This window comes from Platalea leucorodia, assembly GCF_965183815.1.
Source record: "Platalea leucorodia genome assembly, chromosome: 9".
NCBI classification, from domain to species: Eukaryota; Metazoa; Chordata; class Aves; order Pelecaniformes; family Threskiornithidae; genus Platalea; species Platalea leucorodia.
In genome coordinates, this window is record NC_138831.1 from 29,557,822 (window position 1) to 29,701,665 (window position 143,844).

Genomic DNA, 143,844 nt, shown 5'->3' on the forward strand with positions numbered 1-143,844 from the left:
AAAACAACTATGTAACAATGTTAGCCAAAACTGCATATGTGCTGTGTACAGGTTAGGCTTTAGGTACCTAACTTAAACAGTGTACTTCAGGCTACAGTCACTTGTGTCTGCCTCACATATCAACTGGTAACTGACAGTCTGAACTCTTCCCAGCCAGATAAAATATGCATCCTTCATCCTTTTGCTCTCTCTGAATAACTGACTTGTTAAGACTGCTCAGCTCTGGCTGTTAAAAGCAAGTCCTATACTAGTGAAACTTCTGTGCTTGTTTTCCTGCTTGGAAAAAGCAAACTGGCTCTCACTAGGGCCCCTGTTTCTAGTGCTGTTAACAATCAACGACTTGCACAGTTCCAGAAGTATTACTGCCCAGTGTGCCATGCATTTAGCTAACAATATGTCAATTCAAATTACAACTGCTCCGAGGAAAGAGCCTAAAAATAGAGGCCTTCCAGGTGGCTCAGCAGATGGATCCATTTGCCATACATGGTAGAACAAGTTAGCCTTTTCAGACTATGCTTTTAGAGTAAAAATATCCCATTAAATTATGGCAGGAGTCAGCACTGATCTTAGACCAGAGGAGGACTAAGCAAGTACCTAACTGCATCTTAGGTGATTGGCTGCGAGCAAACACTGAAGCTTCAGTGTTGTATGCTCACAACTGGATATAGGTAATGGGCAGACAAGCAAACAGGTTATCAGATAAAACGCAGGCATCCAGAGGAGTGTTGTTGGCAACTCTTTAAGACACCCCTTATCCCCTGGTCACAATTTCAGATCCAGTCAGGACACGACATTGGTTGCAGGTTTCTGTGTGTGAACGACTGCACAGTGGCTGTGCTCCTGTGGCATCTCATGCCAAGGCCTCGTGGAGGAATGAACACCTTCTCCTCCCACCTGCCCTTCTGCAGCTAGTTGCAATGGAGTCCACAGCTGCCAGGCTAAACAGAGAGGTGAATTCAGAACCTGACTACAGTCCCAGACAATTGAAGTCTTTTGTTCATGCCAGAGTATTAATTCCCTCCAGAGCTGGGCTGAGCATATGTGTGGCTGAGAGAGATTTATGTTGCTATACCTTCACTTGTACCTGCTCTGCAGGATAAATACGGCCCATCAGTTTACTCTGCTGTTAGACCTGTTATATTCTCTACCATCTGTTTTGTTTTGTTTTGTTTTTTAAATATGGCAGGTAAACATGGACTTGGTTAGGCAATAGCAATGTCTATCATCATATACATACAGGCACCTAGACACCCTTCACAACATGGAGGAAGATTGCACCACCTTTCTCCATCAGCCAGCACAGCAACAAACCACACAAGGGAAGAAAGCAGCCAGCAGGAAGAATCATTCCTACCCAAACCTAATTCGCAGGGACTTTGAGACACTGCAGTTTCTTCTTTGAATTTCCTTTTAGACTCCTGTCTTCCTATTTTAACCCCAGCACCTGCTACTTGCATGAAACCCAGCAGGAATATTTTTCACTGGCCACAGTAATGACTGACAGGGAAATGGCTCCATCTATCCTACTCTGTATGTCATAAGCCAAGGCTTCCCTAGACTCACAGCAGAAAGCACACTTGACTCCATTCAAGAACTTCAACATCATCTTCAAATGCTCCCATGCTTACCCTCTGACAAGGAATGAAACAACTCTAACTGCTGGGATAGGTCTGAGAATATTAAGCCCAAAGAAGGAAATATGGGGTGCAATATCAAAGGACGTACATGCCATTGCCTGAGTATTAAGACTAAGACACTCCTTAACTTGTATCTGGAAAAACAGTCACAGTGCTAATACCACCTACTGAGGACAAGGAGCAGTACTGAGAGGGACAACACGAAATGTGCAACTTGACAGAAAGTGAATAGCCAGTGACAGTAACAGGCCTATTCAGGACCACGCTCTTTCTGCTGAATGCTTCAAGAGGTTGTATACAAAGCATTATGACCACTAGCTAATGCCTCGCCTACTCCTCACAGAGTGGCGAAGAGTACTACTGTTTTTACAAGGTGATTTTTTTAAAAAAGATTTCCCTTCCTAATTGAGTTGATTACATTGAAATGGTACAGCATCATTTAGTGGTTTTAAAACAACGTTGAAGCACTGTGTCTGAAAGAAATGCTCCAGTTCATCTACAAGCTGCAGTAAGAAGCACTGGGTTAAATTCTACAGCTTATGGTATACAAGTCAGGCTATATGTTCCCAATGGAGTCTCTGATTCTCAAGAAACGTACCCTGAACTCTACTGTAGCTTTCCTTAGGGCAGTGCACAGGTGTGTTACATAGATTCCTCTATTGCTTTCCTCACTATATCTGGTTGTCATCCAGCTGTATGCTAAGCAATGTGACCACATGAAGTTCATTCTTTTCCCTCGTTTTTTTTCTTGAGGTCTGAATTTTGTGGTGTATGAACAAAATGACTGACCAAGAACAGCTTCTTAGTATAGCTAAGCTTCCAACTAAATGGTTCATCTGATAGCATCCACAAAATATCTCAATAGAATTGTAAAAATAAATTGTGTCCTTTCACTGTGCAAAAGGAAGAAGAAAAATTAATATTGAACAGCCACAGACCCAACCAGACATAGCTCCTGTCTGTTTCCGAGCCAAATTTATAATTACTTTTTCTATTTTATCAAGTTTCAAGCAATGCACTTCAATGGAGAAAGTTAGAAAGAACAATTCTAAAGTTAACATGAGTGTAATAGAATTTGTAAACTTTCGTATAAGAAAAGTCATCAGCTGGAACCTGAACTCCCTGGCTTGTTCTCTTTAATCAGCAATGACTTGCCAGTGTCTTCTGGATCTTCACACTGTTTCAGAGAGCATCTGAAGCGCCTAGATAGAGAAGTATTTTGCCTTCTATTTATTTGAATTTAACTCCTTTTTGGACATTTCTTTCTTGACTGTTCTTCTATACCCTTGCAATCACACTTCAATAATAAGTATCATGATCCCTCTGGCACATGACCCAGATTAAGCTTTAGAAGCTATAACGTATGCTGAGGTCCTCAGTTCTTAGTGTCACATCATTAACAGATATTCCCACTTTTCTTGAAAAAAAGTTTTATTTCTAGCCCTTATATTTGCAAACTAGAGCTTGGAAAATATTATGCGCACACTATGAATGTCTAAGTCTACTGTCATCCCAGAACGAAAGAGGCGATGAACTGGCTCATGAACTACTGCTGAGGCTAAAAATTGTCCATCAGTGTCTATAAAATGCAAGCAATATGGCCTTAATGGAGTAAGGGGGTAGCTGCTTGCTGGTGCTAATTCTGTATGAACTTATGGCAAGACTGAGTCTTTTCATCTCATTGTTACTTCACAACTAAAGTATCCCATAGTGCTCATGGAATAAGCAAACACATTGTTCTGCTCAGGCATTACAAATTACATAGTTCATGGCAATAGTACACCCTTAACTCTCACCTATCAACTTCTGATTATAATTTTTTCAGATAGATTGTTAGGGAGAAAATATTATTTATTTACATATTTATGAGCAGACAATAGAACTTTTAAAAACTGATCCAAGATATTGTGTCATGAAAAGTTTTATATGTGCTTTAATGGGAGGAAATTCCTGACAGTTTAAGTCCATGAGCTTGCATATAAGGCTGATCAGTTAGCATTCTGAATGTAAGTGGCCATTATTCTTGTATTTCCCATTACAGCAATACAGAGTTACATTTATATTTCATATTACAAGTAAAGACACCTGTATTCTGAATCAGATCAAAGTTGCCTGTTGTACGCACTTCTTACTCAATTTCTTCTTTGGCCCACACGTACAGGCTATGGGGGACGGTTACCTAAAACACTGCTGGTGCATGATTTGCAACTATCAGATTAGCTAGCGCCTACGGTGTGATAAGCAGTAAAAACCAGTTAGAACTACAAAAGAATCTCTTCTGATCTATAGAAAACTGCCATCTGTTGTATATTTTTTCCCCATCCTGCTGTCCATGCTGAACACTGCAAGCAGTGTCTCCCCATGCCTGGCACCACTAGTTGGCCCTTTGATTCTGAAGGTTATTCTCACAAAATTACAACCATTTTAAGGCAAGACAAAAATATGAATTTAGAGCATATAACAGTGTGATCTAATGGTTGTCTCCTGGCATATTGCATGTAGCTGAGGATTCACTGAGTTTTGTCTGTTTGCACTCTGACAACAGGGAATAATTTGGAAATCCTTCTTCATGGAAATAACAACCCTTTGAAAAAAGTTTTATGAGATGAGCTAAGTTCAGAGCTAAGTATCTGAAAACCAAGTGGCACTTCATGGTATATATTAAATACTGATGAGTGGTGCCTGGGCTTAAGTGATTTGGGAAATCTAGAAAAGGTCACTTAGCAATTAAGTAACTGACAGAAGTTGTTTCAGGACATGTGTTCTTGCTTCTTGAAGGCTTATTATTAAAGCAGGTAAGAGACAGAGGATGAACGTATGCACGCTGGTGGAATGAATAATGTGTGTGCATGTGTGCAAAATTCACAAAATTCTAGTTCCCCAACTGCTGTATATGATATGCTGAGAGTTTCTTTTAGTTTGGGTTGTCTGAATTTTTTTAAAGAATGAATAAAGGGATTTTAGTCATCCCTTTTGAAAGGATGAATAAAATAGCATTTTTTCAAAATTGTAATATTGATAAAGATTGGTGCCTGGATTTTATGCCTGAAATTATTTCCTGCATATTATGCATAGCTAATACAGCATATATTTTTGTATGGTTTCTATTCTTCAAAGAAGCAATTAGAAAGGCATGGTTTTGAACTAAGAAAAGGATCATATAGTAGAATAACAGATATAGAGGTGCAGACTATAGATTTGTTTAGCTAGAGTCCAGTCTCCCCCAGCAGCCAGTAGGCATGTTCATCATGCAGTTCACGGCGTCTCCTGACTCATGTTTCCTCTGAGAAAGAGGGAGACCACATGCGTACATTCAGTGCACCAGGCTGCATTCTTTCAGCTGTTTTTACCCTCACATTTTTATTTCTATTCACCCCACTCAAAGCTGCACTAAGTTGCAAGCCTTCCTTGTCAGCCTCTTGATCTTAGCCAAGCTTGCCCTCCATAACACCAGGAAGTGACTGTGAAACCCCTCTCAGCACCCAGCATCTCACTGGATACCTTGAGGGAGCAGCGGGCACTGTTGCGAGTGCTTCGCTCAGTGTCCCCGTCTGTTTTCTTGTCCCTGTATTTTTCTGTCCTTCACCCTCACCACTTTCTCTTTTGTTCATTTGTTGTCCCCTGAACTCATTTGGTATTGTACTTCTTCCTGGGCTCTCTTTCCTGTACCTCTCTCCTTGCTTTTTGGAGGGAAGGAGTGAGAAAGAAGGTGCTTACTTTCCCTAGGGAAAGGCCACTGCCTATTCTTAAGGGAGGGAATCATAAGGAGAGTAAATAATAGTGGATCTCTGGGGAATAGTATAAGAATACGAAAATCCTATAAAAACATTTCCCTGCTATACTCTCAAAGCTTCTAGTGAGCTATAGATCAAGGACTTCCTGGTTATAAGGGCTATCTCTATGGTTATCAGCCCATCACAGATTTTTCCTCTTGCATTTGTCCAGTTACTTTTCAGATCCATGGAAACTTTTGGCATCCACAACACCCTATAACAAAGAGGCCCATAGATGAATTGTGTGCTGCTATACAGTCAGGTATGTGTTCTGTATTTTTATACATTTTTCTTAAAAAGAATAAGACCTTTAAACATAGGAAATAATGTATTTTTCTTTGTTTTACAAGAAACTCTCAGATTAATGTGGCCTACTTTTCTTTGCTTTTCAAAACCTTAAGAAACAACAGTCTTACAAAACTTACACCTGCTGGAGAAGAAAAGCTACAGATTTTATCACCTTGCTATGCTGCTTTGAATGTAAATGAAAAGCCCAAACAGATTTAAAGATTCATTTATTCTAAATACGGAGAGCGCTTAGCTTTACTTGCAAGCATATGAGTCTGCACTTACACTGAAAAGCAAAGTTAAGTACTCTCTGCTGTGCACTCTCCAATAATACCTTCAAAAATTGCAAAATACTCTCAAATTGCTTCTATGTTACTGTTTTAAGTACTGAGCCTCTTTGGTATGATGGCTTTTACTCCACTAGTGAGATATCTACAAGTGGAAAGGACGGCACTCACAATGATATAAGCAGGGTCATCTTGCCCAGTACCTTCTATATGGCATTAAACTATCCTCGGTACATACAGCTAGACTGGACCTTCGTGGCCAGAAGTACAAACCCTAAAACCAACTTTCAGGCTGTTACTACCAAGACAAATAGGCAAAATTCATCATCATGCCAGCAAGCTTCATTCTGTTTTGAAAGTAATTTAATGCAGTAGCCTTTATGATACCTTACTTCTAACAGGTTTGCCTGACCACCCAGGGAGCATGAAGAAATCCATGGTGAAGGATATGTGGAAATCATACCAAAATCATCTTTTCTTGGCAAGAAACACCAGAGTGGTATAAAGATTAGGTGATTTGTAGATTCTCTACAGCAGTGGCTTTCAACCAGAGAGTCACACTACAAAGAATATGGAACAGACTCTGAGGCACTGGAAATGTTAGCATGATATAAAACCATTCCCTTCCACTCCTCTGCCATTCAAGCTGAAATATTCTCTGTCAGCCTCTTAAAGCACAGACACAAACCAATTATTTGACATTAGCACTGTTGCAATTAAGACATTTTTATATCTGCCTTTCTAATGAATGTAGTGGAGCCATGAAAATGTTGTTTGGAAAGGGGCTGTTTTTGAAAAACGTTGCTTTGCAGCATGTGAGGAGAAAAAGCAGCTTGAGAATGATCTCTAACCTTCCATTATGACCCTAAGCCTCACTTCTGTTCAAGTAGCAGAAATGTCTCTTAAAAATTACATTTTTCTTGATTAATGTGAGAGCTTATGTCAAATGACATCTAAGTTTTCCACTGACATCAGGTTGTTGTTAAATGTTAGCAAATACCCTATCTCTGGAATACTAAGATAGGAAAACAAAGCATCTTCTGTCACAAATGGCATTCCATCTATCACACTTGATTGTTTTGCTGAGAATAACAACTAAGATTGTGTTTATTTGCATCCCTGTCTATTCAGGTCTTATGTAACAACAACAAAGACGACTGAGAGAGGCTCTCATTCTTACCTTCTGTCAAACAATATCAAGAAGAAATCAGCTGAAGCTGGCAAAACTGTTCGGCTGTGAATTTGCTGGATGGTCAGAATCATACACAGGTTTTGCGAAGAATGACAATAGATACCCCTCAGTTTTCATGCAGCAACTAAATTAGACTGAACTAAGCAGCTGCCTACTCTATTAAAATTAACAAAAACGTAACTTAGAGTATAGAGCAGACACTCCATATTTATGAAATGATGATACTATGCTTGGCTCTATAAAAACATGGGTAAACAAAACCAGTTCTTGTCCAAGAGGTACTAAAGCAGGCTCGGAGATGAAAATGGGTTATTATAAACTATATCTTGAAGAAACATCCAAAGCTTAATCATGCTTGCCTATTTGGCAAATTTCCCCAATGAAACTGGAGACAATGGAGGAGAGTTATGTTTGGCCACCTGTATCATTGGGAGCATGAGAGGTTGATATTTGCAGTTATCACAACTTAACAGATTAATTTCTTAAGATATACAGGAAGATAGCACTCAAGAGCAGGGAGATATCATATGCCTGATACTGATTCAGAAAAGATAATCTCATAGAATATTCCCTTATGTTGAATGTCTTTGAGTCAGTCAAACGCTGAGACTGTAATGCTGTTTCAGTCTACTATTACCAGTGAGATTTCATCAACGCAGGCTAAAGGAAACCTGAGCCAAAGCGCCGACAGGAAAAAATGATGAATCTCACATATTTTAATTAACAAGAAAACAATAGTGTACATTACAGTATAGCATAATTTCTACACCGCACCATATGCAATCCAATGTCAAAGCAGAAATCTTTGAAGGATGGAGAAAGAACAGGTCTTTAATTTTTTTTTTTAGGCTATTAGAGGAAACAAAGATTCCCTGTGTAACACTGCATGCTTCTGATCAATATTCTTCCTCTACATATACTGATTCTGACATCTTTGGTGAGATGGGAATGTCTCCAGTATCTAATATTACATGATTTGGGGAAACTACAAATACTTGATATCCCATTCCCTGGCTCAGAGACTCCTGGCATAGAATATAATTAACTCTCATGGAAGTTACTTGTGTCCTGCTGCAGAAGATTAAGACCTCCATTTTATGTGTGGTAAATATGAGTAACTACATTAACCTTAAGCTGAAGGAGAACGTTTTGTTATATAAGCAAATCCCTGCTCCTATAATGCTATTCATATTAATACAAAACACAGGGGAGATTAAGCAAGTAAATTAAATTTATTAGCATTCTGCTGCTTACTTCCTAAACAGTGTGGGATTCAGGGGACTAGAGGCTCCCTCTCGTGTGGCACATATTCCAGGTTATATGTCAGAGGGACAGCTGAACGCGGCAAGGTGGATTTAAGTGTACCACACAGTATACTTTTTATTGGAAGGCATAGCCATGGTTCAGTTGCATGTCAAAATCTCACATCATTAACAGCTAGAAAAGATTTTTCTCTACTTTAAATGGCTGTATATTTGGAACAGGATGCTCTGAGTCTTGGACCTATCTATCATTAAACTCCAAGTGGTTCTAATGTGGGTTGTTCCAACTGAAATATTCTATTCTATTCAGGCACAGAGAAAGAGGCACAGATATATTACACTAGCTAGACATACTTTGAGTCCTCTGTTCACCTGCTCCACTAAGTCCTAGGTTGAACACATTGATAATCCAGCAGACTAGAAAGAGAATTCAGAATTCAGGTGGGTGGTGGGGAGAGAATATCCTTCTTGAGAATGCACAAAAGTTCAAGACATATTTTTTTCTTCCTTCTCAATGCACATGTAACTCTCACTGACAGCTTTGGGGTTAAGACTTAAAGAGAGAATCAAAGAGGTATTTTCACCTACAAGCTCACTGAAAGAACTGCTAAAACCAGTTAAATGCAGCCTGGGGCGGGGGGGGGTGTGTGTGTGTATATATTTTTCCTTTACAAAATCTCATAACAGTCTGGTATGTTTGGGCAGAAACAGACTTTGACAGAGTTGTGTACAAGTCTGAAGTCCCTTCCATTATTGCTGCATTCATAGCGGTATACATAGGCTTACATTAGGAAACATCCAGCGTTAATCAGTGCAAGAGTTAAAAAAGCAGAGAGAATTACAGTTCCGGTCCATATCCAAGACTGTCAGGAATTCAGTTTACAATAATTACTCTAAGTCCAGACTTTTCTCTTCCTGCTAGGGTCACTATTTAACCCATGGTTAAATGAAAACCACAGCTGACTGGGATTGGAAATCTTGGCAATGGTGAGGACTATTTCTCCTTCTACAGTCCTCATCAAATAAGGGGCATACAACAAATTGCTTATCTCCAATCTGCAATTCTCCCCTCCACCCATCTGTAAATTTAAATTAATTAATTAAACGCCCTTATGTTTTCAAGGTCATGGAAAATGAAAGGCACTCAGCAAAATGGATGCACTGACAGTGAAGTGTGTTTGTGCGTGGGTTTTTTTTAACGTAAATGGAAAATCTGTGAGGGAGAAGCTCCTTCATCTGTGCCATGAGTGCTAAAGTTAGAAAACTTAAAAGGAAATAAAGGGAATGCAAATAAATTATGCTTTGAATAAATGCGACCTTCCCTAGAAAAAGTCTAAGGCTTTATGGAACAGAGTCTCAAAGCACACAATGAGGCCAAAGACATCATTAAGTCAGGGGTCTTCATGCAAGTTCCGTCACGCCGTCTTTTGTTTGTCCCTGCTGACTCTGGACAAGCTCTGCTTTCTGTTGACACTGGCTGGTCACAAAAGAACTGTCACAGGGCTCTTCCACTTGGTGCACACCAGCCACAGAGACCTCGTGCAGACAGACTTTTTTGATATCTATATCCACCTACCTATTTAAAGATTCTGAAACAGTTTGAAGCACTCCAGCAAATCTCATGGCAGTGACAATTAAGATAAGCAAACCACAGAACTACATGGCTACCTTTTTGTCATAGTGTGCACATCAACATACACTGCTGTATCAGCTTCCACAGCTTCCTTGTAATCTCAAGCACCTTCATAAACAACATAATTTAGGGAGTAAGATGAAGGTGTCATTTAGGTATACAACACTTGGCGAGTTAGGAATGTCACTGTTAGATAAACAGAAACAACACATGAACTTATGGAATCAGTTTCTGGAGACACACTTAAACTGAATAACTTCTGAAAAAAAGGGATAATTGAAGACTTCATTGAAGAAAACATTTGACTTTGGAAAATGAGAAGGATCTGCTGCTTAAAATCCTGGAAGACTCTGAGCCGGAAGGACCCTTTAATTCTTGTGTTGCTTAAATGGTGGATTCTCAATCCAATCTTAATCTTGATATGGCTGTTGAAGAGAAAAGAGAGACAATGAAGTATCACTGAAAATTACAATTCGAGCCTGATGCTTAATACAAGTCATCAGACTTCACTCCTACCTTACAAAAATACTTGAAGTACATTCAGTCAGAAATGCACTGATTTTGTTTCTGTTTTTCACTTAAAAATTTAAAGCTCATTGCAAGGGGTAGATTGTGGCAAGGGAAAAAGTAAAACAGGATAAAACCGATGAATATAATTCAGTGACTGCAGTTCAACAGCTGGGGAATGAGGTCTCCTAATATGTATGTGAACATCTGACACTCCTCAGGACATCAGAGGCCATCTTACCAGAGCCCAGAACACCACATGGTCCTTAGCTTCAAATTTCTGCGTAAGAAAACTCTTAGAGTTCTCACAATGCTGACACATGCTGACAGAACTGGATAAAGACATTTTTGTGATGGGTGCAGAACTGCTATGCAATAATCAAATACCGAGATGCTGCAATTTCATTAGCACTGAGAGATCTGGGCAGTGAGGTTGACAACTGTCAGATCACATTCAGATGAAAGTAGGTACAACTAACTATATGAAACGTTGAGTAGTGGAATGAATCTGTCAGTTACTGAGGAAGTCTCACAACTACTAACAAAGTAACTAACTAAACCATAAGGTAATGCTGTTTATGATAAAAATCAAAGCAATAAATCAAGTATTCTGAATAGAACATATTCACTAGCTTGTTATTTATGCCATTGTGAGTAATCCTATTTATGCCTGTAAGACAGCTGGGTAGAAGCAGATGTTAAGTGTCAGTACCACAGGGAAACCTCCAGAATTTCTAAAATGTACCTTTTGTTGCTTATTTTATCCATTTCAAGTATCTGGTAGCCTCTATTCTGTTAATACATTATTTGTCCAATTTTTATAAGTTACTCCAGTCCATCCTTTGCTCTTGACTCACACTTGACAATAAAGTTATGGTAATATGATTTTATTATTGCTATTATCACCACCATTATTATTACAAATCAATAATGTAGATAGCTCAGCAAAATACCTAGTACCAAACCCAACTGCCATACATACAGTCTATATAATCCAGGCTAGTAAATTACTGCATCATTTTACTTTATTCCCAAATAATAATAAATCCCTTCTCATCTTCTCCATGGAAAAAACAATTATTAGCACATTACCAAATCCTTATCGTGCAGGAACAGAACAGATCTCTCTTCCTGCATGGACCTTTCTGCGTCTGGCAGAGTTTCTCTAACTTATTAACAGCACTACGCACTTTTGCAGGAAGAGAATTAACTTTTACCAGTGCAGTCTGCGAAGTCTCAAGCAAATCTAAAGTACACCACAGTGACAAACCCTTGGCACGTATGTGGGATTTGCTATCTCATCTCTGATGAAACACATTTTAATCTGTCAGGCTCACCTACCAGTCTCCTTCTTCTACATTCTATCCTGCAATTTAAAAAAATTGGCAACCTCTGTAGCCTCTTACAAAAAAACATTATAACCATCTTCTTACATGTCTACTTACTGAATACAGACCTAATCATGCAATTCCCCAAAGAAATCAGAATCAGCAAGAGCTTGTGTATCAGTCTTAATGCAATACTCATTTCTCCTGGTTCAAACCTTACTTTATACACGTGTAAAAACGTAATGCATTCATGTCCAAAACCTAAAAGCAAACCAGTAGACTCTAGTCAAGCAAAAACATATGATCAGACAATTAAAGGGTGCCAGCATCATGTTTAAGGTTCAGCATCCAAACTAAACATGGTTGTGATTGGTATGTCTAGGTTAGAGTAGCATGGGAATCTGCCCAATCACAGTTGAGTTGCGCTGGCTGAGCTTCAGGTCTAAATAAACTGCAGGTACTGTATATACGACTGAGGTGCCCTAACGAAGCTGTAAAGGAAAGAATTTGTATAGCCTTTTACACATGGTGACTGGCTTTATGTCCCCCTAATAATTCCTTCTTTTCATATGCCATTTCAATAATGCATTATTTTTAAAGGATTTGATGGGATTATCCAATGCTCTTGGTTTACTTCTGCCTCTTTTGAAACCACATTTTGAAATTTATGTTTTGGTAAAAGACTGAGCTTTTGTTTTCCTCCTACAGAAGCCTTTAGCACATGTCAGAAATCACTCTTGGAAGAGAGACACCAGAAGATACCGCAAACAAACCATTTTCCACACAACTTTAGCTGAATTAGGGGAAAATAGATTCAATATATGTACTCATACTATCTTTCTCAGCTGCTTCTGTAGTTTCCAAGAAAGTCCCAAGTCTACAGGCCAATTCTGAATGTCTGACAAGCGCAATTTGAGAAATCCTCCTGGGGAAGCAGTGATTAGAGCAGGCAACTGGCAGCTAGGAGGCCCACGCTGTATTCCTTGTTTCATTACTGATTTTTCTGGATGACCTTGTCAAGTTATTTAATGCCTTTCTGCCTGTGCTTCCCTACCCGAAAAATGTTCAGATAAACACCTTCCTTTTGAAACCACTGTAAAATTTTTTATTATGGAAATAGTTCCTCAGATGTTAATCTGGCTCTCGGGGTGTAACATCAGATGAAAAACACAACGGACACAGGATATAAATGTTGATCTAGTACTTTCTAACAGATTAAACCACTGCAGTTTAAGTAATAGGTTAACCTTGTACCTGAAAGTTTTATTTCAGATGAGACAGTAGTTACTCGTTTCATTTTAACCTTATTCATATCAGCCAACCCAGCATCATAAATGCAAACCATAATGGTAACAGAAAGCAAAAAAATTGGCATAAAATGCTTTGTTCTGCTTAATTTAAGAAGTATGACTATTTAGCCAAGCTTCATCTTGGTCAAGTACGTGCTGCTGGCAGTAGGCAATGCTCAGAACTGGGATTAAAGCTACTGGTGTAGTACCCTCAAGCACACAGATGATTTAACAGCGGCTAGCAGTGACTGGTATCCCTAAGTTGGTTCAGGTCAGTAGACCCTCATGCACATCTTCCTGAATGGTTGGCTCTTTCATGCCCCCTCAGTGACCCTGAGTGGCTAACACATGTTTTTATTGTTAATGGGCCAAGATATGTACTAGAAATGGAATACCTAAACGCAGTCTTATTGTGAGTCAGTTCACCATCACTCTTTCTAGAGAAAGTGTAGTATTACAAAATTCTAGGAGCAACCTAATAGCAGAGAGGAAGCAGAATGGGAAAGGAGAAAAGTGCAATTTCGATTTATTAATCCAGCTGTACAAACCTGGGCTGGCTAACAACAGGCAACACGCACTGAAAATCAAGCTGCTTTTTGACAGTTAACACAGCTCCCACTTCAGGCACCACAAAAGTGCTGTTGAAGTTCTGTGAAGTGAGCACAGCACCTTGCATCAAGAACTGAGAAGGCGATTTAGAATTCAGGACAACCTTTCTACAGGGACTTTGACGTATTTCACCTGAGGAAGGACGCACGCTGACATCGTGGCCGGCTTCCACAGGCATTTCACTGAGCGCAGTAGCGGACCGGGGGCAGCTACACCGCCGCCTCCTTCGCGCTGCGCAGTGCCAAGCTCGCTCCCTCAGCCCCCACAAAATGGCAGCCGCGCATTCCCCGGGGCCCGCGCTTCTCACTCCCTCAGCACCTCCGGGTGGGCCCGCCACATCGGTACACCCGGAGGCTGCTGGGAGAAGCGGGAGCGGTAGCCGCGCTCCCCTCGGAGAAGCGGCACCCTCGAACGGGGGCGGGACCGCACCGGGCTGAGGAGAGCGGAGCCACAGCACAGCGCCGCGTGCCAGCGACTGCTAGAGAAAGACCAGCGCGAGTCCGAGCGCGCTACCTCATTGGCTCTCATTTCTCTGCCGCCCACTGATTGGTGAACAATTCTCCCCACGCGCTCTCCCTTCCCTCCTATTGGCTCCTGCTTCCCGCTCAATTCCTGTTTGCCCGCCGCCGGCGCCGTGCTTCTGCCGGTTGCGCACCGCAGTCCTGCGGTCCCCTCAGGGTAGGGATGGCGGTGGCGGGCGGCGGTTGCAGCTCTGAGCCGGGGCAGGCCTCCCTCCTCGGCAGCGCCACAACGTGGCCCTTGAAGCGCTACGGCCGCTTCCTACCCCCGACGGACGGCGACGATGAAGGGCAAAACACCTCCTCTTGGAAGGTGACGGGCGGCCGGGGGCGGGGGGGGAGGTGGCTGTTTGGTTTTGCTGTAACTGGCTCCACTGGGGTCTAGGAGGCCGCTGTGTAGCAAGCAGTAATAAATGAGGCCTTTGCAGGTATCTTTTTGCAAGTCCAGAGCTAATGCAGGAATCAGGAGAGATTTTGCTTTATGCATTCTTAGTGTAAACACATCAATGACATGATAGTCAGCGGCCCACTTTTTTTTATTCCTTCCTTCAGCAGTGACCTGTGGTATTAAAAACTATAGATCAAGTTGGAAGAGTCCAGATGGTTGTTTAAAGTAGTTAAATCTGCATATGGAGTTATAATTAGTAAAAAATTCTTAAATGTGCTTCCTGTCTGAGGGAGTGGAGGGCAAGTTGCATTACTGAGAGGTAAATTATACACCTGACTTCTAGCACTGACCTTTGAAACCTCTTATTTTGCACTATAAATGGAAAATGTAGATTATGTGATTACAGGGCTAGATTTTTATTTTGTCTATCTTTTTAAAGGTTTTTGAATCAAATGAAGAATCAGGACATCTTATCCTTACCATTGTTGTATCTGGCCATTTCTTTATTTCTCAAGGGCGAACAGTACTGGTAAGTTTCTCATGTATAAAGCACGTTTCTCCATTCATGTTAGCATTGGTATTAACTTCATTTCCCTTCTCAGCTTCATATTCTCTCCCACTAAAAGGAAACTGCCAATTTTATTCTGCTCATGGTAATTCTCATGTGCTGCTTTCTTTTTATCAGAATAACACTAAATGCATTATTTCATACTGAGGAAGTGTTTCTTCTGTGGCTCTAAAAATCTAGATTAAGATGTAATACTAAGTGCTGCTGGGGTTGAAAGATATGCATTTGTTTTTTTCACGATTCTTCTGCCTAAGAAAACAGAAGAAATACACTGTTAAGAAATAGACAAAAATATAACTGTTAGTCCCTATAAGATTTGCTGTATGATCCAGCTAGTTTCTTGCCAGTGACCTGTTAGTATTTTGATTTTGATAATTTAGTTTATCAAAGGGTATGCGTTTTTTTCTGTGTTGGGTAATGTGATCTAACATACATGTTATATTCATGGAGACAAAATAACAACTTCAGAGTTGTGTCAACTGATTTTCCTGTAGCCTGTACTTAAGCATGACCAACTACTAAACTGTAAAGATTTCACAGTGACACTGAAGAGGTTAACAGAAACACTCCATCGAGAAGGAGTTGGTTTGATGCTCGACAGAGAAGGCCTGTGCTGGAAAGTGGAATCAAGTGTGTTCAGTGCGTATCGCTGACACTCAGTGATGATAACAAGTAGGAATTGGCTGGTAAATATATTAGAAAGCTATTACAAGCCACTGGAAGATGCTGCAGTATTAAGATAACAAAGACTTTTTTTCTTTTAATACAGAATATGTAAGAGAGTATGTTGTAGCTTTAAATATGTATAAGCTTATAAATTAGTTTCTGCTGTGCCTCTTAAAAGGTCTTAAACTTACAGAAATATCTTGTAAGTATAGGGGGAGATCCAAGGATACCCTTGAATTTTTTTGGCCTGTGAGTGTGTTGAGAGTATTGAATAGGTAATGAATGAGCTAACAGAGAGCTGTCAGCTCTCAGTCTGGATACCCCTTACACAAGACATGGTATTTGGCTCACATATTTAGTGAGGAGAAGTTGAGTGTTCTTGGACAAGGTAAAAATGGAAGAGGGAAAGTATTTCAGCAGTTGTCTTGAATAAGAAAAAGGGATGGCGTAATTGAAAGTCCAGGTAGTTAAAAGAAGCGCAGCTGAAATGAGACTTGCTGCCATCTCTTGCCAAATTCTGCTTGGAATGAATCAGTGCAGAATGCGCCTCGCTGGGGCTGGTTGTGTTTTCAGTGTCCCAATCAGGCGGCTGTAACTGTTTAGGTAACTAGTAGGCTTACATTACTGTGTAGAATGTCCTTGAAATAACCATATAAAGGCTAACTGAAAGTAAGTTTGAATAACTAACTAAAGAGCGAAAAAGGCACAGACAAAAGCTGTAGCCCTTCAAAGACTGCGTCTGGCAAAGACTGAATCTGGCAAGTAGCAACGGGCAGATAAAAGTGTGCTGTCGTAAGGGATGAATGCAGGAAGTACAAGAAAAGCTTTGTAACTACTTGGCTGAGAAAAGCACTTTGTTGCAGCTCTTGGGTTTAGTGGCTAGTGAAGCTTTCAGGCAGCTGCTTTGCTTGAAATGCCAGATGAGGAATTTCTGAGATCTATCAGGTCTGTTTCAGCTTCTAAGAGACACGAAGATATTGCAGTAACGATCACAGCCTAAGAATAGTTTAAAATAGAGGTGGAACAGACACGCTTGGTAAATGTGACTGATATCCAATAATGACAATTTAAAAGAAAAAGAAAGTTGTGTGTTTTTTTTAAAATAAATTTATTTTGGCATGCTTCTATACCAACCTTAAGGCCAACGCCATCATTTTATTAAGTGTTAGAGAAAAGGTATACACAACTGGTGTCGTATGCATTTTAAAACCTGACTGTCAGTTCCTTTGGGTGCACTTCTTCGAGCTGCAGGCGTGTTCTGTGCATACAGAAGTAAACTAGTGTGAAGTGCACTGGTACAACATGCCCTATGCCTGTTTATATTTCTCAGAGACTGGAGCAGTTGTATTCCTCCCACCGTTCCTCTTAAACATACTTGACTTGCTGAAAAACCTAGCAAATACCCAACCTGTTCTGAACGTGGGTGGGCATCTTCAGAACTATGTTAGGTTTCCTGTTTACAAGGGATTTGGTCCAGCACATCTGGCTTAGTGTTACTGCTTAGGCTTGTTCCTTAAGCACATGCGCTCCCAGAAATGCATCCCTTTTCCCAGCACTATGCAAGACTGATATGCAGTGATAAAATTCTTTTTCCTGGGACAATCCCAATCTACAGGTATCTTTTCAGGCTTTGAAGAACAGTCTGTGGAATCTCTTTAGTAAAGCAGCCAGTATCATCACACAGAAAGGTGATGCACAGGGATTGTGCTGAAAAAGACAGCACAGGCAGTGACGCTGTTGGCCAGTAGCCGATAACAGCATTGATGTCAAAGTAAGTATGACCATTACTGGATCTCTGAATGGTTTTCTTCAATTAGCAGGCAGAGACACTAGAAACTCAGTATCATCGTCCAAGGACAGTTTACACCATGGTCTTTGGACAGAAGTCTTCTAAGGCCTGTTGACAACAGGATCTGGACAGCAGGAGCTGCTTACAATGCAGTAGCCTCAAAGCTAGCCAGAACTGCACAGGCCACTGGTGAAGTTTTGCAAACTCCTTATTGAGATGCCATATAACAAAAAAGTTGCAATACTGTGCAGTCTATGTTATTGCTGTAGAAATAATCAGACTGTAGAAATGGTTAATTTTACTCGTTCTATCTCCCTCTAGTCTCCAGCTCTCAGGAGCTGTCAGAAACCTGTCACAATATTTAAACAGGCTTTGCACGACTAAGTACATAGTTCTTTTGAATCTGTCACAGACCAAATCCTCTCACTGGGGGTCCATTATAATGGACAGTTTGTCACAGAGGATAATGTGAAAGTTTCTGCTCCAGAGGGAATGTATCAAGTTTGATAGAATGCTGCAATTGTTGGGATGATTCAGCTCGCGGTTTTGCTGTGTACGTTCATTTCTAGTTGCTGGCCTGGGCTAGTGAGTATTTCCTTTTCATTGCCAAGGTGTTCTCTAACATGTACGTGCTGCCTTACTCACTTGCATTGAAATTCCCTCAGGTACTTGCAGAACTGTTTCTTGCTGTGTAGTAACTGCATCCTTTAAGTTGTTGATGTCTAGTCTTTTGATCTATCTTCTAATCCCTACTTTTCAGACCTTTTGATGTACTACAGGCTCCTGGTTTTGAGGGAACTGGATAACTATTATCGTAGCTTTGTACCTTATACCTCTGCATAGGAACACAGTGAGGCACCAGATCTGTGTCACAGGGACACCATTAATTTCCTCCTCAACTTGAACTCTACTATAACTATATTGTGTTTTTGTATTATCTCCTAACTACATTGTATTTTTGTGAAACTTCTGTGGGTGAATAATAAAGGGATTTTTTCGCTTCTAACAGTAATCCAAGAATGAACTAAACCGTTAACTAAACCCAAGAATTTATTCAGTGGTGAACGTTCCTAACTTTTTTTTTTGACTGCAGCAGTAATGATAGAGCAGGAACTCTTGCCCCACCCCAAGAATTTTAACATGATGATTCTAAGTAACAGTTTAAAAAAAAAAAAAAGTTAGTTTTCATCTGGCATCTGTAACAAAGAAAACATTAATTGGATGCTTTTAAAACAGGCAATACGGTAGTATGATATATTCTTATCTCTTCTAGTTTAAAATTGGGATATAATGTAGTACAATCAGTGCATTAATAGACGCAAGCTATCTTGGCTTGTACCTTCTATTTTCTTTAGGAAGATGAAAGAATGCATCTGTTCTTCAGTCGTGCGTACATTTTACAAAAGCTAAAATGAACTTTTTTAGCTGCCAGCAAGCTCTGTGTTATGCTGATAATACTGTTGGTGGCTGCTTTTTAAAAAGTCCAGCAAAAAAATCAAAGTCACATACTGAAAAGTGTGAACTTCCAGACTTCAGCTGTTTTGTATTTCACATAGAACTTTTCTTTGTTCATTCTTCTGCAGTGAACAGTGATGTTAACTGAACTAATGCTTGCCTGAACTCAGTGCTGATCAGTTTCAGAGTTAGTTTTCTGCTAAACTAATCTTGGTTGGCCAATGTGCTAGTAATAGCTCCCAATGCTTGCTCTTTTAGTGAGCATGGGCCCTACAAATACCTTTTTGGATGAAGGCGTATTTTGTTGTGTTGCTTCGTGATTCTTTCATCAAACTTTTTTCATGTCAACACTTCATTTACGAAATAGGAAAATACATAAAGTGTTTTCTGTAACATACTCTCTTGTCAGTGTGAAAACGAGAGGAGATAGCTTTTGTGTAAATTATTTACTTAGTGAATCCTCTTTGGTCTCTGCCTTTCATCTACATACAACTTTCACTACAACTCCATTTGCACAAAACTGAGGTTGCGTAGAAATCTTTATTTCATTGATGGTTGGATTAACATGATCCATTCTAGGAAGAATATTCAAGTGTTCCTGACTTGATATCAGAATATTTTCTCTATAATGGATGTATTTATGTATTCTCTTAGTCCTTTTTGTTTTCTTAAAGCAGGAGTGTTAAGAAACCTTTTCTTTTTCTTAAAGAATTCTAGCTATTTAGAGCCAAGTGAGACTATGACTCTTCTATGATCCACTTGTAAGAAGAACAGTTATAAAATAGTAATAAAATATTCACATATCCTAACAACTGATGTTTTTTTTCTAATACATGCGGTAGACTACAGTATTATTTTAATGAGCAATAAAATAGTAGAATATTTAATGAATTCCCTTCTAGCAGTCTTTTCACTAATGGAAGTTGAAATACTATTTTCTTGCCAAAAAGAATGCTATAGTGCATGCACTGAGTCTCAGCACTTCTGAATCAGGCAGATTAGTAAATACCTTGTGCTGCATACACTGCTGTGTGGTTGAGGTGCTGTAGGTTTGAAACAATTGATTACAGTATCTGAGAATGCTCCAGAACTGGTCATTAAAGTACTTCCTTGCTACCATAACAAATAATTGTGGACATGTTCAGTGTTTCCATGAGTTGCTCAAAGAAAACAAATTAATTATTTTAATGGGTAAACTTTTGAGGAGTGGGTATGCCTTCAAGATCACTTTAAACATTCTTTAATGACACTGCCAGAGACATACTTGAAACTATCTTAACAAGGAAACAACTGCTTTCCTTTTAAAATACAATCTACTTGTGATCAGCCAAATAAAATGAAGAGGAGGGTAAATGGAACTTCAGAGCGTGGAACATAAAAATCCTTAATGTGTAATGCGAATCAAAGGGTGGTGTGTTTTTTTTTTAAACAAAGTTCTTCCTTTGGAATTAAATTACATAACATATTTTTAGGACCTGGCTTTGCTGCAGTGTTGCCTAACAGACTGCATATTTTATGGTAGAAAAATCTCATTCTTCTGTACTGTAGATAATGGAATTTTAACAGGAATATCTCAACAGCATCTCTGTCAATTTCTGGCCATATTCTCAAGATACATCATGTTCTGTTTACCACAACTCTTTCTTCTTTTCCCTGCTTTGAATCAGCACGTCATGAAAATTATATGTTGGTGTTTTATTCAATGCAATTAATTCTGGTGCTAGAATTCTTAATATCCTACAAATTAAACAAATTGAAATTGTGAAGAGGACTTATTTAATAGGATAAAATTAATCCAGAGTAATTGATTTGTGACCTGATCTTTTAAAGTGTGGAGTAAATGTCCTTAGTGCCCTCCTGGTCCCCTCATGACTTCTAATAAGCTAACAGTGCTTAGGATACAGTAGATTCTAACCTCATTAATTAGGCAAGCATTCAGCAGACGTTCTGGTATTCTTGATGCTCTCTTCGCAGTGCCTGAAACTTATGCGCCCAATTTTTGAGATCATATTCACAACAGTGCCTTGGGTAGACAAAGGTCCCTGTGCAATAAACGAGGACATTGGACAGAAACCTAGGGAAGTGAGCAGGTTGCTAATGCTGCTTAGCAGTAGTACGTTGCAAGGCTAGAGAAAGATTGTTTTTTTTATTAAAGGTCCTATGATTGCTATTTGAAAGAGTAGAAGGAATCTTAGTTTTATTGACTTATTCAGTACCACAATTGTAGTTCAAAAATTTCAATTTGTTTATTTCAATATGTGTTGTTGACACAATTGTTTTGGACAAGCTGAATATCTTTCTGCATTAGCTTCCCTATTTATGTTTGATATAATGATACATTCCTGTTGTATAATGATTATGTATTGGTGATTGGCACCAGTAAAGAGTTTCAAGGGGTTCTGATCTTTATTTTTTGCTTGCCTCAATTCTTCTAAAGCCAACTATTGGAATAGTTTTTAAAGAGTAGTGATATCTGTTAATGAAATGTATTTACCCTAAAGTTGGAGTTTAACATGTGGTATCGATTTAGGGAAGTATATATTTTGTATTAGGAGTTAAAGAAGAAATTGCTTAACCTGACTTATTAATGGGCTGCCCTGAAGAGCTTCAGCCAGCTAAACTCATGAGTATCCGGTTCATCTGCCTAGATCCCTGGTCAAGTGTCACTGTTTTGAAGTGTAGTTTTGGAAAAAAAAAAATTCAGGTTCTTACTATGAAATACCAAGGTTTATCCTGGGTTAGGGGCTTATCTTTGCTATTCACTCCTTCAAGGGGCTGTAGTTTGTACCCATGTCGGGGAACTCTTTCTAGAAAGCTGACACCTGGCAGCATGTGCTCCTGCACCCAACACTTTGCACTTTGGCCAAAGACATTCATCGGTTGCTGTGTCCCCTGGGCATGGTTGTCTCAAGGGTGGCTGCGTTCGTCCTGCATTTGCTGCTTCATTTAGCTTTCCTGCCTCTGTAGAGACAGAGCACTCTGTTTAATGAGTTCAACCCTGATGTGTTCTTTTCCACAATCAAACAAGCTTAATAGCAAGATGTAAAATCCAGCTTTTAAGAGATTGGGGGTAAAAAAAAAAAAAATTGCATGCAAAAGGATAATGCAGAGCTTAACATCCTTTTATTCCTTATTCCGGTTAGTTTGCTGTCTGTCTGCCTGCCTTGGGTTGTTTTTTTTTTTTCGGCCTTTCACCTCTTTCCACTTCCTATTCTATATCTTCTGCAGATCTGTTTGAGACAGCTAATGCTTACACTAAGATCTCAGTTACATACAGCACGTGTTTTCTGCTGTGCTCTTATCTTCCCAACGATGCTATACAGAACATGCTTGGATACTGACATGTAGTTTGGAAATTTTTGCAGGGACAACTTTCTGCTTCCCCTGCTGTACAAGTTGAAGTGCAAAATGGCAACTCAAATTCTCTTTTGGGAAGGCAATGAGCTAAAAAAACCAGTATTTTTCAGATATATACAAGCATTTGATTTATAATCCATATGTCAAGTTTCAAGCAAATACTTGTGAACAACGTTTCCCAATTTTACTTAGTTTTCTGAAAGCATCTCAGTTTTGCCTGTACTTTAGTGTTCAGTATAATACTTGAACATAATTTACAAGCTTTTACAGATTGTCTGCTCTCACATCCTTATTTTCACTGTCTCTTGAGATAATGCTTAATAACAGTCGTCTTAACTACAATTTCTCTATTCTGTTGCAGGCTTTTACTAGATGTATTGACCACATTGTGTAGATACTTGGAAATAATTCTACCATTCCTTTGTTTCCCAGCTAGTCACTTCTAAGAATAAACAAGATGTTCTTCAGCATAAATGTTAAGTAATAGTAGTACCTAGAATAATAGAGGTCAAAAAATGTTGCTATTTGTAATGCAACAAATCACTTAAAATCTAGGTAGTGAGTATTATTTCTGAAAAGAATTTTCACTGTATCTTACATCCTCAGTGAGGTGAGCAGACCCATGGAGCAGAGTTCTTGATAGGATGACACAGTAACTGGGCAGTGCCTCTCTCTGTCTAGGGAAAATGGCAGGTCGTTGAAGCCATCCCTACTGGTTTTGTGCAGTGTTGCATGAGGTTGCAGGTGGGGTGCTCAGAGCAGCAGAGCATCTTAACCTTCCCCACAAAAGTGCTTTCTCAAGTCTCTTCTTTTGCCCTGCAAAGGCATCGTGAGGGGAACTGTGCTAGTTTTGCTCTGCTTACCTTGGGAAATGATTGGATTAAGGAACTTTCACAGGTGCCTCCCTGGAAACTGAGCATGGCCTTTGCAAGTAGAAGATTGCTGTGTTTTTTGGGTAATTTTGTACTATGGTGCTGCCCAGCCTGAATTAGAACGGGGCAAGTGGGATGTTGTCTGAGGTCTTTAGCTTTTCTCTTCTGCCATCTTGCTTCAGTTATCAGACAGGACCACTCTGGCAGCTATGCTCTGGGATATAAATTAATACAATAAAATTCCTTTGATCTCATGCTGAACTCATCATTTCTTGCAAATGCACATTCCCAGTCTGCAGGATGCCCAGCTGACTCCATAGTCCATTACATTATACAATGCATACATTCATGCTGAACTGTGAACTCTGAGAACAAACCATTTTATTTGCATTTCATGAGCTTGTTATAAGTGGCAGCCAAAACTAGAGAATGTGTGTCTTTGTGTGTGGCATTCTGGGTTTTTGTTTGTCTTTTTTAATATTGGTTGTAATTTAAGGGCAGAGTATATAATGTTTGTGGCAAAAAGAAAGTTTTCCTTCCTAAGCTATTGTTTACACATGGTTCAATGTCACTTGAAAACATCTGTCTCATGAATGAGTAAATCCAAACTCAGTGATGTAAGCCATCATAGCTGAACTGTTACACAAATAACATTTCTTAAATAGATATTAATTTTTTAGTTAATATTGGGTTGCCTAAAAGCCTTGCAATCTAACATAAAATGGATAATCTGTTCCTGTGTTCATACGTGGCTTAGCACCATAGGGTTTCTAGATGATACAATAATAAAAATATTCATAAATAATATGCAATACTTTCCAGCATAGATCATAGTCCTCATTATCCAGCAGCTTTTTGAATGCTGAAATGTAAAATCAGAACAAAAGCATTTCCCAATTAATGACGGACTAGATGACTGTAAGGCTAGACCAGCATTATTGGCTTCTCTGCCTCATGTAAGGTGTGGTCACGTCTTGCCTGCTTCTAAAATATTTGGCAACTGTCTTGCTTTGTTTTCTGCTTCATCTTAATTCTTCTCAGGGTCCTCCCTCTGAGAGGCTTAGATTTTTTGACAGAGATGTATGAAACTGTTTTCCTTTAAGACAGTGTTCTCACAAGTATGATCCTGGAGAATGACATAAGGAGTATATGCATGATTGAAGGTTAATGATCCAACTTAGAAAAGCGCTGCCATTTATATCTTCAAATTGTAAACATTTGAAGTCTTATGTTCCTGCCCAGTTGTAGGTTGCCTTTTTGTCTATATTCCTGATAAATCTTATACTGCCATCTGTCTTTGCTCATGCCCAGTACTGCTCAGCAATGCCCAACTCTGTAAATCAGGTGTGGATGGTGCCTGCTCAAAGGGAACAGTGACCACACCTGCTTTGTTCTCTGTATTTCTGTCAGTGGTGACAGCAGTCTGGAGGGACTAGTACTTTCTTCTCCGTCAGTGCGTATGTCCAGTGCAGATTGAGAGTCAATTCATTATCTCCAGAAATGCAGAAATGGACTATAATCTAAATATATTGCCATGCAGTTTCCAGGATCTACCCCATACCTAGCTCTTGGATGTTGGCAGAGATCCTCTTGACGGAACAAGGGACAGATTTATTGTGGTTTTCCTTCTTGTTGCTCTGAATTCATTTGCCTAACTTCCTATGTTGACAAGAGAAAATTGTCATTATTTTGTCTTAATTCAAGCAGCCATAAATACAGTCTATGTTGACTGAGGTAACATGGAAAAGCCATGAGGAACAGAATACACCTTCTTAATGTGGTGCAAAATCGGGCTTATTTGCTGCTTAGAACTGAGAAAAATCTAGAGGATCCTGACTGTAATGACAGTTACCGATGTAAACAATTTAACGGTGGAGTTCAGTCTGAATAGTTCTGCAGACCTGAGTTTGTCTAAAACATTCCCTCTCCTTTTTCAGGTAGCTTGCCTGTGCCAAATCAGCTCTGTCTTATTGCTCAAGTACTGCACTGAGTTTTTCCTGTTTGGTTTGGCTAGTCTTAGTTATTTGTTTCTACTTGGCAATATACAATCAACCAAAGGTGCGAGAGGAAAGGAACTACTTTCTGCTTTGTTCTTCAGTGAATTAAACTAGAAGTAAATTAAATTTCAGTTAATTAAATTTTTGGTTTGGAGTTGAATAATTAGGAGTATATAAATAAAAATTCCAAATGCTGGGGTTTTTTCCAGCATTCTTTACCTCAGAAACAGGACATATAAAAGGATGACAACCAGGGAAATGTCAATAAAATAGTTGGTAGAAAGTTAAATGTTGGCTTTTATGTTTTTTTTTTTTTTTTTAACAGTTATTGTTTTAAGGAAACATTTGTTCTACCTATGTCTTACAGTGAAAGGAAAAACACTATAAAAATAGAGTTAATATAAGAAGAGCTATATTTAAATAAACAACAGTTGGTGTATATCAGAACTAGTAACTATTTGAAATGAACAGAGTAAGCACAATTGGCCACAAGTTAAAGAAAGGGATATTAGAATTGCTTCACTAACAGCATTCTGGGGCTTGGGAGCTGAATCGGAGGAAGACCAAGTGGCAATAGAGAAATTCCCTATGGCACAAGCAGCTGTCATACTCCAGCACAATGTCCTAGGCTGGTTGGTTGTCCAGGACTCAGCCTAGCTGCTTATCCAGAGTCAGCAGCGTGCTTTGAGAAGGTATGGATATTCCCCTCGATATAAGTAAGTAAAAAGATGTTCAACATTTATGGCTTTAAATGAGGGAATTAAGTGCGGATATGGAATTCACCTTATGTTAGTTTGTATTTATTTCACAAAAATAAATACTAATGCACTTGGTCTGCTGCATTCCAAAGAGTGAGAATATTTACTTTCGGATTATTTGTATAAACATCAAGAATATACCCCTTCTGGAAGGGATAGCTTAAAATATTTTTTCTGCTTTATATATTCTAGTTCTACATATCCCATTTTCTCTCTGTTCTGAGTTGAGAGCCCATCTCCTGCCCCATTCAAACTCTTCTGCACTATGTATGTTTTCTGCCACCAGATGTTTCCCTTCTTGAACGCACTGTCAGCTGTACCTCACTGCTCTAACTTCAGTTGTTTTCCTTGCTTCCTTAGTAGATCCCTTCTAGCAACTATAGCAGCATGAGCACAGCACAAGCTGATAAGCATTGTAGCTGGATGTCACTCCACATCTCCTCTAAAGTCCTTCTCATGTACACAAAACAAATCTGCATTTTTGTATTTTGTACAGGCATGTACTAAGACTTCTTTGCAATGCATATGCACAATTAATGCTGACTTTTTGCTGTTGCAGATGCTGTGTTCTATTTCCATGATGTTGGCATGACTGAAATTCTTGACCTTTGACATAACTTTCTGCTGTGCACAGTCGCTAGCTTAACTTGCTGATGCTTTTCCATTTTCAGCATTAAACGATATTTGAGGGCCAAACTCTGCACAGCTATGAATGTCCTTAGCCAGATTTCAAAGCAATATGTTCTATGGTGCAACTGAAAATATGACACGTGAAGCGCTACTGATTTATTCTAGAAGTTTTCTACCAGTGCTGTGCTCTTTTCTTAGCCTGCTAATCTAATCTCATTTCTCAGGCATTCTGCTCAGTATCTTCTTCCCCCCTCCCCACCCCAACTTTAGTGTCCATATACCAGGCTCTTGTTGGGCAGGTCTGTCAAAAGAGGCTAAAACTGCACCGCCGCAAAGCCAGGGATGCTAAAATGCCAGGTGTACAGAGGAGTAGGGGTATTTCACAGGCTTCCTTTACTGTGTCAGACACAAATTCAGACTACACGACAAACTGACCTTCTTCAGAGACTTCCTACTATTTGACATCAGAGAGGATTTTGTCTGTATGTGGAAGGAGGGTGCCCTCAGCATGCTGGACACAGCCTTCTGCTCCACTGCTTCAGCAGTCTAATTGCATCATGTAGTATGGCTGGAGAACACTTGACTTACCAAGACAGATGCTCTTTTCTGTTGTGAGGTCTATCATTTGCAGTTTGTCCTTCTTAGGAGCCAGATTCCTTTACTAATTCCTGTGAAAGTGTAGGATAGCTTGGTACTTCCCATCGGTCACAAAGTGAAGTCTTTCTATTTTGACCTTGAGGCTTTTCACACCGTAGCAAGTCCTACCTTGAGACACTTTGAGAGTGCTCAGTGCAGACAGACATGCTGCAAGTGACTGGCCTGTCTTACCTGCTGTCAGCACCTGTTTTTACAGTGCAGAGGGAAACTCTTTTCTCCCTCTGACCCCAAATCTTTTGGGAATGATACTTGCATGCTGTCTTGCATTCTGGAGTCCACCATAGCAGGTGTCTGATTAGCTGTGTGTCTGTGATCCAGTTTGCCTTTGGTTCAACTCTTCAATGCTTGCTAGACATTTCTCTTGTAAAAGTTCAGTTAATAATCTACATGCAATTGCTGCATGACACTACAAAGCCAGTGCCAGCACATTACAAGAGCAGTGTCTTACCAAAGTGACTTCTTGTACCAAAATAGAATGGCAGATGGTTTCCCAGCCCGGACCTGCATAAGATGGATAGTACCTCTGGCAAAAACATGCTGCTGGCGGTGCAGGATGGACATGACTTGTGGTTCTTGACCCTTAGGACACCTATGAAAAGCAGCCTATGCGAAAAGCCATGGTCATTGAAAGCACTATGAGTTCAGATAAAACAGTTAGGTAATTTCCTGCCTACCCTTAAATTTGTTTGAGTTTTTTTTCCCCCTAAACTTTGGTAACTAATGACTATGTGGCAGTCTGTGAAATACCTTGGGAGAGACAGTCCATTGCCTTGCAATTTTTATATGGTGTTTTCAGCTTCCTGGGGTGTTTTTACAGAATACTGTGCAGGCCGCCTTGTTTGAAGAGGCTGACAGGTAATGCAACTGGAGTATAAAAACATCTTTATCAAGTTATCAAAGCTGCTTCTTGTTTACCTGAATTCCATCTGGAGAAAATGCCTATCTGGGCCTTAGATAAACTAACTGCTGTCCCATTCTTCAGGTTTGCCTGCCCTCTGCTGCCCTCTCGGGCACCTTCATGGGATGCAGAAGAATTTAAAGTGCTCTGTTGCAGCTGTTTTATTATGCATTTCTTGGAGGCTTTCATAACATGCACAAATATAAACGTAAAATATATATGGAAATTAGAATGTACCTTGACATAGTGTTGTTACTGGAGCTACAGACTCAGATTTAATTCCTAGTGTGGTAAAAATTACGTATTGGCAATTGTTTGACAGATACAGAAGTTGCATGTATGCAGATGACTAATCTTCATTAGGGATTAAATTACATCACATAACTTAAGTGTGTACTTCTGAGTGTTGCATGTTTGCTGTGCAAGTAGTTTGTGTTCTGCTTTATTTCAGGAAGGCTTTTCATTAATTGATTCCCACAAGTGGTTAAAGATAGTAAGAAGAGCAGACTGCCTGCTGCTTCGTGCACAGTCAAAGGTAAGTTGAGTTGCTTTTAATATTTCTAATGCTAACACGGTTCTGTATAAGATTTCTTAATATTGGATAAATTAAACCAGATGTTCTGAGATACTGCAAATTGTCTTATAAATTAAAAGATTTTTTTTTTTTACTCTAGTTATTAAACAAGAAAGATTGAATCATCTTAATGTCTTTTGTAACTGCTAATGTTCAGGTCTTTTAGACTGCTTTCTGAGAGTTAGCTTCTAAAACAGCTAGACTGGTATTTATTTTAGAATCTATCTGCCATGGCTAACAATTAAAAAGATTAAGCAATTCTGTTACAGGTACAAAAGCATGCTATCTATGAGTCATACTTCAGTTTGGCAAACAAAGTATCTGAACAAACTATTATTTAGCCATTTTGTGGCCCCTGACACCTGGCACAGTAGTGGCAGTCTGGTGATTCAGGCATTTGGTATTCAAGGCAATGAAAGGGACCCTCAGATCTCATGAAAAGTGGTTGGTCAGCCTTTAAATAATTAAACGGCACTTGCGTGTTACTAACTTATGTATAAATTTCATTTTTCTTTGTTCTTAGATGAACTCCGAGAAGTTTCTTATTCATCTACACTGAACACTCACCAGGTTTTTCAGAAACAAAGCCTCTTTCAAAATGAGAAGAGCTCTCCCTTCTCCCCTGATAGTTTCTAGGCTTTGTTGTTTCAGCAGACACAGCTGCCTCCAGTTTAACTATCTCTACTTGACAAGAGAATTCATCTCTAAGATAAAAACAGGAATTCTGGAAAAAGATGACGAGCTCCTTGTTCAGTAGCTGCTAGTTTAACTCTTTGCCCTATTCACAGAACTATTAGGGCATAAAAACATTTCAAGCATTCTGAGATGTTCTGGCATTCTCCTCTGGCAGGAACTCTGGGACAGACTGGGTTATTGCAATTGCAGGTAATAGCAATATCCAGAGTAGCTGAAAACAGTAAAAATTCCTGTGTAGTTGTATTTCAGTCTTTTATCTGATTCCTTTTATTAAAGATGCATAAATATTTCTTCATAGGATGTTACAAACCAAACAATATAGTCTGCAGAGGGGAGAATGCCTTGCTAATTGCAAGATAAAAGCAGATGTGAGGCATAATAAACATTGTTTAAATATAAGGACTCATCTTGTTTCAGAATAAGCCTATTCTAATGGTGGCACTAGGAACTGCATAAGTATCTTAAACTTACATAAATTTTAAATTCATGGGTGATGCTTGCCTGAAACCGTAATGCCTTTGCTCTCTGATTTTTGTCAGATTCGTATAAAACGTGGAGTATCACTGAAGACTACTATCGAGCTGTTGCAGTAATTAGTTCTGATGAATCAGTAGATCATCAGTTTCCTTCACAGTTAATAGAACCAGTTACGCAGCACAGCATTAAGGGATTCTGCTGCATCTCACAACAAACATAAAATCAACATCACAATCACTTTGAGGCTTGAACAAAGCTCCGAGGGACAGTTCAGAAAAGGAGGAATATTAACATAGTCTTAAATGAATTTGGTGCATCTAAATGTTTACTTACCATAAATTCCCATGACTTAAACTGGATTTAGTAGCACTGCAGTGGTCTTATCATATAGTTTCTCTACTTTATATCCCAAATTGTAGCTGAAGTGATTCCTTAAAGGCTCTCAGTGTGTATAGCTTCTGTGCTAATCTTCAAAAACACTTAAAAAAATTCAGGAAGCCAGCCACATCATGCGAGGGGTTACACCTCAACCCTGATAGACCTAAGTAAGGAAAGAATCATGCAGAAGCCATTTAAGCAGAGGAAAGCAAGCTAGGTTTTCAAAATCCAGTTCCTATATCTGAGTGCACAGGGCAACTGAGGAGCATGGACAACTAAATATTACACTATAATTTCTGGTTTATCTTGTACTCCTTGTTTTTTGTAAGCCATTAATGTTGCGTTTATAGTGAAATTTACTCATTTCTTAAGAAATACGATTTTAATAGGGCACTGAGGACTCTTAGCTAGCAGAATGAGTTTCTAGACTATATTTTGAGAAGCTTGGTGTTAATATACTTGAAGGAACAAGACATGTAGAAAAGATGCCTGTTGTGGATCACTATTGAAACGCAGCTGTACTAGTGGAAATTTTATTCAGTGAAGCACACAAGTGTCTAATTCAGAAGCCGTATCTGTCAGATGAACACTTGTGTCTTGCACTTCGCTGAAAGAAGCAGCTGCGTGGCTGTGACTGCACTTCATACAGCTTCATCTCTAGTAATCACTTACCTCACATTAGTCTTTGATGTGCCTCTGTGTATGAAAAGTTTTTTTTATATGAAACAATCTGTAAACAGTAGCAAGTCAAACATTCTTAATATTCCGCTAGTAAGTCATTTCCCTTCATACTGTTTTTATTGAGCTCACCCCATTGCCCCAGGGAATGGGAAGAGGTGCAAATTTGATGATCCAAGTGACCTCAACGTTTTTTAATACTTCAGCTCGTGTATGGTTCAGGGGTTACTGCCCAGTACTCAGTTTATGCTAAAACTTGACATCATCTTAGCTGAATTTGAGCGCGGTCTCTCTCTTTCCATAAAGGAAAAATGTTTAATTTACAAAGTCTAACTGCAATCTTAAGTATTTAACCATCATTGTGAAAAAGCAGAGGGCAATACAAGTAGCTCAGACTGAAAACTGATTCGGGGATTGTAGGGGATAACTAAAACAAGTGTTCTTTGAAAGTCTCCAAAAGGAATTCAAATTAAGATGCAAGTTACCTTTCTGTCATTTTAATGAGAACTCACCTGTCTGGCATATCCACAAATCAGTTCTTGGTTATGTGAAGCTGACCCAGTTAAGTTGGCATCTTAGTTAATTAGAGGAAATGTAACTGGGCACTGGTAAAATGAGTGCTACAGTTTGTATTATTTTAACTTTTTTTTCCCCTTTAAAAGACAATGAGACAAGCTTTTATGCTTACAATGGCCTAAAATTCATTTTATGCAATACAAGCATCTTAAAATAACGTGCATGTAAACATGCAGGCTGTCATGAAGAGCTAGCTCATCTTTGAGACAAAAAAAATCTTTGAAGTGAAAGATGTCCTTGTATTCCTGTAATCAGCAGTCTAGCAGCACGCCTAGTCATTAAAAAAATGATTTTGACATTGATATCTCAGAAGGATGAAGACTCAAATAAGCTAGGTTGGTCCAAGGAAAACTTCCTTTTCTAGTACTTTAACTGTGTTTAAAATTTGAAATGTCAAGATCAGACTGAAAGTCCCATTAATTCTCTCCCTTAACAAGAGCATTCAGTATGTATCTGCCTTACATCAGTTGAATGTGCTTAGGACAAGCTTATCAGGCACGACAGACTCTTCAGTCCTTCACTTTCAATGCAATTTGCTGGACCTCATGTACTTAAAAAAAAAAAAATCTGTTATGATGCAGCACAGTGACCTATACTGGGGGTCAATTCTATCAATTTTTTATTTATTTTTAGTATTATTTCACTACTGAAGTAATGCCTTTAAGTTTCTTTCACTCCTAATCAACTGTGTTAGCATCTATTCAAGGAACAGCAGCATTCAGTTGCAGTGCCAAGCTGAATTTGTATGTTTGGCTATGCACAGGCACACCAGGTAGGTAGGGAAGGCTGGGTTTGATGCAGAGAGTAACGTAAATCCTAAATGGAACATACAGTTCTTTTAGTTTAGATTCCAAAGTTAACTTCTGCTTACTTTAGTGTAATTTCATTTTTTGTCACAAGTAACTGTTCAGAGTTGGCATATCCTTGTAGAATACTACTTGCAGCAACGAGAACTTAATTTGCCTGCTGTACGTGTAAAAACTCTGTAGTTGTGGCAAGGTTTATTCACTTGGCTAGACCTTTAATTAGTTGACAAGTGGCCCTGCTCACTTACCATTTTCTTGGTTTTTTTCAACTGATTTTCAAACTGGGAATCATAGTCTTCTGGCTTAGCTGCTGGGATAAATGAAGACACAGCGGGGAAAACTTGTTTCTTTGTATTTAAGTTGGTGCAGTGATCCAAAAATTTATCACCTCCTTCATAACTATAACAAATAAGAATTTAATTAAATCAAAACAGTTTGAGGGGATTCACAGTTAATTTAATTTCTCTTTGGTTTTTGAGCAGAATGAATGCCGCATGTTTCGTGTTCAGTTTGGTGGAGACTCAAAAGAACAGATGCTGGAACACTGCTGCAATTGCGTTCAGAAACTTGCAGAGTACGTACCAGTTCAAGTAACTGATGAACAAAGCCAGCAGCTCTATCACAGTCTCCATCAGCTGGCTAATGGTGAAAATCAAGTGCAGGACACTGAACAAAATGCATCAGTACTACATATAGTAAGTACACAAGAACATATAGAAAAATAATCAACTATTAGTGTTAGATCTGTAAATGACAAATTTTACTTCTGGAGAAAGTTCGTTGCAACTATGAGATCATCTCTATGGAGTACGATTTGGGAAACCAAAAATTCAGTTTACATGCAGGGAAACCTAGTTAGTGAACAGGGGTAGGGTTATTCAGGAAGTCAGCTGCTGAAGCTGGCTGTCGTCTTCCTATTTTCTTAGTGGGCCTGAAAAAAAGTTAACAGAACAATGGTAGAAAAAGGGGTTCTATCTCCTCAAGCTTATCGTAATATACCTCAGAGCAATCAGATGCCTTCGTTTTGGCCTCCAGAAGGTCACTAATAACTGAGGTTAATATACACGTCAGGTTATCATAGGAAGAATGTTAGCAAGCATATGGAATGAGATTATAGGTGGAAAAAGCTTTGGTCTCGGGTTTGAACTTTTCCTTACCTAGGCACCCTGGAAACGAAGAGAACAGTTTATGCAGGGCTCAGGCAAACATAGGAAGTTACTAACCGTTAAAAGATAGGGCAGTGAAGGCTACAACCAAGTGTTATTTACCAATTCCCAGTCAGATTGTTGTATGGTTTGGTGGAAGACTCAGATGCTTTCTGCTGAGGTTAATAAACAAGAAGAGGGGGCAGAGGATGAGAGCTGAATAGTTAAAAAAAATGTCTACAATTTCATCAGTGTGGTTTTCAGCTAAGACTGCTGGGAACCACCTGGCAGACTTTCAAATAAATTATACAGGGTAAGAAAAATGATTGGAGCCATTTAAGTAACCATGAATTGTGTTCTCCCTTTTGTGTTTACCTACTCCTGTTTTGCAGTGTTAATAATTGTAAATATAGCAATTGTATCAATTTGAGCTTAACCTGACACATTTAAAAGCAATTTCAGGGTAGGAACAGAATGTTTCCCCTCTCCAAGACAAAGACCTAAAGTAACTGGAAAAGGCAAAGGCAGATAATATTTCTGAGGGTGACTAGTTCTTAAATATATGCTCTCTTGGGTATCCTGAGGATCACATTTACCAGCTCTAAAAAGCATCCCTGCAGCTAACTTAGCCAGGATAGCTCTTGGGTATGTGATAAAAAGAGCAGGACCAAGATTGAGCCCTGAAAAAGGAATATCAAAGCTTTCAGCTACATCATTTTCATGATATAATCTAGGAAGGTCCCACTCTACTGGACAGTGGAATCATATTTGGTAGAGAAAGTGCAGGGAAAAAAAACATATTGCTAATTTGACTCGCACCGTTTCCAGGAAGGCATATTGGAAACCCTCAACAGCTGATACTCAAGCTTTATTGTTTGTTCTTTAAGCAGATTACCTCTACTTTGGGCTTTGCTCATTTCCTGATAAGCTAAAGCAAAGAATGAAAGATAAAGACCGTACTTTATGGCAGAATGCTGTTGAACACCAACAGTTGTACTATTGGTATTAATAATACTCTTTCTCCAGAAGTTAAGACTGAAAACCTTGCTCAGAAAATAGAATTGACAACTTAAAACCATCTTTTCTGTGATGCGACCCATGGGAAGGAAAAAAGCATGCTCCTGCTGAGCATTCATACACAGCATTTTTTAAAGTTAGTTCCAGTAAGTAGTTTAAAAGTTACCTTAGTTTAGACATGACAGTTTAACTACAGGCCCATTATTTCATGTCTTTCATTTTTAAAGACTTGAGCAGATGTGCATTCAGGTTCCATAAAAAGATGCCTTTTTACTGCATAAGGTAGCTGAGCACATTCTCTTCCCGTTATCTCTAAAAATGGAACTACTTCCCTCCTTGCACATACCCACACTCTGCTTGGTAACAAGCCCTTATTTGCATTTGATATTTTCTAGCCAGATGAGCCTCTACCAGATTCCTGCCTTGGAGAAAGAAGATCTGTAACACAGCTAGCGCAGGTAAAAAAAAAATAATCTAATATTTAGATCCTGTAACTGAATCTCTCAGGCGCAGAGAGAGCACAAGCTATCATCTCATGTGCTGTAAACATCTGGTAACTGTCTCCACTGAACATCGGGATGCCATCCTCTATACCAACAAAACCACAGGATCTTGTGTAATGGCCTGCAGCTAGGAAATAAGCTGCAAACCCAGGTATTTCATGGTGTAACTACACCATCTGCATAAGAACAAACCACCACACCGAGAGCAAACAAATACGCAGAGGTCACATCCAAATAAATGGCTTTGTCGCTCTCTGACTCTGCAGAAACAACCTCTGCAGTCATAGCTTAAGCCTGAAAATATCAAGCATCCTTGATCCACAACAAAAGATGCCCTAACTCAATTAACAGCTTCACTGAGGCGGCCAGGGTAAAGCCATATTTAAAAATAACTGGAAGTTGACTGTTGCTTGTCTACTGTATCAATTTGGGACAGTACAGAATCAGATGACTGAGGAGAAAACTACTCTCTCCAACCTCTGTTTTTGTGCAGTTGCTGTGGGTCTTTCTTACCCTTCTTCCATATTGATGGGATGATCAAGTCAATGTTTCTTCACATCAGTGGTTTAAGGGACAACTCCTCTGCTCCCTGTTATGAATCTGTCCTCTCTTAAAGCCAAAAAAGCCTTTTAAACACCTCTGTTTTCAGAAAGCAGAGTTCCCTGTACTCACCTCAGTGGCGAGAGCTGTATTCCACACCCTGCTGTTTCGTTTCCAACAATTTTGTTCCTGCCCTCGTACAATGCAGCATGAGCACATCGACAAGTCAGAGCGATCAAACAAGACAGTTTGCCTTTAGCAACTCTATTTTTCATGACCAATCTCTGCTTTAAGAGGCAATACTAGGAAGTGTAAATTAGCACCAACATTATGAAGAACAACTTAGTTTCTAGAAACTGCTATTCTGTGGTCCTTGTATAACACAGGAGCATGATACCTGCTTCAAACAGCTTTGTGCCAGCAAGGCCTCTATTTGCTGTACACATTCATCTCGCTTCAATTACTAACAAATTCCCCAGCACAAAAAGACTCCTTGCTGTAGTAGTTTCCTACATGTTCCTCTACTTGCCCTTCTGCTTCTCAGTCAGCTTAACGCAACTGTGGTCTGAGCTGGGTCTCCCATGCCCTGGCCCTCAGGCTTGCCATAAAAGTTTGCTCAGCGCTGAACTTCTTTTCCCCACTTGAACTTCAGAAACACACCCTTTCAGCTGGTGCTCTGGAACACTCCGGAGTTAAATTTCTCCCTTTCCACCACTTCAGGAAGCTAGCAGAAGCACTGGTTTTAAGCATTTTCTTGCAGTTTCTTTTAAAAGATATTTAATGGTCTTCAATTTATGATTAAAGATATTTTTCTCCAATCAAGACTATGGCATGACCCAGAAAAAGAGCAATACTGCAGTGTAAACCAACAGTAAGACCAGCAAAAATATTAAGGGTTGATTTTTTTTCCCCCCCTCACAAGTGAAACACAGCTATGCTCCAGCTGTCAGCATGCCCACCCATCTGCCAGTTGTCAAGCTCTGTTTCAGGTTCAAGCAGCAGAAGCGAGGGCCTGACTGAACAGCAATTCTGACTTTCCCAGATGGAGAGCCTTGGTTTAGCCTGTGCCTCTCCTATCAGCGCATCATCAAAAGAGAGGCCAAACTAGGCATTTGAGATTTTTTTAAAGCCAGATACAGACTAACTAGCATTAGGCATTGCCCTGTAACACCACCATTCGCCTTGGATCGCCTCTGCACATCACACTTACCTCATCATGAAAGCAGCACTTCAGTGATTTTCTTTGCTTCTGCTCTCCCATTCGAAGCATCCAAAAAGCATCCAAAAAGCATCCGTAGCTGATGCTGCAGCTTTAATGACTTCAGCACAGACAAGTAAAGGAAGTGAAAGGCTGAGTGGGCAGTGAGGTCTATACAACATTCACAGCCCCAGTGATGGAAAAATTTTGGTGCTAACACTTGGTCATTAACACATACTATGAATAACACTGTTTACAAGGAGCAGCAGCCCTGGCTGCAGTAGGGCCTTTGAACTGTGAAGTAACTGTTTCTTTAATGTGGCTTACATCCAGCAGGAAAGCTGGCAGCCCGCCACAATAAAAAGTTTTAGTCAAGCTGCTTCAGCTTGTTGTCGTAGGATCAGCAGTGCGGAAAGTGCTCAGGAGTTGCCCAGTAACCTACCGGTCCGTTGGACTTGTGCATTTCTGCAGTGTATCATCTAATGGCCGAGAGCGGCATCGCCTATGGATGCTGGGAGGCCGTCAGGGCTTCCTCAGCCTCAGCGCATGATGATGTACATCTTCCACTCTGCTGCCACAAGTTTTACACTGTAATGTGACATGATGCACCTAGTTTGCCCATGCCAAGGGAGGACGTTGGGGGAGGGGATTAAATGGGCACAAAAAGGATGGTTTAACTCTTAAAAAGCCCAATAATTTACTTCTAAAAGACATCTTGCTAAATTAAGAGCTTAGAACTACATACTTGGTTATCCTTACACAATTAAAGTGGCAGTACATACGCTTCATGCAGGCTCCTTTTCTTTTACACAGAATGGGTATTCACGAGGAAGCCACGTTACCCAGGAAATGGGCATTTCTGATTTAAACAATTGCAAAGGAATTCAAAGTGTTGTAAAAACTATTCAAATTGAAGCTGGGTATCGGAGAAAAAAGTACATGCTGAAATCATCTGACTGAAAGCATTCAAACAGCATTAATAAAAAGGCAGATGCATCTTTATTAAATACTGAAGGAAAGCTTTGACGTAGCTGCATCGTTACGCAAACCGTGTAACGTTACCTTTTACGTCCAAGATTAGTGCAACACCTTTGGTTTTTTACTTTTGCAGTCTGTGCTGGAAAAGAAGTCTGAGCTCCCCCTTGTGTATCGGCATTCGGTGTGGCACGCACAGGAGCTGGGGCCCTTCATTCGCTTATGTCTTATGGATCAGAATTTTCCAGCTTTTGTGGAAGATGTGGAGAAGGAATTGAAAAGACTCACAGAAGGTTGAGAAATACCAGCTTATTACCACAGGAACGCATGCTCCAGGATACCCAGCACTCGGGAAACACAAGCTTAAGTGCGATTAAATATTTGAAAAAGCCTCACACCTTTTTTTTGTCAGTGTTTTATTTTTAAAAACAGGTGAATCCACTTTTTATACATCATTGCACTTCAACAAATACACAGAACACAAGTTCATGCATCTACAGTTACGCACATCATGAGAACCCTGTTAGGTCTATTTCTACAATCTTTAAATCATGAGAAATTACAGTGTCAAACTAAAGAGTATAACTAGTTGCATAGAATATCACCATGCTGTAACATTTCATCATTTAAACAAAACAAAAAAAAAAATTATAAAAGTTTGCCTGAATTGAATGTACAAGAATATGTTGAACACATCAGTGCAAAAGGATTTGAGAATTTACATGAGTTAACAAAAAAAAAAAAATCACTTAAAAAGCAATCATATATATATATTTATAAACTGAAGTTTTGTTTTTGTTTTCAACTGCATTCCACCACGTCGAACCATTCCAGCTTTTGACATCTGATTATAGGACACCCAAGTCTCTCTATATAGGTTAAGCCCTTAAGATAATTTCAATTTATATTACTTCTCTAAGTACCAGAACAGTATAATTCTCTCATCTTTCAGACATACAGTAAGGAATGAATATCAGCAGCTTAAAAATGAAACACAATTACTGTATTTTGGTTTTCCCCCTCCCCCAAAATATAAATATATACTGTATATATTTTTAAGTTTTGCTGTACTTTACAAAAAGTATCACTAGATGGCAGCAGTGCGTTTTAGAGCTTTGCCAATTTTAACAGCTACAGGAAGTAAAAAATGGCGCATGCGTGAACCGGCTTACTACTTCTAATGTTTAAATAGATTAAGGAAAAAAAAAAAAAAAAGCAACATTCACAGCACATCAAGCCGAAAATAGTTTACACCTTCTACACTGAAGCATTATTAAAATTTATCTGGCTAGGTCATCCTTACAGGAGAGGCTAAATAAGGCATGCTTTAGACAGTCATATTGTTGCTCACTTGAAAAGGAAAAAAAAAAAAAAAAAAAAAAAAAAGAAAGAAAAATCAGACAGAACTGGAGTTCTAGAACCAAGAGTTCCAACCCTTAAATTTAGCAGGTCATATTGCCATCAGTCTCTCAGAAACTTAAAGCTCTAAAAAAGAAATGAGAAAAAAGGTGCTAGTCAATGCCCGGCAGCATTTTCAACATCACGTGCCATAACAGCGTGCAATCAAAGCGCTTAACGTCCGCTTGGGCCTTAATGAAGATAAAGGCTTCCCAACCAAGGCTAGCTTCCAGATTTTAAGATTGACTGAGGAGAGGTTTGGGGTTTTTTTATTAGCAATAGTCGTAATTATGTGGAGTTCAATAGCTACTGGATCGTTAAACTATCTGCATATTTTATGAAAGAAATCTTCCGATAACCCCAGGGCTCTTTGAAGCACAGCAGGAAGGCCAGTGCCATCCTCTGAGCGGCTGGTAACTTTTTAGTACATGGAACAAGTTATGTTTACGCACCCCAACCACTACAGAAAAAGGAGGGCTTTAGCCTGACCGTTTCCGAGATGCGTGCAAGTCATACTTACATGATAAGCATTTTTAATTTGTGTTTCTCTGGCGTAAGTTTTTATCTTTATGATTGTTTGTAGAATTGGTTTTCCTGGAAAAAGAAATAATTTTAAAAATGCACCAAAATCAATCACAGCTGTAGGAAAAAATGTCTTTGTACATACTAAGTTAAACAGCATTTCATTCTTCCTCCTCCTAACTGGAGTGGCTAAAGACAACACAACTTTTGGACCGTACGTTGCCTCCTTCTTGCCCTGTGCAGTTCACCTCCTACACCTCTCATTCTGCTTCCTGGTTTTACTGCTTCCTTCCTTCCTAAAAGAAGCTGTTTTTCTCCCCCTACTTTGCCAATTGCTTAAGACATTTGTAAAAAAACATTTATCAAATCTGCTACACCAGGCAGTCAGGGAGACCACAGGTGGCTTCACACAAATATATGTTTCTGACTCCTTCAGCACTATTTGTTTTTCTAGAAAGGACCTTGCAGATATCACTTTTCTTCACTGCAATGCTAACAACCACCCAAGCAACGGGTCCCTTACCATTAGTAATGTTGCACCTAATATCCATCTTGGGTACTGTAAACTCCCATAAACCCTCACATTAAGCTCAGTCATGGTTTTTTTTTTTTTCTTAAAATGCACTTACATTGGCCCAGCTGGTTCATCATCTGCAGCAAGAATTCCGATGCAATCCAGGGAAAGACAAGGAAAGGAAAGAAAAAGAGAGTCAGGCTTTGCACCATAACACCGGCTGAACTGCAAACAGCAAACCGATCTATCTACAGCGTTAAAGGCCATTCCACTTGGTAGTGCAAAGATTCATGGAGTTATTTTTCTGGATTCAAGTTTTAATGGCAGGTATGTTGCTTCAATGGTTTTAGTTAACACTTTGAATGCTTGTCATGAAGAACTGCAACTGTAGCGGACAGATTGTTGCAATATGGTCAGACTCATCTTGTCCCCAAGTTCCAGTGGTTCAATCTCATAAAAACTAGATGAGAAGACAAACCAACGTTTCAGTTGTAAAATCCTGCTGGTTATTTTCTTGCATTGATTTTTTTTTTTTTTTTTAAATATTTTTTTAAGCGATTCTTCAACTGCTGATGGGTAATTGCTGGTATATACACAACAGGGTATATACACCATATGCTCATCTTCCCCCGGGGATGATACAACCTCTACATATCCCGTTTTTTCAATGTCTAATTAGAACGGACCAGGTTAGGAGGAGGTTGAAGCTGCAACACTTGATTTGAGTATCCAAACGTAGTCCTTGGATAACATCAGGCATTGTGCGTGCGTCCGACAGAGCACAGGGCTCAAAACACCAGGGAAAGTTAGGGGTGTTGTAATACCTCCAGACACAACAGACTTCAGCTACAGAAGACTGACAGCATCGTTCTGCCTGTGTCTCTTGGCAAAAATATTCTCTTTTAAGAATTGGATAAAGATCTGCCAATGAGTAATGTTTCACATTAACTCTTTCATGACCAATTGAACGTTGTTTTGAATTATAAACCACCTTATTTTGCCCCCAGGCTGCAGTACAGAAGACAGAAGTGCATTTAAACAGCGGTACAAAAATCAATCCAGAAAGTTAACGCTCCTGTAGAAGTATTTTGGGGGGACCAATTCAGGACCTGCTGTTTTTGGCACAGTTGCCGTTCCCACCTCGTGCTCGAGGGATTTTTCACTGAAGTCTTTAAGAAACTCTCAGCAGGATTCCACAAGGGTGCTTAGTGCACATGAAGCAGTTATGGAAATTACAGTCTTAACAGTGTAGGCATCCGCATGAGCACACGCTAGGAGTAATGTCAGTCGAAGGGGACATTACTCCACCTGTACCTTCAAGGCAACGGATAGGCAAAGCCACCGCTAGCACAGACAGTGACCGGAACAAAAAAATAGTTCAAAAAAATAAAGAACTAACCACAAACCAAGAGCTTTACAGCCAAAATAACACACTAGCGACACACCAGTGTCCACAGAAGTCCATTACCAGCAACAGTACACTATCGGACAAGATACAGAGAGAACTAGGACTAGTAAGGACAACCAGACATCAATGTGCTGTTGTATATACAGTGGAGATATACAGAGACACATCAGGTACTGAAACACAAAGCACAGTAGAGTAAATCTAGAGCTTCCCTCCACAAACATCTTTTGCTTCACAAAAGATCTTAAAGCAGGCTGTGCTACGGACTCCGTGCACCGGCGGGGAAGAGCCTCGGACAGACAGACAGCCCTCGGGTCCCCCCAACCCCAGATCAGTACTGCTACCGATGCCATTCTGCTTTCGGACTCGGGCATCTCAGCTTTCTAACAAGCATAATCGACATCTTTGAGAGTTTGTTTGGCCGGACTTCAGAAATACCAAACTGCACCGTTAAGATACAAGCTCTCTGTCGCTATAAAACAACCATTTTTCCTTCTCTGTTAAAATATTTAGATGCCTATTTCAAATAAGTAGTTTTGTGTGCTTAAAAAAAAAAAAAAAAAAAAGAAAGAAAGAAAAGCTTCACATTTATAAAGGCTGCCATCGGCTGTTTTCCTAACAAAGATCCAACAAAAATGCCTATTGGAATACTTCAGATTATGTGGTGGATCAGCACCACTCGTCCCTCTCCCATCTATAACCTAAATGGAGGTAAAATAAGACCGAGGAAAATTCCTCTGTGCGTTACTATCCTGGTCAGCCACTTAACTGCTGGAAAAGCATCCCCAGTACAGTACAGACAAAGACCGAAACCTTAGCAAAATCAGGGGGCAACAGAACAACAGAAAAATAAGTACAAAATTAGGCTAAATAAAGATTAAAAACAGCAAACTGAAATCCAAATTAGTTGTGAACGTGAATGAAGAAGTTGTAAGGAAAAAGTGTTAACATTATGACTTGTGCATTGTATAGACTGAAGCGGAGATTAAACAAACTCCAAAGCATGCAGATCTCTCACTTACCACCATTTTTTTAAGGGTATGATGCAATTGAAGGGGGGGGAAAAAAAAAAAAAAGAAGTCATAGTAACCGACAAATATCAATATAACTCAAAACCTTTATGCCAGAAGGCCTGCTCTAGTAACCGATTGTCTCTAGTGTAAAACCTATGGCCATAGAGAACATCCTCCCAGTATGCTGCTTCATTCCATTCCGAACCCATGGGGCTCCCAAAACGCTGCCAGGTGAGCTGTAATTTTACAATTGACCACACTAAAACCCCTCCTTTGGCAGGAATTTCCTTTTGAATGTGGAGGGGATCTGCAGACTCCAAAACGCCCATTGTTTATGTAATACAAGATTTTTAAAAAACCCCAACCAGCCAAGCCTTTCTTGTGGGTATAGTGATTATCTGCTTAGCATTGCCCTGAAGTAGCACATTTCTGAACTGAAAAGTTAGAATTGCTGCTGTCTTAAACGCATCGTGTAACACATGTAATCAATTCTTCCAGGCAAAAATATCTGGACATAAAAATTGCAAGATGACGACAAATAGATTTGCTTTAGCTCCTCCGGTTGTATTAACTGTCTGGGAATGTAACTCATGCTTCGGCAGTCTCAGAAGGGGGCTGTGCTTTGTGGCCCCCACCTTTACTTTCAGCCTTAATTTATAAGGCATTTTAGATGTTACTCGGTTTCTTTTACCTTCTTTGGAAAGCTACAGTGTTTATTTTTAATATCAAATTAATCTTGCATAACCTCTTATGACTGGTGGAAGTTAAAAATGAAACACTAACGGGTATTTCCAGCACTAAGATTCGCATTTGTGCATCCAAAGGGACTCTACGTTTCTGCTCATGCTTTAAAACTTGCAAAGAAATCTACACAAAGAGGAGTCAAGACCAGCAGCTTCAGCAATGGTTCTTCTACTGGCACATGGCAACCCTCAGACCTGCCTTTACAGATCAGTAGTGAACTGGAGCATTATTAAAATGAAACTTATGTTCAATTTCTGTTCAAGTGCTCGAAAGGAAAAGCCAGCGCCTGTGGCAGCTTCGGGGTCCTGTGTTACGATACAACTTGTACTGTCTGCAAAGCAATTTCTTGCAACTATTACAGAGACTACTGGGGAATTCTTATATTTAAAAGCTAGATTAAGGTTTTGCTTTCTGGGAAGAGAAAATTTGACAGTGGCTTGAAAACTTTTGAGAACATTTGCAAGAATTTAGATGCATTTGCCCAGGTTGGAAAAATTAAAATTGTTTTAATAAATTTTTCAGTTCTTAACTTGTAAAACATGCAGAAGGCTCCACATTGAGCACTCAAAACAGTCCACAGCCACGCGGGACCGTGATGCATTCTCACAGGGTAGCTGTTCACAGGGACACAAGCGTTTCAACCTGCGTTAGCCACTCAGGGCTTTGGTTGCACGCAAAGATTCGAAGGCAGCATTTACCACCACGATGCACGTCGGGTTTGGAGCAATGCTCTTCCCTTTGGCTTCGTTAACAGGAATGCTTTGGAGGGAGGGGGAAGAAGAGGCGAATGGAGACACTCGTCTTGCTCCATAAAGCAAACCAATAAAAATAAAGCAGTTGCTCTGAAATGGAATGAAGGCACAAGCGTATCGGCAACGGAGACTCTCTGGCCAAGATTACTTACGTGAGACTGGAGGAATTCTGATCCTATAATAGCATCTAACAAACTAGTATACAAAGGCCCAGAGGAGCCAGGCTATTCGATTACCACTGTGATACAACGATGCTTGCTGTTAGGTGTAGTTGATAGCTACACCCTCTTGCAATGTGCCTGTCTGACAATTTTCTCCCCTCGATGAATTTTAAGTGTGGGAGAGACAGGTGCGGGTAATAGGGAAAAAAAATCCCCGAATTAGCTTGTTACAAGGTAAACAGTTTCAGTGAAAACATTTCGTTCTTTAAATTACTTACAGTAATAGCAGGAACAGGGAAAGTCAAGAAAAAAAAATGAGTATTAGAAAGAATGTGGGGATATGGATGGAGCTTCTGCAGAGCTGGAGCAGAAAAACATTCATAGAAAGTCTTTGTATTAAGCTGAGAAATGAGAAGGGAAGAATGAAAAAGGACATGTTATAACCCAGTCACCGCATGGCTTTGAACTAAAGATCATGTAGAATATGGATTTTAAAGTAAAAACTGTTTACATTCCTATGGGGGAATGTAGCCAAGAAGTTTTTACTTTCTACTTACCCCAGAACACACCCTTTAAACTAGCGTCTTTGCTAATTTTAGGCTATTTGATCCAACAACAACAGAAAAAGCGCTTTCTTTAGGAATCTTTGATATACTACATTCAGGTCACAATGGCTGATCACTACATCTATCAAAAATAAGCAGCTGAAGCTATACCAGAGGAATAATAAGCTATTTGCTTCCTTTTATTGTCAAGGGGAAGTCCAAGCAGCTAGCATTCTGAGCAAAATGCATCAGCAGTCCTCTGCTGAAACGGTTTCCCTTCGTACATGCAGTGATGTGCCAGCGGCTCTGACCTCAACATGCCACATTCATGCAGCTTTCATCACCAAAAGCCACTGGAAGCTGCACGTTATTCACCCACTCTTGGTGTTACAAAACCTAGCTGCTCTCCGGTAAAGGTATGTGAGCCGTATATTGCTTTACCACGCGTAAAGCAAGTCAAAACTCTCATTTTGAAAGGATGCAGAAATTCAAGTGCAATCTGCCCTTCCTTCCTCCTTCCAGCACATAATTTGGATGCAAGGGGGCTCGCACCTGCAGGCAGGTTACTGGAGGTGCCCACTGCAGTCACCTCCCCCCCAGGAGGACGAGAATGCCCCTAATCCACAAGCACAACAGCAAGAACCTGCACTGGGCATCCGCTAATGCCATCTTTGCACCATTTTTGGTGGAAATATGGATTTCACAGGTGCAAAGTTCCTTTTTCTGCTATACAGCAGCAGAAGTAAAAATAAACTGAATTATGTGAAGGAGGAGCTACTAGCAAAGGAACTACTGAGCAGCCCTGTTCCATGGCATAAAAAGCAAATAAACTAAAGACAAAAAGCAAGGTCCATGCAAAAAAACCTGCGGTCAGGAAATGCCAAAGCTAAAGGAGTGTCCTTGCCCTTCCAGCATGGCAGCGCTTCTAGACGGAGGTAACACCTTTCGTGAGGCCAGCGCATACATTGGGAAAGTGTCTCGTAACACACAGCCCTTTATCCCCCCCAAACTCTGAAACCTAAGTGGCCTCAGTCTGCAGCTAAACAGTAAATTGAGAAGAACCACTCCAAATTTAACCAGGTTATCTGTCACTCTACCCATCTGCCAAGAGATGAGGCAGTTGGCACACTAAGACAGGTAATTTTTAGCCTGTGGAACATGGAGATGAGAGAAAGGGAATTAACTCAACTGGCTTGATTTTGGCTGGCCAGGTAGAGTTCCCAAGCGCTCTGGAAAGCATCCCAGACACCTTCCAGGATGGAGATAATGTTTCTCTCCAAACAGTCACATCCCGCACTAGCAACTGGGTGCTGCTGTTCAGCATCAGTTATTAAAAGTCCTTTTTGGCACTTCTTTGTTTAAACTTGCCAAAATAGTACAGCCCTCAAAAGCCTTGCCTTTTTTTTTTTCTTTTTTCTTTTTTTTTTTTTTTTTTTAGGCTGATGCAGCTGTAAGACCACTCTGAAGTTCTTACAAATATCCTCTTGTGTGTATACAAGTGGACTGCAAATACAAACACTGAAATTACTGATCTGGTTTGTCAAAGGTTTATATACTTCTGAGGTTTGCCTGAGAAATATCGTATTCCTCTAAAAACAGTTGTTCATCAGCCAGGGTGGAGTGGGGGGACCCTCAGGATTTGCCGTCTCACTACCTTTTGCTACAGTGAATTTGAGGACTCTCTGGAGATGTGAAAATGCTAAATTGTTCAATACAGTTCTCAAAAAACAGCAGCAAGATGAGCAGTTTCTGGTAGGTGGCACCTCAGTGAAGGCAGGCTAGTACAGCTGAGAAAGGTAAAAGTACTCAAACGTGCTTGTTGTTAGTGGAGTCTGGAGCAATCCTGCTCCAGCTTTCAACTTGGGCTGGTTTCGTCCAGGGGGATGAACACAGCACGCTCTGAAGGCTGCCTGTAACTTATGTAGGTTTAACTGAGCCAGACCTAGAAACGATGTCACCTGGGTACTGCACAAGGTGAGAGCTCAGCGTAGGCACCAGCATCTCCCAGCAAGACCTGAGCATTTCATCCTACACTGTTACCGGTCAGGCTCTGCACGGGTTGCAGGTGTACTTCTAGACTGTTGATTTAACAGTTCCTTCAGCTCCAGAAAGGCTTCTGATTTTTCTGTATACAGGTGAAGTTACCACGTTTAGCATCGCTGTTCTTCTCCAAAACTTTTTAAGAAATCCTTGAAGTATCCTGAATAAGTCATCTTTGCACTAGGTCTATGCAGAAATCCTCACTCCTGAGATCCTCTTGACAGGACAGACGTTAGCCAGTACGTCAGAGGATTCTCAAGGGGAAAAAAAGCCCGGCTGAACATGGGAGACATACCCCCTCCTCTCCCTAAGGTGGGATCTACGGCACCACATGGGCCACCCCAAAGCATTGCAGAGGGTGTAACCAGTACAAGACTTGCACCCCAACATTTAGGCTGTTTACCGGTAGCAGACGCCTTATCTGCAGGAACAGACAGCCTGCAGCAGGACGACGTGCCAAGCCAAATGATAACGATCCACTAGGCAGCGGTCCAAAGTAAGATGCAAAACGGCCATCCATCCTCAAACATGGCTGGGGTTTTTTTGGCTGCTTCTACCTGCTACTCCAGAGCAAAGGAAGAACTTCAGAAAAATCTGATGACTAAGGAAGGTCCAGAGTGATTCCACCATGGGAAGACAGGGAATGGGGTGATGGTGGAGAGTATGAAGCAATCTCAGTGCAAAGGAAAAATTTGGAGTGGTACAAGGACAAAATTCACATCCCAGCAAGAAGGGCCATCAGTGAGGTTACTCTGCTGATGAGGCTGCCAGTTTTTTCCCCTATTTGCGAGGCGGCACTGACAGCTCAATCGTTATTGCTGCACCAGCTTCATAAAAAGATCTGGCACAACGACAACCCTTGTCCTTAAAGCTTAACATATCAAAACCAATACTAAAAAAAAAATTTGGAAAACCAGCTGCTAGTGAGAGAGATCACAGCTGTTGCCAAATAATATTCATATTAAGTAATATGGTGTTTAGACTAATATCTGCATGAGTTGCTGGCTCAGCTATAGGCTCATTGATGTTACCCGCTATAGCTCACTGCAGCATGCGGAGGTGGATATATGATTTCGGAAGCAGAGTTTTTAAATTCCAAATGATAAGCACGCCATTGCATTAAAACATTAACTTTGGCATTTCGTAACAATGTATTTAAAATAAAATTCAGAATAACCTAAGTAAAACATCCAAGTGTGGAAATCAGCAGACTCTCAATGACTTCTCACATATGCATTTGTAAGATGCCCCTGCTTCTAGGGTGTTTTCCACCACAATATCACAGAAAGCTTCAAATGCCATTACAGAAAGTGCAAGAGTATCCAAGGAAATGTAGGACACAAGTCGGCCTTTAGTTGAGATGATGTTGTGCCAATTGTGTCTCTTCATGCAGGCAAACCTAATACAGGGATATTGACTGTGATATTCAGTATTGGATTTTGTCCTCCAAGAAAGTGGACAGAGAAAACATCTGTCCACCACAGAGGTGCATCACTCTCCAGGACTCAAGCTTAGCTGCCTTTAAAATAGGAGCAGACCAAGCAAGCAAATTTAGTAACCTCAGTTACTTGGCTCATCATCTTGGACACCTCCATCAGAGATGATAAGCCTGGATCCCTCAGGCATCTGAAGAGTGGCCAGACCAGCCAGGAAAACTTCAGCCTTTGAAACAAACAGGTAGTGAACTCTTATCTCCAGTGTGTGCTTAATCGCACTAACACTGGGGTTGCATTGCGATCTGGTCAAGTCAAAGCCAATTTCTGTTGGATTAAGTCCATCTGAGGCTGCTTGTAATGAATATTTACATATAAAATTGCAATCTGATATCTTGTTTCGATCCTTGTGAAACGTCATCAAGCAAAAGTCTGAAATGCAGGGAACTATGAACAGCCACCAACACAGAGGTGAGATCCTCTCTGGCCATCCCAACGTCAAAGTTAGGCCCATGTGGCATAGCAATATGGGAGAAGTGCAAGAGAACATTTAAATTGTCTTCTTCAAAGTTTTCTGGGCTGGTTGAGAGCCATTTTGAGGACAAACTGCTGGCAGTATAAACCCCTTAGCAACTGTGAAGCTGTTAGTTATGCAGAGGAACATGCACTACAGAGTTTAAATTTTGTTGGATACACACCTAGACCAGTCTCAATGCATGCTCTATAAGCAGTTAGTAAATGCTACTCAAGTGGTTAAGATCAAAAGCTAGTTTCCTCTAGGTATGCACCACTTAAGACAGTTTTCATCTGCTATGGAAGGGATCCAAGCCTCAGCCATTCTCAAAGTATTAACATTTATTATCTGTTTCGTAAGATTTTTTTTTTTTTTTTTCATTCTCCAAAACATAGCTTAGGAACAGTGAAGTTGTTTTTGCCCAAACTTCACAAGCAGATCAGTGTTTCAGCACCTACATTTTCATCCCAGAAGGCAAATGTCTTGCTGCGTTGTTATTGATCCCTTGTGCAGCTCGACAACTTGTCACTGCTGCACAAGCTGCAACACAGCTGCCTTGGGGAGTTACCTACCATGCTAGAGGAGGGCTCGTCCAGCCCAGGAAGACACTAACGATGCAGTGCTTCCCGAATGGATTCAGCATGTTGCCCTCCGCGTACTCTAAAGCACCTGCTCCATTACTTGGACGCGTCATATTCCTATAGCACCGTGGCATACCACTGCTTCTCACAAGGATTCCTTGGATAGGTTTTCTTGATAAACACTGCAGTAAGCGGCTAGGTGTCACGTTAAAGCCTGTTTCTCCATGTCGTTCTTTCAAATACTCATTTTATCCTCAAATTACCCCTTCCCCCATCTTTTAAAGAGGAAGGTATGCAGAAGAAGCTCAAAGATGAAACAGTTACTACTTTTTGTGTACCAAACACAGTGTAACTAATTAGCGCTACCATCAAACCTGATAAATACCTAATCTTTAGAAAGTGTAACTCAGTGGCTATTACAATTATATATAGTTTCCAGAGCATTCCTTAAATACAGATTTACAGTTACAGACCAAAATAAGAGCCCTACCCCCACCCTTTTAACACTGAAAACATGTTTTATTTCTGAAGCACCTCTGCGGTCCCAGTCCCTTTCAGTGTAATGTTTCCTTACAAAACCTGCCCGGTGTCCAATCCAGATGCCACATGGAAGAGGGAGTGCCATCAGGGATTAGAGTGTTTCCAGCTCTCCCCTTGTGCTGCTCTATGCTCCTTAGGGCTGACGTGCAGGATTTCTCAGGGCTAATACAGCAGGAAAGAGACGGGAGTGCTAGACCCACCTTGTGTAACAAAAGCTTTACAGATAATGAAACCACCACCCTCCCGCCCCATAGTCTGAGATCTTGGGGAAATCCAGCGTTAGGACTTTGCACAGCACTTGGACCCTCTGCGCTTGCTGGGCTTAATGTTTGGTGAGGGAACAGATGAGAAAGCAAAGAGCTCAGAGCTGAACGAACTGTGCTGCTGATCCTTCCTGCCACAAAGCCCCACTCGGTTCTGCTTCCACAAGTTCACTTTGCCCTTTTTTTTCCCTCCTTACAAGCGGCTTTGAGCACACTTACCGTCTGGGACTTCATCCGGCCGCTTCCTTTTCTCATAAACAACTATGATGACAACGAGGATAACGATTTCTGCCAAGATCCCCAAAAAGGGCCAGAGGGGAGCCAAGTGACTGCGGACACGGAGGATGGTTGTGACCGAGACAGAGCCGACCTGGTTGGTTGCGTTGCATTGGTACTCGCCAGGATCCTCATTTATCTGTAGGTTTGTGATGCTGAGCTCAGTGTAGTTGTCTTTATTTGAAATAAAGAATCTGCCGGAGGAGTTGTTGATGTCCTGATAAGAGGAGGAAGGTGGAAGAGGAAAAGAGCAAGAGCTTTAGTAAGTTCTGGTGCCTTTTCAAACTAGAAGAGGTTTGAGGAGTTCTTCAAAGAGGCTGGTTCCTTAACACAACAGAAAAGTCCACTGTCAGTGTTTATTCTGTATCCCTCACTAAAGTGAATTGTGCTTCAAAACAACAACCAAAAAAAGCCAACTTGACTGACAAGCTTTATTTTTATCCTACTTTAACAGTATCAGCCATGAAATATGCCAGTGGTTGCGACCATGTAAGCTACCATGTTCTCAGCCTTTTGCTTCAAGAGAAACTGTTATGCTCCCCTCACCAGTTTACAGCAGTAAGATGAAACAGGTCGACCTAAACAGACGAGACAAGTAACAGGAGAGAGGATACATTCCCTAGCAGAGGACAAAACGTTTTCAATGTAGAGTGGGAAAAAAGAAAAAGCAGTACCCGTTAAGATTATTCTGCACTGCATTAGATAGCATTTTCTAACTACTTAAGGTATGACAGACCTAATAAATTTTTGCCTCTGCTATGTTTTTAAAAGAAACACGCACTGCTCACAGATTTGTGGTCAGGGCAGCCTAAGCCAGTGACTTCAGGAATATTTAGAGAAGCTGGAATTTGAGGCACCATATTCTTTCTCCATTAGAAAAAAAAGACTTCCAGAGTTGCTTATGTTTAAAGAATTAAAAAGGGGAAAAACTTTGACAAAGTATGGATGTTTGATCTTCCTGAAAGTGGATGAATTTATCAAATAACTTAACCAGAAAGACAGTGTAAAGGGAAATGTGCAGAACACCATGCAGGGCTCTCTGACTCACAGCACTTGGTAAGTCATTCACACAGCACTGTCCCTTAAAAATATAAGCTCACACTCAACAGTGAACAATCAACCCATACTATTATTTGCTTAATATTTTTTCTTCATCTGTCAATCAAATTGCTACCTCTGGCAGATCATACAGCAACATAAAAATAGGTGGCTGAGGATTTAGCAACCTGCAGCTTCTCTTCTGCTATTCCAATTGCTGGTCAAGGTTTTTTTGCTCATTAGATCAGTTGCCACATGGAAAAAAATACGATCACATAAACACTAATAGGTATCACTGCCACATCGTCATGTTAAGTCTTGTGAGGTCAAATAGTAAAATGGGAAAACAGTTTGAGAAATTTATAACCAAATGCATTTTTAAATCACATTTCATAACTCATGTTTTGCAATTTATAGCAAATACCCTGAACATCATGTCTTTCTGGACGGTTCATAACTTTGCCCAGCAGCAACGCAATGAGCAACTCTGTTCACACAGCAACAATATAAATACCCATTTTATACTCACTGCTGCTGAAAAATCTCAGCTTCACTCACTAATGTATCAGACTTTTGAGGAACTGCATTTCAAGAAGTTATAAGGCACCCTAAGTAATACATCCCTAAAACCAAGGTGCTTGTTTCCTTCCTTACTGGGAGTTTTGGCAGGTTAATACATGCCTGACACCCCAGTTCTCTTACCTCAAATACTCCATTGACCTTCTTGCGCCACACCCACTCGGGATGTGGGAAGCCCACAGACTTGCAGTACATGAGTGCCTCCTGCCCCTCGTTTTTATTTTCACTTCGCTTGTGGCCAGTGATGTCAGGAGTAGCTATGAAACAAAACAAAAACACCTCTGTTTACAAGCTGCTCATTAAAGAGAGAGTTATTTCAAGCTCTGAGAATTTGAACAGAAAAATAAGTGACAAGTTCCCTGTAAGCTGTTGCCTTTCCCACACTGAGCCCATCTTACAGAAGAAAAATTGCGATTCCCATGTCTCTCCAAGCAGCATCTCAACTGAAGATCTGCAAGAATGTCCTTCAGGCTTGGTTTACCAGACAAATTGAGGGACAAGGGAGAAATCTCAACATCAAACTTGAGTTATCTACCACAAGCCTACAAAGCTAAGATGGCCCAGCCGTTCCCCAGTGCAGGAAGCTGAGAAACATCCACGTCTCCCTGCCGACCGCTCAGGAGTTCCCTGCAACTCTGCAGTACCTTCAGCTTTGAAACAGAGCTGTCGGAGATTCCGGTCACAACTTGCCCATCACGTCAGGACTCTGAACCCGTACTGTCTTAACATGATTTCTGAAAGCTGAATCATAGGTATTCTTTCTTACAGCAAGATTTTTAGATTTGGTCCACAGACATGCTGTGACTTGTTACACTTTACAGCGACATTACTCCCGGGTACCGTTGGGTACCTGTAATGCAGCAGAAGTCAAAATCCATCCAACAAAGATCGTTTCATTCAGGCCACCCACAAATACATCTGTGCTAAGGAGGGCTGCAGGTGAAGCTGGGCAACCACAAGCAGAACACAGCCCTGAATATCAGCAGAGGGTCTTCTGAATTAACTAATAAATAACGTCACTGCCGTTTGCCACAGCAGCCCGTTGCAGCCTAATACCTCACGAGAGATTACGATGGATCAATGGACTGCCTGAGCTGAACCTTTGCTTAAGCAGATGGCTTTGGTGCCGCAGTGACCACCTTTAAAGCCCATTCGCTTTCAAGCTTGCTGATTATGTCACACGTGGCCTGCTGTGTGATTGCAGGACACTGATCTGTTAATCCAGTCAAAGTCCAACCTGAGTGCTCCAGGAAAAGACCCCCCAGGCACTGGAATTTATTACAAGGGTCTATTCAAGGGGAGTTCCCTTTACCACTAGCAACCCCTACAGACAGGTATACAGAGGGAGCACAGGTTTGTGACAGCTTATCTGCAGCTGCAAGCTAAAAGAATTAAGCAAATTTCACAGTTGTCACCAGAGGCAGCAAACAAAAACAAGCAAAACTTCTTGTGCAGAAGGACATCATCAGCTGAGCCTGCTCTTCCCCAGAATGACATCACAACTCTGGGAAAATGTTCGGCAACTTTAAGTGCTAAAGGAATTATCATATTTCAAAGGCAAGGGCTTTTCAAATGCAGAAAGCATCCCATGCCTTACTCCTGCAAGATTCTTTTCAGACAGTAATGCAGCCGATGATTGATAATGTTTTTAGCGGCAGAATTAAAATAAGCTTCTGAACAACAGAAGAATCATGGTTGTAAGAATACTTAAGCTACAGCATTCCTTAGTATGTGTGTATTTGTCAGAAAGGACACTCCAGGAGACGCTGATCAACCCAGGCTTTTCTCAAAACGCCTATGTAAATTCAAACAGGATTTCCAACACGTGTGAGCTTTGCAGAAGTTCTGACCATTTGCCATGTAAAGAAACATGCACTTGCTGCTTACAGAATTATTAACTCTTAGCTGTGTTTTCTAACGGATGATTTGCTCCAATTCAGCAACAGCCAGCGCTGTAGGTATGCACTGACAAGCTGAACAGATCCTCCACGCTGGGTGCTGCTGCAGAGGATGCAGAGGCCAGTTCCTTAGCAGAGATATTGCCCACCAGAAATTAAAACTAACTCTAGGACTTCTGCTAGAACCCTTAAGGAAGTTAGGCCATTTTAAAATATTTTAATATGTTAAGCATGTTCCCCCCCCCCCCCCCCCCCGATTTTTAAGTAAACACCTTTTTAGCAGGGAGCTGAAAAAGAGCTCACTACCTAAGAAAAATGCTATGACTGTATCATCCCATAAGGAAGAAGGTGAAGGAAGTACTTCATCAAGTCTGTAAGTATCCACACAGGCAAATAATGGCTTTGCTAACAATATTCAATATACATAATCATATAGCAAGACCAATGGATGAAGCTAGACAAATGTCAACTAGTTGCAAGATGATGCTAACCATAACCATGATATGTAAGAACAAGGCGCTGGGGGTTTTATTTATCTTTAAGAAAACTGACACCTAAAATATATCTTTACACATCAAACATGAAAATACTTTGAGAGATGAAAACATGAACTGAATGAAGACACCAGATCATAACAATTCTCTGGTCTTGTGCAAAAAGAAGCTGCCAGGTATAGAAACTGAAGCAAGCTGGAAAGGAAAGAACACTCCATACTTGCTGAGTGATCACATACTACCTGTGCCTATGAGGGGCAATGATATTTGGAGGAAATTAAGTTTTCAAGCTGAAGGTCTCAAAGAAGAAACTAAATCTGCTCTAGGGTTGACTGTGCTGCATTACATCTTCAGGATATTAAGCATCAGTATGCACCTGCAACATCCTTTCAAACCACTGTCTGCAGCCTCAAAGAAGAATAAAATATTTATTCCAAAAGATGGTAGTTTAACAAGAAGTTAATTTCATCTCGTGATCTACTGAAAGGTGTCATCTCCTCCTTGCTAGGCTTGGAAAGCTCTCTTTTAGGGAGGAGGTAGGTAAGCCCAGTGACTTCCCTGCGGTTTCTTGCTTACTTGAGGATAATATGCAGAGATCGCATCGAATCTAATTAAAATGAAAGGCCAGCAGAAGCAGAGCACAAGAGACAGACTTAGGGCGAGGTGAGGGTCCCAAAACTAGCGCTGATGGTTTGTGAAAAGCAATTGCAAATTACCCCCATTAGGAAAAGAAGAAATAGGATTCATCAGCTTAAAGCTGAAGCTCCACACAGTCTCCATCAGTCAGCACTTCATTTTTTCATTGCCATCTACCAGCAGACAGTGAGTCAAAGCAGAACCTTGCAGGGGAAAAGGATACAGTAAGTCAGCACTCTGCGGCTGGCCCACTTTTTCTATAAGGTTGCTGATAGAGAAAAAAGAAAGAAAGAAAGAGGGAAAGCTTTCTAGGACACCTTAACTTCTACTGCAGGGTGACCTGGTGTTCTCCTACAGCCAAGAGATAATTATATTTATTTAAGAAGAGGACATCTTTGCCAGGTTATCCCAATGAGAGCGTAAGTGACAAGAATACATTCTGCTCTTTCCTTGCTGGGCACAGTTACGCAGCAGCCATTTCCAGCTCTACTAGGACAGGGACTATTTTTGTACGCAGTCTGAGGGGAGCACTACATGGAATATTAATATTTCAGGGCATGATGAAGCCAGTTTCAAGCTATGGCTGAGACATTAATCCAGTATTTATTCTGCCAAACTGTTTGGCTAATTGTGTCCTGCTGTACAAACTACAATTAAAATATCGCTGCAACTGACCTCAGTCTCAGATTTAGCAAGAGCGCGATGTTTTCCTGTGAAGCTTTTCAAGTCAAGATTTTTCTTACACGACTCATCTCCAGTGCCAGGAACAGATAAAGCACAGAATGAAGCAGGTTTTGTTCAGAAAGGATTTAGATTTCACTTTAGCTTTTAAGCAGCAGAATCCACATCTCTGTTCAGATGCAGTTTGCTGTGGAGACATCGGTACAATGTGCTATGTCGGCTCCTACATCACTGAAACCAAGATAATGCCCCTGATAAAAGAAAGCAAGTTTTTTATTCTTGTGAAACAGGAAAACTAAATACTGAATCGTTGTTTGAAACAGCATATGGAAGAGCAAAAAGAGCCAGGGCTAGTTTAAATTAATTGCTGGGGGGGAGTGGGGGGGGTGGGGCAGGGGGGGAATAAATACAGATTTAGCCATTCTTGACACAAGACTTCTGATAAGCATCATTCTTTTGATAGTTTTAGACTGAATCACAACAGAAAGGGGATTTGTGCCAGAGTACACATTGGACCTCCGTGCTTCAAGTACCCAAAAGGCACAAAATACACTGTGCAGCAACTTTCTGAATGGTATGCTTTCAATACAGCCTTGAAAAGAGAGTGTTTTTTTTCTTGTTACAGGGCATGCAATGTCATTTCTTGATATATAGTAGGTATTCAGCCCTTAATTTCCAGGCATTTTCAAGATATTTTACTAGCAATACTAAAAAGGAGAGGAGAATTAATATGCATAACACCTCCAACCCATGTCCCAGTTAACAAAACCCCTTCAAGTTTTCCCATTAACAGACAAAATTAAAGCAAGGGCAAAAGCACCTAAAAATATTCTTGCATGTAAAAACTGTTGTGTCTTATGGGTGACCTAGTAAAAGGGCTCTGGAAGATTTATTTTTCTGCATTGTAATTTTAATCCATGTCTACCTTTATAGCCTGGGTGGAAAGCTAAGACACCGATGGCACTGCGAGTAGGGAGAACGTGACATGCATTTGCCGTGTAATGCTTAGGATCACTCTAAGATGCAGTTGTGCTAAGAGAATGCCTGATTTCTTAATTAATTTCTGGTACAGCATTGTAAAAATGCAGCAGAGGTTTAAGACAGCCAGGAGTCAAGAAACCAAGATCGTCCAAGGCTGCTGAAATAACCACTCGTTTTCCAGCACGCTGCTTGGGCTGGAGCCAGAGCGAAAGTGGAAGAGTAACATTCTGAGTGCAGGTATTGCATGTGAAATAAGAGCCTCTGGCTCAGATGAAGTTAGGGGGTAAAATAAGCATTTTTCAAAAGTGGTAAGTTTTATGCCTCTCAGAAGCAGCAAATGGGACTGGTCTGAGCACTTGCTATCGGGAAACGAACAGCAGTTGGGGAGGATAGGAGAAAGGTGCAAAATGAGCCAGGGATGAGGAGGGAAGTCAGAAGAATTCCCTTGATGAGATAATGACAGAAAGGCCTTATAGGAAGAGGCATTAAAAAGCTCTATCTCTCCAGGTGCATGGAAAGAAGGGAGCCTTTGATGGGAAGGCAGGGCAGAGAGAACAGATGCCCCCCATCAGGCATGCTACCTACATCAGTATCTTTCTTGATGCTTGCATTACTTCTGGGCAGCCAGAGGGAACTGGAAGCATGTTCTTCCCCATCTGGTTCTCAGTGCTGCTGCTCTGCACCAGACAATGGTTTGGAGTATCAGAAGACAGAAAGACAAACTTGTTTCCCCTTCCTTCTCCCAAGATCTTGCTAAGAGCAGAAAGATTGCAGATGCAGAATTCTTCAGGGTTGCGTTTTGGGTTTGTTTTTTTTTTTTTTTTTTTCTTTCTTTTCATCTTCAAGTTTTCAGAGCTTTAGCACCACAACAACACAGCAAAAGCACTGCAGGTATTTCCACCATGCGGCAGCGGAGCAATTACAAAAGCCTACTTCCAGATGGGGAGTAGACAGCACACTGCATCTTGGCTAGTGCCTGGCAGGATCATCATCACTGCTCCTGCTGAAAATAACCACATCATACATCACAGCCTGGTTACCTGCAACACTCCCAGCCAGCTGCCTTCACTGCAAAAGCAAAGAGTGGGAGAAGATCCCTGTTTCAAGTCAGAATCTTCCTAATATCAGCATTTGCTCAGCCTGTTGTTTCAGGCTTAGAGCTGCACTCGCACAATGCCCCTAACAGCTCTGAGAATTTGAACAAGACTACTCAGTCTCCAACTAGACACTTCATCCAAAAGCCAACTGTATGAGGGAAGCCAGACTTATGCCATTCCTGGGAATCCCGAGAGACTGACATTAAACTCCAGTATTTTCAACTGCTGTTACACTAGTGCTGCCCTAGTAATTTTTTTACCAAGAAAATCTGCTTTAAGTATGCAAGCACACCTAGCAAATCTAACAGCGATGGTCATGTTTCTGCATTTTTATCTTCTTATATAGCACATGTAGAGATTCAGGAAGAAAATAGGCAACATTACATAAAAGACAAATGGCACTGGTATATCCTGGATTACATCTGCTGCGAGGCATTTGTTAAAGTTGTTCACAAGTTGTCAGAAAGTCACTATTTTGGTCTGCAAGCACTTTCGTATTCTGAACCATCTTTTCTATGTGCATCAGCAGTTAAAAATTGCAATATAATTACAATTAGCAACTAAGCAATTAAATTTGTGTACAGTTGCTTAACCACAAATACTGTGACAGGCCACACATGCAGGTAAGCATTAAATTACGGCATCTGCATGGTCAAACAAGATTCATGCATCACTCATACATCACATACGCCTTCATTAACAACTAGGTAGCATCTCCACGCATGAAGTAGTATCAAAAATCTGTTTGCTTTGAGAACTAGAACTGCTGCGGCAGAATGCGTAGAATATTTACACCAAACTGCAGGAATCAGAGAATGCCCTCTTTTGCAAAGTAAAAAAAAGCCTGTGTATTCTTTACAACTAGCATGGACATTATTCAGAGACATTTACATCCAAGAAAATATGTACGATACCATACAAGTTTAGCTGTGTGGCTCTTCCAGGAGCAGTAACTCAAATGAGTACTCATTTGATCAGAATGAATTTATGTACAGCGCTAGGACTGCAAGAAGACTGCTAAGTTCTCCAACTTGTGCTTTAAATGCAGTCACAATTTATTACTATGTAAGTTTCCAAGTAACAGGAGTTAGATAGGAAAGCGTCTTTTCAAGTTTAAAAGTACATGCGTTCCAATTTCCAATTTGCCACTCTTGTGGTGCTGTAAGGAGGAGCTGGAGAATAGGGTTAGCGAGTCCTGGAATTGCGACCACTGAGCAAGCTGCAGGTGTAATACCTCCCAAGAGTGGTGCTGGAGTCATTAATTTTTAACTGAGGACAACTCATTGGTATTTATATATAAATTACGTGTGAAAAGTTGTTAGTAGGATTAGTTATTATTCTCCCTCTGCCCTCTGTGCCAGTACTTCAATCAGATATATTGGCTTTTCTTTCAACAATGTTAAATCCTATGTCCCTGTAAACCCCTCTGCCAAGTTCTCTCGGTGTCCTCGCCTGGCACTGGACAGCAGAGAAGCCCTAAGCCAAATGTTTCTGAAAGGTCTTTTGAGAGATTAGACAAAGCTGAAAAAGGTCTTAACCTATTAACAAAGTTAAATTTCCTGTCTCTAGGAGTGGTTTGTCACCCAAAGCAGCCTAGAAAAGGCAGAAAGGACTTAAGATTTTCATTAAGATAATATTAGAAGATTTAGCAATCAGAGCATAAGAGCAGAATGCAAAAATATACCCCCCAAAAGAAGAAGGAAAAAGAAAAAAACAAAACAAAACAAAAAACAAAACCAAAACAAAACACAACACCCCCCCCCCCCCCCCCCAAAAAAAAATGCCTAGGTACCTTGAACACCCAGAAGACAAACTCACCAGAAGTACACCTTAAATTTGAATTCAACTTGCTGTAAGCAAGGCAATAATTATTTTTAGAGGTGCAGTCAGATTTTTAATCAAAAACAGTCCATTTCTCATGTGTTCACATGCCTTACACCTCTCAGCTATGCCAACAGGAACTTCGGTGCATTCACATGAGCACATCTAAAATAAGATTTCCTTTTTCCTTGCAGAGATAGCTTATTCACCAGATTTGGTTAAACACTGGGTATATTTTGATACGTTGTTTTATGCAAGATCATTGGAAAAAAAAAAAAAAACTTAAAAATTGACACAGGAAATCAGCAAGCTTTTCTTGGTGCAGCATCAGTCAGAATGCTCATTTATATGGCAGTATTTCTCTTCCCCAGGAAACTCTGTATGGTGCAAAAGATGCTGTTCTCTGGAGAGGAAAGATGGCGTTCAGAATAATACTGTGCATTTGTCATTTCACACAGACTGCTGAATTACTCCCACTTCCTCACTTCGGATTCAGGAACCTGACCATGCAGTGAGGCACCAGAAATTCCCAGGAAAGAGGTCAGCTTTCAGCTTTTGCTACAGATCTGTGGTACCTAATTTAGACAGCAATGATCACAATATAGATCAGGACAGGCTGCGTCACTGGTGCAGGGGTGCTAAGAAATAGTGTGAAGCATCCTTCTTCCCATTTGCTATTTTCAAACAGCAGCAGAGGAAGCTCTACATTTAAGCTGAGGGTGCAAGGAATATGGTAAGTAATGGTAACTTAGATTTCAAACAAGTTTACAGTACACCTTCATAAAACAAGCATCAGTATAGTCCCAGACGCGCACAGGCTGGTTGCAAGACTATTTAACACATTTTTGCGTAAACTCATCTGCCTTTGACTAACGAAGCTGTCATAATGCATCAATTCCATCTTACTGCAGCACGTAAGGGGCAAACCATAGCTACTGCAGAGCAGTGGGCCAGTAATTTCCACAGTTAATCAATGAACAAACAACTGTACTGTGACAGCAATTTAACACTGTATAAAACACCATTATCTCCATGTTACTTCTATAGTGTAAGTCTAACAGAAACACTGTTCTTTTGTTCAACAACTACAATAAAACTTGGTGCAAACTTTTCACGTTTTGCCATTTCTACCCACGATTTTAGGGTCCTAAAGATGTCAGAAGACTACTAACATGCACAAGACAGAAAAAAAGGTGCATGAAAGTAGAAAACCCCAATCTGGTATAGGGCATCTCTCCTAACCAGAATCCAGGCTTTCCTGGCAACTGAAATAGTCCCTGCAGACAAACGCCAGTTCCAAGCTGCCACACTCAAGATGCTGGTTCTTACTTTTTTCCTATTCAGAACAGACAAATTCAAAGTACATTGAATACATTCAGATGGCCTCATTTACTGTGAAATAGGGAGGAAACAGCAGCTGTCTTTGCATGAGCACAGGCATGTTCTACAGCAATCTTTATCCTGCTGGACAGGCACGCTCTCTTGTGATAGCCAGATTTACCAAAGGAGTGCAGAAGTGTGTGCTAGCAGGTGTTTTAGTATCCCCTGTGTGGACCACAAATGCAACGGTCATATTCCCGTACCTGTAAGATCTTTCCTCTATGACTGCGTACAAGACTTTCCCTTGAAATTATAACCAAGGATTAGACACAGGCTCTGTATCATGAGGAAAGGCCTCCTGAGTTAGCTCTCTTGTACGGACACTGAGCAAGACGGCAGAGGCAGTGAAAGCACTTCACTTTCAGGGAGAGGAAACAAAACAAAACAAAACAAAAGAGTACCTCTCACTTCTATAGTGGCGTTGGCTATAGGAGAGTTTGAAAACACAAACACGCACAAGTATTCCCCTGACTCTTCTGCTCTGGGCTTCAAAATCCTGCAGACAGGGAGAGAACACATGAGCCGTGTTAAGTACTGTGTTAGCAACCAAAAATGAGCAGGCTAGGAATTTATTCTTCCCCCCATACTTTAATCTTTTAACTGATTTTCACAGCTATTACTTGTTAATTCAAGGTATGTTGTGCAGACGTACCTACTTGAAATAAAGGATGTTTTTTGCCTAGGAAAAGGGTGAGCTCTAGTCTGGAAAGTCAGTACCAATTTAGCTGGAGAAACTGCATTTAGTTCAAGAGCAAAGAAGGAGCCCAACGACTGTTAACTATTGCACTACAGTTAGTTTGATGCAAGCCATCCTCAAGTCACTAGCCTATTAGGCAGGTATCACCTTCCACTGAGGGAGAAACGTGATTTGTATGTACTGCCTGCATTGAAAAAATCATACATGGCCAATTGGAAAATGACAGACTACAAATACAATCAAGGCTGACACTGTCATCTCATAAGCTGCTTTCTTTTTTTCCATAACAGATGAGAGACTGGTCCGTTAATAGTTTTCTCTGATTCAGACTGGATATGGAAAAACTGCAAAAGCTGGTCAGGTCATGAAGGAAGACACCACACAGGAATCTGCTGCCACTTAAAATGAGGAAAGACTAATGCAGTAACAACTAGTAGAGGGAAAAACAGATGCAAGCCAGCCAGAAGAAAATCAGAGCTGCAACAAATAAATAAATAAATAAATAAATAAAATCAAGATGAATTTACACTCGAGATAGCGCTCACTTCAAGTCTACCAGCTTTTGCTGTCCTTCAAAAAGCTTTTGGATACAAATTACTTAAAAGCTCTACGCATATGTTCTTCAGATATTTACCTACAAAAGACATCTTAGACCAGAGAAGCATATGACAATGTGACGCAGAATTTACATCTCCACACAGCACAGAATAAGGCAGAGTTCTCCCCATCCCTTCCTCCCTTTACTGAAAGGCTTCTTGGCTTTCTTTTTTTATTTTTATTTTTTTAAAACACATTAAGTAAATAGCATGCAGATGAACAGAAACCCTGCAGAAGAGCACTGTAATAAAATAACTTAATTACACGTGGAAACTGCTTAGACACATGGAAAAAGCCGCTCAGTTTAACACAATACTTTGACTCAAGTCTTCACTATGTTTACAGCACTTACTTTCCAGAGTGACCGGTGAAAGTCTAAAGGTAGTTATAAAGTTAATATGTCTTTCAGATAAACAATAATATAACCACTTTTCACAGAGTTAAAATGAAATATTATCTTAATGACAGAAAGAATGATCATTTAGTCTCAAACATCAAAGTGATAACTGTGTTTAAACTGTAGGCAGGTAAAGTATCCTTAGGAAGTGTGCGGCAAGCCTGAGCATTAGTGCCTGCTGACACTGCTGGCAAAGGTGCAGTCCTCACCTGGCTGCCACGGGACAACTCCGCCCAACTACTTCCATTACTAAGCTATCCGAAGACTCTGCAATAGTGAGGGAAGGCAGAGAATACCTGGCTTTCTGTAACAGCATTTAGGACCTTAATAGTTAAATAATCATACTCTGACCACTGCTTTTTATCCGCTATAGTCAATATTGAAAAGGGTGGAGGGAAAAGTAAGAGATTGTATTCTTTCAGTTCTACATAAGCTGCTTTTTAAAGTGTGAAACTATGGCAGCCTCTACTAGAGTATTATTACCATAAATCATTAAAGCAACTGTAAATTGATACGGCTGCAAAGTTTTAGAGACAAACAAGCACCTGAAACAAGTTTGCTTAGCCAACAACTTCCCTCAGTCCTGTGGTTTTAGGACAAGCCCAGCTTTTTGTAGATGCAGACTTTCCAGCAGATGCAAAAACTCCAAAAAAACCCATTTTCTTCAATTTAGCTCAGTAACCTGCTCCTCGACTCTGAATTAACTGATGAGGAATTCTGAAAGAAATCACTACTTTTCTTCTCCAAACTATGAATGTAGACTAGGGGACAGGTCTCCAGAATCAAAGTGCAGGATGGCCAGAACCACTTCCAGGCACTTTCTGCTTGTAAAAGAATACACTACAAATAATTCTTGCCCATTTTTGATTAAAATGGTGAACTAAAAAGCTATGCTTAACTCAGTTTTCTGACTATAGCTGTTTTCCAGCAAGAGCAGCTACATCAAGTCTGAATGAAGAATTAGGAAAGATGTCCGCCATTTCTAATGTTGTATGAAGCAGGATTTTTAAGGCACATAGTTTAACTTACAAATTCTGAAGCTGTCTGCGTGGTAAACAACACTGAACTTCAATGAACTAACCACATTTCATAGCAAAACAACACATCTTAATGACTGAAATGCCAAGAACCTGAAATATTTTTTATTTTTTTAAGGAAAATAAGTACAATGCAAAAGACTAATCAATCATGTAAAAAAAATGCTGAAGCTAAATAACCTCTTTTAACTACCACTACATTGACATTGCTTGCATTAATTTGGTATTTCTGGATCTGCAAAAAATAAGTAACCAAATCAAGCTAACAGATCAAATGCAATGTGATCACATGCAATGAAGAAATGCCACAGAAAGCCTGAAACCACAATATACAACAAAGCAGCTTATAAATGAGCAGGAATTTGAGATCTACATTGCAAATGCAAAATTTCCCAAATTCTCAAGCTGTCCTGTGATTGCAGCATGCTCTACCAACCCTTCGTTCACTGGGAACAAAGTGACTGTCTTACAGCCTGCCCACCTTACTTCTTTCTTCTCCAGGGCATTAAAACTGAAAGCAACGTTTAATTCTTCCTTTACTGAGGAATTTGAAAGGAAAAATCCACCATGGCTTGGAACAGATTATAGAGAAGTCAGCCTCAATACTTCGTTTCCTGAATAATAATTTGCGATTTTCAGTAACTTTCATGCAACGTACCTTTTGTACCACTCAAGCTGGTGCTTTTGGACAAGACTGCTCATCAAGTTAATTGCTAGATAAGAAAGCAGAGCCTTTAAAGCTCAGACCCAATGTTAAACATTGTACTGTGGAAATAACAGGATGTAATTATGGAACTAAATGAGACTATATTTTTAACTGCAAAACTGAACAGATAACGCAAAGTGAGCTAAAGTGGAAAACAAAAGGAAAAACTTGAACACATCTTTATCAGAATCAAACACAACTTCCATAATCCTGTGGATGAAAGGATGCTTTGCTAAGGCAATGAAAACCTTGAGTATTTCTTAATCCTGTGTCAGCAAGCAACATTAGTGTGGTAAAGAGCCCGCAGTACTCTGCTAGAGACAGAAAAAAGCCAGTTGAATGTGTAGGCACGTTTCCTTGCTTTAGTGCAGAGACAAGGCACAGTAAACCAGATACTCTATAATATAGCAGGCCTTGCCCAGACATAAGCACCTCTTTCTGACATAACAGCTGAGTAAGAGGGTCAGAAGTGGTCTAATGTCTCCAAAGAGTAAGTTACCACCAGTGGTTAAAACATGCCTTAAGTGACCTTCATCTTAGCTTAACACTGAACAGAAAGTTGTATTTGCTATCCATGCTGGCATCAGGTGAAGAAAATGGAAGGGAAAAAAAAAAAAAAAAAAGGCAAGAAAATCAAATATACAAAACAGATCTCTGATGGCATCACTGAGCAAGCTTCATATGCTCTAATCAACTCCACAGCAAGCAAGCCCTGTTTCAGGAATAGAGAAACCCTCAAAAAATTTATGCTCGATGCAAGCTACAGTGAAATGAAAGAGGTGGTTCTACGCCTTCTGTTCTCCTTCACACCCTTGGATGGAAGGTAGAGACAAAGCCAGAGCATGCGCACATGGAACAGATTAATGCTGAAAATGTGGATGTACTGACAAATAAGAATCACAAGTGATACAGCTGTACTGGTTTAATCAAGATTTGGTATCATTTCGTAGCAGTGGTCTGACAACTCATCTGTAACAACTCAGACAACGCTGTCTTTCATCTCCCAAGGCCAGAAAATGACTAAAACAGCTGATTTCAGCAGTGATTTATGTGCTGCATTTCCCTGCATAATAAAAATGCACAGCTGCAGATCCATCTTTATGTAGATATAAGCAAGACAGAGACTGCACAATATACTTGGAGAAAAAGAAAACTAGACTATGTGTCTGTGCCTATGTCCACACATCATGTATACTCTAGAGAAGAACTAAATGAGTTTAGATTGAAAAAGAGAAGTTTACCGTATGTTTTTGTTGACGTTTTGTTTACATGAGCTAGTTGGGACAGCTGTAGCCAACAATTTTTCCAGAATCGTTCTTCTAACGCTATTCACAGATGTACTGTTTGCAGAGCCTCTAATGCAGATCAACTCGATTTGTCTGACCACTGTCAGGCTGAACCAGGGACCTTGGAGTCCCAACATCCCATCACCTATCCCAAAGCTGTAAGTCTACCAGGTCTGTCATTCTCCAGTGTAACATGAAGACTATTTCAAAGAGACTTACTTGTATTCTGTAGTGTTTGAAGATTTTCTAGTGCCAGGGATCTCCTCTCCGTTCTTCACCCAGTAACTGGCAGAAAGGGGGCTGGGACTTGTGGTGAGGTTACACTGCAATGTGACAGCCGGACCATACAGATGAATGACTACATCCTCGCTGGCGTTGATCCTGGGCTCTGAAATGAAGGACACATTAAATAGCAACAAATCTTCACTGGCAATTGTGCCACACTAGTCTAAAATTCAAAGGGGAGTCGGGAAGGGAAAAAGAGTACACAAGGAATGTCACTGCACTAATTTGGGAGACATCAAGAAAGTCACAATGAAACAGCTGACTACTAGTGAAAGCAACACCTTATGGATCAGCACCCCTACATGGAAAAAAAGAGATTTATTTTAGATTGTTTATTTTAATATTTGACATCACTACAGATTTCTGTGCAACATTATTAATTATTTTTTACACACTACTGACCATAACATGGGAAAACGCTTGTCCTGTGATTATACATAAGAGATCAGCTGGTCCTTTGGAAGCAACTTCTTTCTGGCTATTACTTGGTTCCTCTACTTAACTTTGATTTTTTAAAACAAACCCATTTTCTATATAGAATAGCTCTCAAAGTTAGGCAGTCTTCTGAATAATATTTCTGGACTTCTCCCTGCAAAAAGACTACTGTCTACCTATGGAAAATATCCTGTGCACACAAGGTATTTCAAATAGCACAACTTCTGATGTCTGAAATTCGAGCAAGCACACAGTGTGAATAAGGCACAAGTTTGATGAAGAATGGCTGAAAGCAGCCCTTAATGCTTAACAATAAAAAGTAGAGAATACACAGCATGTTAAAATTAGAGTTGGGAACTATTTTGTTTCTAAAGTAACCTTAAACATAAACATTTATGAAGAAAAAAAATACATGAGCCTCATTGCATAAACAGACCACAAGAGTTACATACTTTGCTGGTTGCATTAGGAACTGAACTCAGGCTGATTCATATTACAATCTTACCTGGTAACCTCAAATTCACATTTTTTAGGGCAAAGCCTTTCAGAAGTGGTAAGATTAGTATAAGGGCACTGTCTTGACATTTGATAACCACATTTTCTTAAGATCGTGCAGTTGGCTATTGCTCCTTAACAAATAAGGCTGATGAATTTTTAGAATAGTCAGAAACAAATAATAACAACTTTAACTTGGAAAAAAGACCTTTCTATTGAAGGTCTCATGGCTCACAGCTAGTTTCAAGTATTCTGTAAATAAAACCTTGAGCACAGGATGACAGAGCTTAAAGGAAATTTAAGAATTCTTGCTATTAGTCTTCCAAAAATATCTAGATTTAGTATTGGCTATAGTTACAGCTTGAACTAAAGGCCACTGCTGCAGCAGTCTTCACCATGTAAATGCTACTGCATCCTCTGTCTTTGATGTATTTCCTTACTTTAAAGGGTGAAATGAATTCCAAAGAGGTAGCTGTTGCCAGCTGCTCATTTCACCGACCACGCTGCCGCAGCGCCAACCTCTCTGCATGCGAGGGCTGCCTCCTCTGCATTCTGGTCGGCAGCGAAGTGCAGGAGGGTGAGGACGTCAGTCAGTAATGAACATCTTCATGATTTTTGCAAGTCAGCAAAGGATTTTTAATCCTGTAAATTTTGTTATGCCTTGTGGTAACATATTTGGAATTGAGTCATACCCATGCAGTCTTTTGGACATTCATCTGCAAAGCACTTGGAAAACAAATTATGAAATAGAATGAGGGAAAGTGGAAAATACCAGTACTGTCAGAAACGTTGCATTTTTCATCACATAAAACGTTCATCCACTCAATAGTACAGTACTTAGATTATTGCCCAGAGAGGCAGGGAGAAAAAATATCTACCTACTAATAACCTGACAAAGCCATTTGACTACTGTATATCCTTTCCCCCTTTCTTCAGTAGGCTGCATTTAATTGCAGAAAAAGTGGCAGGTATTGTAGTAATGGAGGTTTTGTTGACACTTCTCTTAGACACTTTGCTATTATCACACATTTTCAACTGTGTTTCTGCCTCATTGTCCCCATGCTGGGAATTTTAACCATGCAAGGATCTGTTTGGTTCCTATGCAGCACTAAATTGTTTTGTTAAAGCCATACCATTACAGGACTGCCCTGTATGCTTTTCCATCCCCCACAAAAAGCTTGTGTGCATTCTCAGAAAAATACTAACAGAGCTCTGGAAATATTTTTAGCAATGTGTTTGAAATAGTAATTCGGTATCAGAACATTTATCTAGAGAAATAAACTTTTGCTAGAATTCACTGATCATGCTGGGTTTTGTTTTAAACATTTTTCTTTGATGATGAAAGCAGTGTCTTCAAGTCTGTAGTCTGTGAAATAAATGCAGTGTTTTCCTTTTAGGAGGAGGATGCTGGCAGGACAGGCTTCAGGCCACTGTAACAGAGACTGCAACGCATCTAGCGAGCGCTGTTATAACAGATGCTGATGCTGTCTGTGCTGTGCTGAGACACAACCTAAAGCGGTGATCAGCCTGCAGCAATCCTGGAAACGGAAAGCATACACGCTGCCATCAGAAAGCATTACACAAACGCTAGCAACAGGAAAAAGTCACAAAAAAATTTGAATCTAGTCCCTACAGAAACTAGAAAGTTAAAGACTTCATCCAGAAGGGTTTTCACAGTGGTAATCTTCTGGTTTTCATATTCTGTTGATAATGCACTCTTCAGCCTCTACCACTGATGAATCAGAACATACAAAAAACCTGCCTGGAGCTCCAATGACCACTTCTGCTAATTCGCACCCATTCTTACCTATGTCTCTGCTAAGCTGTGATGTCCAGACAATATTTACAGCTGTCTCAAGCTTGCTTTGCTGGAGTTTGCTGGGGCCTTTTGTGTCTGACTTGCAAATTTTTGATGTTTTAGGATTAAAACAAAAAAATTAACAGCGACTGGAGACACCTGCAGTCTCATTTATATCTTTTACCTGCATTTATGTTGCTTTAATTTATTAAAAAAAAAAAAAAAAAAGAAAAGAAAAAAAGGGAGGGGAAGGGGGGGAGGGAGAAAAAGGGGGGGAAAGGAGAAAAAGGGGGGGGAAAGGAGAAAAAGGGGGGGGAAGGAGAAAAAGGGGGGGGAAGGAGAAAAAGGGGGGGGAAGGAGAAAAAGGGGGGGGAAGAAAGGGGGGGGGAAGAAAGGGGGGGGGAAGAAAGGGGGGGGAAGAAAGGGGGGGGGAAGAAAGGGGGGGGGAAGAAAGGGGGGGGGAAGAAAGGGGGGGGGAAGAAAGGGGGGGGGAAGAAAGGGGGGGGGAAGAAAGGGGGGGGGAAGAAAGGGGGGGGGAAGAAAAGGGGGGGAAGAAAAGGGGGGGAAGAAAAGGGGGGGAAGAAAAGGGGGGGAAGAAAAGGGGGGGAAGAAAAGGGGGGGAAGAAAAGGGGGGGAAGAAAAGGGGGGGAAGAAAAGGGGGGGAAGAAAAGGGGGGGAAGAAAAGGGGGGGAAGAAAAGGGGGGGAAGAAAAGGGGGGGAAGAAAAGGGGGGGAAGAAAAGGGGGGGAAGAAAAGGGGGGGAAGAAAAGGGGGGGAAGAAAAGGGGGGGAAGAAAAGGGGGGGAAGAAAAGGGGGGGAAGAAAAGGGGGGAAGAAAAGGGGGGGAAGAAAAGGGGGGGAAGAAAAGGGGGGGAAGAAAAGGGGGGGAAGAAAAGGGGGGAAGAAAAGGGGGGGAAGAAAAGGGGGGGAAGAAAAGGGGGGGAAGAAAAAGGGGGGGAAGAAAAAGGGGGGGAAGAAAAAGGGGGGGAAGAAAAAGGGGGGGAAGAAAAAGGGGGGAAGAAAAAGGGGGGGAAGAAAAGGGGGGGAAGAAAAAGGGGGGGAAGAAAAAGGGGGGGAAGAAAAAGGGGGGGAAGAAAAGGGGGGAAGAAAAAGGGGGGGAAGAAAAAGGGGGGGAAGAAAAAGGGGGGGAAGAAAAGGGGGGAAGAAAAAGGGGGGGAAGAAAAAGGGGGGGAAGAAAAAGGGGGGGAAGAAAAAGGGGGGGGAGGAAGAAAAAGGGGGGGGGAGGAAGAAAAAGGGGGGGGGAGGAAGAAAAAGGGGGGGGGAGGAAGAAAAAGGGGGGGGGAGGAAGAAAAAGGGGGGGGGAGGAAGAAAAAGGGGGGGGGAGGAAGAAAAAGGGGGGGGAGGAAGAAAAAGGGGGGGGGAGGAAGAAAAAGGGGGGGGGAGGAAGAAAAAGGGGGGGGGAGGAAGAAAAAGGGGGGGGGAGGAAGAAAAAGGGGGGGAGGAAGAAAAGGGGGGGGAGGAAGAAAAAGGGGGGGGAGGAAGAAAAAGGGGGGGGAGGAAGAAAAAGGGGGGGGAGGAAGAAAAAGGGGGGGGAGGAAGAAAAAGGGGGGGGAGGAAGAAAAAGGGGGGGGAGGAAGAAAAAGGGGGGGGAGGAAGAAAAAGGGGGGGGAGGAAGAAAAAGGGGGGGGAGGAAGAAAAAGGGGGGGGAGGAAGAAAAAGGGGGGGGAGGAAGAAAAAGGGGGGGAGGAAGAAAAAGGGGGGGAGGAAGAAAAAGGGGGGGGAGGAAGAAAAAGGGGGGGGAGGAAGAAAAAGGGGGGGGAGGAAGAAAAAGGGGGGGGGGAGAAAAAGGGGGGGGGAGGAAGAAAAAGGGGGGGGAGGAAGAAAAAGGGGGGGGAGGAAGAAAAAGGGGGGGGAGGAAGAAAAAGGGGGGGGGAAGAAAAAGGGGGGGGGGAGAAAAAGGGGGGGGAAGAAAAAGGGGGGGGAAGAAAAAGGGGGGGGGAAGAAAAAGGGGGGGGAAGAAAAAGGGGGGGGAAGAAAAAGGGGGGGGGAGAAAAAGGGGGGGGGGAAGAAAAAGGGGGGGAGGGAAGGGGCGGAAGAAAGAAGGGGGGGAGGGGGGGAGAGAAAAAAAGACAAAAACCCGCAGCAATTGGACAGTCCTAGCCTGATTTAATTCTAGAAGACAAACTACAAATGGAATACTACTTGGACAGCAACATCCAAAGGATGCCCACTTGAAAGAGCAAGATGCTGAAGAGTCTCTTTTTACACAGGATTTAAACTGCCCATTTTATGTAAGAACATGTTTTTAAATTAAAAAAAAAAAATATTCATAATTGAAGCTCTTTATCCAAACTAGGAATGAGATAGAAGCTAGATGCTAGTTCTTGGGTGCTAACTTTTAAAAATCAAGTCACACTTGACCTCTTTGCATGCAAGTTTTGGGATTTGAGATAACCTGTGATGTAAAGCACAGTGAAAAGAGGTTGCGCTCTTTTGATACATATGATGATGTTCCCTTCCAGTGATGCCGATGCCAAATAAGGCCAGCAGCAAAATGGCCACCATCAGCCGGAAACTCCGACACTGTTTAGCCAGAAAACTCATTTCAAACTGTGTTCACACACACAATGCGGCATCTGAGACATTTTAGGCAGCTCCAGATCTGTCCCATTTTCCAGGGATAGCTTGGAAACCTGCTTTACCCCTTATCTCTGCTTCCAGCATGGCCACACAGCAGTTTGATGTCCAAGCGGTCTGTTTCCCAAGCAGCAGCTGATTAGATCTCTTAACATACACAATATTACAGAGAAAAAGCATTAAAGTACTCTGTTCAACGTTTCCTCCCCTATGAATAAAACACAAAAGCAGAAGAATTATCCCGGGCACAAGGCACTTAGCAACGAAGTCACGATACACACTCAGAATTAGTAGCACCAGATGCAACAAGACCATGTTAACTGGGGAGGAAGATGAAAGGTTAAACTTTAATCCCCGGAGCAGGTTAGTATTAGTATAAATGGCCTCAGAGAGGAAAAACCCACTTTCCATATGGAGACATCTTCACAGTAATTAATTCCCAAATGGCAACTTTTCATATGAAAAGGATTTTCTCCCTCAGTAGGTTACTAAAACTGACTAGACACAAAGAGAGGAGCACAGGACCACTACAGACTTGTCACACAAGAAAAACTAAAGGTCTTAACAGGGGCAGTGGGGATTTCCCAGAGACACTACTTCCTACAAGACAATTTTTTTAGTTTTGTCTTAAGGTAGTATTATTTCCTAAAATTACGTGGCTCTTGCTGTTGTAGGTCATGCAAACAATCTACTGATCTGAGTCCTTTGGGACCTCAAAGGACAAAGGAGGGATCAGGCATTAAGACTGAAAGCTGAGCAGGTTTGAGCTGAACGGCCCGATGCCACTTAAATTTTCAAGTTAATCCACATCATAGGGTTCACTGTCTATTTTTCCACAAATATCAATGTTGTTTCCATTTTCCAGAGGGAAGGTCTCTGACCCAGCAGTGCCGACTGCAGCACCATGCTTTAGAGAGAGTTTTGGAAGTTGCTTTTTTTTTTTTAAAGTATCCAAAAACATAACTGAGACATAATCACAGTTTGACAATTTTGTACCCAGACAAAACTCAAAGTGGTACATAAAAGGTTTATTTATGCACAGAGCACAATAGCAAGACAACACCTGTGCTCTACTTTTTGCCCCTTTAGGACATTGAGAAATCACCGAGAAAGCAAGTTGTCTTGTACCTCCATGCAGCAGGCTCACATTGCAGATTTAATTCACTCTACCTGTAACTCACTAGACATTTGCTTCATCTTGTTTGCAAATGCAGGAGTTTTGCATCTTACATAAAATGAAATAGGGTTCTTCTCTACTGACTCTGATGATATAAGTTTCCAAACTTCTCTGGGACTGCTTTAAAAGCGAGCTAAACGCAGAAAAGTCTTGTAACAATAGAAAGTCTTGTAACAAAAAGCAATTCTGGGTCAACCATATTCTCTGCTTTTGAAAGCTTTTCTGCTGCCAAAAGTTGCGTTCTCAGATGAAAGTAATTTAGCTAAAGTTATTAGTTCAACACTGGGGGAGGATATTCCCCCCCCCTCCTTTCATAGGCTGGATTAAGAATAGCTGCATCAGTTCAGTGCTGCTGCATCAAAGAACTCATTAGGAACACGCTGCTGTTCAGAAAGGAAAAGAAACACCACGACTTCATGGAAAAATCTAAACATTAAAGGTCACATATAACTGAAAGGGAAGGATTTGTATAGAAGCATATATGACACCACAACCATGTGGAAGGCATTCAGAGAAATTCCAAGAAATAAAAATAAAATGGTTAGATCTGGGAAGAACACAGAAATCAAATATAAAGGCACTCACAGAGAAGCCAGCTTTAGGGTGGCTGGAAACCTACTACAGAACTAAAGGAGGTAGGGAAGAAACACAAATTCAACACTGGGCTTGTTTTCGCACAGATGCTATAAACAGATCCATAGATTTTCCCAAGTCCTTTGATCCTAAAGGGAAGAGACACAGACGGCAGACAATGTCAGCACTACAGGCGGAGGAGTGGTCTTAGGTTCAAAACAACAGGACAAGGTAGCAGGGTTTTTATCGGGCTGACAGGAGGGTAAGGGTCACTAGACTGCCTCTAGATACTACAGTACCACTACTGTAGGGTGCCGGACTCACTCTGAAGGACGCTTATAGTAGCCTGGGCTCGAATCCACGTTATGGAGGGATTTTGCCTCAAGTCATTCCTCCTGGGATCGTTGCTGGCCCTGCACTCGTAAGTCCCAGAGTCTTCCAAGGTAAGGCGGGTTATTCTCAGCACACTCACCCCATTCGCCCCGTAGGCAGTGTTAATGGTGACACGGCGCTTCCGAGCGCCATCCCACAGCTGTTTGAAAGACTCAGCCCGGTTGACTTCAGCATACCACCACTGGATCTCTGGAGTGGGGTTCCCAACCACATCACAGTACAGTTCAAAGGCGTCCCCCGTGAGTTTAGTTTCTGACATGGGCGACTTGACAAACCCAGCTAGAGGGAGGGGCAGCAGAAACGCAGTGACAGAGCGGCAGAAAACAAGAGATCTCAAAGAACAAAGCAATGAGGTGCAGAAAACAAAGAGTTAGATAAGACATTAGCATCTACAATAACACAACTTTCATAGAAAAAGCACAACATGGAGTACTTGTGGATGGAGGTCGACAGTTTGGGAGCAGCGCACTCCCAACAGAGCATTCACGGGAGGCACAGCTTCACAGCACCAAGTGCTTATCCTCGCCACTCCGGGGGAACCAACTGTGGCAGCTGTACTTGGGAAGCCACGGGCTGCAACGCACACCAGCTAGGAGGTACCTCCAAGCCACAGACCACACTGATGGGTTTTCAAGCCTTTTTCAGTTGCGTGGACCTTGTAATTGGCAAGTGTTAAGTGTTCATGCCCAGATGTCTTTTCTCTGAAGAGTTCTCTTGCTCTACAGGACCTATCTACAGGACGAAAAAGGGTAAAACTCTAACCTTCTGCCCTATGCAGCTCGCAATTGTGAACTCTGCTTTGACCTTTTCTTCCATCTATTTTGGACTTCCAAGGCAGGGAATTCCCCAAGATACAAGTGACCTACTTTCCCTGAAGTAGTTTGATCACTACAGCTCCAGGAATCTTACAACCTTCTAAGGTAAAGGGAATTTCAGTGGTATATACAGGCCAAAAGACTGTGTCATTAGTTAGGAAACAGACAGCATCAAAGGTGCTTCGATAGACCACACGATTTTTGCCTTCTGAAATGAGATGCTGTGCTGACATTTGTGATCAGGCCAAAATATCCTCATTATAGCATGAAATCCTTCAATACTTACCAGCTTCAGAGCTGTGTTAAGAGCACAGACATACTAAGTTGTCCTTCAATCCTATTTTCAAAGGTATCTGTTGAAAGCAGTGTTGCCTTAAAGCTAGTCTCTTCCCCCACCAGGCCCCCCCAAAACCAGAAAGATTAGAATACAGCTGGCCAGACAGATTATGCAGCAAAACCCGTCATATTGCTGTGTTCCCTGGGCAGCAGGACTTCTCATCAGCAAGCAGAGTTAGAGTGCCACACAGCTGATAAAACTCAGATTGTTTCATCCCTCTCCTCAAATTCACGGCTTATTTTCAGGAAGATGATTGAAAGACAATTCAACAGATTTTTTAGAAGAGGGAAAGGTGGACTTAAAGCCCTAGTAAAATTTATGATGCACACTCATTAAATAACATTCCCCCTGCCCATCGTTTGACCACACTCATGAAACAGCAAAACAAACAGTTGTACATTGACAGACAATTACACGGGGAAGTTTGCACTACAGGTGCATCTCTAAAGAATCATTTGGGCAAGAAAACAAGACCAAGAGTCTCTACAGCACACGCAGAAACTGTCCCTTGCTGGCACAGTCCTGTTTGAAGAGCAACTGTGCAGCAGCTGCAAATAACAGCTACAAGAACAAACACTCAAAACCAAAAAATATTAACCTCAGAAATTGTTTCAATTACAAACTCATTTGACAAGGATTCTCCAGCCTTGTACTCCAGCTCTAAATGAGGTGAGCTCTACGCGCAGTAGAAATACCACAGCAAATAATCCATTGCTGCAGGGAAAGAGAGGAAAAGCTACTGCACTAGAAGTGCCCTAATTACTAGTAGTTACAAACCGCGCTAAGACCACCATTGTTGTTTCTTGAGGTTAACAAGGATCACACTGTTTTCACACTGCTGCTTGAGTTAACACAGGAGACTAGGTTATGATCTTGCTCTGCTGGACATTTCAAGGGATGCTGAACAAGGAAGACTTTGTATTCCCATAGAGGCATACATGAAACAGCGAGACCAGCATCTATCTCAACGTGGTTTACTAGACGCAAAAGGCTAAAGCAGTAGCATATGGCATAGGCTAGCTTCTTTCCAGATCTTAGTAGTTCTCTCTCCTATATGAGAGCCTTTTTTTCCTACCTTCCAATACTGAAATGCCACTCACAGCCAAAGAGATGACGGTAGCTCAGGGAAGACTGCTCAGAAAGCGATCCCCCTTCTACATGTTCCCAGTTTCCACTAAACACTGATGCACAAAGATGATGAACTGTCGTGAAATGCATCCCTGAAGTCAAAGGCCGCAATTCAATCCTACTTCTCCAGCTGTCCCAGCTACTAAGCAACCATTTCTGCAAGAAAGGCTTCTTACCTAGCCTTTGTGGCAAGGATGAAAGGGGTGTAATTGTGTATTTTAAAACAATCATTAGCTGCACTGTTGCTGGGGCTACACAATAGACATGTGGTATAAAAACAGTACTGTAAATCCTCTTATTAAAAGGAGTATCAGTAATTTGGTTTTGAATCTGATTCTGCATTCACTAAGCTGTTAAGAGTACTATAACTTTTGCACAAAGCCTCAAAATAATTTAAAAAGATGAAACTGGACAACTGCATCAAAAGGTCTCTTTTGTAAACATTCTCTGGGTTTAAGTTTTAAACCTTATGTTTCCATCAGTTTCAAATTCTATTGAAAAACAATGTCTTAGATTATGATAAATTTCAATGCAACAGTCTATCGTCATATGAGTAACCACATCATCAGCACAGATACTCCATAATGATGGCAAAGAAAACACACAAACTGGATTTGGTGGCCCTCCCTACCCCATCGAGAAATAAAAGTGCTCCTTAGAAAGGTATTCCAGGTTAGAATAAAATCCTGGAAGGACAAATGGGAATGAAGGTGGTAGAAAAGCCTCCATATGCAGATTAATAAAAACTTAGCATTACAAAGGACTGGCAGTGCTATTAAAAACTCTACACAAGAGCCTTGGGTTAATGTTTTGCATTTTCAGTCATTCAGAAACAGCAAAGGCAATACATCAAACAGCATCAGTAAGTTGAGGCGATGCTTCCAGCTACTGTACATCTGCCAGAGGGCCATTTCCAATTAAGATATCTAGCCAGAAGCTACAAAAAAAGCTGAAATCTGCCAGTACCAAGCAGACATTTTAAAAAAAAAAAAAAAAGGGGAAAAAAAGGAAACAAAGAAAAAAGGCTAAACATTACAGAGAATGCTCCCTGTAACACAACAGGAGTCTGGAAACTGAAGTAGTGCTTTTTGGCAATTGTCAGCGATTTCCATAATTGTTCAAAACCAAACAGAAAATGACACTATACAGATTCCATTGCTTACATAAGAGGCTTTCAGAGCCCAACAGTTTCCTTACTTGGTCTTCTCCAAGCACAGTACTCACTGCTTTGTTATTACCATGTTCTGCACAATTCTAGAGACAGGAGCATCAAAAGAACAAATACATACCAAGATGCAAACAGATCAAGCCAAGAGGTCAAGGTTTTGTTAAAGTGATTATATCTGTTTAAAACTGAAAACCTGCCTTTATTTGTAATTTACAGCTGTCTTATTTCCAAAGTGTAAACTGCAGGAAGCACTGGTTGCAAGAATGATTTTCAGCTTCAGCTTGCAAGTGTCAGCCCCATACAGAATGGCAGAGCAAACTGTGGCCAACATTCAGAAGCTCACAAAGGTCAGGGCTCTTGGGAGGGTGAAGGAAGGAGGCAATAATCCATAGATCATACTTTAAGATCATACAGACCCATGGGAAATAGCAGAATAGCCCAAATCTTAAGTGACCCCTTAATGTCCAGTACAACAGAAATAAGCACCTTGCAGTGCTTCCAAAAAAATATTCATATTAATATTATAATTTATTCTATTGTCATAGTATTGACAGCTGTATTTATTTCCTTATAGGCATCAATAAGTTATTCTGTTACACAGTGAGATTTCCTCATTAAAATAAAAAGTGTTGTTTTGTGATTTTTTTTTTTGAAGGCTAATTGCTATCATGCTTAAAAGAACCAGGAAAAATCTATTGTTAAATATGCGTCACAAGGTCTTTACAAGTTTTCATGATGTTCCAGAATGCAAGAAAGAGAATGCATGATGGTCCACAAGGTGTAGCTATTCAAACACACTATTATGTTTCCAACCAATTTTTTTTTTGTTAATAACTGATGGTTGTCTGCCCGAAGGACAGAATGAAGAACAAGTGTCAATAATATTAAATCACTTCTGAAGTTATATTTGTTTATTGAAGATTTTATCTCATCCACCAATTGTGAGGATAAAGGTGAGAGGGAAGCAATGGACTAATGCTTTAAAATTAGAGAAGCAAATTAGTCTCTACATAAAACTCTGCCAAAGATGAATGAAGTCTAGTGCACAGCAGGGCTCTTCACATTTGCAAAAACTGTATGTTAAAATTTGTACTGTAGTGAAGAACCACTAAATCCAGATTAAAAAAAAAAAACGCATTTTGAAAGACAGGTGCACTTGAACTGGGAGTGGGGTAGAAGCTAAGAGCTATTCAAAAGAGCAGCCAAAAATTTCCATATGCAGTAAGAGAAACATGTACAGCAGACTCTCTGAGCCAGAAAGCTGGAAAGGCTCCATATTAAATAAATCTAGAGTTCACAAGAGGAGAGTGGACAAGAAGCCTAAAGATGGAGAGTTTAAATGAGCATAAAAGCTTAGCTTTACCACTGCTGAGAAACCTGTTTTCATTAATGAGGCTTTATCAATGAAAGACACCTTTTCAGATTATTTTTCTTCTGCCAATATTTATGAGCTACCTGTCGGCCAAAAGTAAGCGAGGCCAAGCCAAGCTACTTTCCAGCTTTGGCATATAAATGAATCGCAGTTTTACATACTAGCATACCCCTTCCAACTTCACACGGCAGCAGCACCCTTTCCAACTGCAGCCATTTCCCTCACTGACAGAAACCAGAGAAGAGTCGGCAACCCAGTACCTCTTGGAGAAGGAACAAGGCTTATCCTCTTGCTGACATGATCTTGTAACTGTAGGATTAAATATAGCATACAACTAGAAATTTATACATATTAGAAGCGCATGGAAATACTTAACTATAATTTTGACCAGCTTCTGAAGCCTGTAAAACAGCTTGTGTCTACCTTGGCTGGAGCCCAAATGAAAAAGAGACACAAAAGACAATTCCTGAATAGCTTAAAACAAGTACCACAATGACCAGAGCTTCCCCACTTCCTCACCTGCTAGAATGAACACACAAAAAAGGATCTTGATAAAGAGATCAACAGTTCTTATAATATATGCTAGCAGCGATCTGCCAGTCTAAGAATATACAGAAAGCAGTACCTGACAAAACTGAGTTGCAGAAACGATTGCGCTATTCCTTTAAATAACCTTTTGTTACTGAAATTTATCACAAGATGCACTTGGTTGCAAAAGAATCAATGTCAATGGCACTGGAGAAGCAAAGCAGGGAGAATATTGATCTTCCCAAGTTAAAGTCTGGTCTAAAGAAAGCAGTTTAAAGAAATAAAGCTAGGTTTTGCCTTAAGAAAATGTAGATAAGTGCTAGCTGAGGAAAAGAAATGTTAAACCAGTCCTGGTAGAAAGACTGAAGCAGCCAGGTTTAAATGAAATACCGGTTTTGCAAAAAGCCCTAACAACATAGAACAAACTAATTTCTCTAGGTTTTATTTGTATCAAGCATGAAGACTAAAGCTGAAAACAAGCATAAAACCATCAACATCAAAGAGCAAGAGGAGACTGTCTTGAAAAAGGAGTCTGCAAAGATCGGGAAACAAGAAGCTATGAAGCCCAAGAGCACAAGGGGCTGATCAGAGCAGTTCAAAGCAGGACACAGGCACAAGAACATACAAAGGTGACCCAAATGAAGGAAATGCAATGTATTTCCAAGGACGTTTTCAACCACAAGGAATACAGCTGTAACAAAGCAATTTTTACAGTCGGGGGCAAAGCAGTGCACATCTCTGTCAAGCAAGATAATGCTCCTATCCTGTCCTGATCCTGTCTTTATCTTGTGGTGAATTCCACCTATATGAAGAAAGAAAACACGGTTCAAAGCTCAAAAAAAGAGAGTTTGCAAAGCTAGTGCAAAAATAAACCTGGTTTTCAGCATGAACGCACAATACACAGATAAAATGTAGACTGCTTAGGGACTGAATGTTTTACAGATTGTCTGTATTTACAGTGAAAGCCATCATTTAAACAGCAAGAGGCTGATGTTTTCTATTTGTCCTGTTAGCTCACCATATGTCTGTATTTCACTGCTTCTCCACTGCTCTCAGGCCTTTAGCACGCTTCTGGAGATTCTATCTCTGTGCATTGGTTGAGAGCTTTGCCTGCAATTCCACTTATTTATAGACTGAATAAAGTAGAGCTAAGCTAGCCCTTTTTTTGTTTCTCTGTCTCTGAAAACCCATTAAAAATTTCCTTACTAATATAGAGCAATTCATTTTTGTAAATACATGCCTTCAGGACTGCCTTGCCTAAATGGAATAACAAAAAGCCAACTATCTTTGCCAAAGCGAAGTTTTATATATTCTGTAGACCAGTGTTATCCAAAATGCTCCAGATGAGATATTTATATGTTACTCTAGCAAATGCCATCACCCTCGGTATCAAAGTTCTGTCACCAAAAATAGGCATTAGGGTTGAAGCTTTCAGTGAGGTCTCTTCATTAAACTGTTTTCACACCTTTTTCCTAATGGGTATTCTGGATTATGCCGTCTGTTGGGTTTTGTTCTGGGTCTTTTTTTTTTTTTTTTTAAATTCTTCCAGCTTTTCCCAGTATCCTAGGCTCCGCACAGGTAAAGTGAAGTGAAACTTTACCATCACTGGCACAGGCTTCAGAGTGACTAGATAAATCACTTGATCTTCTGTAGTGGAATTAAGAAAAAACTGCAGTTAGGAGGATTCAAAAGGTAAGAATATAATATAACCAGATGCAAACACTTCACATGCTGAAATGCTGTATTTGTCCTGCCTCAGAGACAATCACCTTCTTCCAAGTCTGGTTGTGACACCAGGACTCAGGGGTACAAAGTGTGGTTGGAAGACCAGAGGATGAATGATGAGGCAGACTGCAGTTTCAGGAAAGGGGATGAAGCTAAGTGCTAGCTGTAAAAAACTTAATTAAAATATGAATGCACAATTATCTTGGGCAGTCCACAAAGTGCCTCTCAGCTGGCTTTGCTCTGCCCTCCTTTTAGCTTATTTTCACCTTTATTACATGGCAACAGTCTCACTTACAACTTGCATCAGAGTATCAAAGAAAACTACAATAAGAAGCTGCCCTCCTCCTCTCCCTCTCCATTTTCCCACTGCACCCATCAACCGGGCTTCAAAAACCTGATCACCAAGTGTCTGCTACTTAAACTGGTACTCTGTCTAATTAACACCTTTTTCTTCTTCACTGAAGGGTGTTAATTAAGTGATAATTTTTTTGAGGGTGGAAAAAAAACACCATCACTTTGTCCAAGTATTGCATTTTTACTTCATTTAGGATGGAAAAAAGGCAGCCTAATTAATGTTTAGTTTCTTTCCAATGCTCACCTTTACTAAAGCAAAGTATTTGAAATTAGTCAAATCTACAAAAAAGTGACAGCCAGCACGCCAGCTGGAGGAGAAGGGTGAAGACACCTCAATTCCATGGAAAGTGCTAAAGCATCCTGCCTGTTTTCACTTCTCATCTAGCAGGTTCGATGGCTTCCCATTCTTTTATCACTAGAGAGCATGGTTATTAATCATACCACTGATAAGAAATGGGTTTGGTCTTGATCACTTCACTGGCAAGAGATGGGTTTGAGTTGTACAGTGCACTCCCTGTCCTCTTTGCTGAGTATGGCTCACCAGCTGCCCTTGCAGCGGTAACCATCACGTCAGACAGCCTTTGGCTGTAGTCTCCTACATGCACCGCACCAGTTCCACGAACTAAAAAATTGGCCTTACTTTTCTTGGTCTGCTTTGCCCTACTCTTTAGCCACCTACAGAAGTAGCTTTAAAAGCAGCACCTTGACATTTGTATCGGATATCCAGATGAGCCTATACTGTCTATAAGCACACTTGGAACTGGAGCAATACATGAAATTAATTCCTGCAATCTCATCTTGGAGCTTTATATAGCTGAAGGTAGGCTATGACTTGCTACAGAGGAAAACATTACCCAGAGAGCATCATTTAAAATGCATGAGCCCACGATGTAGTGTTAGATTCATTTCACAGAGAGGGAAACCTGAGGATTACTTTCTCCAGGTCCACAGACATGAGGATTAACATTTTCTGGATTCAGACCAACATTCCTCATTTCTCTGTGCATTAGAAAACCTTGCTTAGTTTGACATGCAAAAAGATTTATGGACAAACTAATTTCATTTGTTTGCTGAAGCAAAAGTCAAAGAGTCCTTAAGTAAATGGTTTCAGAGCCTTCACTGTTGTGAGACCATCCTGAGAATATGCCCCAGGTAGCCAAGAGACACTTCTCTGCACAGATGCAGAATGGACACACTGATCAGCTTCCGGGTGATAAATCAGAGAATTCAGACTGGAAAGGATTTCTGAAGGTCTTCTGGTCCAACCGCCTCCTCCCTAAAGCAACCTTTAGATCAGGTTGAGGCCCTTGAGCTGCCGATTCATCTTCTCCCACATACATTCACACTGTGGATGCTTTTATTCAAGAGCTTCCTCTGAATAAAAAAGCAATGCTTAACTTCACACCGCAATGACTTTCAAATGCAACTATTATTGTATGGTCACTTTTATTGGCAAAAACTGATCTTGGTCACCATAATTCATTGAAAACAACACATCAAAGCATGGTTCACAGAAGCATTACTTGATAGAAAAGACACTGGCATGTCATAGCAATTACAGCTACACACTTCCAATTTCAGGAAATTACTTTCACCCCAAATATATTTTCATTATAGAAACTGTTTGGGTTCAGAAACCTTCTCTAGGCATCCTTCTCATTCACAGACGATTTCATGAGTTGTGGACAGTGTTTACAATTTTACTTTTGCAACAACCCCATACCTGTATGTTTGACACCATAAGCTAGAAGACATGAAAACAGATTCAAGTCTGGAGCATCCGGCAAGAGAACAATAGTTCAGAACAAGAAATTAATATCTATTCCCTCATTTAGGCTCCCTATTGATGTTAGCCTGCTGGCTATAGTCACCTTTTGAAGTGCAGGAGTTCGTGGATCTTTTTCCTAGTTCTTTAGCTGGAAAGAACAAAGTTCTAGTTCTCTGGCATATAGTCTAAAGAAGTACCTGGAACACTGACTTAAATCTTTTACAAACAACTGGGAAACTTGGTATTTCACTCAGTTACTGGAACAAAACTGAAATACATTCCACTTTAAAACAGTAAGCAAACCTTGGTATCAACACTTAATTGCTCACTTTGTTAAGGATGTATAACTCACTGACTCCTATATTTTTCTGCAAAGGACTTAAAAGTGCTGATAACTAAAGCAGTGTTTTACATGTATGAACTAACTATTCAGATGACACATGAGCAGCAGACACGGGGTAAAAAGATGCTATTTTTACACAGGCTAAAGTGTGTTCTGCAGTCCCTATCATAGCTCATTTTCCACTCAGTGCAAGCTCTGTTTTCAATTTATAGCTTCTTCATTATGAAAGTCTGCTGTTTGTTTTAAGCCTGTCTGTTTAGAGGCGTTGAAGGAGTATAAACTAGAAAGATCTAAGCCTCTCAAAGTGATTCTCTCTGCTTTGGACACCCTGGTTGGAGAGACATTTTGAAATATCACTGCAGACATGATATTAAAGCATTCTCTTCTATAGGAAGTGTAGAAGATCGCTTATTTGCTTATAATGCTCGGACCAACACTCTCCAAATAAAAAAATAGATTGACAGAGACATTATGAAGCCAGCTCTGATCAGTCTGAAGCACGTGTCAACTTGCCTGTGAAACAATTAATGGTATCTGGATCAACAGTAAGTGCATCCATTTGTTCAGTGCCTTAAAAAGCACATTTCTTCATATTTCAAAGAAACCATTAAAGGACATCAGTCCGGAACTACTCCTAGCCATCTTTAGAGTAGCTCATGTACATTGCAAGTAGCACAGAAGACAACATCCTAAACAGAATTACATTTAGCTATGTGGCATTTCAATCACGTGCTTTAAAAAAGGCAAGTCTGGGTAACTTCAGTCGGCAGTTCATGTAGACTAACACCTTACATAACAGCACTTAAACAAATGTGGATGACAAAGCCATTTGAGGGATTCCAGGAAAGCGGCAAGTCGTTCCTCAGAGAGGACACGCATCTCAACTCAGGGCAATGCCAGCAGAATGCAAGCCAGTCTTTAATATTAAATATCTTAAAATCCCAAAGAGGTTTGTTATCAAGACATTCCTGAATGCTACATGTATGGCTAGAAAACGTTCCCCTGGGCTTGGCATTGTAGGGTTCATGTAAGAGTCAAGTGACTTAAGGCAGTTTTCATTCTCTAGTCAACTGATTAGGGATTCAAAGCAGACATATAAGTGGTAATCAGGTTCACTAAGTAGCCACGCTCTCCCTCTAGTAAGACCTTGAGCTATAAACTATTCTAATCTGAAGGCAAAAAATCCCCTTATCTACAGACACTTTCAGAACAAATACTCAAACTGGCTCTTGGTATCAGGCACCCAACCTAATCAACTGAATTGCCTGATGCTGGCATGGCGCAGGATGCTACACCAAGCCTTTTTAAAACTAGGTAATTGTGTAGCAAATGCTGCTTTTGCATGCCTGGTTGTTCAAAAGGGCGCACGCTGTCAGGAAGCTGGTTGGAACACATCAAGAAGCATTTATCACAAGAGATTTCCTTCCACGGAGAATTTGTAGACTAGTTTCTCTAAGGTTTTTCCAAAGATGAAGCTTGCATCATCCTCAGAAAAGGCAGGCATTATTCTCTTTTCTGTTTATGCTTCTCCCTGGCACAACTTAGGGACAAAACACTTAAAATCATTCATGCAGGGAGAAAAAATAAATAAATAAGCCAGATTTGTTTGTTTTAACTCCTTTTTTTAGGTCACTACCGAAATATTATTGTTGTAGCCAAGGAATATACAAGAATTTCTCTAAAGCAAAAACACACAGGAGCAGAAAAGCTCGTGTATATTGCACCAAAAAAAAAAAAAAAAAAAAAAAATTGTTAACAACTAGGAACCCACTCCCTGGAAACAAGCGGGGGGGAATTCTGCTTCACAACACTGAAAAGCTGAGTTACAACAAACAGCAATTTAAACTTGTTCAGTGTTCACATGTAACACAGTGACTGAAGCCTGCATGCTAAAGATCTCAAAAATTTTTAAGACCACAAGATTTGCACCCTAAAGCTATTGAAAACACTACAAAATGTTGGTGAGGATAACAAAAAATATCTTGCATTCAGATTAATTATTTAAAATCCTCAGACTATGCCATTAGAGAGCTAAAGGTTTAAAGTACTCCTCAATTTTGCTTTGACCTTTCCTGGTCCAACAACCTGTGTTTGAAAGGAGACTGATTACATTTCTCTTTAGCATACAGAAGCACATACTGAATGGCAAACCTCTATTTTCCCCTTTTATGCATTCTGCAGAAGTAAGAGCTGCTCCATGTCATCTGTGACGAAGAAGCAGTACATTTCAATACACTGACCTTTTAAAAGAAATGCCCTTTACAGAACTGTTGGATTACGTAAGAGGTCACACAATCCCAGGCAGGGCTGAGAACAAATCATTCAGAAAAAAAAAAAAAAAATCCCTCTGTCTGCACAAGAAATGCTATTAGCAGAAGGTACAATACATTTTAGGTACAATTCATTTTTAAATGTAAATCAGAGTTCAACTTTTAACAGAGCAAGATCTGCCTAATAACAATATGTAAAATACTGGCACCACTGCAGGAGATGGGGTTAGAGGAGGGATGCTTTATTTACTTCAAAAGTTTATGCTCTCTGTAGCTGGAGAGAATTACTGCCTACTAACTGCTAACTTCAGAGTAAACACATCTATAGCAGGTCAGGTCTTCATCTCCCTGGTCAAACAAGCTATGTAGTGTATACAAGGAGCAGCGGACAGCCCAAAGACAGGCTATTCTCCAGAACACCACATTATATTCCAGTTACAGGGAAGAGGAAGGCAGGAAGGAAATGTATTAAAATGTAGCAGGGATGCCACAATTTGCTTGCCAGATTTATGCTCCTTCGCAAATTGAGAGATGCTTGTTCCGAGTTGCATTTTTTAATAATATTTTTCCCCAAGCCATTTCAACAGCGCAGTTTGGCTTCTCCCTGTTTTGACGTGTCTCTTACTCTAAGGACATGCCTTTGTCCACAGGGAGGGTTTGCTAACTCAAACATCCACATCAAGTTGTCTAGCAACACTTATCACTCGTATACAGGACGTGCCAATAGAAATAGCCTTGGCCTTCCCACCACTTTGTGCCAGTACACACAGCTGCATCAGGGTTACGTCATAAATCAGATCCTTCCTTGGACCGGGGGTTTGATCTCACATGGCCTACCAACACCACTTAGATTATTGGTACAAAAATAAACTTGAGGGCAGCTCCTCTACAGCATCAAATATCGCTGTTTATGAGATGAAATTCAAGTTCAGTATCAGCCACGATTAATGCAAGCCTAACTGGTGATTACTCAGTATCAGCCAAGATTAATGCAAGCCTAACTGGTGATTACTCACAGGCAGAAGTCACCTTCCTGCAGCCAAAGGCTCCTCATCACAGGGAGCTGAGCCACTGAGACCTCCTGACTTTATCCCCACGCCTCACACCAGTTATGTGCTGAAGGGCAACAAAACCCAAAAAATGCCAGTTGTGGTTAAAGGCATCCATTTTTGAGCTTCTGGGTTTTCTAACTAAGAGAGTCAGGCTTACAGCTTTAAACACAACTTGGAGCCCTCCTGCGCTGATTGCCCAAAGGCTCCCCTACTCCTGTTTCTTTTGCAGCAAAAGCAGCAATCCAGTTAAGGGCCAAGCCAATTTGGACTCTTCAAGTAGGCAGCATAAAAGGGAGCTGACATAAAATACTGAGAGAAACCTGTTTCTTTGTAAATTTTCTTCTTTATACTGAACAAAACAACTATATCGTGCTAACAATGCTAAGGGGGGGGGGGGGGGGGGCGGGGAACAACCCAAACTGTATCTGCTATAAGGCTTCTGCAAGAATGAAAGAAGTGAAGCCCCCTAACAGTTCGCTAAGCAGTCTTTAAACATTAATTCAGAAATTCTTCAGATTTTTTTTGAAGTCAGCAGCAGTACCACCACGTCACCGATACAATGCATTTATGCAGATAGCTTGATGGGAGTGAAAACTAGAAGCTTGAAAGGCAAGAGTTTGAGATGACTTCACTATAAAACTGATGAGATATGAAAGAAAAAAAAAAGTACTACACAGAAGTCAGTGGCAAGATCCAGCACGTCTGAACCATGAGGAGAAGTCAAGTCCAGCCTACTCAAGACAGCAGGGAATGCAGACCCACAGCTGAGATAAATATTTAAGAGTGTTTAACTACATTTTAGAGATTTTTTTGGTGTTTGAGAGAGTATAAATGGTGACCTAAACAATTTGGTTAAAATCTAATTTGAATCATCTCCCTTCTATTTAATATCACAGCACTGTTAAAGAGCTGTCATACTTAACAACATGATGATGACACTAAGAAGTCTTTCACATGCTCTTGAACCAAAGACCACATTCAATTGTGCAGTCATTTTATAACAGCATTAAAAGATATTTTTTTAAATACCTTACTAGAGACCAGACAAAAGCACTGAAAGAACGTATTCTGTAGTAGGCCTTTAACAGCGGTGGTCATGGCAAGAATGTACGAACAGGGCAAACGTGCAGTGATCTTCTGCCAGCCTTCAAGAGTTTGCTGCTGAGGGTCTTCCTAAACCAGAGGTGATGTTTTCATTGCCATCTTAGACCAAGTTTACATTTCCACAAAGAAACTGAAAAGTTTTATTTAGTAATTTTCCATCTTTGAGAAGCAAGAGCTCTGGTTCAGTTTGCAAAAAGAGGACGACAGTATAATATTTAGAAAGCCCTTTGGGAACTATAAATCCACTTTTTGTCACACTGAAGCCCCAAAACAGGAGAGCAGCAACGCAGGACAAGGCACACTCATACTGGTAGTGACCGGGCAGCCAATGCCAGGTTAACATTTGGTAGGTGCTCTTAATAGGATAAATCATCTCTGCAGCTAATTTGCTGCCTAGAAGAGGCATAAATAAAGGGACACCAAAAAAGAATGCAATAATGTTTTGCTGAAAAACACAGATGTAGGCCACTGACAAACAACTATAACTCATGGACACTTACTGTGTACTAAAAAGCCACACACCCTATCGTATCTACTTAAAGCAAGATTTGAGAAGATGAAGATGGAGGTGTACAGGGAAAGAGAATACTCTAAGCAGTACCATGCCCTTTTACAGTTCCTGCCTTGGCTGTTATTTATAGCTCCTTAAAAGCTATTTCTCTCTGTCCTGTCATTTTTGCTCCATTCTCCCAACTAGCTCCCTTCCTAGAAACTAAAACTGGCTTCCCCCCCCCCCTCTTACTCCATATGGCTTAAGATTGGGGTCACTAAATTGATCCTGGTATTGCTAAAAATAGCAGCTTCAGGAGCCTGAGACCCAAAACATGCAGCTTTGCTTAAAACTATCTTGTACCCTTAAGTGAGACCATAAGTTGCTACTGAGCACTACAGAACTTGCAGCGAAGTGCTGAAAAACCTGTCAGTTAAAAATTTAACAAATTAAATCTGAAAGCAAACCATCGATACTGTATATCTAAGTCTCATATTAGGTTCAGTACCCTCAAAACTGGGGAGAGATCCAAACTGTCCTGTCCACTTCAGGCAGTTTGTTTCTGGAAGCAAACAGCCAGGAAGGGAGCGCTGCATTACCACATGCTGCCCTCCCGGTCAAAGTTACAGGGGGAAAAATGGGGAGAGTTGCACCGTAACCAATCTAAACACAAATATGGAAATTAAAACATTTATACCACCATCATGTTTGACAACAAGCAGAAAACCTTTCACAGTACTGAATGGTTACAGCCAGGTACTCAAGCATCGTTCCCAACCCTTCTGCATAAAGGAAGAATTGGTACAAATAGGATAAAGCTCAAATACTTCCAAAAGTACAAGAGTCAGAGGTGACATCACTTACATTGCAGGGGGTAAATCCAAAGGTGAATACAGTCTAAAGCATTATATGATGGGTGCCAGTCATCAACAGAAACACAAGCCCAAATACAGTAGAAGGGAGAGAAGACAATTTTGTGAAATGCAACTTTTTTTGGGGGTCATACACAGCATAGCAGCCAGTAACAGCCCTGCTCACTTTGTCAGACTTCCCGCCCCCCTCCCTGCCCCCCCCCCAGCATTTTCATGCTGGTGGGGAGAAACAAAAAACAAAACAAAAAAAACAGCCAGACCAGGCAAGCCCCAGCTTCCCAAGATACATAAATATGGAAGAGTCCATCCAGAGGAGACTTGAAAAGACCAGGTGCAGACTGGCTCTGAGTCACAAAACCTTGATGTTCAGCTGCTTCAGGATTTTGAAAACACTTCCCCAAGGCAACTCTCTTCTGGTGAAGCGGTAAGCCTCAACAGCAACTAACTGCTGAACTCACTGTTTATGTAGCCTGGCAGTCATAACAAGAGGAAGAAGTTTGCTGCAGAACTTGTTTTACCATATGCAAACATTGAATAAAACAATATCTCCAAATTCTGAGCTTCCTATTTATTTCCTAGAGTCATTAAGGTAATCTATCACAAGTGTAAATTAAGCTGCCTGATAGAGCCTACATTGAAAGTCTTCAGCCACAAACTCGAGAAACACAGGATAATGCATCACGCTTATAATAAAAGTTTGCTTATTTGGTGACTATCTGGCTTAAAACTGCAATTTTTACATCCTGTTACCATATTTCTTACTATACTAAATTCAGCAGACTTGCTGTATATACACACATATATACATAAATATATATTTATTTCCTCCATGTCATTTACTTGTGGCCTTGTTTGATCTCAACCTCTTGTAACTCCCTCCTCAAACCTCAACAGGACGGTTTTCAAACTTTTTCTGCTGTAACACCACCTTTCTAGATAAAGATTACACAGGACTGCACAGAGTAAAAATCAGTGGTATGGGGTGGCAGCCTGAAGTGGCAGAGGACAGCATCTGCTGAGGTCTCAAACTTCAGGCATTCCCACCAGTGAGGATCCAGAAGTTAAAGACTTCCTCCTCTCACACAACGCCCCAGCACGCACTTTATTATTAAGACCAATTACAAAATTTTGCTGTGATAAGTTTTGTCGACTTGTAAAAATCTTAATTTTGGAAGAGACTGATCCTCCTGCAAAGCTCCTCAATATCTGAAGAATTGTATGCATAGATTTTGCATCTAGAACAGAATTTTTACAAGTTTTCTAGTTTGATATACGGAAATAACAAGTATTTCAAGTTGCATACTGTGATATAAGTTTTTCTCATTTCAAACTAGACCCCAAAATGTGAATTAATACGTCATCACACTTCTATAAAAATCACAGAGATATGTAATAGTATAAAATGTGAGAGTGGGAGTCAGCTGCTTGCAACCTTGGATGCTTAAAGCAAAGGAGAGAGGATGAAATGGTATTAAGTTCCCTGCGAAACGTTGCTTTAGGCACACTATCTGTACATACAGGTTAGAATACCTCAAGCAGAAATTAACAATTAAAAGTACAACAAACAGAAATTTGCTGTCCTTGCTTGAAGATATATAGAATGCAAGATCAACAACATATTGCAAAACTGTGTGTTATGGATTTTCTAATTCTTTGCTCTGTCACCCTACTTTACCTCCTGGTAACAATGATTCTAACCTGCTCAAACTGGGAATTAAAATCAGTCCGTCTTCTGTAACACTATGGATTTTTACCACCAGGCTACCCTCACCCCACCAATAATTCAGGGGAAATTAACCCTCGCACACACAGTAGCCTAGCTAATCTTGCCAGTCTTGTGCCCAAGACAAGAGACCAGCTTTCACGGTGCCATGGAAAGCTATGTATCACAGATCAAAGTAATCCCCACGTAGTGTTTATTTTGTCCTTCTTAACTACAGTTCTAGTAATTATCCTTTACTGCACTGAGATTTAAAAAAAAAAAAAAAAAAAAAAAAAAAAGGCAAAACAAAGCAAAAAACCAGAAAAAAACCCCCACCCATATCCAATTCTCATGATGTCTTTCACAATCTCAGATCCTGTATCAAGGCACCTTCCTTTCCTTTCCAAGCCAAGCAACTCTAACTTACACGACCATCTCTGATGCAATCTTCGTTGCTCTTTTAAGCTCTGGACTGTAATATTCATTTCAGATTTTCCTCAAGCAAGAAGGTATCATGTAATATTTTGAATACTTATGTCAGTCATTACAAATTATGTTTAGCATCACGGAAAGACAAGAGCTTAACATTACAACACTTGCATGAATTTAACAAGACTAACAGAAACAGTGCAGTTGAACTCCAATTTATAACTGCATTTAAACCAGTTTAGCATCACTTAATTCATTATTAGGACTTTTGAATGAATATGACAGGAATTAAAATACTTCTACATTTACAACTTGAACCTGCTAAGGTAGATTATCCTAGTTAACTACCACAAAGCTTTTCTAACAAACTAGGCCAAAAAAAAAAAAAAAATCCAAGAGTGATCAGTCAATATGGTATCTACTCATTTTTTAAAAATGCACTCAAGCATCTGTTTTTTTCAAACTCCTGCTGTACGCCTTCACCGAATTATTTCGGGCTGCCTTTGGTTTGCCATGATGTCTGTTGGGAGCCTACCGCATTGCCAAAATCCTTGTCAAGCTCTTTTCTAGGCACTGAAGCTCAATTTTCCCTTTTTTAATTTAATATATATTCTTTGTCAGTTTTATCAACTTCCCAGAATTAAATCCTTTTTTTCACCCACTTCTACTGCTGAAGTTTTAGACGGATTGCATCTTTTCACACCTTCCCTTTTCTAGTCCATTATATTCCCCTTCCTCTTATTTTCTCATGTCTTTAATACGCCTGTTAGAAAATGCATTTATAGTTTAGGTTTCCAAACAAACACACAAGCTTTAGGGAGAGCCACCATGACCCCTATGTGCACTCAAAGCTAGCAATAATTCACAAAATGTGGGAAGTAGTAAGTAGCTACACTAAGTAGCACTTTGGCTCAATAGATTCATTAATCTGGCATTTTAAAACATGCAATGTAAAACAAGCCTATACGAATTAGAGCAATCTAAGACCTTCTTTTTTTCTTTATTCCAACAAGAACAGGACATTATGATCTAATTTTCCTCTACAAAAAGGTCTCACAGTGCACATCCATTTAGCTAGTCACCTACTGTCTTGGGCATTTCACTCTTCATCTGGAAAATTTTTTCTTTCAGAACGTCCCCGCCCCTGCTTTTTCTTTAATGTATCAAAAGGCTTCCAACCTGATACCAAAAGCTAACACAGTTGATGTAAACATTGTGTCCCTGAGACTCCATCTTACATACTGAAGTTCCACCTACACCTCAGAAGAGTGGAAGACAGACACAATGCCTCTTCTTCACACCTTCAAAAGCAGCTGCAAAGCAAAGATCTCTGCTATCCTACCCCATTTCAACATCAAAGCCATTAAGAAAAGCACAAAGGCTCTCCTACCCTACAGCTCTTCAACAGTGTGCCCTTGGGGGTCATATTTACTCAAAATCTGATTCCCAGGATCAGAGCCCACTGTTCGCACTTTCCCCCACGCATACACACCTTCCAGCAGCCAAAATACTACACTGAGACGCTGGTGCTGTTTTCCACTCCGTTCTGAACAGGAACAAACAACACCCACCCCACCCCCCCAAAAACCATATCTTGCTCTCAAAAACCTTCTCATTATTAATTATAGCAGAGATCTACAGCTTCTGACAACAGATGATGAAGAACCCTTCACAGCTTCAAAAGTTACTGTTTTTTTTCTTGAATGAGTTTGCGTCAGTGCGTAAGTGGTGGTGACTTCAACCACACGGATGACCCAAATAAGCTTCAAGCTTATCAACAGGGCATAAATTTTTAAAAGTCTACAGTAGTTATCTTACTAGGGGATAAATACTTTCAAGTTTTGACACAGATACAGACATTCAGTCCAGGTTGAAATTACATTTACTTTAGACTGAATCTCCTTCAACACCAAAAAAAGACCATGTAGTACAAGACATCAAAAAAGTGTTTAATTTAGAGTGAAAATAAATTTAACATACTAAGTAAGATTTTTTTTTTTGAAAGGCACACAAATAACATTTCAGATAATTATCACAATTTGAACAACTGGATATTATATTTAATACAGAGCTTTGATAACTCCTGAGTTATGTTTTAACAGCCATTCTCCCTCCTCCAACTTTACACAAGTCAGGTTTCTAATATTCTAGCATTAACCAAAAAAAAAAAAAAAAAAAAAAAAAAAATCACAAGTCACTACAATCATTATGAAATGTAGATAAGCAGCTTGTTTTAAGAAGTTTGACTGAACACGCAAAGGCTGTGCTCAAGCATCTGTGTGCAGTATCAGATAGTAAATCTGCACATTCAGCCCCTGGCTCCAGCAGCAGGAGCAGCACCTTAACCACTGGTGGGTTTCTGCAAACAACCTCAGCACAACTTTGGTGTGGGCAGAAATCTCAGGTGCATGGAAAAGACTGGAAGGAGCTCCTGCCATCACATATGCCATTCAAAAAAAAGGATGATCATAGTGATAAACTGTCTCGGGGAAGAGCTCTAAAACGAGATTACAGGTTGCTTTGGAAAGTTGGGGGTGTCAAGCTGCTGGGTTTAATTCAACTCCTTCAGTACTTGTAGAAGATGAGTGAATGGAAAAGGGCAGACAGTGCCTATGTTTAAAATGGAAAGACCATGGAATCGCAGACCAGTCAGTCCAATTCCAGTCTCCAGGAAGAACCGAAGAAAACTGCTTGGAAGTGCTCAAAAATGGGCTTGGGGGAGGGAAGAACAGAGCTGCATCGCCTACCTGTGGTTTGATACCACTTGCCCATGACAATCTGACCTCCTACGATAAAGTTAACAAAAACCAAAGGTGACTCCAGAGGAGAAAGAACAGACGCAGGTTTCCTAATTTTAGTAAAGCTTTTAATACTGCCCTATACAAGAGCCTCATAACCAAAAATAAAATCTCATTAACGTAGCTTGGTGTACCATGTGCGTGTTTTTTATGAGATACAGTACATGAACAAGTAGATGGAAAACAGAATGAAATAAGACTGATGAGGGGCTAGAGGATCTTTTAAGCTGATAAAAGCAAAGCAAGCTAAAAAGTAAGGGTGGGTGCTTGAGAAGATAAAATAGTACTTTTGACAACTGGGGGAAGACGTCAGTAGTAGGTGACATGCCACTTAATAAGAACATCTAAAAACTACTTGGTTTAGGCAGTAAAGGAATGGAAAGCGGCAGTCCTCCAATGTAAGATCTGACCACCACAAAGAATCCCACTGGACATGAGTCAAAAATGTTTTACTGCAAGAAATCATTTGTCTTGTGATGCAAACGGGAATGCCATATGCAAGACACATTGAGTGATCCTTCCACTCCACTGAACCTTGGTCTGGTCCCAACTGGAAGCGTGTCCAGTTTTACACATCACACTCCAGAAAACGTGACTGAAGAAAATCCGCAGAAGAGCACCAGGAACAGCCAGGAAAATGCAACTTATCAAGAACAACCCTGACAATTAACCTGGAGAAGTACAGAAAGTAATTGCTGATGAGAAGGTAACACCCTCCTCCCCACTCTAAATTGCATAGATAAAAAGAATAAAAAGCCTAAAACCATAGGAAAGCAGGTTTAGGTTAGATTTACAGAAGATCTTTCCAGCTAATAGGTAAGCAGAAACAGTTTACCTGACTTTCAACCTTAACAGGTTCATCAGTGGGAGCTGCAGCACCTCCAGCACTCCCAAGTTAAGAGTTTGAATGCTTTGGCTTTACAACCTAAGGATGAATCACAGGCTAGCATTGTCCTTTACAATGCAAGTTTTTACAATTGCCTTCTCTAAAGTAGTACTTACAGCAAAAGAAACAGCTCATTGTGAAGGGGAGAATGCACCTCATTCATGAATGTAACAAGAAGTAGTCTTCATACAGCAGTATGTTGTAAGGACAGCTAACGCTCTCAGTGTATTTCATCATTGAAAAGTAGTTCCACTGAGTCCCTCCCTTTGAATTGTTTCTCGACATAATTAAAACTATTGTTTGAAATGTCAGTACTAGCAGTTATTGCCTCTTTACCTGTTAGCTGAGATCTGTCAGAATTCGCTGCCATTTTCGAGTGTATACCTGTTAGTCATATTGCTTGTATTGAAGTTTCCTATGCGGGAGTTGTAGGAGGAAGGAGAATAGCAATGGTGGGAAAGAGAACAGAACTTTGAACGTTTTCCTTTAGGCTCAGCCCACACTCACACTCCATAAATGCTGCATGAAACTGTTTCTTAGTTTTATCTGGGGACCATTAAAGTCTTGTCAGAATACAATCAGTGCAAAAAGGATGAGAATCAGCAGTCAGAAATAGCATTACAAGGATAAAAGGAAAGTTTTTCACTTGCTCTTTTAAGAAGAAACTCATTTTAAGGAGCCACTCTTTCCTGATTTTATGGTCATTTCTATACTGGTTTCTGCCAACAGAAAAGTTCTGTTTTTAGCCAGCTAGTCAGTTCCTTCTCATTCATCCAAACAGAAGATGAAGAGAGCAGAGCTAAATAAGTTCCACCTAACTTGTTTTTATTTCCACTTATGTCTGGCTTTGAATAACCCAAACAATTTTATGAAGTCAGCATTCACAGTTTTAAAAATGTGATGTTTAAGAATTTCCTCCTCTACACAATACATGATAAAGTCTGGTTTTCAGCACACTTTACCAGACCAAAGCTCTGAAAAGGGAAGAACTTGAAAAATTGCTAGCAATTCAACTCACATGTTGGTGTGCTGAAGAAACAATGCAGATTTCATGGGGACAGTCCAAGCATCTATTTTAGACAACAGTAAATATACAGCCATGCTCCTTTAAATCCAAACACTCTAAGGTGAAAGTATTAGTACACTGAAGTCTTTATTTTTAAACAAGCAGCTGGAGAAACAGAGATATTGCAAAGGTTAGAAAACAGCAACTGGAAAAGGCATGTTATTCATCACCAAACAGCAAGTCAAGCACCATTCCATAAGGAGGATGCTGTCTGTTTTGAAGCGCTAAAGTTATTTTCCAACAAACACCAGTTGGAAACTACAGGTTTAACACAGATCTTCTTGACAGACTGGCTTTTTCCAGCTGTTCCTCCTCATGCTTCCTCACCTCTCTTCTAACCCTCCTTTCTGCCACTTCATCTAAACTATGCTCTGCATACAAGTGATTACCTAGCGTGCATCAGAAACACAGCCTCCAAGAACCTGACAAGTTTCTCAGAACAGTACTCAGGAAAAGTTAAATTTCTGACATGCAAATTTTTCTGTGATCTTTAGGTGTTTATGCAAGAGCTTTAAAAATAATCCATACAAGTGACAAAAACCTACTTACAGTTTTAGTAAGCTTAAATCTATAGGTGAGTCTGATTCAAAATATCCTGTATCACATTAATTCTGGAAAAATCACACTGATCTCTGTCAGAAGTAGAAAAAAGGCTGCTTCCCACAGACACTCAGGATTCCACTGGGCATTTTCTGTGCCAGGTGAGTGGTGACCTGCCCTGCAGTTTCAACACATACCTTACCATTCCTTTATCATCATAAACTCACGTGGTGTTACTGTACGTTCAACAGCTCTTGGACTATCACCTTTCACTACAGTGACAGCTCCATATCAATAATAAATAATGCAATTCTTGCATATACACTTTGGGATCCTTCCATATACCTTCAGAGCACACACCTATGTGTTAGATATGTTTTGTTTTTAAAGGAGTTGTCACTGACTTACTTGCACATGCCTGTTCAAACCACAACATAATTTTTCTCATGACTTACAAGGAGAAGTAGTTCAGGAAATGGCTGTACCTATTCTTCATGCCAAAGTAAAAGAGGAATTGTTCTGTTTCATTAAGCGACTCATTGGCCATTATTTATGGAAAGAAAACAGTTCCTCTGTGGCAGGGCCTACAATCTTTAAATTCATTTCCCTCTGTTACAACAGCATTCAAATTGGAGTAAGGATCCAACAGCAGCAATGAACCTTATTCAGAAGGACCTCCACTTTTCACTTGGCTTGAAAGTGTTCCACTTCTTTCCAAGTAGGTTTTCACTCACCTGTGTAAACTCCTACAGCAGCACAGATACTCACAGCCTCCCTTACCACTTAATTGCTTGGATGACCCTAGTTAACCAAATAAAAATTGAGTTTTCAGGACACACCCAGGGTCTGCAGCCTCACTTCGTGCCAAGATCTGTTACTGCTTTGTTAGCTTCATGTCAGGAACTGAACTCATGATTAAGACACAGAAAGGCTAAACCCTTCCATCTATACCCAAAATTTATTTCACTGTTGACCTCCAGACATATAACTACTGTCAAAAAACAAATGTTTGCACTGCCTACCAACCAGCTACTTGGAATTGTTATACCAGCTGCCAGCATTTGACACCTTGCCTGCTAACTCTGCACAGGAACAGCTTCAGGCACACAACCCATTTAACTTGCATGTCAGAAGACTGCTCACCTCGCTTCACCCAAATATAAGGGAAACACAGCACAGGCAGATTAAGCCTGCCAAGAAGATGCTCACATGGCACAGCTATCACAGGAAGCAGACAGCATCTCTGCAACAGACAACCAGACTTTATCCACAAGTCAGCCCAACTAGCACGTTCCTGGGAGCTCACGGAAATCAGGTCCCTAATTCCCACTGAACTCCAGTGGAATTTGCCCAGAATCTTTTAGGCTCCACAAAAAGTCCCTCATATTGGAGAAAGCCTACAGTTTTCATTCATATAGCGTGGATGCCAAAGCCGCTTCTGTTTGGTTAACAGACATGAGGCTCAGTTCTGGTTTCAGGATGCAAAATCTGCACATACTAAGGCAATAATTCTGATCTGGGATCTTTGGGACGTTATTTCTTTCATCTACATCTCTCCTATCATTGTCAAATATGTTGAAACCCTCAACATTTCTTCTAGAGCAAATAGCCAACAAAGCTGAAGGAAGGCAAAATTCACCTCAATGGAAGGAAAACGCTAGGACTGAATAATATCTGCAGAGCAGAAAGGAATGAGAGAGAAAGAAGGATGAAACCTTGTGTGGGATTGGTATATTAGTAAGGTATCCCTCCCTTCTAGGTAAATTTTCCCAATGCACCTAAACCAGCGTCTCTTGTGAGCCGAGATCCCTGCCCTTCACAGCATTTACAGGCCAAAGCATTGCTGACATTAGTTTCACCATGATGCTGCACAAGAAGCCGCTCCAGAAAGACCGTGCTCAGGCACTTCTGGAGCAGATAAAACCTGCCTTCACGGCTCGCCCTCTCCTTCCGATGGCACGATAAGACGTGCATTTTTATGAGCGCTGCAGGACCTTCCTTGAAGCAGGAGGCTCGCACTCTGTTAGGCCAGCCTCTTGGCCCCGCTTCGTTCTGCCACTAATTGTCATGCACTTGGCTGCAAACTCATCAGGGAGGAGGCATGCCGCGCTAGATTTAGCTCATGCTATCCTACAAGGAAGAAAGAAGGTTTTTTTTTTTCTTCTTCTACGCTCCTATCAGAGGACCTCTTTAGTTGCTAAGGAACTACGGTTTTATTGCATTATAAATGATTTAAGGCAGCCCGGCAGATGCAGGTTTAGTAGGCGGGAGGAGATGTTCCATTTTACCGGCAGCACGAGACGCCTCAGGAGAAGGGGGGGGGGGGGCGGAGAAACCGCGGCGGCGCGGCCCTGCCAGCCCCCCCTTTCCCTGAGGGACCCGAAAACACGGGGTGCTCCCCCCCAAACCCGGGGTCGGGGCTCCCCCTCCCCGGGCCCAGGGGGCGGCCGCGGAGCCCGGGGTCCGTCCCCCGCTTGACCCTCGTCCCCCACCGTAGCCGCCCCCGTAGCAACCAGCCGCCCCCGTAGCAACGCGGCCCCCCCCGCCCCGCCCCGCCGCCCTCACCGTTCTGCGCCGCGGCGGGTCCCGGCAGGAGCGCGGCCGTCGCCAGCAGCAGCGAGAGGGCGGCGGGGAGCGGCCCGGAACGCGGCATCCTCCTGTCCGCGGCCGGGGAGGGGGAAGCAGGAGGAGGAGGGGGGCGGCGGGGGGTGCGGCGGGCGGCGGCGGCGGGAGCGAAGCGGCTCCGGCTCCGTCCTTCTCCGCCGACCTCCTACCGCAGCGCAGCGCCCGCTCTCGCGGCGACGCCGCCACCTCTCGCGAGATTTGCCGGGGGCGGGGGGCGATGCGAGAGCGGCGCGGGGTGTGCGGGGCGGGGGTGGTGTCACGCGTCACGCCGCCCGCCCGCCCCCCTCCGCCGCCATGTTGCCGCCGTTCCCCCCGTTCGGCGCCACGGGCGGCCCCGGCTTCCCGCCTGCCGCTCCCCCTCCTGAGGCGCCGAGCTGCCGGCGGGCTGCCCGGGCCTCGCACCGGCGCTGGGGGCTCCGCCTCAGGCTGCGGTCCCCTCAGGGGCGCTGCGGGCAGGATAGCGGAGACCCTCCTGCTCCTGGCAAGGCTGCGGCCTGAGGAGAACCACGCACCTCCTCGCTTTTCTTCTCCCTGGGCATCAAATACCGGCAGACACAGGGCTAGGCAGGCCCACAGCCAGGAGTTTGGCTCCGGTCTTAATTGCAGGGGTGATTTAGGAGTTTTATGTTACATTCTGCAGGGGCCGTGGGGTGTCAGAGGAATGCAAAATCCATCCCAATAGACAACATTTTATCAATCACTGCTTACCAGCAGGTTTCCCCCCAGCAGGCTTCTGTATGGAGCTTGCTCGGTGAAAGTGCTGCACTTTTTGTGAGAATACAACATGGCCAAGTGAAATTCTGCAGTAAGTAATGGGGGCGGAAGACATGCAGTTACCTTGCTGAGAAGCCTCAGGACAAGGGCTGCCTTGTCCTGCATGTCTGCCTAATGGCTGGGACAAAGAGCCAGGTCATGATTAGGACCCACAGCCTGCCAGCACATAAGACTACTCATTTATATGAAAAAATAAGAGTTAGTGTTTTTTCAAGTATACGGTGGGCTCAGTTCTTGTTACATGGGTAGGAAACAGAGGCCACAAGAAGTGAAGGCGTTTGCCCAGGTTAGTGGTGGAGTTGAGGGCAGAACGCACAAAAGCCCACTCATCGTTTACTGGACCTGCCAAGCGTCCCAAAAAGGACTGTGGTTCCACTTCAAGGCTTGCCTGATGAGCTTTGGGCAGGTTTTCTCTTTATTTCCACATCCGTAAAACACAGATAGCGGGTCAGAGATACTCCTTATGCTCTGGTTGCTTCGTACTGTGCTGGCGACCCCAGCCAGTAGTAAGCCCAATGTATCTTTTTAAACCAGATTTCTGACTGCTCTCCCTCATGGGATAGTACAAACTGTTGGAGCCTGCTGCTGAATATGAGCTCATCATTCTAACACACACCCAAAGTGGGGAGATAGAAGAGTTGCAGCAGACAGGAGACAGACCAGCAGAGGAGGATGGTGGTAAAAAAAAAAAAAAAAGCAGAAAATCCCTCAAAAACAGATTTTCTGCAGAGTCCTCGGTTTCCAATCCAGAGGTCTCTGCAGGCATCAGTGTACCCACCCCATGATGGACTGGGGGAGTGGGTGCAGCACCCGCTCACCTCGTGGTGGTAACCTCCAAAGCAGCCATAATTCCTCGCACCACTCTACTGCAGCGGCGAGAACTTGTTTGACGAGGGCACAGCCTGCAGTAACTGCACGGATCGCGCCCTTACTCCTCCTCTTCCCTCAAAGCAGATGCTTGACTTTGCATCCCTCATCCTTTACCCTGGCCTGGTTATTCTCAGCTGATCGTTAGCAAACAGGCTCCGAGTCCTTTTATTGTTGGTATGACTCAAAGGACTGAAAAGGAGGATCAGACACACCTTTTTCATGAAAACCTTGCTGCTCCCTTGAAGCCAGTGAAATCACTGCTTGAAGGCTTCAGGACTGTGATGACAATCATTGTGGGCTTAACGACTGCAGCTTCACAGGGCTTAGGTCACATACAAGAAACACTTGGGCATGTGCTAGTGCTGTATGTAATCCTGGCTGCCCCTAACTCTCCAAGGATGCCGTGACACTAGGTTTGACGTGCCTCAGATATTCCACTGTGCTGTGCATCCTGCGCTGGAGAATTTCCATGGTGCATTTCCATGACTCACTGTTCATGCCAGCTGAATCATCGGTGAAACTACTATTTGTTTTCTTGCCGTGGTGCAGAAACATCCTCTTTTTCCCTCTCTGTGGAACAGTTCTCACAATAGCCCTTGCAAACCAGAAGGAATAGGCAAAAAGATCCAGACATCAAGGTTTCACCCAGCGGTGTCCTTCTTTCTGCTCTTTGCATGCTGTTTTGCCTGCTGAACATTGGCTCCAGAGGATTTTGCTCTAACTCTCCTTTTTGCAAACACCCACTCGGTATTAGGCCTTACCTACACTCGACTGTTTTCCAAGTTTGGAACTAGTTAGCGATGCACTTGCCTCTGAGCATGGTTTGTATCTGCACAGTAATACTTGTTTCGTAACCATGGCAGCTCACAGTGACTCATGCTGCCAGAGGCCTGGGCCGAAGTTAGCAAAGGCTTTTCCCTCCCCCCCCCCACCCTGTAACCAGCTCAGCACACTGTTGTTTTGCTAGATCTTCTCCCCACAATTGCATAACTCACCCATCACGTTCACATTCCCCTGGCTCTGTCCTGGGGACAACCCAGGGACACGCTGCCCTGCTTACCGCTGGTTTCACCCCCGTGCATGCGTTCACCACGCGTGCGGAGCCATGGCTGCCAGGGCTTCCCTCTAAGGCTCTTATGGTTACCCAGAGCGGTTAACGAAGGTACTGCACAGACTGAGCTAATCTGTGGGTTTGTGGTTGATGCAGAGGTGCTGTGAACATACAACACAAGAAACCAAAGCAGAAGATCGCCATGGCCAGAAGAGGACTGTGCTGATGGACCTGATCTGAAGCTTGCTGTTGCCTTCAAGAGTCTTTTGGGGGACATAAACAGGGTTCCTACAGATCCCTAACATCTATAGAGCAGGATCTATTCCTGCCATATTCAAGTATCTAGCCACGGCTAGTACGGGGTAAAAAAAACCTGTTGTTCTACCATGCAGGAGTATATCCTCTTACAACAGGTTGCTCTTATAGTGGAGTTGTGGAGAAAAAACAGGATTTGCCAGCACTGGATTCAACACAGTGGCTTGATAGTGAGGAAAGATTTCTTACAAAAGCAGATTGAGTCTTGTGTAGGGTATTGTGTAGGTATGGTGATTCCTGACCTCGTGAGTGGCAGGGGGAACTCAGACATGTCAAAGTTTCCAAATACAGTAACTCAAACCCCCTACATTTTCCCTTCAATCAAGACCTGACTTCTTTTCACCTGGGATGTCTCAATTTCAATTATTCTCTGATTATTCATTGGGACCTCAGCAAAAGCAGGACAGAAAATCTTGGATTCAAAACAAACACAAGAGGAAGGAGAAAAAAAACAACAGCAGCAGCAAATTCAGGAAAGAGTTACAATTCTTCTCACATTGCAGAACAGCAAAATGGCATCATCCTTTTCTTCCGTATGAACTTTGAGCCTGTCTTCTTGCAACTGGAAGTGTTTACGAGATCCCTGTTATTTCGATGTATTTATTGATACGCTTTGGCACTTGAAGAAGGCTTTGCCTCTCGAAGTCTCACTTGCAGTCACCTTCTTTTGAAGCTATTATTGGCAAGTTGAAAATGTAGGGTAGAGCATGAAACGCTCGCTGACGTCTAGCAGTGAAACTCAGTTACTGCAGCTGTTCTCAGGGCTGAGAAACGCTGAATAACATCAGTTAATACTTTGAGGGCAACATGCTAAGGAAAACAGATCCATATCCAACAGGCTCAAATCAGTTTTAGACAGACACACGCATGCAGTGTACTTGCAAACTAGAATGCCTCAGCACTGTAAAACTGTGCACAATCAAGATAACACGCTGTGTTTGTTTTGTGTGGGGGGAAGAGACGAATGAGCAATCACAATGGAGTACATGCATGCATGCGTATACATGATACAAGGCCAGCCAGACTCAAAACTCCAGCTGCTGGCCCTCGGCAGTCCTTGCACGCCTGGCAGCGTGGCAGAGGCATGCAGCTCTGCAGCGAGCGATACTGCTGGAGGTAAAGCATCCCAAGAGGTAGCTCTGGCCTTTGGGTTACACATATGATTAATGTATATTAATCTCCCCAAATGCACAATGGCAGGCAGAGAACACCATTAACCTAATCAGATAACAGAATGGAGCCACCAGACAGAGGTGACACCCAGAATCACCAGAAAGGCTATCTGGGTCTTCTTACAGACAGGGGTGTGCTACATAGGGGACTTCTTACAAGCTTTCACCCTAAATAGCCAGAGAAAGATTGAACTGAAAAAGAAGTAGTGCTCTGAGGAACGAGAGGGAAAGGAAAAGCTTGTAAAATAATAGAGAAACAGGCTTTCTGAAAAAATAGAGGAAAGACCATAGGGTAGTGATGAGAATAGAATATAGATGTGCTTTCTTATTTTGCAGAAAGCTGGCTTTACACATCTCAACCCCACTGGGTAATGGCAGTTTCGTTATTTCAAGCAATCTCCCATCCTCCTACATGTTCAAATGTTCCTGTCAGAACTGGTCAAAATGTTTTAACTGATTTTTTTTTTTTTTTTTCTGAAAAGAAATGTCTTTTCACACAAAACAAACATTGTGACAGAAAGGGTAATTTTGGTCAGTATGATTCGCAATGTAAACAAAGAGTCCAGCAAGAAATATTGACATATTTGATTTCATCTTTGTTATGACAAAAATCTGAAGTTTGTCTAACCTTATTTTCTGCAGAAAATGAGCAAGAAGGACAAAAAGAAAGGGAAGTGCTTTTTTCCTCCCTCTGACCCAACCCCAAAGTTATTTCTTCTCAATTGCAAATTTTTCATGCAGCAGTAATGTTTTTCTCCACCCAATTTTTTAGGAAACCAAGTCCAATAGCTTAGTTTCCAGTTACAGACACACAAGAGCTATTCCCTGACCTCATTATCCTGAGGAAAGGGATAACATTATCCTCCTGCTCTCATTGGGAGCAGCTGCATCCAGCCTTAGGCAGGATGCATGGGGACAGCCACGCTGCACCCCAACTTGCTCTTGCAGGCTGTGGGTCCCAGTGAGAGGCCTCCAAGAAGGCACAGGGGCAAGCCTGAACATCTGGAGCAATTTACGGGATGCAAAGGTGAAGTTGTGGATGATGCCGTCCTAAGTAGACAGCAGGTGGCACCCATGGGTTAGGACAGGGCTTGCTCAGGGTGAGCATAGGCCAGGCTGGGCAATGCCTGCAGCAAGGGTTTAGCTTCATCTCCTTGAAGGGGTAGAAGAGCAGGGAAACCAGCTCTTTTGATGCATGCAGGGACATCTCTGTGTCCTGTGTGGGGTGGCCTGGGGCTGTTCCCCATAGGCCACTCAGGCTCTTCGTGTCACATTTTGTTAGCCTGGGGATCAGGCTTGGCTTTGGTCAAGGGGTGCCCACAGCAAGCAGGGGTGTTGTGCCAAGGAGCAGCAAGGGCACTGCTCCCTAAGGGATGGGGAAGCAAGAGGGACATCATGGCTGGCAGGGAAGGACCAGTCCCAAGGTACCTGAGTAAGGAGAGCAGGAGGCAGCCAGGGTCAGCCAAGAGTCCCAACCATTAGGCATGTTCACAGCAATAAGGAAGGCTTGAGATCAAGCTGAGAAATCAATCCACAGGTCAGGATCAATCCTGGTGAGGGCAACCAGTGTCAGACACAGTGAGATGATCCCCAGGCAGGTCCAAGGTAACAAAACAGACCTGAGTTCAAGCTGGGAAATCAGTCTGAATCAGGATTCTGACCCACAGGGCCCATAGTTAGGCACAAGCATAGCCAGGGCTGACCTAGAGACCAGCACCCCAGGGGCACAGCTCAAACAAGAACTGAGGGCCTTGGACTGAGCTTAAATAGGCTCCCAGGCCCATGGACAGGTGTGGGTGGGAGTCCCAGGTGGGGCTGCTCAGGGCCGTTAGTGCCCCCAGGACTTGTCACCCAGCCTGCAGGCACAGGTTGCTCAAGAGGCAGAAGACCTTGTGCCATCCGCAAAGCGCTGCACGCTGTTTTTTTACATCAAGGGACACCTCAGTGTGTCCATGAGCCATGTAGTCCCTCATCTCCTCATCAGGGCTGTATTTGGCTGTGCCACCCTGGCTCTCTGGTCTTCTCTCCTGGGTTCGTGGTTCCTGGTCCCAGCTCCCCCACAACGTGTGTCTCTTCCCAAAGGAGCACCCGCATACGGGCGTCACTGCAGGGGTGCTCAAGCCTGGTTTCGGGGGGCTGGAGGCAGCCCAGTGACCCAAACATTGATCACGGCTGTGCTATCATGGCTTTGCATCGACCACAGTCCTCTTGCTGCCTCCCCCGGGTCCCAGCCATGCACAGCCAACCAGGCAGAAACGCCAATACATTTGACTAAACGCTGATGATTAAAATGAAATGAAGATGATCAGGCTGGGATCACTGGGGGGACAGTGGAGGGAACAGCCCAGTCAGGAGTTCATTACCCAGCTGACAAACAACAGCTTGTGGCAGCACAGATCATTCGTGATGATGGGCAGCGGGAGACTGCACACGTTGTGTGCGCTGGTTATCAGATCATACATGACATTTATTTTCAGCATCCCCTACAGGTCAGCCTTTACCAGCTAAATCAAAATTAAAGGTATTAGCTGACCTTTACAGTACGGTAAATGATACAATTAGCTTACCTCAACCTATTTTCCTAATCCTATGTGATGCAGGTCAGATTAGACACATGCTTTTTTCTAGCCTTAATGGCTCTCTTGCTTTCCTCTGGTCAGGCTTTCTGAGATGGGGTTGTCTGTGCTGGCCTGGGGCACATTTATTTTAGCCAGTGATGCAACGGTTTAATAAAAGTGATTCAATGAAACCTGAGGCTCCCTTCTCCTTTGAGAGTATGACACCTAAAAGAAATACCAGTCATGAGAAGGAATCGTGCCCAGCCATGAGGGCACTAATAGGTTTTAATGGCCTTGATCAGCCTCACCTGGGACCCCCACCCACACCCGCTCTGCCCATTGGTCCAGGAGCCCCATGTAAGCTCAAAGCCAGGTAGTTGCTCTTGCTTTGAGCTGGAGTGTGGGTGAGTCTGTCCTACCTTATGCTCCTGGACTGGCCTTTCTGGGGTGGGATCTAGATGTCTCTTGTATATAGCCCTGTCTTCTATCTTACTGTTCCTGGATGGATCCTTAACACAGGTATTTTCTCTGGGGCTGCTTGGATCCTGCAGGATGCTCCATGTTGGTGAGGTTCCCTGTGCTGTGGTCACTTTTGTCTTTTAGTTCAATCCTACTGCTGATGCTTACTGGCACTTAGAGATGACACTGGGTTTGATGTCATTAAAGGCCAACTTTTCTCCTGCTGGAAGAGGAGGGATGGTGCATGGGGCAGCTGAAAACCTTCTAGAACCTCATGTGCAATCCAGATGCCTCCTTGCAGGTGACTGGGGACAGGCAAAGTGCCTGAGTGAACTGGGATAGCCAAAAACCATCTGCTTATAACCCCCAAGAACTGGATTCAGGGCTGGGGCTGCATTGGTCAGTGCCATGCCCTGATAATGCCTGGAAATGAGCTAAATTGGAAGAATCAGGGGCTCCTCATGGAGGTTTTAGGCTGTGTGTGTGTTGGGGATAATGTTTGGGCTTCAGACTTTCTTTGCACCTTTTGAGAAACAAAAGCTGCTGAGGAAGCTGCAGTGGAGAGGGCTTAGGAAAAGCTTCTAGATGCAAATGCAAAAAGAAAAGCAATTTCTGAGCAGAAGTATTTTTTTATCAATGGGAGAAAATGAACAGTGGGGGATAGCAGTGAGTGACCATGGGATCAGCTGATTATCTTCAGTATCTCACCTACACAAGCTCGGAGTGTCAATAGGGGAGGTTTAATTGATGGCAAACATTATGACTGGTACAGAATTAGAGATGCTCCAGACTGAGCAGGGAGGACTTTTATAACAGTGAACAGATGAACATTGAAAGATGACTATGATTCTTTGGGCATTTCTGGGTTCGATTGCAGTAAATTGCAACAAAAAGCAATTTTGCTTTAATCAACTATACAACAAAGCCCCAACATAGTAAAGAGCAGAAGGCATCAGAAGATAGGAAATTGTCAGCATTGCTGGAGCTGAAAGATAAGATTGTAGTCCCTACAGCTACACTAAAAGAAGATAAATTATCCATAGGGGCAATTCAGAAAGAAAATAATGTACAATTAAAGTTGTTTGAATTACAGTTTTAGGGAAGCATGGGCGGAGGAAAAAGCCAGCTTCAGTGGAAAGTCTGAAACCTCCTTCCCATGTGCTTTTAGAAAGGAGAACTAGCTTTGGAGAAAAAGATAACAAACTGGGCAGGGTAACCCCTGAAGAAGAGCAAAGGATGTGTTAAAAGGGACCTTACAGAGAGATGCTGAGCCTGGGGGATGAATGTGTGGAAAGTGAACTGGCTCTGAGCTTGCCAGGAGCAAGAGGCAGGTCTGGGAAAGACTGAAGAGTGGCAGAAAGGCTGGAAGTCTCATCTCCGGAGGTCCTTGCCAGCATTCCTGGCTGGTTTGCCTCTCAAAGCCTGTGGTTGGGTGGGTGGTGGAGGATGGCTGTATTCTGGCAAGGCTGGGGTGCTAGGAGCAGAGGTGGGTGCTTCTGCAGCTGTGACCAGGAGCATCTCTTCACCTTCCATCCCCTCCCCAGGGTCTCCAGGCTCCAGCACACAGTGTTGTACCCTGTGATGCTGGTGGGCCTTGGGAATGGTTTCCAAACTTCAGATAAACCTCGGTCCTGAGGCCATGTGGTCTCCAGAAAAAATAGACGAGAAGGGTGCAGAGGTATGTGGTTATTTCAGGTTTCTGCTGATGTCTGCCCTTCTTCAGGCTTGATTTGAGTGCAGTGCAAACAAACCACAGGCTAAAGGTTAAAACAAAAAAAAGCTGCTAGAGGAGAGTGTTTGCATGAGCTTAAATAACTGTCCTGAAGCTACCTGTATTCCTGATAGGGCTTTGCCTGGGCAGTTTGCTCAGGTCAGGCAGGGCAGGTAGGACCTGTGGCCGCATCCCCAGGTGGGTCCTGCTGCGGGTCAAGGAGGTCTGTGCTGCAAACCTCCCCCGAGGCCCATCAAGCTGCTGCAAAAGCGTGGGGGAACGAAAGCTGATTTTCAGTTTGTCGTGACAACGTCTTTGCCTGGCTTTGTGAGTGGGAATCTCCTTGTGGGACTGTTCCTAAGCAGGCAGCAGGATATTTGGGAGAAAGTCGGTGTATCCTGTGCTGCAAGAGCCCCTAAAAAGCTGATGGTTCCTCTTGCCGTCCCACCAGCCACCTGTCGAGGGGGCCCAGCTCCAAACAGATGGCGGTGGGGAGGACTGCGATGGGGATAATGGTGCGAATGCGGCATCTTGTGCATGATACATTTGATAAGTTGCCATGGGACAGCTGCAATTTATAAGCCTCAAGCATCAGCTGCAGACAAGCTTCACGGTGACTTCTGCAGTTGCTGTACTCCCTTCCTTGCTGGCAGCTCTCTTGGAGGAAGAGGAGAATGAGGAGGAGGAAGATGATGGTGCTGAAATGGAGAAGCTGCTTTGGGAAGGGCTTTTCTTGGAAAAAGCTCTGTTCTGTGCAGCACAGGGTGGGCTCCAAAAATGTGTGGGCGAGTCTGGAAATATGGTACACTAGCGCTCGGCTTCCTGAAATCAGCTGCTCCGGGAGCAGCAGCGTGGGGGTTATTCCCTCTCAAGGCTTCATTTTCCTTTGGATCATCCCTTTCCCATCACTGTAATAACTCCTCCTCCCCGTGACCTCTCAGGACAGCTATGGCACAAATTATGGCTAGGATGGAGCAGCTGATGGGAAGCCAGGATGTGTGCTACAACGCCAGCTGGCTGCCACCCTGGGCTGCCTGTGTTGCTCTGACTCCTTCTGCTGAATTTCTACCCAAGCTGGTAGGAACCAAACCACCCCTTAGGCTTTGACCTCGTTTCAGACTTAGGTAAAGTTTGCTAGTGGATTCCTGGGGAGAAGAGGGACAGCCAGCAATGTGATCAGCACTTAGTTTTCCTAGGAAACTGGGCTTAAAAGGGGTATTTGGTGTGTCTAACAGCAGGGACACTAATGGCATCATGGCCTCTTTACTTTAGGGATGCTGCTGTGCTGTGGAGGTTTTTGCTGGAGTGGTGGGGATGTGCACAGGAGAGGTCCAGGCCATGTGTCCGTCTGCAGGCTGACAGCAGGCTCTGCCTTAGGAGCTCGCGCAGCAGATGGTGAGCAACGACCGGGTGGTGGAGGCTGCCAAGCGAGACCTGCTGCCCATGGCTCTGCCAGGTCCTGCGTGGTCTCTGGTGGGCATCTTCCAGGCAGGAGCCGAGATCCAAAGAGTATTAGGATGTAATGCAGCCTCAGACTCCCCACTGGTTAGATCAAGTCAGCCCCGTGGCTGATTAAGGTTATATTTTGTGGGGGAATAGCATAAAGCTTTGCATTAGCTCAGTCATGTCCTGCTATAAGGTTTGGCCAACTTTTATGTACCTTGTAATTGTAAATAGAAGTGTTGAGTCAACCATTAAGAGTTTGCATTAAGAGCCTGTGCAGCTTTTGGGCAAACGTGCTTGTGCGCACACAAATTGTGAGCGGTATATATCCTTTGCAGCATATCTTGCGTGTAAGCAGGTTGAGTACCTAATGGCCCAGGCAAATCTGTTTTCTGTGTGTGGTTTGTTCTTCACTGATTCTTTTGAAGTTCTGCATGGCCGGACTGTGGCGTCACCGCTTTCCTTGGGACATGGTGATCTCGTCCTGCAGTGCTGCAGCTCCGCTTTGGCACTGCCCAGGTATTTATTCTGCCTCATTTCCCTTGCGTGTGCGCTTGAGGTTGGCTGTGCTGTTGCTGCTCTGCTGCCTACATGGAGTTTGCTTATTGTTGCAATATAGGTTTTTGAGTTTATTGAAGAAAACACCTTAAGGAAAGGCTTTGGAGATAAAACTTACCTTTTTTTTTTTTTTTAAATCATGAATTGATGAAAGCCATAGTGAAAGTAATCTTGCAGAGGTGTTACTGGGGAAAAGAAAAGCCTTGTGACTTTTCTCTGATAAGAAAACATCTTACTAATATTTACAGATAGCTAGCCTGGTCTGAACTGAATTAATTTCCTGGGAGATCAAAATGCAGTACATGCCTTATAACTGAACCAGAATACCTTGTGCTCCTGTCTGTTTTTCTATGCACAGACAATTTGTCTGGTGTGGTCAGGCAACAGAGCCCATGATGCAGTGATGATGGGTATGGGGACACCGTGCTTGCTAGGGATGATGGCAAGCAAGTAGGAGGTGGCCACATGGCAGTGTTTGGAAAGCTGCATCTGGTTGCTGTCATCAGAAAGCAATGAAAGCTGTGTGGGTTAAAGGGAGTATCCATCAGGTAAGAGGGGGAAATGCATGGATGTGAGCTTTGAGACATCCCTGCTGTGAAATTCCTTCTGCTTCTGTGATGTGAAATTTGGGAGGGAGCTGCCAGTGCTATGGGACCTTCACCCCATGTCAGGGTGGACTCTGCAGCCCCCCACTTCTGCCTCCACCTCCAGTCAGTCTGTATTAAAGAGGACACGTGGTAGGACCTGAGTTGCGGCATCTGGCAGACCCAGTCACTTGCAGGAGAGGGAGATGTCTTTTGCAAAGCTGTTGGTGCTGGACTTGGGGCATTTCTCTGACCTCGTATTTTGCAGGTATAATGCTCCTGCCTGCTCCCTTCCAGGCTGGCTCCCACAGCCCAGCTAGAGGAAGATGGGGGGGACAGGCCTCGGCTGTCCTGCAGTGAGGGTGGCTCTGGGACAGCAGAGGATGTTGCTGGGACAGATGAAGGCTTGGGTGATGCCGGGAGCTGAGCACAGAGGGTGATGCCTTTGGGGGAGCCATTCTCATATTTCTCAGATTTGGGAAAAAGACTTTTTTCCATCTTCATACTGTCCTTGCTGGCTGTTTGGTGATGAGTCCCAGCCTCCCTTAGCACTTACAGTCCAGTGGAGTTGCTGGAGAGCAGAGGTGGTGGCTGCAGGAGACATGCTTCATGCTGTAGATGCTGATGGCAGCAAGGCTGGGCGGAAGGACTGGAGCATGCCTGGGAGGGATGTGGAAATGAAGGGGGAAGAAAAAAAGCCTAATTTTCCATGCTGGGGGGAAGGGAAGTCCTCTCCAACGGCCTGGTGCACAGCTCAGCCTAAGAGCTCACTCCTTGTCCCTGTGTCTCAAAGGCAATGCAGCTGAAAAAAAGGAGCCTTTTCATCCTGCAGTGTCTGCTCCAAGGCAGGCTGCAGAAAAGCCTCTGCAAACAGGACAACTTCACCTTCCTGCTCCTAAGAACACCTGGGTGAAAATAAGTGCCCTTGGCATGCATGTATGTTGGCAGGGCTTTCCTGACACAGGCTTTCATAAGCATTTTCCAGGGGGTGCAGACCCCTATGTCATGGGGTAACCCTGTACCCACCCTCCCTCCTTACCCCTTGCAGACCCCTCAGGGTAATTTCACAACAGTTTGGGCAAAACTAAGTAAAGGTTGCTGCAGTGCTGGCCTCTTCCCTGCTTGCCAGTGCATGGTCCCACCCCTTCCCTTTCACTGGGGCTCCCTGGTGTGAATTTGGGGTGCTGATCCTAATAAATTGTTAACTTTTCAAATAAAAGTTAGCAAGATTGGCTGATCTGCAGTTGTGGGAGCACCAGCTCTGGCAAGCCAGATCTCTAACACTTTCAGCTATTGCCATTCTGGGTCCCATCTGGATTTTAGGACAGATAAAGACCCCCTGAATTTAGGGGGGAGCCATTTGCGGTAGCTGGCCTGAACTGAACAGATGAAGGCTCCGAGCCCTCATTTTGATCATCTGGTGGTGGGTACCGGCTGGGTCTGTGCTCAGGAAGGAGAGGGGAAGGGCTGGTACATACCTGGGTGCTATGCAGGTGAGGTTCAGGGCTTGGCCAGATGTGCATCCACATCTGGGAACTCACCCATTTTTGCTAGCATCCCACTGGGGTGGTTGTCTACCTGAAGTCTGTTGCTGGGCTCTCTGCTTATGAATAACCCTTGTGTGCTGCAAAAACACTGAGCTCTCTCCAAAGCAGCCTCCTGCCACACACGCAGACCTAAAACATCTGTACTCAGCCAGTGGTGAGTCACTCACCATCCCCAGCCCTGACCCTGCATCTCGGGATGGCCACATCCAAAGTGCTTCAGCTCTATTCCTCCCGAGTGAGCAGGATTGAGGTTATCCAGATGCAGCCTCATCAAAAAAAGGTTCGAGAGTCCCAGGTTAGTGTTGTAGTGCATGTCCACTCCTCGGACTGGCTTGCTGCTCTGCCTCTTGGTTCAAAGCAGCCTCAAAACCTCATTCCTGCTCTTCCACATCCTTTGCTTTTTGCCACCGTGATGTTCCTTGCGCTTTTTTGAGGCTGCAGCGAGAGGAACCAGAGACATTTTCCATATGTCCAAGGATTCTGTAGTGGAGTAGCTGCAGCTGCTCACGCATAGAGATAACACAGTTACCATCACATGGATCCGGCTGATGTTTGGTTCCAAAGTGCTCCAAAATGGATGATATTGGCAGCTTTTGGGGAATGGAAATCTGCATGTAGCCAAGGTGGGATTTACCCTCCACCCCACTGCCTTGTACTGAATTGATCATGATGTGTGCCAGATGCCCTGTGCTGGAAGGAAATGCAGGAGATCCTCCTGGGCATCGTGTATTTGATTTCTACGTCTTTAGCAGCTGGAAACTGCTGGTGCTGTGCAGTATTTCCATGATGTTGATGAGAAGGAGAAGCAGCCATGCAAGCCTCCCTGGGATGCATGGAGCTGACCTGCATGCTGTGGACACCTTGTCAGGAGGCTCCAGATTTGCCCCAGCACCTCCATCCATCCTCTCTGGCTATCCCTCCTCTCGATCAAATTCTGGCTGAGCATGAAATTAAACTTGCAAATTGCAGCCCTTTTCTTTGCCTTTCTGCATTTTTTTTTTGTCAGCTTCATTATTAGGCTCATTTCTTATGCACATACCTTGGGTACTGCAGGGTTTGAGAAAGGAGAATTAGTCAAAAATAATCATTTGGGATGGAAAACATCTACTATTTAAATTCCTCCCTGGAAGCCCTTTTGTTGTTAATTACAAGCACGCTTGCAAGCAGCATGGATTTTAATTTTTAGCCAGTTTTGATGTTGAAAAATCTGCCTTTGTTTCCAAGCTCCTTAGTTTCTGCTTTTTTTGTGTCTGTGTTTGTATTTAACACTAAGAAAGCTCCCGGTGCTCAGATGCTCACTTTGTATCTTCAAAGCCTAACAGGAGCAGAGTTGCACTCGCAGTTAAGATATCAAAGCCGTGGTGCTGCTTTTATTGTGTGAACTGTTGGGAGAAGGGACAAAGTGATGAAGCTGTGATGGTGTGAAGCCCTGCCCTGGGCAGGGCTGGGAGTTTGTGTCTTTGTTTTGTTTTTTGTGTTTTGTTTTTTTTTTTGGTGGGGGAGAGTCTTTGTGCAACCCTTGGGTTCTACCTGCATTTTTGGGTTGCTGAGCTTTGATGCTGGAGGTGCCCATGGACCCATTGCTCCTGGGAATCATCTCATGCAGAAGGTCCCTGCAATCCACCCTGTCTCCCTGCTGCAGCATCAGGGGCTGATGGTTGTATCTTCTCCATCAGCCCCCCAAAAAAAGATGGGGACAATGTGCCAACAGCGTTGACGTGGCTCGTGTCTGGTCTGCAGGAGCTCCGCAGACGGAGCCAGCATGAGCTGGGATCACACAGCTGCTCTGCACATCCAGCACTACCCACGCCAGGCTGGGCACGGAAAGAGAAATCCTCCTGATTTGCAGGGCACATCTGTGAATGGAGCACAGGGCTCCCGATTTAGTTGCAGGTTTTTGAAGTACATTGGCTTCATCCTTTCTCATTCTTGCTGCTGTCACCCATGGTGCCTGGGTCAAGATGTGCAGCCTTATTACCAGCTCTGTTGCTGCAAAATCCTTCCTTGCCTGTGAAGGGAAAAAAAAAAAATCAAATGGTTTTAAATGTAGCATGTTTCAGGTTATTTTTATTTGCCTTTTAATTTTAAGCTCTCAAGGTTTGGTTGTTCCAGCTTTTCTCTGTAATCAAAAGGGTGAGGAGCTTCCTTTGCTCTGGAGCAATGAAAGACCCAAACCTCCCACACGGGCACCTGGCGCCGGGGCACGGACTGCCACCACCAGCGCCTTGGGGACACAGCGAGAGCTGCTGGCGGTGAGGGGCCCTCTGTGAAAAACAGGTTAAAAACAAGAAGCTGCTTCCTTTAGGGAAACATCTGTTGTGTGTGCTGCTGGAAAAAATCACTCTTGCAAAGAGCCCAGCTCCCTCCCAGTGCCCTGCTCTTCCTCCCCGTCTTCCTCCTTTCCTGCCTTCCGCGGTCTCAATCCCGATGCATCCCCCCTATGTGTGCTGGGGAGCTGCGCTGGGTGCCTGCCTGCCCGAGGCTGTATAAAAGGAGACATTGTGTGTGGGAGCGTGGGAGGAAGCTCAGTGCTGCGGCCCTGCCCTGGCCAAGAGCAACCTGATGGGTTGTGGGAGCGATGGCAGTGTCGCCCTGAAGCCCAGCCAGGCTGCGCCCCCAGAAAACCAAACTCCAAAAGGCGGTGAGATGGATTTTCCAAGGAAACTGCGGTCCCTTTGCGTGTTGATGCAGGAGGAAGGCTGCCCCGATGCCTTGTGCAGCTGAGGTCCTGCTCTTCTAGATGGGGGAGCCTTGTGGGTGTCCCCTTCCAGCACTGCAGATCCCAACTATTTGGGAGTGGCCTCTAGCAGCATCTTCCACCAAGCACGGCGTGGGGTTGCTGGTGCCTCTGGGCAGCTGATGTGGATAAATTATTAGCCAGGTTTTTCACTGGGAAGTGGCCTGTGTCTCTGCTGGGGAAATTCCAGGTGCCTTTTGTTCTCCCTGGAGGAGAGGGCTCAGCCCTCCTGCCTTGCCACGGCCTGGCTGTGTGCACTCCAGTCCCCTGAATTTGAGGGCTTCAAAGCCCCAGCTCTGTTCACCCCAAGGCCCCCAGGTACAAATGCGCCAGTCCCCTGGCTCCGTGCACCCAGTCCCCCTGCTTTGAGGTCTCCAAAATCCCTGGCTCAGCACACCCCAGTCCCCTGGGTCTGCATGTCTGCATCTCCCAGCTTTGAGGGCTTCACACCTGGGCTCTGTGCATCCTGGTTCCCCCAGCTCTGTGCACCCCAATATCCCCTGGTTCTGTGCACCCCAGTCCTCTGCATTGGTGTGTCCTGGTCCCCCAGCTCAGTGCACCCCAATAGACCCCAGCTCTGTGCGCTGTGGTTCCCTAGCTCTGTGCACCCTAGTCTGCTGGCTTAATGCATCCTGGTCCCCTGGCTCTGTGCACCCCAATGCCCTGGGTCAGTGTGTACCCCAGTTCCTTGCCCCCCAATGCCCAGGCTGTGTGTACCCCAATCCCCTGGCTCCATATGCTCTGGTTTCCCCGCTCTGTGCACCCCAATGCACAGGCCCAGTGTATACCCCAGTCCCCTGTCTCAGTGCACCCCAATGTCCTGTCTCAGTGTACCCCAGTCCCCCAGCTCTGTGCACCCCAGGCTCAGTGTGTAGCCCAGTCCCCCAACTCCATGCTCCCCAATCCCCTGGCTCCGTGAACACCAGTCCCCAGGCTCAGTGTGTACCCCAATCCATCTGGCTCGGTGCCCAACCGCTGACTTTGTGCACTCTAATCCTCTAGCTCTGTGCACCCCAATCCCCCTGCCTTGGTGTACCCCAGTCCCCCAGCCCCGTGCTCCCCAATCCCCCAGCTTTGTGCACCCCGATCCCCTGGCTCAGTGCTCCCCAAACTCCCAGCTCTGTGTACCCCACCCCCCTCCCTTGGTGCTCCCCAATCTCCGAGCCCTTTGCACCCCAATGCCCCTGCCTTGGTGCACCCCAACACCCCAGCACCCCAATATCTGTGGCATGGCGCTCCCCAACCCCCCCAGCCCTGTGCATCCCAATCTCTTGGCTCGGTGCACCCCAGTGCCCCAGATGCCCCTGCCTTGCTGCACCCCAATTCCCCGGTTCAGTGCTCCTCAATCCCCTGGCTTGGTGAACCCCAATGCCCCTGCCCCATGCACCCCAATATCCCTGGCATGGTGCTCCCCAACCGCCCCAGCCCTGTGCATCCCAATACCCCAGCTATGTGCACCCCAATCCCCCTGGCCCAGTGCTCCCCAATCCTTCAGCTCCGTGCACCCCAATCCCCCAGCTCGGTGCACCCCGATATCCCTGGCTCGGTGTTCCCCAACCCCCCCAGCTCGGTGCACACCAGTCCCCCGGCCCCCTGCACCCCAATCCCCTGGCTCGGTGCTCCCCAGCTCCGCGCTCCCCGGCCGCCCCGTGCACCCGAGCCCCCGCCGCCCCCGCAGCTGCGCCCCCGCGGGACCCCGGGCCGGGCCCGGCGCGGCCCCTCCTCCTCCTCCGCCTCCTCCGCCGCCGCCGCCGCCGCCGCCGGGACCCCGGCAGGAAGCGGCCGCAGCCAATCAGGGCCGGGGCCTCCGCCCCGGGACCGGCCCGCCCGCGGCGGAGCGCGCGCTCCCGCCCGTCTCGCGCCGCCTTCCCGGTAAGTGCCCGGCGCGGCCCGGCCCGGCCCGGCCCGGCGGGAGACGGCGGCGCTGGGGACGTGGCGGGGAGCGGGGGCCCGGGGCTCTCGGGGGGTGCCAGCCGGGGGGCGGGGGGCGGGAGGAGCCGCCGCTCCCGTTTCCCCTGCCGCGGGCCGGGGCTCGGAAGGCCGGGCGTTGTTCCGGGAGGGAGGAATGAATGAGGCTCCCCCCGAGGGAGGCGGCGTGGAGCGGCCGGGGAGAGCCGGTGCCGGGGGCGGGGGGTGGGTTTCGGGGAGGGGGTGTCGGGGGTCCCCTCCTCTTGCTGCTGGGGGGTGCGGGGGGCTCTCGGGGGGCAGGCGGGGCCCCCACCGTTTCCCGTGGGGATGCAGGGAAGGCAGCATCCCTGGATGCTTGTAAATCCATCCGCTGTAAAATGCCGTATTTAACGTATAGAGCCAAACCCCACCCCACGCGTGGGACAAAAGCCTCGAGCTCCGAGAGGAAGTGATTGTTCCCCTTTTCCTCAGGATGAGCAAAACGATAACCCATCCCTTCCTTTCCACCGCCAAATATCGCACCCCAAATCCCTGCCTGAGATTTTGGGGGTTGCACCCCATCTTTCCACACCTCCTTTGCCGTGCCCTCATGCACCAGGGTCCCGCTTTGCAAGCGGGGAGCTTCTGCTGCACACCGAGAGGTTAAGCGGGGACTAAAAATAGTCTACAGCAGAGCTGGGCTCTTGTCTGCCAGAAATTCCGGGCAGGAGAGGAGCAAAGTGCGGACTGACCTGGAGCAGTGGGTGAGGACTTCTCTCTGGACCAGCAGATGGTTTTTTTTTTACACCTCCACCCATCTCAGGGTGATAATTTGGCAGCCGAGAATCTGGCTATTATAAAAAAGCAGCATTTTGGCTGCATGATACTACATTTTAAATGGGGAACAGGTGATGTATGGTCCCTGGGGTCCCGCTGCAACAGGGGATTTAATTATTCCTTGGGTTTCTGGAGGGTTCAGCCATCCTGGCTTGCCGTGCATGAGGGCGGCCCTCTTCCAAGGGACAGGTTTGTGGGGTTTGTTATATCCCAACGTGTGATGAAAGCTCAGGTCTGTGGCAGAGCCCATCCTTCGGCCAGGCTCACACCGCAGCGATGGGGAAACTGAGTCATGGAAAGGCAAAACACCCACTGAAAGACTCCTGACTGCAGGAGGAGGGTTGGAGACACGGGTGTCCCCTTCCTGTGACATCTCTGAGATGGTCCCCTCAGGACTCGTAGGTCACGAGACCTGTAAAATATAATTTATTTTAGCATCACCAGGAAAAGGGAAGAGCTCCAAGAGCGAGCGTGAGGGAGATGAGTCATGGTTTCCCTTGCCCAGGCAGCTGAGTGATGCCCCATCACTGGCTCCCACAGCAGCTCCCTCCCTTCCCAGCTGCCTGGGGTTTGGCACGGGGCTGGCTCCAGGCTCGTCTGGGAAAAGGCGAGAGTCGGGGATATGGTTTAAGAAAGAAAGCTAGATGATTTTTTTTTCCCCAAAGGACCCTAGTGGTCGGGAGGGAAGGAGAGGAGATGCTCCCCCAGTGCGCTTGGGGCAGAGCCGTGCCTCAGTTTCCCCACCTCCCCATGCCTCAGTTTCCCCCGTGGGAGCTAAGCTGAGCAGAGCTTTGGGGCTGCCATTTCCTCAATTAAAGGGGGTTTAAGGAGGAAGGCACCGACGGCCAAAGTTGCTCCCGCTGCACCCCAGGAAACCGGTGCCATGCCAGTGATTTATTGCGAATACGGCTATTGCACTGAAAACCGTCAGCTCTAAAGGCTCTGGGATGTGCTGGGGCAGGGATGGGACACAGCAGCGGCGATGCTGGCTGCGATATCTGGGACTCATTTATGCTATGAGGGAGGAACGCGGGTCACGTGGGGCCCAGCGAGCTCTTGGCACAGCCAGCGAGGGATGCTCGGGAAGTGAGCCATGGTAGCCAGCGGTGCCGGGCAGCTTGCCCCTGCCTCTCCCCACATCCAGCTCCAAGATGCTCTGGTTTTATTCCCCATTTTTCGGGGCAACCTTGAGCTGGAGACTTTCCTGCCACGGGCAGGGATGAACCTTGCAGCCCTCGAGCTGCTGGTGGAGCCAAGAATCTGCAAATGGTTTGGGTTTTAGCCATTTTGGACACTGGGAGCGAGTTGCCTCCTCTTGGAGGATGAGGATGTAACAGCCCAGTGCTGCGGGAAGAGCTGGGAAAGAGAGAAACAAAAGGGGAGGAGAAGCAGCGAGGAGGGGAAGAGGCTCACGTGGCTTCCCCCGGGCACCGGCCAGTGCCTCCAGCACAAGAGCTGCCTCCGGGTCTGTTGGCTTCCCGGTGCAGGGGATGCAGCGTTCCCTTGGCCAGTACCAGGTGGGAGGCAAACCCCCTTCTGTGTTTTATGACAAAGTGGGTGCTCTGGTTGCCGTGTGGCAGCCGGAGAGGACAGGTGGCATGGGATCCCCTGCTGGAGGGTCTCTGGCCTTCTCTTGCTCTGCCCCTGGTCCCCAGCACCATCTCAGTGTTTTCTTCTATTTTTCCCCAGCTCAGGGTGCTTGTTGTGAGAGAGAAGACCCCCTGTGAGAAAGGTGCCTGGGGCCGTGCTCATTTCTGCTTTCTTACCCAGACTATACTTGTGCCAAGAATGCTCTGCCCACTGCTTGCCCTGGGAGCACTGGTGCTCAGCCTGGCAGGTGAGTGGGGCTGGAGAGGGTTTGGGGTTGGCATGATCTGCATGTCACCACCCTGAAGGAGATGTCCTGAATGCCACGTTCATTCTGACAAAGCTGTCTTTGACCTGTGGTTCCTGGTGGCAGCGCCCACAAGGTGTTTCTCCTGGTTTTGTGGTTCTCCACCTGCTCAGGGCATCACCCTGTGGGTGTGATGGCTTCTGGTGCACATGGGCCACCCTTGTAACAGGGGACGCCACCTCGCGTGTGTTACAGCTGAATGGCGAAGCCAAGGGAGGACCAAGTCCTGAAGGTTACTTACCTGGGTCTGTCCCTGTGCGCTGCAGCTCCTGTCCCCCCAGGTTGCAGCACCTCAACCTGGGAGAGGCATTGGGACTGAATCCTTTCGGGATGCTCAGCAGTGAGCAGCAGTTCTGGCCAGGCTGGGTAATGTTCCTAAAACCCACTGGCATTTATTATTAGCTGGAGGGAGACGTGATGCTCTCGAGTCTGCCAAGAGCCAGGCAGGCTGCCCGAGCAGTCTTCTCCTGCCTGTCTGCCCGTCTGCAGCCCCTGGCAGCTCTCCTCCAGCCCGGCACCTTCCCGCAGCTCCTCATCCTCCCTGCTTGGGTTCTTGCTTAAAATTTAATGTCTCGTTGCTGCCCTGGTCCCCAGGGAGGTATTTGCTGCGAGTAACAGCTTTGCTGTGTTCTGCAACGGTGTTGAGGTCAGAATATAAAGCAAATCCTTGGTCTGAAGCAAGATTTCTTTCCCCTTTTCCTCCCCGTGTTGGGGTTGGGGGGGGAATTGGTGAATGAAGTGTGAATGATGGTGCCCTGGGTCTACTTTGGAGGACATCATGCCAACGGGGACCCCAGGACGAGCTCTGAGCATGGAGAGTCTGGCAGCCCTGGCATGATTGGCATCGTGCCCTGATGCAGTGGCAGGGTTGGCATCCTGCCGTGGCTCGCCGACATGGTTGGCATCATGCCGTGGCACTGGGACGCAGTTGGCGTTGAGCCATGGCACGCCGGTTGGCATCGTGCTGGAGCACTGGTGCCATCTAGCGCCTGCCAGCCTGGCCAAGGCGCTGCACGGAGCTGGCTCGTCCTGGGGATGTGGGACTGTGTCCCCACTGTCGTCACCCACCGACTTCCTCTCCCTGTGGTGAGAAACCAGGCTGTGTGTCCCAGGGCGTGCAGGTTTGGGTGCCCGTGGCTGCAGCTGAGGGCAGTGGTGCCCCAGGTTTGGTGCTGGATGTGGGGCTGTTTCCCTGCCAGCAGGGTGGGCTTGGCTGGGGGTTGGTGCTGGGGAGGGTCCCGAGATGCCGCCTGCCCTCGGGTCCCTCCCGTAGGCACCTCTTGATTTGTTTAGATGTTACCTGGATGGAGAATTAAGGAGGTGCTTCTGCAGGGTCTCACCACCACGTGTTTTTGCCCTCGCCACCTTCCCACAGGTGCCATGGAGATCCAGGTCCCAGATGAGCCCGTGGTGGCTCTTTTCGGCCGAGATGCCACCCTATGCTGCTCCTTCTCCCCCGAGGCCAACTTCAGCCTTGATGACCTGAGCCTCATCTGGCAGCTGACAGACACCAAGCGCTTGGTCCACAGCTTCTCCAGTGGCCAGGACCAGCTGGCAGACCAGGGCAGCGGCTACGTCAACCGTACGGCCCTCTTCTACGACCAGCTGGCCCAGGGCAATGTCTCACTGCTCCTCCGGCGTGTGGAGATCTCAGATGAGGGCAGCTTCACCTGCTTTGTTCGGGTCCGGGACTACAGCAGTGCGGCCGTGACATTGCAGGTGGCAGGTGAGAGATGGAGAGTTGGGGTGTCCTTGCATATATTCCCCAAAGAGAACGGTTCTCCGTCATGCTTTGGTCCTTTGTGGAGACTCTTTTTCTCTCCACCCTTGCCATGGTCTCCCCAGGAATTCAGCTCTCTGTTAGAGACGGACCAGCTGCATCTCCCCAAAATATTGCTGGCGGGGGGTGTGGTCCCTTCCCTGCCATGACAGAGAGGCTCTCAGTTGAGAGGCCACCTGGAAGCATGGCCATAACTGAAACAAAGCTAGGGAGGCTTCAGCTGCTTGGTGTTATCAGGTAGAAGAGTCTGTCCTGGGGCTTGCCCAGCCTCATTGGGTTGCTTCAGAGTCTGATCCTTTGGTCATCTCCATTGTCTCATGCGGGCTGTCCTCTCCCTTGCAGCTCCTTACTCCAAGCCCAATATGAACCTGGAGCCCAACAAAGACTTGAAGCCAGGAGATCTGGCGGCCGTGACTTGCCACGCTTCCCGCGGCTACCCTGAGGCCAGTGTCGTCTGGCAGGACAGCCAGGGCAGCAACATCACGGAAAACGTCACCACGTCCCAGGTGGCCAACGAGGAAGGTCTCTTTGATGTGCACAGCGTCCTTCAGGTACTGGTGGAGCCCAGCAGCACCTACTCCTGCCTGGTGCGAAACCCAGTGCTGCAGCAGGAGACCCAAGCCTCTGTCACCATCACAGGTGAGCCAGCAAGGGCCAAAATTGGGGGAAGGAAGGGATGGGCTCTGTCTCAAGAAGGTGACCGTGGTGGCACTGGGATCCCTACTGTGGCCCAGAGCCACCCTGGGGGTTGCTACCCCATATTCCCACTCTACCTCTCCCCATGGACCTACAAGGGTGATTTGAGGCTCTGCTCTCCTCCCCCGTCACCCCACACCAGCATCCCAGCTAGAACCAGCATCCCTAGTTCTTAGTCTCTAGCTTTGGTAGTTGTCCTGTCCAAGTCTAAACGGGCCCAGAAAGCCAGCACAGGGTACCGTAGTTGTCTTCTTGGCACGTGGCCATGGGATGCTCTCAGTTTGGGGTTCTCCATCCCAGCTGCAGCAATCCTACTTCGGAAGTACAGGCTGGAGGAGTTCATCAGGCACATTCAGCCTCACGGCTTCACTTCAAGCTCCTCCTGCTGCCCTCCTGGAGCTCTTTATAACCTTAATGCTCCCTGGTAGCATTAGTTAGCGTTTAATTACCCTTGGTATGTCGCTTACTGGATTGGGAAGGTGGGTTCCTGGTGAAGCATAAACTTTTTGGCTGGATGCACCAAATTCTTGCAGGAAAACTTGCATGGATGCTGCTGGTTGGGGGCAGAGGGGTGGCTTTTGCGTGGGCTCCCAAGTGTGTGAGCAAATGGTCAGCCTTGGTGTGCTGTCTGTGGAGGGCTGGGGTTTGGGATAAGACTTTATTTGAAGAAGGAGCAATATTATGGGGAAAAATCAGATTCCCAGCACTCCAGGAAATATCCCCCAAGCCCTGATGGTCCCTGCCAGGCCATCCCAGACCCTGGGGGAGGTGTCCCCATCCTTCCCAGCCCCGTGGCATGACATGAAGGGGAAAGGGAGCGTGTGCAGCATCGTCTAATGCTTCTTTTGATCTTCTTAGCAAGTGAAGCGTCAGCATGCCATTTGAATTTATTAGTGCAATTATTTAAAGGTTAACGAAGTATTTTAGGGAGTGACTCAACTTGCTGCTTCCCTGGCCAGATCCACACCTTCTGGGGGAGGCCATAGTTAGAGGCACCAATAGTTTTACGTCCAAAGCCACCCCTTGTGCCACTGACTCCGTCCATGGGGATGTGCCCCTGCCACTGTGGGGTCCTGAATACTGGGCACGTGTCCCCCTGGTTGGGCAGTGGTGCTCAGTGTGGCAATATTTCTTTTCCCACCCCTCCTCCTCAAGGCCAACACCTTGCCTTCCCTGCCGTGGCTCTCTGGGTGACGGTGGGACTCGCTGTCTGCGTCGTGGGGCTGCTTGCCGTCCTGGCGTATGTGTGCCAGAAGAAAATCCGCCAGAGCTGTGAGGAAGAGGAGGAAAACGCAGGTAATGTGGCGGGTACCCGGCCCAAAAAGGACGGGGTTTGCAGAGGGTGATGGATGGATGGAGGGTGATGGATTGGGGGAGCCAGGGCGAATTTTAACTGACATGGGTTTGCCTTGGTGGTGGCATCTTTTAAAGGATGAAGGGATGCTCGGAGCTGCTGGGGTTCACAGGCACCGGCCAGATCCGTACTGGAGAGCCTGTGCTGGCTTCATGCATTGCTCCAGGCAGCTCTTTCAAACATACACCTGGTTTTCCTCCCACCCAGTGTGTCTCCCCGTTTCACCTTCCTGCTCTGAGCATCCTCTGCATGTCTGGTACCCACACATGGAGCATCTCCTCTGAGAAGGTGCCTCTGTGAAACTTCACACTTGCCACTGTGAAAATGCCAAGTGCTTTGACACGCGGAAATGGCATGAGAGAGATGCTCCATGCTCTTGTTTTCTGCATCCTTCTTCTGTTTGTTTTTTTTGTTTGTTTGTTTTTGGTTTTTTTTTTTTTTTATTATGGAGAGGTGTTTCCACAAAAAGGGGGGATTTGTTGCTTTAAAAAAGCTGCTGTGCTCTGAAAATGGCTGCAGAAGCAGCTTTGCTGGCATTCCCCGTTTGTTTTCTCTTGCTGACTCCCGAGGTGCTCGCTCTGCCAAAGCCTTTCCCTGCCAGCATCATGCTGTGGGGCCGGGACCCGCAGCCTCCCTCCCTGGGGGCTCCCACTTCACTCCTCTCTGCCGGGGAGGATGTCGGTGCCGATGCCACCACAATGCCTGGCTGTCAGGTGTCCCCAGCTGTGGGAACTGAGAGGATTTTTCCCCAGCAGATTGCAGGGAATTGTCTGCAGGAGATATATATAAAAAAAAATATATTTTTTTTCTTTTTTTCCCCTCTGCAACAGAGTATTTTCTCCTTGGCCAAGGGATTTGCAGTGCCGTGACGCTCAGCCATGGCCCCAGGCCAGCTGACCTCAGTCCTTTAGTATCAAGACACAGCTCCCAGCCTGTAATGTTTTGCACTGACAGCTACACGCCCTTAGCAATAACCTTTTGCCGTGGCTCTTGGTCAGCCAGAAACCAGGCAGGGACCCTGTCTGTGAGCCTGGCAGCCACGGGAGGCAGGAGCAGCAATTTTTGCTGGTCTTTCTGGCCAGGAATAGCATCACAGCAGGTCCTATACATGGAGTGCAAAGCTCCTGGGCTCCCAGACAGGCTGACAGCCTGGCAGCCCAGTGGGTGCTGCAGGAGGGAGAAGGGGATGCTCATCCCTTGGTGCTGATGGGGGTGTCCCAGAGGTGTCGGGGGATCCATGGTCTCCCTGCTAAGCCCCTTGCCAAGCACCGCTCCATATGGCGGCTGTGCTATAAATAGGAAGGTGAGTGGCTGTGCTGCATTGCCTGGAGCTGTGGCTTTTTCTGCTTCGCTTGTAGGGGATGTGCCACCCCGGCACAGCCTTGTGCTGGGGGAGATACCCCTCACGAGGTGCTGGGTGCAGGTGGGTACCAGTAACCTCCTCCCCAAGCATCATCAGTGGCTTGGCAGCGCCTGGTCCCAAACAGAGCCTGGGACATGGGGTGATCATGGGTGGCTCCGAGCTACTGGAGACAGCAGTGATCCAAGGGGCAGCGACCAAACCTGGCTGCCTGAGAAAGCGGGGTTCAGGGTGGGCGCTGGGGGGAAGCCCAGCAGATGCTTCACATGTTCCAGCTTGCTCTTTTGCAGGGACAGAAGAGCAGGATGAGGAGGGAGAAGAACCCAAGACAGGTGGGTGCATGATGCTTGCTTATTATGTATGTGAGTGCATTATAGAGTGTGTTCGTGCCACTGTCCCCTACGCAAGCAAACACCCCAGCGTGCTTTGCACCCTCCATCAGTGCTCAGCCCCGCCCCATGCTCGCCCATTCTTCGACGCAGCCCTGAGGCTGGCAGCTCCCTGATAAGCCACCCTATCTCTTAATAAAAAAGCACTTGTGGTGCTCTGCTGTCATCAAATGGGTAAATTATATGCCTGGTGATTGCCTTTATCTGCTGGCGCAGGAGCAAGTCCAATTGGGATGCCAGCTCCTTCGCTGCCAGGGAGATTTAGGGACTGGGGATTGGTTTGCAATGGAAATTGGTGGGTGCAGTTATTGGGGTGGGTTCCCCAAAATGGGACTCTTAGCTCTGTCCTCCGGGGAGGCGTTCCCTTGCAAGCCACCCCCATCCCACATGGTGGGGTCTGACCATGTGCTGTTTTGCTTTTCGCAGCCCTTCAGCCGCTGAAGAGCGCAGAGAGCAAAGATGGTGAGTGTATTTGCCTAGGACCGCAGGCTGGCTCATGATGGTTTCTTGCTAAGCACACTGGAGATGATGCTCAGATCTAAGTTTAAAGCATCTATTGCATCTCCATCATCCATCATTTGTTTTTCGTTTGTTTTTTTTTTTTTTTTTCCTACTTTTCCTTTTCCTTTTTTTTTTTTTCTTCTCCAGTTTTCAATCAAATTTTCTCAGATCAGTTATTTCCCAGCACCCATTTCCACTCCAATTCAGGCTGCGCTTGCTCTGGCTGCTGCTTATATCTCCCAGCAGCGATGGAGCAATGCCGCCGGTGGCTTCAACGTGGCATTTCTTCTTATCCTTCCTTTTCTTGGGCAGTTTGAGGCTGAGAAAAGCCTCCTGCCACCAACCAGGGTCGTTGCAAGGAATTTGGGTCTTTTTTGAGCGTTGCCATGGGTTTGCTAAGAGGAGGGGAATTGCTGGGGTCCATCCTCGCCTTGTGGAGAGGGAGGCATGAGCTTCATCCTTCCCCATGCAGAATTCCCCAGCAGCAGCCTGGTGCTGAATTTCTGGTGGAAATGCATGCAAATTGGAGTCCCAGCTCCTGTTTCTGCCTTTCAGTATCTTCTCCCAGCCTCCTGGCTCGGTCTTGCCAACAGCCCGTCACCCATCCCAGCCTGGTGCTGGGCTCCAGCACTTTCCATGCCTGGTCAGCCCCACTCTTCCCCAACTCATCCTCCTCCCAAGATCACAATCTTTTAATTTATTTCCCTTCTTATTAAATGCAGAGGCTTGGCCTCTGCTGCTGCTGAATTGCTGCTAATTTAACTCTCCCTTCTTCTTTTATTAACAGCCCTGATTTTTTCTCTAATGCCATTCCCCCCCCCCCCCCCCCCGATAGGTTTATAAAAGCCTTTTCTCCCTTCCCCTTCACACCTTTAGCGAAGCATCAACTGGCTCCTCTTTTCCTCTTTTTTTTTTCCTCCTCCTTGTCCTTATCTCCCCTTTGCAAGCCGCCGCAGACCGCGCTTGGCTTCCCAGCCCCTTGGCTTTTCATCCCCGATACAGCCTGTTTGCTTAACCCCATGTGCGAGACATCCCCTGCTTGCTCCTCGATGACTTTTTCAGCAGAAATGAAGCTTGAATAATAACATCTCCCAGGGTTTGCTGGCTGCAGGGGGGTTTCTAGCCAGGAGGATGGATGGAGGGATAAAAACACACCTACGTGTGCTGGGTCGTATTTGCCCAGGGCTGGCATCAGCCCTGGGCATGGGGAGGATTGCTGGGTGATCCCAGTTTTCCAGGGCAGGGAGATCCGGGAGCTGCCGATGACCAAATTAACTCATTAATTTGGACCTGTGGATTATCATTCTTTTTTAATGTCTTTGCCAATTTTTATTTCTCTATTTTTCCCCTCAGATAACGAGCAAGAAATCGATTGATGGGAGCTGGGATGCCCCCAAGCAGCGCCCTGTGCCCTGGACCAGCTGAGATGTCCCCAGTGGGGACGAGCTCCAGGTCCTCTGGGGAGGGCACACACCTACTGCCACCCCTCGTCCCATGCTCCATCACCCTCCTCCCACCCCAGCCACGTCTTTGGGGTGCCCTGGGGCTGGAGAGAGGCTGCGTCTCTCTGTCCCCGGCAAGCCCCGAAGACCAGTTCATCCTTCCTGGGAACGGTGTGTGCGGGGAGGAGGCTCCTCCTTGTCCATTCCCATGTGGGGCTGAGAGCAACCGGGGTCAACCATTCCCGCCGGCACCCTCTGTGCCTGCTCCCGCATGGCCACAGCCATGCCAGCCACCTTCCGTGTGCCTTCCAGGGCAAATTTCGGTGCCCTTTCCAAGCCCAGAGGCCTCGAGAGGGGTGATGGGCTCAGCGAGGTCCCTGGGAGTGACCAATGGAGCCCCAGAGGCTCTGGGAAGACAGGGGGGACCTGTGGGACCCCCAGGCACAGGGGGGCAGAGTTGGTGCTCTTGGCCCTAACAGATTCACTGCTCCGGGGACGTATGGGGATGATTATTTTTTCACATTGCACCACTGTGGTTCCCGCTGGACTTTTATTTTTGCCTTAAATGCAAAATCCCATTGGGGTGGTTATCCCCTGCCTTGAATTAACCTGGAGGATTTTTTGAGGGGGGTGAAAGGCAGGGCTTGGGGGGAACCTGCTGGCCAGGTGAAGCCCTCCTGTCCTCCCTGTGGTGACAAAGCTGATGCTTTGGGGGCTAAAGCACTGGTGGGGATGAACCTGGCCAGTGCATGGGGTCGAGCTTTCGTGTTTCCCATGGGATCGGGGGTCTTTGCCCCCATGTGTGTCCTGGGGGTCCTCCCTCCACTGCTGGGTACCTGCAGGGTGCATGGGGGCACCCAAGCTGCTGGGGTGAACAGGGTGGCGTGTCCCTGGTCCCACTCCGGTGGGTAGAGAAGCCCCGCTGTGCCCCTTGATGGCTCTTCTGCTGGTTTTCTTCATTATTTAAAATTCAGAATCTGAAAGGGACTTTTGTGCCTTGACAAATAAATTTGGGGGTTGTTTTGGACAATGCTTTCCAGGCTCAGCATGGTCTCCGGGATGCAACTTTGGCTCTAATTAGTTAAAATATGGAAATTCCCAGAGCAAAACCTTTATGTCCCCCTTTCAGCCCAGCCCCATCTGTCCCTCGGTCCCCTGCTGCCACCGCAGCACCTTGCACCATGCTGCCCTCATCCATCACCTCGCGCGGGGAGAAAACCACTGCAGCGATGGAGAGATGCTTACCCTCTTTATTTTGATACTTCGAGCAGCAGAACAAAGAGCAAAATCCCAAAGGGACATCATCATCAATCTGAGATCGCTCTGAAATTTGGGCTGGTTAATCCCAGTGATGGGATGCAAGCAGGGTCTGACGGCGGCTGGCGGGGAAGGGACCTTCCTAAATCACCTGCAGAGGATTATTTTTAGCTGTCCTTCCCCGGGCATGAAGCCAGGCTCTGCATTTCAATAGAAAAATATTTCTAAAAGCGAGACAAGGGAAAGGGTGCTGGTATCAAACTCAGATTAGGGAGGGGATGGATGGTGATTTCATTTAGGAGTTTTGATCTACAGCCTGAATTAAGTGCTGGCACAATTTTTAATGAGGTGCCAGGAGGTACCGTTAATATTATTTAGTACCCAGACGCTGGGCTGGGGGAATGAAGCTGTTAACCACCCCCAGCTGCTTGTTGGGCAGCAGGATGAGTTGTCCCCAGGTCCAGGACATCTTTACAGGTCCTGAGATGGTGCCAGCATCCTCAGGGATGTCTCCTCCAGCTGGGAGCTTTTTGGGGCATTTCTTTGGGCAGAGTTGAGGGGGTTTTGGCAAAATGCAGCCTGGGCCATGCAGGGAAGGGAGATCTTGAAGGTGGCAAGGGAGAAAATCAGGATTAAGCTGTGCCGGCCCAGGGAAAATACTGCTTGTGTGGTTCAGGCTGATGAGCTGTTGTGAACCGCAAGCTGCTGCTCGGGGCCGAGCCACTCACTGCTGTCCCTGGGAGGATGCACTGTGCTTTGGCATGGGATAAAGCACCCCAGGAGGAGCTTAGTTGTCCCCCTTGTCCCCAGGTGCCATCCTGCTTTTGGGGCTGTCCAGGTGATGGGTTTTTTGGGGGGAGGAAACCATCCATCCTCTTCTTCAGGGTCTTAATCCAACACATGGGTTTTGGATCCTGTGGATGAGATCCAGGCAGGGATGAGGCAGGTCCGCCGTGTACGTGATGCTGCATTCACTCTGTGGGATTTTTCCATCCCCCAAAAGCCCTAACATCCTTCTCCACCTGCTCCCAGATAACTGCAAACCTGGCAGTGGGGAAAGTAGGATTTGACGGGGATGCAGAGCACGAAGGACCCAGCGCTGAGAGCTGGCGGTGGCTCAGCTGCCGGAGCTCACTCGTGTTTGCTCTCATCCCTCCTGGGAGCAGGCGAGGCTGTGAGTTCATCCAAACAACCTCGGTGGGTAAAAAACAACAAAAAAATCTCATTTGGCAGGTTATTTCAGAAAGCGCCGGGGCGAGTCTCTCCCCAGCGCTGATCGATGGCGGCTTGATTCTCCCCATCAATAATAAATAAAGAGCTCCTGCTTCTACTGACCTAATTACAGAGGGAGGGGAGGATAGAGATGCTGAGCCTTGTTGCTGCCTCCCACTGAGGACTGCATGGGCTGGATGATGGACGGTGGGATGGGGTGGGGTGGGATGGGATGGGGTGAGGTGGGATGGGATGGGATGGGATGGATGATTCCCCTGCAGTGCAACCTGGCTGAGCTGCTTTCTGATTTTAAGGCCGCTGCAAATGTAATACCTAACTTTCCTGGGGAAAGCAGAGCCCAGAAACAGCCCCAGGGCTGGATCTTCCTGCCACTCAGCTGATGAAGGCGAGGAGCAAAACCCCAAGGCCAGAGCTGTGAGCCTGGGGGGGAGCTTGTCTTAGGAAGACGGAATTTTAAAAATCACTTTCTACCTCTGCTTGTAGCTTTTCCTGGGAAGCAACGTCCAAAAAATATTTAAATCACTCTATAAATACAGGATTTATTGTGAACAACCAGTTTTTATTTTATTTCCCTTTTGTTTCTTCCCAGTGCAACAACTGGGATGGAGAGACCACCCAGCTCCACGCCAGGTCTGCTCGGGGAATTTGCTTTCCATAGGCAAGTCAGAGCCAATACAAAGCACTGACACAGTCAAAAGCTCCTTTTTGGCAAAAAAAGGCCTTGAAAAACTCACCACTTGTGTCGTTGATCCTGGTACCCAAATCCTTTTGATGGTGGATGAAGAGCGACATGGTATTCCTAAGGGAACCACATGGAATCGGCACTTTCAGAGCCAGTTTCTCTCTCCCAGGACCCATTTTTTGGAGCCCAATCCCAAGTGGGTTATTCCCTGCAGCCACAATGCATCTGGTCCCACTAAGTCAGAGTTAACGGAGGGATTGAGAGACATTTTAATTACAGATTTGGCTATCTTGCGTGATTTATCCCGGGTAACTCAAGCAATTTATCCATCAGCAGTTATAACGGATCTGAAGCAGAAAGGAAGCACGGGGAGTATTTATCACAGTGACTCAGAAGTCATTTAAGAGAGATTTGAAACGAAACAGTGATATTGCTTAAAAAACCCCTACCTGGCATTAAGAAGTTGTCTCTAGCCAGGAAAATTAATGAGCAATATAATTTTCAAACTCCAATTCCCTTCTTTTCCCGCATTAGCCAACCGGGGTTCATTTCTCTTTGGGACGCGCAGCCAAATTGTGGTGTGGGGATGAGTGAATTGGGGTGACGTTTCAACGTCACTTTATGATCGGGTGGCATTTCAATGTCATTTTACTGTCATTACTCACGGTGGGTGAGACAAACCCCCCAGCAATGCTTTCGCAAGCAGGATCTGAGCCGCTGTGCTGCAGGATCAGTGATAGCATCATTTTCTTGGGGACCTGAGAAGAGAGGTTGGTGTTGCTTAATGAGCCTTAGAGGAGCATGTAGTGTCTCAGGTAAGGAGATGTTGCTTAAACAGTGTCAGAGAAGTATTCAATTCCTCTATTAATACAGTGTTTAACACTCCAGTGAAAAAGCACCCTGGTAAATAAACCTTCCGATGAGCCATCTAGAGAAAAAGTGCTGACAGTGCAGTTCTTTTCCGTGCCCAACAGAGAAATGATTTTTCTCATCTCAGGTGGTGAAGTTGTGTATAAAAATGAAAAATTCCAGGAGGAGACCCATCCCAAAGGAAGGATGTGACATTGCTTCCTACAGCATGGATCAAAGACACTTACTGTGGGACTCATCCTGTTCAACCGAAGCCTTTCCAAGGAGCATGGATGGGGCGTACGCAACCGTTGGCCTTCCCCTTCTAGCAGGGGCTCAGTAAAGACCCTGAGCTCCTGTTAGCCCAGGGGAGGACAGACCACTGTGACAAAAAGGAGATGGCCCCCAGTGTCCTTCATTCTCAGGGGAAATCTACAGTCAGAGGACTTTGCAGACGGAAAGGGCTATTCCTTCAGAGCTATTAAATACAGATTACAGTGACGGATGCAGCACTCGCTGTGGCACAAGAGCCAGGAGGTGGTGGCTGGGTTTATTTTTTTGCTGCTTATTGATCTCTCGTGCACCCAAATGAGAATAAAAGCTGTTCCCCACCCAACAGGTTCAGACTTTTAAGGCCAGTGAATCTTCCATCCCCGTTTCATCTCAGATGCCTGAATTTATTTCGCACCATCCTGCTCCTGGTGCTTTGATCTGCCAGGCTTTGGCTGGAGTTATTGCAAGGTGTGAGAAACACACCTTTGAGCAGAGAAACTTTGGGCTGTGTTAGTGTGAGACACGGGGCTTGGCTGTACATGGCTCCTTGGGTTTCTAGGTGAGTTGCACATCTCCCTTTGCAGCAGGAGCAAAGGTGTGTGGGGTGCAGGCACCCATCCACATAGACCTGGTTCCTCATTGAGATAGTTTGCAGGACGTTGGGTGAATTAACCCCTGGACCTTCAGTGCTGTGTTCTGCGGCCAGGCTGGGTGATGGGGCTGTGGGCAGCACGAGCATCACCTCCCATCCTCCTGGATGCCTTCATCTGCAGGAGCACCCCTGGGCAAACCCAGTTTGCGCGGTAAAAGACACCAACCTAGCACAGGGATGAGCTGGGTTTGGAGATGACCCACTGCTTGCTGAATTAATAAACAGGACTTGAGCTGCCAGAGAGGTTTTTCTTGTTGTATCATTTATTCATCACTCATAAAAATATCAGGGGCAAGGCTGGGACACGGAAATCATGCCAGAAAAGGATGGTGTGCATGTGTGTGGCATTATTCATGCTTTGGGGAGACAACAGAGAATGCCTAATGGATGAGCCAGCAAGGGAAGGGGACCCCACCAGGAATTTGGGTGCGCCCCCTTGGTCTTGGTGGGAGCGTTGCTCATCCAGCTCATCACTGCGGTCTCCCCTAAAAGCAAATGGTGCAGGTCACCCCACCCCAAACCCATCCTGCACATCCTAGCAGACTAGGAGGAAGATGCTTTAGCCAGTAAACGCCATTTCCCTGGGCACCCACATAAAGCACCATTAGAAACACACCATGGATACAACCACTCAGACTAAGAAAACCCTCCTGGCTTGTTCAGCCACACTGCTGAAGAGCAGGTGTGTGCAGGGCGTCACCCCTGTGTTGAGGGGATACCACTCACTGGGCTTTGCCACTGCAGCAGGCTGCTTTGAGTGACCCCCAACCTCTTCATCCAGCTCAGCAATGTAGAGCCAGTAGTCATCGTACTGTACACATGAGCAGCTATGCCAATTAGCATAATTAACACACGAGGGCCAATTAATCTCTCGATTATGCCTGTCATTCACTTATCAGCTGCTATTATGGGAAGATCGGCTTTTGTACCTCTGCTTTCTATGCAAATAAGCCAGTTATGATGCCTTCATTACTCTGTATACAATTACCCAGCGCAGATACCCATGAAATCGAGCATGGACAGATTGCCAACACACATGGGCCAGAGCCCAGGTGGATTTTGCAGTTAAAGTCCTCTCCTTTTCTGAATGTGCCACCTTGAGTGATGCTCCAGGACCTGGGTTTTGGGGAATTGCTGATGCTGATGATGTGAGGGAGACCAGGGGAGAAATGCTTGTGGGAGCCTGACCAAGCCCTTGCCATGCTGGTGAACAAAACTGGCTCCATCTCACATAGCAAGAAGGACACAGGCACAGGTACAAGGGACAGGAGCAGAGGGCTTGTGGCCAGTTGGCCACCGAGGTGGCAACAGCTGATGCTACCCCAAACAGGCAAGACAGAGGGACATGAGACAAACTACTCCAGGACAATTCCCAGGTGCAGTTCCAAGGAAATCACCCTCCATGCACTGAGAGGGAGGGATGGTCCCAGCTGGATCCCATTGCCCTGGGCTGCTCCTAGATGGGTGGGAGCCATGCCTGCGGGCCCAGGTGTGCTCCATCTGGGCTGGGGCTGCTGGGAGTGCTGGTATAAAAGGCTCCCAAGCAGCATCTTCTCTATGAGCTGGTTTTGCTGGGGTCAGGATGTGGTTAGGAGGCAGCCTAGGTGTAGCTATGTTCTGCTGGGTGCTGGCTGAAGCAGCATCTTACAGCCCCTGGGGTTTCCCTCAAAGGGAATCGGGGGTCTTGCGGGTCCGGGGGGACTCCTCTTGGAGCTGGCCTAATGTGCCTTCCTTCTCCCAGCCCTCTCCCTGGGCATGGGTGGATGTGTCCCAGCTTCAGGCTGTTGCCCCCCTGCACCCCGTGGCTGTGCAGTGCCAGGAGGCGCAGGTGGTTGTTACGGTGCACAGGGACCTCTTTGGCACGGGACGCCTGGTCAGGGCTGCAGACTTGACCCTGGGGTCAGCTGCCTGCTTGCCTGTGGCCCAGAGTGCAGCTGAGAGCATGGTGACCTTTGTGGCTGGGCTGCATGAGTGTGGCAGCACCTTGCAGGTGAGGTGGGACACCAGGGTGAGGGACTGCTCTATCCTTGGTAATGCTTTATAGGTAATGGACCTTCTCTGGGCTTTGACCAGCACTGAGCTGGTAAATGGTAATTATTGTGGACTGCTTAACTGCTAAAGAGCAATGTGCTGTCACACTGTGTAATTCATCCTGGCAAAGATCTCTGCTCTAGAAATGACCTGGTAAAGGTGATGCCAGGGCTTGGGGTGAGGAGGGGCTCATCTGGTTGCAGTAGCTCTCCAGTGAAGGATGGTGTGACCAAAGCAGAGCTATTTTTTGGAATATGGGTACCATCCTTAAGGTGCACACTCAACAGCAAACAAGGCTTGTAGTGGTTTTATGACTCAGATGCAACTGGATGCCTGAGTATATAGGAGAATTGGGCATAACTTGAAACTGCAATGACTGTTGCTGGGAAAGTACTGAAAGGGGCTTGCTGACCTCCTCAGCAGGAGAAAACAAGGCTGCTCAGAGCTCGTGTGCCCCAGTTCACCTGGGGGATGAGGTTTGCACACCTACTGTCCTACCGCTCCTGCCCACCTGATCATGTGGGTATTTGCTGGAGTACCAAAGTCATCAAGACTGACCTCTTGCAGGGCTGGCACCCTTGTTTTCCTGTGCTGGGATGCCAGTACAAGCTTCGTGGCATCCTATATGCACTGGCTTGGGAACGTGGAGGATAGCCTGTGCCTTTACAGCTGATGGGCCTGTGTGTCCTACCCAGCACTGACTGTGCTGTCTGATGGTGCTGAGCTTCTGGTTGACTGGTTTGTTTTACTGACTTATCAGCTCTCCCAAATATCCCTTCCAGATGACCCCAGACTCCTTGATCTACAAAACAAGTTTGTCCTATAAACCTGTTCCTTCTGGCAACATGATCATTATAAGGACCAATGCGGCTGTGGTTCCTATTGAGTGTCACTATCCTAGGTGAGCAAATGTGACTGTCTCTGTCTCTATGGACCTGAAGTGGTGGTGGTGGCATCTTTGTTAATGCACGTCTCTTCCATTTAGGAAGAGCAACGTGAGCAGCAATGCAGTTCGGCCCACATGGGCTCCCTTCCACTCCACCCTGTCAGCAGAGGAGAGGCTGATGTTCTCCCTGCGCCTCATGAATGGTGGGTGTAGACCTGTCAGCCTTGTTTCCCTTTGGTTCCTGCTCCTGCCAGCTCTTGGCCACATGCTGAGAGCCCAAACAGAGCTATAACCTGGGCTAAAATAAATCTTGCGGGAGTATTGAGGGGAGTTGCTCCTTGGTTAAGAGGTCCCATGTGCAAGGGAGGATGATGAGCATTTCTCCAAAGTGACCTGTAGCTTTGGATGTGCCTTGCAGATGACTGGAGCACTGAGAGACTCTCCAATGGCTTCCAGCTGGGGGAAAGCCTGCACCTCCAAGCTGATGTTGCTTCTGGGGACCATGTACCTCTAAGGCTCTTTGTGGATGACTGCGTTGCTACTCTGAGTCCAGACAGGAACTCCTCTCCCCGTTACACCTTGATTGACCTCAGCGGGTAAGGGGTGCAGTGCTCTCTGAGTGGTACTGCTGTAGCTGGCTGGGATGTCCCTGACTTCTGACCCTTGTCCAGGTGCTTGGTGGATGGGAGATCAGATGACACCACTTCAGCCTTCATCTCTCCAAGGCCGAGGCAGGAAACGCTGCAGTTCATGGTTGATGCATTCAAGTTTGCAGGAGATGACAGAAACTTGGTGAGATGTGGTGCCCACTCCACCTCCCCCAGCATGTTCAGAAGCTGTGCTGTTCTGCATTAACAAATTTAATTAACCTTGGATGTTGGTTTAATTTCCCTTCCAGATCTACATCACTTGCCACCTGAAGGTCTCCCCAGTTGACCAAGCCCCAAATCCATTGAACAAGGCCTGTTCCTTCAACAAAGCCAGCAGCCTGTGAGTAGCTGGTGCATATAGGGAGGGGACCAGCCTGGAGAAGAGGGCTTACAGGTAATTCTGTTTCAGCTGGGCTCCAGTGGAGGGTACTGGAGACATCTGCAGCTGCTGTGAGACTGGCAACTGTCCATTGTATGGAAGATACTCCCAGAGAATTAACCCTCTGGCCAGATGGCCAGGGAGGCGCTTGAAGAGAGACATCCCTTCCAAGCAAGGTAGGACTCTGTGTCCAAAATATACCCTCGAAGGCAGGGTGACCCTCCAGGTTGGGCTGGCCAAGATGCTGGAAGATCTTTAGCAAATGCATCTCATCTTTAAGGACAAAGCTAGCTCTTCTCCAGTGTCCTTGGGCATTGTAACTGTGTCTGTGTCCCCTTATATTTAAAACTACTGGAAACCTCCTCTTGCAGGGTCCACCTTTCTATAAACCCTGAAATCCAAACTAAGCAGGAATTACCTCCCCTGTGAACTCATTTGTGTCCATCTCTTCTTAGGTGGGTCCTCAAGGACAGCAGAGGCTGAAGTCTCAGTTGGACCATTATTAATCCTTGATCCAGCTCGGGGATTATGGAGTTCCTCAGGAGGCCTTGCACCAGCAGGGAAGACCCCACATGGTATGTGGTTTTTGTTTGACTGTGTCTTCAGATCTCAACTGAAAGTGACTCCAGGTTGATCTAGTCATGAATTCCCCATGATTTCACACCTGGACAGAGACTTCCTAGTATAATCACCAAAAGGCAGTCTGTGGGACTTGTTCCCAAAGCTGCCTGCAAGTTCATCCACTGACAGATGGTGGAAAGCCATTAAATGTGTAATAAGTGGCTCTTGTCTCTTCCAGGTGTTGCTGAAGGACTTCCTATGCTGGTCCAAGTTGCCATGCTCATGGCAGCCACTCTGCTGAGCTTAACTGCTCTTGGACTGTTTCTTGTGTGCAGAAAATGTAGCTGCCCTCCTGGAGTGTCATTGTAACTCCCTGACCCTAATAAAGAGAAATATTTCTGGCCTCCCCTTGTGTCCTCAGCGGGGAGGAGGGACAGCAGTCAGCCTTTGCTCAAATCTGCTCTGATGAGATGGGAGTTGGCTTACCTGAAGGCTGGTGCCTGAGCACAGCCCCATCTTCTGGGGTGGCCACAAGCTCTTAGCCCCATCTTCTGGGGTGGCCACAAGCTCTTGGGGAGCCACCAGTGAACCAGTGGTGGGACCAAAGACATGGAGAGCTGTTGCCACCTGAAAGCATCTCCCAGACCATAGCACTTGGAGATGGAAGGTGCCTCTCTGCAGGAGAACTTCACAAATGTCCAAAAAGGCTCCCTGTGTGTTGTATGCTTGGCACACAATGCTGTGCCTGACAGCAAGGAACCCTAAATACTGGCTGCAAACAAGGTATGGCTCCTATTTTCAGGCAAATGAGGGAAGAATTGATGCTGCTAACAGATGCTAAATGGATTCCTGACTCTAGAAGTCCTGCTTGCTCCTCCTTAGTAGGGGTGATACTGGAGGACATGGTAACAGTAGATCTGTGTTGGGCTTGTTGGTGTGAGTTGTTGCAGCCCGGGTGAGGAAGCTCTATCTCTTGAAGCTGCAACAGCAGCTGTAACTCTGGGATTTTTGTGAGTGCTGGGGCTGAGTATGGCTTCTGCTGCTGGGAGAACTGGGAAAAACTTGGTGTTGGAGATGGACAAGGGCTGAAGATGGGGTGTTGCTTCTAGTTGGTATGGCCTCAGCTGTATGGAGAGCAGGGAGCAATGACTGGATGGTGAGGTGGAACTGGTGGCTTTGCAATTAAGAGAAAGGGGACAAATAGGGGAAGTTACTGGTCCATCTATGCTAAACAGATATATTTTTTTTAAAAGTAAAGGTGGGGGAAGCCCACAGCCAGTAGGTCTGCCTAGATTATAATCACATCTCCTTACAACAGCCTCAGGGACTCTGTCCCTGCCGTGCTGGAGGAGTTGTGCTATAGGGCACAGGAGTCCTCATAACACTTAAATTGAGTTGACATACATGAGACACACCTTAAAGCTATGTTAAATTGCTCTCTTTGCTCTGTGGCTTTCCTTCTTACACAGCATAGGCTTATCCTGGCCTCTTGTCTTAGGCTGCTGAAGGTTTGAGGGGTCTTCTGCCTGGTGGAATTCAAGTGGGGTATGAGATTTTGGTGTCTTGATTGGGGGGAGTTGAACACCAGTTGCACTTCTCAGGAGCTTGAGTAACACATGTTTCTTGAAAGTGGTTTGCTTACCCTGGGTTGTGTGCCACTTGCAGCCATGTGCCCCAGGGAGCAGCGGTCACCTCCACTCCAACCTGGAGGCTGCAGGATTTTCTTATCCCATGGCTGGAGGGCCATGTGCTTTGAGGTGCTACTTGGTATAAAGATCATAGCTCAGCATCAGGTGAACTAATGACCTTGTTTTACGTAGTGTGAGACCCTGTGCTCCTGGGTGAGCACAGCAATGGGGTCAGATTCCTTGAAGCATGAATGTGTCTTGGTTTGTGCTGGTGACCCTTGTGTGCTTTGCAGGGAGAATCCCCAAGCCTGTTGATTCTCCCTCCATCCTTCTGGTCTGAATGACCTTATGCCTTATGTTCTTGCTTTCTGTATTCTGAGATAACTCAAACACCTGATGCTTGCAACAGCCTTTTCTGAGGAAACTGCTCTTGGCCCTGGATAAAGAGTAAAAAGGGGCAAAGCAACAAGGCTGACTCAGAGCAATGCCAGCAGCCCCAGTTCTCAGATGTTTGGTCCTTTGCCCTCTGAAAACTGCTGCTGTTAAAGGCATTACCTAAAGTTGGCAGCTGAAGGCTAGAAACAGCATTTCTGCCCTTAAGCTCTTGGGCTGCAATCCCCTAGCCATTAGGGTGCAATCTAGCAATACTGATTCGCTTTACAACATACTCCCAACAAAGTCTGTGTGCAGCCACAGCTCTGCAAATGAGCCTTCCCTAATGCTGAGAAATCAGCTTGGCACTTGGGCTCCGTGGGTTTGGCAGGGTGTGGAGTGGGAACCCCCTCCCCAGGCACGCTTGTTTTGAAAGCCCAGGGATGATGTGCCTAGGGCAAATGTTTCCTGCCTCTGTTTTGATGAATTAAGCAGCTGAGCTGAAATAATCAGGTGGAAAAAAGAGGCAGCCATGTAAGCTTTATTTTTGGCTTAAATCTTCCCAGATCAGGCTGTCAGCCTTCATGTTTAATGTGCAAGCTACTTCCTGAAGGAGCTACAGAAGATTAAAACCCCTTTTTTCTTAATTTTTACCTTGACAGGGTGACATGTGCTGTGAGGCTGGGCTGAGTGTGTGGCCAGGTTGTGATGCTACCCTTCAAAAGGCTGTCAGTGTTCCTCCTGAGGGCACAGAGACCCAGCCCTGCCCTCTGGGTGGGAGCTGGAGGTTGTCCTTTACAGGCAGTCCCACATGCATGGTCCTCTTCTAACCATTTGTCTTAAGTCTCTTCATTTATTTATAAAGCTGCTTTCTTCCCACTCTCCAAAGAAATCTGCCCCTGAGCAGGACCTGCTGCTCTTGGCACTGTTGTCTCATGGCACAGGAGTTTGACTGAGCCCTGTGCTCCTCTGGGTGTCACATCTCCCTGGTGAGCTCTTCCAGCTGTGAAAGCCCAGCCCCATGCTGGGCAGGTGCTGCCAGCACCACCTGCCTTCCCAGACCCATCAGGAGCTTAATAAACAAGCCATGCTTTGTGGTTATTTCTTCTTAATTCAAGATGTGGACTTGTGACCTCCTCTGGTGCAGGCTCTAAGGAGGTAGCCATCAGCACAGGACTTCTCCTCTCCCCTCTAAGGGCTTCAGCATCCAGGCTAGGAAATGAGAGGAGATCTGGCTGAGTTTTGGGCTCCAAGCCCTGTTGGATCCAATCCTATTAGCACTAATCCTTCAGCCTGTGCTCAATCCTCTTTCGAGGCCTATCTTCAGCATGAAAGACTTTTGCTGGGAGCTGCTGTGCTGTGGGCTGTCTTCTCCTCCTGCCAAACCGCCTTCCCAGCCCAGGAAGGGCTGCATGTCAGCTACTGCTGCTTATAACACTGTTGGCTTCCCCACTAAATCTACGGATTTTAGTATTGTAATTTAACACAGCTATTAATTCTTTAATAAATTATTAATCCCAAACAAATCTTTCCCCCGCCCTGTTTACCAGGAAAAAAACCTGATAGAAGGGCTGAGGAAGAGAAGGGTTTGGTGGAGAAACAGCTCCCAGAAATATAGCCCCAAGCTAAGGCTCCCAAAGCTGGGATTGCTGTAGGTGGATTAAGGAGCTGGGGAAAAGAAGATGTCTCATGGAGGATGATAGAGTGTTCATCCGATTAAGGGACGAGGCAGGAATTTGCCACTGAATGTTCTTAAGAGTTGGGTAGTGCCAGATGCTGCTCCACTGTCCCTAAAGGCACCAAGACCTCTTGCTGGAGCTGTGGTAGGTGATATCGCTAGTCCATTTTTCCTGTCCACTTTAACACAGCCCTGTGCAATTGCTTGATGGATGAAGAGAGAAAGTGCATGGCATGTGCTGGTGGTGATGCCCAACTCAACTGCTCTTTCCCACCTGTGAGCCCAATCAACCCCTGTCCCACAACTGCTGCTTCTGGGCTTTATTAGCATTCATTTCCCTTGCACATATGAGTGTTTGAGTAAAGACTTAATTAGAAAGCTGTAAGATGCTGGCAGAACAATCAAATTGTGGGAATTAATAATGTGAACAAGGATGCATCGTGGTTATTCACATGTGTCTTCAGCTTGCTGTAAGTGCCCTGTTATATGGAGATGGTGATAGGCTATAAGTGGCCTTCAAGGCAATTAATCAAAAGAAAAATAATTTACCACATAGGAGAATAATCAAGTGGTACTTACAGGAATTTCAGGGTAAAAGTGATCTGCTTGGTATGTTAATTTGCAAATTTGCACTGTCCTGTGGAAGTGGTGTGAGCATCGTTGCCCATCTTCCTTCTGCACAGCATGAGTTGCTCTGTCCTGTCCCTCTCCAGGCATGGCCCATCTGTTATTAAACAGCAAGAATAACTAAAGGCAGGGTAAAAGTAATTAGTAGAAGATTTTCCCAAGAAGTGAGTTGGGGCTTGTAGCAACTCACTTTTGCAAGCCTGCAGGGAGTCTGGATGGATTTGGAGGTCCTGTTGCCTGTGCCTTTGTTGGTGGCCTGGCCACATCCCCATGGGGCTGATCTCGGACAGACAGCAGAAGCCCTGTGCCAACCTGGATGCACTTGGACAACCAGGGAAGAGCGCACAAGCTTTTTGCACCGCTGTGGCATCTGAGGGCAGGCTGGAGGTGACGTCCTTAGAGATGCGGCAGCAACCAGGGAAAGCGAAAGTTGAGGGGAAAGGAGGAAATATTCATTTTAGTCATTCCTTAATGTCTTGTTACAGTACCCAAAGAGTCTGTGTGGCCAGACATCCTTCCCTCTGACCATGGTTCACCCTTATCCTCCAATTCAAGGGGTTGCAGTTTATTTTTAAGCAGGATATTTGACATGGCAAGACTTCAGGTGCTTCAGGTCATCCCCTGGGACTATCCCCTTCATGGCACTGCCATCTGTCCTACAGCAGGAGGGACCTTTCTGCAAAAGATTCCTGGTCTGTAAGGTAGATAGCTCAAGAAAAAAAAAGCAACCAAAATTTCCAAATCTGATTGAAACCTCTAGATTGCTGTGGCCAGGGTATTATTTCAGGGATTTATTTTCCAGTTTCAAAAGGAAGGAGCCTCCCCTGTTATCCCTAGGCTGCCTGCCTTAAAATTAAACACAAACAAAACCTGGTTTGTGGAGCACTGTAGCCTCAGGGAGGTACATCTGCCCAGTGCAAGGACTTCCTAGCCTTATTTATTGCTTCCTTCCCCCCCGCCCCCAAAGCCAAGTGCCCTCTCGCCTTAAATGCTGCATGTGTGTTTGTGTATTGCTGAAGACCTACTCATTTAAATAGGAGGCAGGAGGCATCCATGCCCTGTGGTGTAAGGGGCTCCTTTCCCACCTCGATTTACCCCAGTGAATAAGCTCCCTGATGTCCCAAGGATCCTATTTCTGTCCCAAATATCTTCTGGATCTCACCCTGCTTTTTTGGCTGCACTTTGACCCCAGCTCAGGGGCTTTAGCCATGCTCTCCCACTGCAGAGGTGTCCCTGCATCAGCAGCTCCTGGAGTCCTGTGAGCATGTGGGAAGCTCATTAAAAATAAATAAATATTCCTTGTACTGAAAGAAAGCAGGAAAAATACCCTCTGGTGTTTAAAAAATGCATCTTCTATTTATATATATATATTTTTAAAGCTGTCTGGGGAGAGGGGACCTGCAAGAAGGGCTTTTCCATTGCTATTGTTACGTGGAGCTGGCTCTTGCAAGGAGAAACCACCCCAGATGTAATGCACTTGGATGCGAAGGGTCCGGGGATTTATTTCTTGAGTTGTGTCAGGCTGAGGATGTGACACAAGTTGTGTCATTTCTTAGCCTTCTGCATACAGACGCTAAAGAGGACATTACATTTTGATGCCCAAATTTATGCATTAAGCATGTACAAACTGGCAGCTGAGTATCAGGGCTAATTTCCCAACAATGTGTATTATTGATGTGCTGGCTACACATGTTCAAGGCAATTGCTACGCATTTTTTTTCCTCCTTTTTCCCTTTCTGTGATGATCAGCAAAGCAGAACATTATTCTAAGTCTTGGGATGGGGATGCTGCTGGTGGAGCTTTTACCGGCGGTGACCTTTGCAAAGGTATTTCCTGAGCACTTAAGTTGTTTATTGTAAATAATATCCATTTTCCCTGCGCAGACCTGGAGAAGGACCCGAAAAGGAAAATTTCTGGTATCTCTTATCGGTATTCATTCCCATCAGGGAGACAAAAGCATTTCCCGAAGGAACTGGAGTTAATTCACTTCTTGTGTTTTTGCTACCAGAAAAAATGTGCCATGGTGTAAACAGAGATGAAGGAGCAAAAGCCATTTGAAAACACCGCCAGTAAATTAAAGTTCTGCAGTATTTGCTGAGATAATTTAGCATAATTCCCTGCTAATGAATTAATGCACCACTTCTTGTTCATTATAGCTTTCCTAATTTGATTGGAGCTCTAAGTGCTAGCTAGCTTCATTACCAGCAAGTATTAATGTAATAAAGTGGGTTTTGGGGAAGTCCTTCATTCCCAGGTGATGTGCTGGGGAAGGACTGGGAGGGGGAGGAAAGAGGAAGGTCAGGGATGCTGCCCACCAATGAGGCTTCATGGGTGCCCATCAGCTTCTGAGTGTGCAGCATCATCTCTTGGTGGCCATGTCCAAGGGCTACAGGGTTGTTCCATCCTTGGCAGAAAACATGCCGTTTCCCTGCAGCATCACAGCCTTACAGTGAGGAAAACCAGAAGCTAAAAAATATGGTCATTGCATTAAATCAGTCATCAACTGTCGGCTCATCAGTGGAGCGAGGGGAGCAGCCCCATCCCACCACAGCCCTGGCTTTGCTTTTTAATAAATATAGTTTGCTCTTTAATCAATATATTGTAGGAAAGGTAAAGAAGAAGAAAGCAGAGCACAGGTGACGTTTGTTTCTGAAGACTCATACCAAGTGGCTTTGATGGCCATGCAGGGGAAAACATCACTCTGCTGCCCCTCATACTTCTTTTTTCATCTTCTTCCCCCCATAAACTTGCACCAGAGGCTTTGGCCAAGGCTGATGCTGGGATGGGGGATGCACAGTCCCAAGGAGCCTTCCCACCATCCCACCTGTGTGGTTGGGGAGCCGGGAGGGACAGAACCAGCTCTGCCTCAATCATGTTCTTTGATGTAAATGGCTCCATGCATAATTTAAGCCCCAGGTTGCTTACACTGAGTAATCATCTCTGCTCCGACTAAGACGGGATGGAGAGGGAGAACTTTCTTTTTACAGGCCTTTTTTTTCGTTGTTTTCTCCCAAAAGTATTTCCTAAGTGCTGGATGAAGAGATTTTCCCATGCTGCATCGGGCATCTGCCAGAGCCCGAGATCTGGGCATCG

General features: G+C 44.2%; 4 protein-coding genes across 6 annotated transcripts; 3 read left to right on the forward strand and 1 right to left on the reverse strand.

Moving 5' to 3' along the window:
- Nucleotides 1–14,489: 14,489 nt before the first annotated feature.
- On the forward strand, nucleotides 14,490–38,219 carry REC114 (REC114 meiotic recombination protein; the record flags this gene model as incomplete). The annotated part of the gene is made up of 6 exons (XM_082321304.1): nucleotides 14,490–14,636; nucleotides 15,151–15,240; nucleotides 28,810–28,893; nucleotides 33,023–33,238; nucleotides 35,101–35,163; nucleotides 38,058–38,219. The coding sequence occupies 6 exons, from the start codon at nucleotides 14,490–14,492 to the stop codon at nucleotides 38,217–38,219; spliced, it is 762 nt and encodes a 253-aa protein (XP_082177430.1).
- Nucleotides 38,220–38,336: 117 nt separating this feature from the next.
- On the reverse strand, nucleotides 38,337–99,247 carry NPTN (neuroplastin). 3 transcript variants are annotated; one of them, XM_082322424.1, is made up of 8 exons: nucleotides 99,015–99,246; nucleotides 66,170–66,338; nucleotides 61,632–61,726; nucleotides 52,366–52,499; nucleotides 50,569–50,842; nucleotides 40,471–40,492; nucleotides 39,840–39,913; nucleotides 38,337–39,271 (listed from the first exon to the last, which is right to left on the reverse strand). In XM_082322424.1, the coding sequence occupies exons 1-7, from the start codon at nucleotides 99,100–99,102 to the stop codon at nucleotides 39,853–39,855; spliced, it is 843 nt and encodes a 280-aa protein (XP_082178550.1). In that variant the 5' UTR covers nucleotides 99,103–99,246; the 3' UTR covers nucleotides 38,337–39,271; nucleotides 39,840–39,852. The 3 variants fall into 3 exon arrangements, with proteins under 3 accessions (XP_082178550.1, XP_082178549.1, XP_082178551.1); XM_082322423.1 differs by having other exon boundaries at nucleotides 38,337–39,406; XM_082322425.1 differs by lacking the exons at nucleotides 38,337–39,271; nucleotides 39,840–39,913; nucleotides 40,471–40,492 and adding an exon at nucleotides 40,499–40,815 and having other exon boundaries at nucleotides 99,015–99,247.
- A 20,112-nt stretch (nucleotides 99,248–119,359) lies between these two features.
- On the forward strand, nucleotides 119,360–126,927 carry CD276 (CD276 molecule; the record flags this gene model as incomplete). Its single annotated transcript, XM_082321305.1, has 7 exons — nucleotides 119,360–119,414; nucleotides 120,847–121,197; nucleotides 121,594–121,890; nucleotides 123,103–123,243; nucleotides 124,952–124,993; nucleotides 125,477–125,512; nucleotides 126,905–126,927. The coding sequence occupies exons 1-7, from the start codon at nucleotides 119,366–119,368 to the stop codon at nucleotides 126,925–126,927; spliced, it is 939 nt and encodes a 312-aa protein (XP_082177431.1). The 5' UTR covers nucleotides 119,360–119,365.
- A 6,624-nt stretch (nucleotides 126,928–133,551) lies between these two features.
- LOC309594906 (zona pellucida sperm-binding protein 3-like) lies at nucleotides 133,552–136,502 on the forward strand (the record flags this gene model as incomplete). The annotated part of the gene is made up of 8 exons (XM_082321306.1): nucleotides 133,552–133,929; nucleotides 134,753–134,871; nucleotides 134,956–135,059; nucleotides 135,275–135,452; nucleotides 135,528–135,648; nucleotides 135,755–135,846; nucleotides 135,916–136,061; nucleotides 136,492–136,502. 8 exons carry the CDS (start codon nucleotides 133,552–133,554, stop codon nucleotides 136,500–136,502), a joined length of 1,149 nt encoding a protein of 382 aa, XP_082177432.1.
- Nucleotides 136,503–143,844: the final 7,342 nt, after the last annotated feature.

What these genes read in the sequence shown, in the direction of transcription:
- NPTN (XM_082322424.1), bottom strand. Translation starts at nt 99,102, where the DNA reads ATGCCGCGTTCCGGGCCGCTCCCCGCCGCCCTCTCGCTGCTGCTGGCG. An exon ending in ACCCGCCGCGGCGCAGAACG is followed by an intron (nt 66,339 to 99,014) that starts GTGAGGGCGGCG and finishes CCTTCATTTCAG; the next exon opens with AGCCCAGGATCAACGCCAGC. An exon ending in GCCGGATGAAGTCCCAGACG is followed by an intron (nt 40,493 to 50,568) that starts GTAAGTGTGCTC and finishes TTCTTGCTGCAG; the next exon opens with ATGATGAACCAGCTGGGCCA.